This window comes from Carettochelys insculpta, chromosome 6 (genome assembly GCF_033958435.1).
Source record: "Carettochelys insculpta isolate YL-2023 chromosome 6, ASM3395843v1, whole genome shotgun sequence".
NCBI lineage: Eukaryota > Metazoa > Chordata > Testudines > Carettochelyidae > Carettochelys > Carettochelys insculpta.
In genome coordinates this window covers 22,704,365-22,848,543 of record NC_134142.1, presented here as the reverse complement: position 1 = coordinate 22,848,543, position 144,179 = coordinate 22,704,365, and the positions used below count along the sequence as shown (strand labels likewise).

At 44.9% G+C, this 144,179-nt stretch overlaps 1 protein-coding gene across 1 annotated transcript; it reads left to right on the top strand.

The window, feature by feature from the left end:
• Nucleotides 1-22,978: 22,978 nt before the first annotated feature.
• On the top strand, nucleotides 22,979-142,534 carry RCOR1 (REST corepressor 1). The gene is made up of 12 exons (XM_074998707.1): nucleotides 22,979-23,381; nucleotides 23,501-23,560; nucleotides 80,445-80,528; nucleotides 100,685-100,737; nucleotides 106,469-106,630; nucleotides 110,050-110,168; nucleotides 113,558-113,636; nucleotides 122,031-122,225; nucleotides 123,342-123,419; nucleotides 124,501-124,558; nucleotides 125,071-125,300; nucleotides 139,176-142,534. The coding sequence occupies exons 1-12, from the start codon at nucleotides 23,192-23,194 to the stop codon at nucleotides 139,215-139,217; spliced, it is 1,350 nt and encodes a 449-aa protein (XP_074854808.1). The 5' UTR covers nucleotides 22,979-23,191; the 3' UTR covers nucleotides 139,218-142,534.
• The last annotated feature ends 1,645 nt before the right edge of the window (nucleotides 142,535-144,179 follow it).

Below are 144,179 nucleotides of genomic sequence, written 5' to 3'. Positions count from 1 at the left end.
CTTCTTCCTGTTGAGATGATATTTGCTTGCTGTAAGGAGCCATCTAGTGAGGGTTCACTGTACATAAAAGCAAATAGCAGTTACAGCATTTTCATCTAGGCATGGAACTCCCCAAATCAAAGTGACCCAACATTTTATTTTTGTGTGCTAATTCTGTAGTTTTTCCATTGCAAACAATCACATCACCATGCCGGAGTGCTGTGCTGTGCTTAGGGATTGTTCGGTGCCTTTTTCTCTTTTTAAGAAACACCAGATCATAAAATATATTTACTGGTTCTTGGTCTGAGTCAGACCTGGCATTACTCCACTCACTTCCCTTGAAGTGCAACAGGTTTGAATTTGGCCCACTGCCTTTAATTTCCTAGCCTGAGCATGTTAGTAAATATTGTACACACGTAGAGCTTCAGATACACTGTGTACCTGCCCGCTTGAATTTTCCTCCCAGACCTTGATATTATTATTATTGGCATTACAACAACACGTAGAGACCCCCACTGTCATACATGCTGAACAAACACATAGTCTCAAATTGCTTGCAATCTAAAGAGACCCAACAGATAGTGTCGGGGAGAACGAAGCACAAAGCTGTGTCATCATCTGATTTCTCTGATGGGGAACTGAAGCCCAGAGACATTCAGTTGCATGCCCTACATCAAACAAGGAGTATATAGCACGTGTGTGAATTTACCTGAGTGATCCAGAGCCTTAGCCAGTTAGGACCATCCTTTTTCTCTTACGAATACCCAGGTAACATAAAATACAGTCATTCTTGTTTAATTTTTTTTTCACCTCCCCCCACGCAATTAAACAGACCAATAATGCTACAATATAGCTGAGACTATCACGCACGAATACCAGGAAACACGAAGTTATTGCACCCACATTGACAATAACACAGCCACATGGCATATCTATATTGCTGTCAGTTTAGAGTGTACTACCAAGTGCTGCTGGTGCAGACACACAGTTAAGCCTGTCATGAGAATGGAAGTGTCTTGCCAGCTCACTGTGGGTGACAATCTGAGCTGCGCCCCCTGGAGATCCAGTACAGAATGTACCTCCCTGGGGTGGGGGAAATACGGATGGTTTGAAGTCACCTTTGTACAGGAGCAGAGATGACCCGTGCCAGCTGACAGTGGGGTGGGGAGGGAGGAGAGGGAGGGCAGCAGTCTTAAGCAGTGTTACTGAACCTGCTCAGGCCATGCAAGCATGGTCGCTGCAAACCAAGCAGCAAATCTGGGGGTGGGGGACATGTGACACCCATGGCTGGTGGGTGAGGATGCAGCTGGGGAAGGTAAGTCCCAGCCTTGCCCCTTCCACTCCAAGGCGCTGCCCCTTCTGCCCCGGTCCCACCCCTTCCACAACCTTCCTTTCTCTACTCCCCCGAGAGCCCAAACATGCCACGCCAATGGCTGGGGAGCTGGGCTGCTGCATCACAGCCCCAGCCTTCCCTTGTGGTGGGAATGTAGGCAATTTTGGAAAGGTAATGCGCGTGACCACATTGCCTTATGTCAAATACAGGACACCAGCCTCTGGGGATGGGGGCAAGGCTTCTGTCCCATGTCAGGGCTCCTTGGTGATTGGGGCTGCTGCTCCAGGGTGAGGCACCAGGGGTGGGAGCTCTGCAGCCTCCAATGGGGAGACACAGGGGATGAAGGGAGGTGGAGGACGGGGGCTCCAGAACCCCCTGGTGGTATTCCGTAGCCTTGCAGCGGGGGCGGGGATAGGCGAGCAGGGAATGAAGCAGGAGCAGCCTCCCTGAAGCGTGCAAGGCCAAAGAATGAGGCAGCCGACCTGCGGAGGGGCTCCCTGGCAGCGGGGGCTGCCTCTCGTAAGTGTAGGGCACCAGGGAACATGGCAGCTGCGCCCTGCTAGAGTTGTCTGGCAGCGGGGGCTGCCATCGTGGGGTGCCAAGGAATGGGGCAGCTCCCCTGCAGCAGGAGCTGGAAGGCAGCCACGCAGTGGAGGAACTCCCTGGCTGCAGAGGCTGCCACCCCATGACACAAGGTGTCAGGGAACAGGAGCCCCACAAAATGCAGGACAATTTGTCTATTTTCTTAAAAAAGCCGGGACTCCTGTGAGACAGCGTAAATAAGGGACTGACTCGGTAAAAACGGGATGGATGGTCACATGACTAATGAAAGCTGGTAACTCACTGAATCTCTTTATGTTCTTATATGTTTGTATCATTCTTGTATGTGAAGTTATACGATTGGCTCTGTGCTTGTATTAGAACATTAAGTTCTGGGAGGACACAACAGGAGGTGGGGCTACCTACTGGGGAAGAATTCCTAGCCAGATAAAGTGGAATGGATTCCAATCAATATCTCAGGAGCTTATCTCAGGACGGGTCATCTGATAGGCTGCCAGTGGCAGAATACCCAAAAAGGGGCATGGACAGGTGACCTGATCATGTGATTCTCTACTGCAAGTGTGATCCCTGGCAGAGAGTAACAATAGATTTCCTTCCACATAGGCAAGACTATAAAAGGGAAACTGGCAATCTCCATCTTGTCTGCAATCTGCAGTCTGCTATGAACTGAGCCTGGATGGATTGCTGACCCATCCTGACAAAGGATGTTTTCCAGAGTCTGCTAAGATAACAGCCTATTCCATAAGCTGCAGCCTGCATCAAGAAATGTATGGTTGATATATGTCATTTGACCAATTTAACCATTTTTACTCTCATCCTATTCTAAAGGATTGGCGCAGTGTGCTGTTTTGGGTAAGATCTAAGTATATATTGACCAGGGAATTTGGCTGGTCCTTTTGGTGACTGGAAAGACCTGTGTGGATTTGGTGACATTGGTTGTCATTACTTCTCATCTGTGTCAGGAGAGATACTGATTGTGGCACCAGGGAAGCTGGAGAGACTGAGGGATTAGCTTGTGTAACTCCTTGCTAGCCAGGAAGGCAGCAGAGGTGCTCTTTGTTACTTATTGGGTTTGCTTTATAGTGGAGGAACCCCAGCCTGGATTGTAATTGGTCTGGTTTTAAGCAATTTGCCCAGGTTTGGGTCTCTTAGCAGTGCCTGGAAAAACCTTAATATGTTACAAACAGAGAGGGACATTGCTATGCTTTTCCATACACAAACTACAGCTGGTCTAAAGCTTGGACTATTTTATATAGAATCAAAATAAGGTCTGAGAGAAAGCATAATGTGTGAGTCTCTTCTATGCTCACTAAAACTACAAGAATAAAATGGCTTCTGCAGAGTTTCTTAGGCATGTAAAGGTGCAGCGCACAGTAAACAAAGCCACTGGGTTTTCATGGCTACATTGTACACGGATATTGTTAAAGTGGAGCAACTTTTGTTCATAGACAAACTGTTAGCTGACAGAATATACCCATTGTTTCATAAAGAGGACATCACCCTGAGTCATTTTCTGTCTGTCGTTTTACACTCATTATTCCCAGCTATTTTAGAAGGTGCAAACAAAGAGCAGTCATTTAAAAAAATCCATATTTTGCTGGGGAAAAACAATACTTGATTGAATAGCTAGTTAATTTAAGAGGGAGAATTTAGTGGCTGTAACTAAAAGTTTAAAAACCAGACAAACAGAATGGCATGAATTGTATTTATGATGATTTTCCCACAGATTAAAAAAGTTTAGTTTTATATTTGCAGTTTGTGAGCTGAGAATCTGCCGAATGCTATCAAATTGGCTTGTTCTTTGTCTATCTGTGGTCACCATAGCTACCATTTCAATCTGTTAACATATGTGGTATTATTTTGTTCACTTCTCTTAAACTCTTTATTCACAGATGCTCTCAAGATTTTCCTTTGTACATATCCGATCTGTTTGTGCCAGATTTGGTTCTGTGCCTTTTCAAATGAAATTCTTGGAGACAGTTACCAAATGCTTAGACATTCAAATAGTACAGCAAGGGGGACTAGGTATAAGCACCTGGGAGGAGATAAGTCTATGTTTTCAGTAGTGGGTAGGTGCTAGTGAGAAATACAATGGGAAGTCAATGCGGGAGGTTGATCTTTTGCTTATATGACCCGTAGGCCTTTTTAGGTGTGCTGGAGCAAAACTTCAGTTGGTGTAAATCAGCATATGTCCATTTAATTCAATGGAGCATCACCAACTTGCACCAGCTGAGAATCTGCTCCTGGAATGATGTTCGTTATAAAACTATGCGGTCAGGAGCCTAGTGCTCAAGAGCTGCACTGAATCATTTGAAACGAAAAAAAACTACTGACATTGGAAAGTGTCTGTCTTCTCCTACTTCCAGCTCCACAGAGCAGATTCACGGTGGCTCTGAATGTCAGCGTGTATTTGCTCTGTGCAATGTAGGTGGTCAGCAGTACTTAGCTGATATCCAATTATTCACATTCAGATCTGAACTGGCATAACATGAAAAACAAGCTTTTTTTGTGAATGGAAAGACAATTAAGGCAACTTGATTTTTTTTTCTTCTCCTGGCAGCATAAGAAGCAGGGAACAATACTGAGACTAGTGCATGTACTATGCAATTTGTAGTGGGGAAGCCACAGGGAAAGCAATCAAGCTGAGCATTTCCTGCAAGTCCATTTTCACAGTGAAGTTCTGGCAAGAATTTTTCCCTTTCACATAAGGCTTTTTAAAAGCCTTTAGTTAAAGCAGATTGGGTCTGATTTTCAAAGATGCTGAGGGCCCACTGCTCCTACTGACTTTAACAGGCCTTGTAGCCTGGGTTTCCTCTAATTTTTTCTATCCACCGGTGAAAGAAATTTTGTTATGCGCATCAAGGCATGTGTGGATGTGTGCAATTGTGCCGACAGCTGCTGCAGACCCCAGGGCAAGGTGGGAGGGGGACCCGGTTCCTTGCCCAGAATGGGTTAGGCCAAGGGCAAAAGGGGCATGGCTTAGGCCATTGGGCCATCAGCACTGCTCAGACAATGGTGCTGGCTCCTCTGGCTGCAGCCACACCGTGGTAATTCAAAGGGGCCTTGGGGCAATTGGTCCCTTTGCCTTCTCCCACTTCACCCCCATGGACAGGCCTGGATGTACACCATCCATAGAAACACAGGCTGCCTGCTGGGGTCACTCTGTTAATCAGCTGGGCAGCACCTAAATCTCTCTTGGGTATCCGCCCAAGAGCTCAGCTTACAGGGAACACTGGTTGTAGCTGTTCAGCTCTTCTGACTATCAAGTCCTTTACTCTAATTAAGGGTAGCTAGAGAATCAGTCTTGGAGAAGCAGTATTGTAATGAGGGGATAATTCTTCTCAGTCTGTTGCTTCTTCCTTCCTTTCAGTATAGATGAAAGAGGAATGTTATCAGCATCACAACAGAAATTCTGATTTTCTGGTCCAGCCGTCCCAGGGGCAGGGATGACATCATATCACGACTCACAATAAGTTTCACTTCAGTGGTTTGAGCATTGACCCACTCAATGTAGGGTTGAGAGTTCAGCCCTTGAGGGGGCCACTTAGGGATCTGAGGCAAATAGATTTAAAAAAAAAAGTTAGGGATGGCAATAGGTTCTTCTGTGAGTGCAGGGGACTAGACTCAGTGACCTTTGAAGGTCCCTTCCAGTTCTATGAGATAAGTACATCTCCATATATTTACCCCTGCAGTTCCAGTGTGAAGATATTTTGGAGGCTTACCAGTTGAGCTATCAAAATTCACTGAACATGTGTGAATAGAACCCAAGTTGACAAGCTAGACCATAACAGCTCTGAAAGGGCCATCAGTGCAAAAACTCTACTTTGGAAAGAGCAAGTATTATTCATGGTACACAGGTGACTGTAACTGTTCCTTTTATCACTACTGCCTATCAGAGAAACAGGGCTCTGTGTGGCTCACAAGCTTTTCTCTCACACCAACTGAAGTTAGTCCAATAAAAAATATTGTCTCACCCACCTGGCTCTGGATCAGAGAAACAAATCAGACCCTATACCATGATACAAGGTAGCCTCAGGGTGCAGAGACTTGGTCTCAGATCAACTGATGTCAGACCAGAGCATTTCCATTTTTCCAGTGGAGTTATGCCCGTTTTGTCAGTCACTGTAGATTTACATGGGAGTTTTAATGATGTGTGCTAGAGCCAAGCATGGTATATGTGTTTAGCTAGATACATGAGCCTCTGTGTTTTCAGTTTAAAGCAATTTAATAAAAATCTTGGGTATTACAAAAAGTATTTTTCCTTTTTTTCTCTCAATTTTCACCCTACTTTTATATTTTTCAGCTTTGTGAAAATAACTTGTTTTATTAGGAAAATACAGGTATGCACTCAAGGTCTCAAGTGCATGAGTATCTGCACGTACTGATGAATGTTATGCCCAACATGTACATATTTCAAGCTGTTAGCAGATGAGAGTTTACGGATCTGACACACTAAAGCAGGATGAAAATGAAAATGTTTACCAAGAATATCTTTCAGGACCAAAGAAAGTACTCAAAAGTTAAAAAAAAAAAAAAAAAAAAACAGGAGGAAAGGGTGAAGTTATATGTGTGCACTGCAAATTATTAAAGGTAAATGTAGTGACAAGGTCAGGCCAGAGGCAGCTCTAAAAAGCAGAAACAGTCCTGGCTAATCAGGTATTATCATAGGCAGAATGGCAGCAGCGGGGAAGAAGTTACTGTAGATTGATTAAGGCCAGCTGTCCCCACTTGAGACTGCAATGGGCCTTTAAAAAGCCTTCCTCACCCCTCAGTAGGGATGGGGGAAGAGAGTGGAGATGAGAGCAGACAAGGAGAGTGACCAAAGAGAGCACCAAGAGTACCAGAGACAGCAAAGGAGCTCTAGCAGGGAGTGTTTGGGCTCTGTCCCTCAGGGCTCAGCTGGAGTCTGGGGGAGCTGATCACTCACACCGGGGAGCTCCTATCTGCTTCCTTTAGGTCAAGAGACCAAGGCCTGAGCCCCAGCAAGGGTGAGCAGGCCCCATACTGCAGGACTATGGACTGAGCAGAGGTCTGGGGCCCAGGAGTGGCACTGCTCCTGCCACAATAACTATAGGCTAACAATTCTAATGCTACAACACTAAACAATTTATTCAAATGGAAAGTTTTATTTGAGGAGTAGAGGTATATGGTGTTCTTGAACTCAGAAGTAGCATTGTGTTCTGAATTATGTTCTCATTCTGCAGCAAACTACATTGAATTCTATTCATGAAAGCATTAATCTACTGAATAATTTCCCCCATCATTCCATCCACCAAAATAAACCCTGGTATTTACTAAGAAAAAATATTCATATTTTGCACTGACTTTTCTCTTGTTTTTTGGTTGCGTGGTAATAAACACCTCTCAATTCCTGGCAAAACTAAAATAAAATAAAACAAAAATAGAAAATTAAAGAGTTGATAGGAACATCAGAATCTGAGGCCAGCCCTTTTTGCTTCCTGAGATGAGTCTCCACCGTCGGTTGTAAGAGTATAACATTTTATCAAAAGGAGCCAGTATGCAAGGAAGAATGTTTCACCCACATGCTTGCTGCTCTTGTGGTGTGTGAGGGAAATACCCAGTGTTTTCAGTCTTAAATGTAAGAAAAGAAAGTGACTAAAGCAAGGGTGCATAATCAGCTGCCCATGGGCTAGGCATGGTTGACCCAGGAGTAGTCCCTGACAGTTCGCCAGGTGCTTTATTTACCTGCGTGTCCTCAGGTCCAGCAGTTTGCAGCTCCCAGTGCCAATGGTTTGCAGTTCCCATGCAATGGGAGCCATGGGAAGCAGTAGCCTTGTTTGTGCTACTTCCCATGGCTCCCATTAGCCAGGAATGGTAAACTGTTCCCAAAGGGCACTGCAAATGGCCATACCTGCAGACATGCAGGTAAATAAAGCACGTAGCAGCTGGCTGCAGGCTAACCCTTCTGAACCATGTCCGTCCCTCAGGCCACTTATATATAGCCCATCTCTGGTCCAAGGCATGCATAGTCATTTGCTTTATTGTGATTTTAAAAAGGTTCTGTCTTGGCATTTTCTTCATTTTTTAAATTGTTCCTTAGTTGTTGATAATCCCTCAGCTGTTTGACACTAAACCAAAGTTTTACTGGTTTACTCTTTTTCAGGAGCATGTGTTTGAGGTTTTCTTTAGAGGAGAGCACTGACGTCTTTGCTTTGCTTCTCTCCTCCCTCCTCTCCCCTGCATATGAGACTTTGGAAACAATTTAGAATAAGAGGAGGGACAAAATTCACATTTTGGCCCACCTTGTCTCTACAGTGTACCTTAGAGGCAACAGTCTGTTCACAGCAACCCTAGGCCTGATTTGTCTCATGCTGGCTAAGGGAAAAGCAGTGACTTCAGTGGAATTGCTCCTGCTTCATACTGGTGTGAGTCAGAACAGCTCATTTTTGGGGGCCTATTTTTCATATAGATTCCATTCATTGTGACAATATCTTGGTTGCTGCTTCTACATTTTTGGTGTTTTTGAGCAATTTCAAGTGATTTTCTAATTCTCTCAAAGGGTCAGATCGCCCTTTCCTACAGAAGAGCATGTGGGAGGAGAGAAACTTCATATATTTTCCCTTGCAGAATTTTCCTTCCCTTCTGGTGGGAGGAGATGGGGGTGGATGGGGAAGCAAAGGGGGTTGTGGTTTTAGGAGGTCTCCCATCCTCCCAGCTACACAAATCAGAAGCCCTTTACTATGGATTTAGGAGTTATTCCCCAGGCACAGCTGTTGCTCAGCAGGACCTCCCCCACTACCACTTCCAGTTTCCTTGAGCTGTCCAGCTGTTGGTTACTCAGTAAGCAGCTGCAAAGGAGGCCCAGAGGGAGGTAATAGAACTCCAAGCTCTTCTACTTCCCTGAAATCTTAGTACAGAGTTCTCCCCAGTGTCCTAGAAATCTGTGGAGTCCCTGACCTGTGGCGCACAAGAGTGGAACCTGAGGGGTCGCAGAGGTGGCACTCCTCTCCCACTGTGCTAACTCACCATGCCTCACACGTGGACTTTTCCTGGCCACTGAAAACCCTGGAACTACCCAAGAGTTTTTATAGACAGATGTGCCATCTAGTCCACTGTCCTTGCTGACAACAGTGGCCAGTATCAGATGCTTCAGAAGAGAAGCAGGAGACGCTGCAGTAGGCAGTTCTGGGATACCAACTCCCTGAGGAAAGTTTTTGCTCCCAAGCCTCAGTAACTCAAGATGGGTTTAAACTCTGATGTACGAGGGGTTATATCTCTTCCAAAGCATTTTTTTAAAATTAACATTGACTCTAGTCATTCTGGGTGTTCTTGGAATTCACATAAATGTCTAGTTGCTGTTTTGAAGAGTCCTGTGGCACCTTATAGACTAACAGAAAAGTTTTGAGCATGAGCTTTCGTGAGCAAGAGTGAGTCTGTGCTCACAAAAGCTCATGCTCAAAACTTTTCTGTTAGTCTATAAGGTGCCACAGGACCCTTCGTTGCTGTTACAGATCCAGATTAACATGGCTACCCCTCCGATAGTTGCTGTTTGAATCGCACTAAATGCATGTCCTCACTGAGATCTTGTTGTGAAAAGTTTCACAGGCAAATCATGTTCCATGGGTGGGGGGGTGGAGGTGCGGGGGCGGGGGGGAACATTTCCTTTGATCAGCTTTGAATCTGCCATCTTTCAGTTTTATTGGTCAGGACTATGAGGCGTACAATACATGTTCCTTTATTGCACTGGATCATGTGGCATGAAGATCAAGACTTTGGCTGAAATCCCAGTCAAATTGCCATTGCCTCCAACAGGGCCAGATTGCATCAAGGATCTCTTTACACTTCTATGTATGCTGAAGATTGAGTCAAATGTGAATTTTAATGAAAACAATTATAACAAGGTAGGGATGAGCCTCAAGGTCATTTGTTACAGTCATCATCATCATCAATAACTGTGGGCTCAGTGCCCGTTGGTGTCTGATGCCTCTCTCACTATTTCCTTCCATCTTTCCCTGTCCTTTGTGGACTGGCTTAGTTTCTGTAGACTAGCTCCACACCAATCTACTATATCATCTATGCATTCTCTGTGGGGTCTGCCTCTCCTATTCAAACCGTCCATTATGCCGAATACCAGGGTCTTGATTTTTCATTCGCTGTTCATTCTGCAAATATGCCCAAATAGTTGCAGCTTCCGTTTTACAACCTTCTGCAGCAGGTTCTCTTTCGGCTGTATCTTTCTATATAATTCCTCACTGGTGATCTTCTGCATCCATCCTATTCTCAGAATCTTTCTATAACAACTCCTTTTGAACACCAATATTCTTTTCGAATTTTTCGTTATCGCCCATGTCTCACATCCATATAACATGCTGCTGAATACACATGTTTTCAAGATGCTCAGCTTTGTACTTAAGCTAATTGCTTTGCTTTTCCAGATCTTATCCATCACCTTCAAACTCGCTCTTGCGTTCGGTATTCTAGTCGCTATCTCCTTCTTACAGTCTAGGTCATATGTTATGTTGCTCCCCAGATATGTGAACTTCTCAACATTCTCTAGTTCAATCCCATCGACACTAATCTTCCTTCCTATTTCCTTTTCTCCAAACACCAGTGTTTTTGTTTTACCGATGTTCGTAATCAGTCCGTACCACTTCCCTTCTTTAACACCTACATCATTTTCACTAGCTTTTCCTTATCTTCCTCAATGATAACTCTATCATCTGTGAACCTCAAGTTGTTAATTCTTTTCCCATGCACAGATACCCCTTCTACCTCTTCCTTGATCTTGTCCATCGCTCTCTCCAGACGTGTGATGAAGATACTTGGCAATATTGGATCTCCTTGTCTCATACCTCTACTTGTTTTAAACCAGCTTCCCAACTCTGCTCATGTTCTCACTGCTGCCTCCGCATTGTCATTGATATCCTTCAACAACCTTATCAGTTTGCTATCCACTCCGTATGACTTCAACACCACCCAAGTCACTTTCTGATCTATACTGTAAAATGCCTTTTGAAAATGGACGAAGCAAGTGCATACGTTCTTTTTCTTTCGTCGAGCTTTTTCTGCTATCCGTCTTAGTGCCAATATCAGCTGCATGGTACTTCTATCTTTTCTGTACCCTGCTTGCTCATCTGCTGTATGTTCTTCTATCTGCGATCTTAAGTCTCTCAGTCAGTATCATCATCAGCACCTTGCCTAGATGACTCGTTAGGGCAATCGTTCTGTAGTTCTTGCACTCCAGTGTACTTCCTTTCTTGGGTATTGTCACTAGCACAGATCTTGTCCATTCCGTAGGTGCCTTCCCTTCTTTCCATGCTGTATTACATAGTCAGTGTATTTCCTGAATCATGCTTTGTCCGCTGTATTTGATCATCTCTCCCGTGATCTTATCATTTCCAGGGCTCTTGTTCTTTAGTCGTTTCACTGCTTTTTCTATTTCCCCCTTTGAAATATCAGTCTCGATCTCGATGCTCGGTGGAGATATCTCTTTCAGTTCTTCAATCAGTCTCTCTGAGACACTCAGGCCCAACTGTGCTTTGTGTAGGTCAGTGCAATGTCTCGTTCACCACTGCACAATCTTCTCCCTGTTCATGAGCACTTCTTTGTTCTCATCTTTGATCGCCATCTGCTTTGGTTGCCATTTCCTATTAATATTCCTAATTGTCTTATACACCTCCCTGGTCTTACATTTGCTGTAATACCTCTCTATATCTTCACATTGCTCCTCTAACCATTTCTCGTTATCCTTTCTGGCTGTTTTCCTTACCTCATTGCATTTCACCCTATATTGCTGTTCTGCCATCTCAGAAACATCTCTTCTGATCTTCAACGCTCTCGTCTCTGATCTTCAACGCTCTTTTCTCTTGAACCAACTTCAGTGTCTCCTAGGTAATCCACTTCTTATTGATATTTTCTTCTTCTGGAACAGTCTGCTCAATTGCCTCTTCTATAGCGATGGCTATTCCTGTGACTCTCTTATCTAGGTCTTTGTGGCGATATTCTTAATCTTCTCTTCGAGCGCTGCTCTGTATGCATTCCCTGTTTCTTCTCACATAGGCTCGCCACATCTCTTCTTTTCTTAAACTGTGTCTTACATTTTCTTTTGAGTTTTATCTTGATGTTTGTGATCACTAGACTGTGGTCTGAGTCTATATCCGCTCCTTGGAAAGTTCAGCACTGCCATACTGATGTTATTCATCTTCTTATCAAAATCATATCTATCATGTTCTTGGACTTTCCGTCATTCGATTGCCACATCCACTTCCTATAGTCCTTTTGTTAGAATCTCGTGTTACAGATCACCATCTCATGCTGTGTAGCAAACTATAGTAGTTTCTCACCTCATTCAATTCTTTCTCCATATCCAAACCTTCCCATGACTCTCTTCCAACCTTTATTATCTGTTCCAACCTTCGCATTCCAATCTCCTCTGATGATCAACACATCTTTCTTCGGTATCTCCTCCACCGTCTTTGTCAAGTCTTTATAGAATAGCTCAGTGTCTTCCTCCGTACTGTCCAACGTGAGTGCATACACCTGAGATGTTGAATGGTTTTGCTTCAAATCTCGCTACTATCATTCTTTCACTCACTGGTTTGTATCCTAATAATGATCTTGCTGTTTTGCTAAAAAGGAATCCAACTCCTGCTTCATGCTTCGTTTCATTTCCTGACCAAATGACTTCGCAACCGCATATCTCTTCTGATCCCGTCCAACACATCTCTGCCAGTGTAAGTATATTGCATTGATATCTCTCCATCTCCTTCCGAAGGAGCTCTAATTTTCCAGGTGCCCACAGTGTTCAAACATTCTATGTTCCAATGGATAGCATATGTGTTAGTTGTAATTTTCTTTCGGCCGCCAACTTATTGACCCAACCCTGATTGCTCAATTGGTATTGCGGACCTTGTTTTTCTGGGCAACGTCCGAGCTGGCATCGTTTATCATTTAGTTGTACTGGCATCAGATTTCACTTGTATTGTTGTTTGACGGTCAGCGCATCGACACACATCTGACCAACCCTCCTCCTTCATCCAGGCTTGGGACTGGCATGGAGCTCATAAAGGCTTCACGGGGGAGTTATCTGTTACAGTAGCCCACAATAAATGGGCTACTTAAAAGAAACCTATTTGCATTTTTCTTAGTCCATACAGTTTGATCTATGCTGTGAGATATATTTGAATACCTGAACTTTCATTTGAAATGTAATCCTTCTGAAAGGTACCAGACTGAAGCCTGAAAGCCTCTATTTATCTCTAGATCACATTAAAGCAAAGATAGCAGCCGTTGAATATCTTCCACATTGACTAGCTAAGATGTTTCATTCTTGACCTGGCATGACCACCTTTAGAGGGGAAAAGACAGCATGCTGTGTGCACATTGAGTACTTCACTTCTCTGCTGAGGCATCCAGCAAGGGCATCACTGTGATGATAATTTTATATACACAGCATCTCCTTGTGTAAACCCTCCCTACCCCATCCTTCTGTCAGCCATCTCATCTCATCTCTTTCATGACTGTCCATCTGCAGGGAGCAGGTGAGATCGATGGAGATGGCAGTGGTATGCTTTCAGGCTCTGCCTCCAAAATTAACTCCGGAGAAGTGGGTCTGTCCCATGAAAGCTCATTGCTGAATAAATCATTCTGTTAGCCTTTAAAGTGCTACATTTTTGCTGCTTTGTTTTGTTGGGGTCCAGACTAACACGGCTACCTCTCTGCTACCATCCACCCATCTGATTAGCCAAAAGGAAATGCCACACATAATAGACGGTGCAGATGTTCAAGATATAATTGTCAATTTCGAAGTGCCATGGCTGCCCGCAGGCTAATGAGGCACTGAATATGTATTTCAGCACTTCATTAGTAAACTTTGAATTAGTAAACTTTAATTAGTAAACTTTGAATTAGTAAACTTTAAAATTTACATGGCCATTTCGAAGTTTGGGGCTAGTGTAGACACGGCCATATTGTAATTGTGCCCAGAGGTCTCAGTTAAGATCAGGGTCACTTTGTGCTAGGAAGAAGCTGTCCCTGCTCCAAAACATTCATTATCTTCAGAGGATGGACTGCATGTGAGCACACACCTGAGCCAATACATAGCCCCTGGAGTGCTTTGTAGGTGTTCCTGCATTCACTCAATTGCAGAAGCCTGGCTTCAAGCCACGGTGTCCGAAACACTATCCATTCGCCCCATGTGGTAACTTGACACTGCGGCGTGGCGAAATGCAGCTCCTTAAAGCCGCACACGTGGAGTGCCCTCTACCTGCTCTGTGCACATGCCCCAAGATTTGGTGGAACAAGAATGTGATGGTGGTTCCTCCTGCAGCCTGTGGCTGCAGCTCCAGGCACAGCTCTAGGTGTAGCCTGGTACAACTAGACTCAGCTCACATGGTAGTGGCTGCCAAGGTGGCTCTGGTGAGTCAGCAGCTGTTTGCGGAGGCAGGGCAGGGGTTCCTGGCTCAGGGGCATGGGAGGGAGCTACGGCAATCCTTAAATTTCCATTGGACACAACTGGCCTAAAGCCCTAATCCTACAATTGGCTCCATGTGGACGGAGCTCTCTGTCTGCAGGGGTCCCTGCTGAAGTCAGTTCAGATTTTGAGCAGGCTTAGCTGTCAGCCCATGCAGATCAACTTGCAGCATTGATGCCTAGAAATGGCAGATTTTTCCTAGGATTCAATATTATCAAGGCCAATTGGGATAAACAGGAAAAATGGAATTTGTTGCATTAAAATTTTCTCACTTGCTACTTGGCAGTATTCACAGGCAGCCAAAAGTGCATCCGCTGTTGTCTCTAAAAAAATAAATAAAATATTGTGGGGGTATGTGTGGGTCCTGCCTACGTACTCACCAATGTTCTGGGCAGAAGTTTCTCTGTTGTTTGGGATGGGTTTTTAAAAATTTGTCCCTGGGACAAAATTCATAAATTGTGACACTGTTGTTATATTATCAGAAAGTATAAAACAGAGGAGGAGGTGGCAGCCCAGGAGTTGGAACCAACATATAAATGTTTTCCAAGTTTGAAGCTGAAGCACTTAGTTGCATGAGTGATGTTACCTTTGCAGTCATTGGGGTTCACAAGGAAAGGTTTGGGAAAGTGCTATGCATTACTAATGCAGTGATAACTGCCTGAGTCCGCAGACAGCTTAAACTATACATTGGCATCAGCTGTCCCACTCATTCAGCGGAGTGTTAACATGGATGCTCACTGTTGTGGGGCACACAGGTATAAACTCAGCTTGGGAATGTAGAAGGGGATTGATATTAGGCTTGAGAAAGGACTACACGTTGTGGAAACCAGATTGGCAATGAGTTTTCCATCAGCCCAACAGATAGCTCTTGTGTGGGAGACATCTGCCACTTCTATTCCAGTATTGTAGCTGTGTGAATTCCAAGCTATTAGAAAGACAAGGTAGGTGACGTAATACTGTTTATGGGACTAACTTTGGTTGGTGAGATACAGGACTTTCTGTGAAGTTCTGTGCATCTTAATGAGCTCCCACACTTAAAAGCTTCTCTCTTTCAACAACAAAACCAGTCCAATAAAATATATTACCTCATTCACCTAATCACTTGTATTCTGTTCAAGGATGGGGAAATGTAGAATTTAATCCTGCTCCTATTCCAATCAGTGGGAAAACTCCTACTAAATGCTACTTAATGTAAATATAGTACAGTTGGGTCAGGTTTGAATATAATAAATGTGTTATAAAATTGTCAGTAAGTGTTTGAGCAGTTGTTAGGAAACCAAAATATCAATATAGCAGAATATTATCAATATATCAGCATATTTTAATTCTGAGTCCTAATTTTGAGCATACATGTGATATTTATGTAATAGTATAACAGATACAGCCACAGGAAAAATACATAATTAGGCTCTGACCTTGCAAGACTTAAACACATGTTTAACTTTGAGCAGATGATTAGTCCTGAGTTAAATAGATCTGTTCAAATGGGCAAAGATAAGCATATGCCTTACTCTTTGCATGGTTCAGGCCTCAGTGTTGACATAAATTTCTTTTGAAGCTAACTCAAAGGTTGTGGCCACACTAGCCCCCGCCTTTTGGACGGGGAATGTTAATGAGGGATTTTGGAAGATGTTACTGAGGTGCTGATATGAATATGCAGTGCCTCATTAGCATAATAGCTGCTGCACATGATTAGAAAGTGCCACATTTGGAATGCACGCTGCCTGTGTAGACGGGGGCTTTTTGGAAGGACCCTTCCCCGACTTTGAAAGCCCATTCTTCCTGTTTGATTTAAGAAAGAAGGGGCTTTTGAAGTCAGGGGGTTCTTTCGATAGGCCCCCATCTAGATGGGCGGCAGTGTTCTGAAAGCGGTACTTTTGAATTGCATGCGGCTGCCATTATGCTAATGAGGTGCTGCATATTCATGTCATCACCTCATTAGCATCTGCCAAAGTAGCTTGTTACCATGCCCCTTCCGAAAGGAGGGGGCTAGTGTGGCCACAGCCAAGCTGCTTTTCAAAGGAAAAGTGGAAATTATTCCTACCACCCACGTTTCTGATGTAGAAAGATTGCAGCTTAGAATACAAAAAAGGATAACTAACATTCTGCCAAGTTTGCATTTCTGTCTGTCATGAAATTTGCGCATTATTGTGTAGAACTATCACATTTTTCACCAAAATAACATTTCCAGTCGCTATGCTGGAAGCTTGAGAGGATCACTTATTATTCACACAAGTTAGAACATCCTCTGGAAAACAAATGTGGGACCAGAAATGGCTGTTGTAAAACTATTTTCTGATTTAGTGGAAAAGTAATATATTTTACTGCAAAAAAAATTACAATATACTGGGAAAGCATATAAAATCTGGAATTGATTTTTTATATGTGCACATATATACTATAATTTTAGATACAAATTGCGTATGTGTATCTAAAAATGCACATACAAGCTGTAGATGTGTATTTAAATAATAAGGCTCCAAGATTGTCACTGCAAAGCCTAGAATGGCTGTTAAGTCAGTCTGAAGCAATGAGAATGCTACAGGTTGAACCTCGGAGCAGCCCCGGACCAGGGATTTTGCCAGACCAGGGGCGGTCAATGCCTCCAGCTGGCCTCCAGCCCCTTCTCCTGGGCTCCCCTTCCAGCTGTTGCCTGTGGTTTCTTAACTCCCACAGGCTCCCCAGTCACCACTCAGCTGCCATTTTCTGGCCCTAGCCATGGCTTCCCAGCTGCTGTCTCCCAGCCCCAGCCACCTGCTCCTCAGCCCCAGCTTCCAAGGCTTGTGGCTTTCTGCCTGGGCTCGGCCATGAGCCACTGCTCCCTGACCTGGACTGCTGGCTTCCTAGCCCCAGCCACGTTCCCAGGGCGAGGCTTTCTTGCTGCTGCTCCAGGGCCCAGGCTCTCTGACCACTGCTGGCTCCCCGCCTTGCTACCAGCCCAGCTATGGCTGCTCTACCCAGGACTCTGGCTACGGATCTAGCTGGCCCCTCCCAGCCCTGGAACTCTCTGGTCCTGGAAGATTGGTGGTTGGGCAGAGAATTGCAGATTTTGGAGTTTCAACTGGTACAAGCCTGGCTGAGAGCTCTTTTTGTTTAGAATATCACCAGATTCGATTGTCACTGGGAAATTTATTCATTAAATAATGAACTTTCATGGATAAGACCCACTTCTTCAGATTCTAGATTCTGTTTAGTTATTTTGACTTTATGAATTACCCCTGTGCAAAAGCACAAGCTTGCAGCTACTAGAATATATATTCTAAATTTGAGATATATAGTAATTGTACAAACAATATGCCCTTCTACAGGGAGATTGTAGGTCTGCAACGTTCATTACTCTGGACAAAATGTTATGGTTTATTTCAAAAGTTTACAACTGAGCAGAGATTTAATACAGTTTTGAAACTTTACTATGCCAAAGAAAAATGCTGCTGTCCTGTTTTTCTTCTTTTTTCTTTGCAGGGGGCTAGTTTGTGTTTAACCCAACACTGTATTTGCCCTTTTTTTTTTTTTTTAAATTGGTCTCTGCTGCCACCTGACTGCGTATTTCAGGTCTGAGGTGAGATGTGTAGTGGACTGGTCATTTGTAAGTCTGATGCCCATAACTTAGAGGTTCTACTCCAAGGGTGGGCAGGCCAGACATGGCCTGTGGGCCACATCTAGCCCACCAAGCCTTTTATTTCAGCATGTGGCCCACCCCTGCAGCATGGAGCAGGGCAGTGGAAAGCAGCTAACTACCTACCCTTTGGGTCTCTAGGCTGTGAGGGGGAGGTACAGGTGGGGATTTGGAGCAGTAGAGGGCTGCTAGCAGTCAGGGAAGCCTGCCTGAGAACATTGCTGGCCAGGAGCTTCCTAGGTTAGTGTTTCCTGGCTCAAGCCTTCCTCTGGCACTTCACTGTCTCCTCCACCCGACCTCTGTCTCAGTCCTGAAACACTCTCCTGCACTCCAATCCCCTACTCCAAGGTCCATTCTGCATACAACCTCCATCCCAGACCCTGCACCTCCTCCATAGTGAAGTGTGGCCCTTTGCCACCTACCAAAATCCTGGAGTGGCTCCCATCAAAAATTATTGCCCACACCTGTTCTACTCTGTGGCCGTGTCTACACTAGCCCCAAACTTCGAAATGGCCACGCAAATGGCCATTTTGAAGTTTACTAATGAAGCGCTGAAATGCATATTCAGCACTTCATTAGCATGTGGGCGGCCGCGGCACTTCAAAATTGACGCGCCTTGCCGCCGCACGGCTCGTCCCGACGGGGCTCCTTTTCGAAAGGACCCCGCCTACTTCAAAAGGAGCCCCGTCGGGACGAGCCGCACGGTGGCGAGGCACATCAATTTCGAAGTGCTGCGGCCGCTAGCATGCTAATGAAGCGCTGAATATGCATTTCAGCGCTTCATTAGTAAACTTCGAAATGGCCATTTGTGTGGCCATTTCGAAGTTTGGGGTTATTGTAGACATAGCCTGTATGTAACAGTGAGGGCTGGACTATACTAGAAAATTAGACTGACCAGGCTACACCAGTCTAGCATGTGAAAAATCCACATCCTTGAGCAACATTGTTAAGCAGATTTAAGTTCCCATGTAGGAAATGCTAGGTCAATGGAAGAATTATTCCAGCAACCTAATGCCTGCCTCTTAGGGAGGTAGATTTACCACAATGACAGGAGAGCCTCTCTTGCCCTTGCAAAACAAAAAGCAGTCAAGTAGCACTTTAAAGACTAGCAAAATAGTTTATTAGGTGAGCTTTCGTGGGACAGACCCACTTCTTCAGACCATAGCCAGACCAGAACAGACTCAATATTTAAGACACAGAGAACCAAAAACAGTAAGCAAGGAGGACAAATCAGAAAAATATAATCAAGGTGAGCAAATCAGAGAGTGGAGGGCTGGGGGGGAAGATCAAGAATTAGACTGAGCCAAGTATGCAGACAAGCCCCTATAGTGACTCAGAAAGTTCCCATCACGAACTTTCTGAGTCACTATAGGGGCTTGTCTGCATACTTGGCTCAGTCTAATTCTTGATCTTCCCCCCCAGCCCTCCACTCTCTGATTTGCTCACCTTGATTATCTTTTTCTGATTTGTCCTCCTTGCTTACTGTTTTTGGTTCTCTGTGTCTTAAATATTGAGTCTGTTCTGGTCTGGCTATGGTCTGAAGAAGTGGGTCTGTCCCACGAAAGCTCACCTAATAAACTATTTTGCTAGTCTTTAAAGTGCTACTTGACTGCATTTTGTTTTGATAGTGTATAGACTAGCATGGCTTACTCTCTGTTACTATTCTTGCCCTTGCAGTGAGCCAAGTTTCCAGTAAGCAGTGCAGCTGCCTATTTAGCATCATGCAGGTGCTCAAGGACCCCACCAAGGGACTTACTGTAGCCAGGGAAGGGCCATCCCTCCACCATCCCCACCTAGCCTGTCCTCCACCCTGACTGAGGGAGGAACGGCCTGAACCTGGCACCTGTCCTGGCCAGAACTCAGGTACAGATGGGCTGATGAGGTCCAGGGTCCTGCCATGGCCTGGCAGTCCAGCCCAGAGCCAGGGATGGTGCCATGGTCTGCCATGGGTGAGGCACCCCTCCCCCTCCTCCAACCCACCCCTCCCTTGCTGCAGCTGGGGTGGTGCAGGCAATTCAGCCTGGACTCAGCCATGGTGCCAGGATCTGCCACAGCTGTGACAACCCTCCCCAGCTCCAACCCAGTCTCATCTGGAACCTGTGAGAGGAAGGGTGCCTATCCTGTGTCTCTGGCTCCAAAGATCCCAACGTAGGGATAGGTGCCTTTCCCTCCCAAACCAGGTTTTGCTATAAGGAGAGAAAGCTGGGGGAAGTCCTCTGTTCTAATAACCCCTGAGGACCTTCCCATAGGTGACAGGTGGGGGGATGCATAGGGGGCCATAGTATGCCTAGCATTGCCCCCCTGCCACTCACCATCTGTGCTATGCCGCTTCCAATGAATGCAGGTCAGTCTCTAACACCTCTGGAGAGGCATAGCCCCAGAGCAAGCATGCTCGTGCTCTTCTCAGGTGGCACCACTCCAGTGGAGTGGGAGAGACTGCCATGCACTCAACAGAAGCAGTGTGATGCTTCTGCAGGAAGAGGCAGGTGGGGTGGAGCAGGGGCAGGAGGGGATGGTCAAGGCTGGGGAGAGGGTGGGACAGGAACACATGGCCCTCCTGGAATTGCTGCACCAGTCGTCACTGGACCCTCCTTTATTCCCAAACCCCCTCAACTCAGCCCCACTCAATAGCCTATGCCCCCAGCAGGACTCCTCACACCCCTGCACCTTAACCTTCTGTCCCAGCCCTAGCCCTTCATCCATGGCCCCACCCCTGAGCCCTCACCTCCCTGCATCCCCAGCCTCTGCACCCGGCCTGTGCTCCTTCCCACATTCACAATCTCTTGACACTTCCATATTGATGCACAAAAAATTCATTTTACTCAGGGATTGGAAAAATTAGAGGGAACACAGGCAATACGTGCATACACCAACACACTACAATCATTACTGCTGTAGCGTTTTATGTAGCCTAGACATAACTTGAATATATGTGCTGGAGATGCATATAGATAAGAGGATGTTATTATGAAGGATGTTGATGTATATGTCACAGGGACTGGTTTACATATTTCTGTATGTGGTTTCAAGGGAGAAAGTACAGTGATGAAAAATAAACAGGACCCTCTTTGATGAGATAAGCATGTATGTTAGAAGTAAAATCCTTTTGAGGTTGTTTAAATGGGGACAATCCAGCCTGGTCTACTCAGGAAATTAGGTTGGTATAACTATACTAGGCAGAGGCATGAAAAAGCCACGCTGCCTAACTATGGCATCACTGCATTTATCTAAATCTCTGCATAAACAGCACTATGTTGATGGAAAGTATGTCACTGTACGGTGTTAAATAGTAACAGAGAGGAAGCCGTGCTAGTCTACACACTATCAAAACAAAAAGCACTCAAGTAGCACTTTAAAGACTAGCAAAATAGTTTATTAGGTGAGCTTTCGTGGGACAGAACCACTTCTTCTGGTCTAAAGAAGCAGGTCTGTCCCACGAAAGCTCACCTAATAAACTATTTTGCTAGTCTTTAAAGGGTTACTTGACTGCTTTTTGTACTGTGTTAAGTGTAGGCAACTCTTCAGGAAAATTATTCCAAATTAACTTTTAGACTTCTGTATTAAATGTCTTTGTGGACATATTCAGAATTAAATTGGCCTGAATTCAAATTAAGTAAACCTACTTAAATTCTGAATGAGCATCCACACAGAGGTTTTAATGTGGTTTAGTAATCCACTTTAAAAATTAATGTGGATTCACAGTCTCAAGTTCCCCTATGTAGACAAGCCCTTAAACCAGGAGTGAGCAAAACTGTTATGTTCAGACCCACTTTTTGTGCAAGCAACATAATTCAAACTGATAGGAAAAATACCCTCCAAAACCATACCTTTTGGCACGTTTAATAGAACAAGTCTGTAGAATGTAAAAACTTGGTATCTGTGATTACAGACATACAAACAGTAACATAGCTCAACATTTGTAATGAGCTAGATGAGCCTGAGACCCAGCAGCAGATCCTGCTGTGGCACCCTTAGGATATTTCACGTCCCGCCCACTTAAGCTACCCCCATTTGGCTGGTGTCATTCCGAATCCAGCTGGCCCTAATTTGGTTTAGTTTAATTCACTTGGCAAGAACTTTTCACAGTCCGGCTCAGCACACCTATGTGGCTAAAGGGGGAAACCTGGCCAGAGTAAGGCAGAGCAAGCAATAAACCAGTAAGCCAGGTCCTTTTTTAACACCTCCCCCCCCACAATCCACTCTGTCTTGATCCGCACACTCTCTCTTCCCTCGGCTTTAACCGAGAGACGAGGTGTGACTGGAGACGGTCCAGCTGGCCGAGATGTCCCCAGCTCCCTGCTAGAAGGAGGCTCCCCCGCTTTGGAAGGGGCCTGCGCCGGAGCGCGCGTTCCCAGGGCACGTGGACACCCTCCCTCCGGCTCTCGCTTGGTTCCCTGCTGAACTCCGCCGGGCGCTGTAGGCGGGGGCCGCCCGCGGCGCGGATGCCGGGGGGACTAGCGGCGGCCGCGCTGCCCCTCAGTCCTGACGGCAGCGCCCTCCCCTCACGCGGGCTGGCAACTCCTCCAACTCCCGCAATCCCAAGGACATTCGCTCCGCTCGGCACTAGCGGGGCGCGGGCGGGCGACCCCAGCCTGGGCAGGACCCCCAGGCCGGCCCCACTTCGGAGCAATTACTTTCTCTCTTTGTAGGACGATTCCATTCAAACTGAGCGGCGTGTGCTGCGTAACCTTCCGCCAAGCGGAGGAAAATAGTCCCCGGCCCCTGTGCGGAGGGCCGAGCAGCAGCTTTGCCGCCGGGACTCCTCCAGTCCCTTCCCCCACGCCCCCCGTGAGAAGGACGCGTCCCTGGGCCCGCGGCGTGGACGCTCCCCCGCTCCCTCGGTAGGGGCTGTTTCCCTGGGCGTAGAGATTGCCAAACCCCACCACGTACGGCGGGCGCCGATACGCCTCCACCTAACCTAACAAACGGAAGCGCCGGGCCGGCTTGATGGACGGGGAGGGGCGGCCAATGGCAGCGGCACCTGCCTCCCAAAATGTGGGGGCCGCCAATGGGCGCGGAGGGGGAGGCCGGGCCGCGGGCAGGCAGCAGCGCAGGTTGACGAGCGTCCCAGTGCGGGGCAGTGCAGCGCTGGGATGAACCTCAAAGTTCTGGTCCTCGCCGGGCAGCGGCTGTAACGCGCCCGCGGAACGCGCCCCCCCCGCCCCGCGCTCGGCCATCGCCGCCTCTACCCCTCTCGGCGCCTGCGCCCCACCTCGGCTGTCTTCTGCCCCGGCGCCCCAAGTTAACTCTGCGCCCCCTCCCCCCCCGCATGCCAGCCATGATCGAGAAGGGCCCGGAGGTCTCGGGGAAAAGGCGAGGTAGAAATAACAACGCCGCCGCCGCTGCCCATAATAATGGGAATAATAAAAGTTTGGCCGCGGCCGCCGCGCCCAATGGGAATAGCAGCAGCAACTCCTGGGAAGAGGGCAGCTCGGGCTCCTCCAGCGATGAAGAACACGGTAAGTGAGCGGGAGGGAGCATCTGACTTACCCCGGGGTTGGCTCCCCACGAGCGGCTCTCCCCAGCCGCCCCGTGGGGTGCGTTCTTTGTAACCCCGACTCTCTCTCTGCCCCCGCAGCAGGAGGAGGCATGAGGGTGGGCGCCCAGTACCAAGCCGTGGTTCCTGATTTCGATCCGGGTGAGTTGTTTTGTCTCCGAAAGGATTCGGCACCATTGTGTGTGTGTGTGGGGGGGGGGCTAGCAGCCTTACTCTCTGTGTGTGTGTGGGGGGGGGGGCTAGGAGCTTCACTCTGTGTGTGTGTGTGTGGGGGGTAGGAGCTCACAACACAGCTACTTTTTTGCTACTCTGTGTGTGAGAACGAGAGAGAGATTAAGGGGAGGGGTAGGAGCCTTACTCTGTGTGTGGGTGGGGGGCTACGAGCCTCACGCTGTGTGTGTGGCTCTGGCTGGAGCTGTGACATCCTGCCTTGGGGAGTTAGGGGTGGGATTGATCAGCTGGCCATCAGACAGTTTCATTGGGGGCAGGGCTGCATAGGTGACTTGGTGGCATTGGATTCCCAGTAATTTAAAAAGGGAGGTGGGGGTGGGGGAATCAACAACTTTTGTGTATGTGTTCACTCTGCCGTCCAAGGAAGGAACAGGAACTAGGGGGCAACGGGGAGGAGAAACGTGCCTCTATCGTGGGGGAGGGGGAAGAGAGATCTTTCCTTTTCCATAAAATAGAACCAAAATTCTACCCCTTGATCCGTTTGTGTTCCTCCCCCAGGGAAATATGAATATCTTACTCTATGGCTCGGAAAAGCCAGGGATTAGCCGCGCTACTTTCTCTCCCCCTCCCCCTTTTTCCTCTCTTTCTTCAGGTGTGGTTAGTTTCATATTCACAATGGTCGGGTTGGGATCTGTCTCTTTAAGAGAGTAGCATGGCATTAATTAAAAGGACTTTCATCACATTCTCTGGCACCAATATCAGATCGAATCCTGTAGTGGGTTTTCTTTTTCCCTCCCCCCAGCACTTTAAAAATACACGGATACACCTTTTTTCCCCCCTCCCCCCTCACGTCAGGAGACATTCAGGGCTGGAGAAGAACAACGATCCTCTTCCATCCACCCCCCAAACGGTTAATAAAAGAAGTCTAGATGATTTCCAGAGGGCGCTTTGCGAACGAAGAGAAAAGCAGGGAAGCTGATTTGGCTGGGAGAGACGTAAATGGCAGTTAAATTTCCGCTCCCCCTCCACACGACGTGTGTGTTTGTGGGTCCAACCAGAAGGATAGAAATAAAAGAAGGCAAAGTCACAAATGCCTGTTCCTCTTTTTGAAATGCATTCAGATATGGCTGTTTTAGACAAAGTAACGTGGCTGTGGGTTTTTTAAATTCCTTAAAAAGAACCAGTTGGCTGCCAAAATGTTCCACATTCCATCTTTTCTGCTGCAGCTCTTTGTAAGCTAATTTAAAGTGGTATGAGAGCAAATTGTGAGCAAACAAAGGAATTGTAGTTTTACTGGAAGGCATGCGATTCAAACAGTTTTAGTATAGGATTTGTTTGCAGTTGTGTGTGTAAAGGTAGGCAGACTGTTGACTTCGTTATTTTTAAATGTGGTGTTTTTAATTGCTCTTTTATAACTGTAGGTTAAAGTTAGTGAAAACCCTTCTGTTGTCTGGAGGTCTTAACATTTGGAGTTACTTCTTTCATTTTGTGAACATAAATGAATCCTCTGTATCTCTCTTCCTAAAAGAACAAAACCCACGATCTGAAAATAATAGTTCGTTTCTCAGAACGAACAAGAGAGCAATCTCTGCTCTTAATTGACTTAATAGAATAATCTAATTTCAGAAGTATAAGTATATATTTTTGAGCTCCTCAGTGCAGAGGAGGAGGTATGGGTGGCTTTTGTATTTAATTGAATAGGTTGGGTTTTTCCTTTTCTCTAATTAAAAAAAAAACAAAAGCCAAAAAGCCTACTGATTTATGGAAACTGCAACAACTTGTATAATTATTTACAGAGTTTAGTTGTATTGCCTGTCCTGTTCTGTTCTGTTCCTGGGTAAAAATTTCTCCTTGGCTCTTTTGACAGAATAGGATACAAGTGTCTGCATGTGAGAGCTCTTTTTTTGGATTAACCACTGGGCCTACAGGGTACAGTTGACCCTTTTCAAACACAATGTTGCTGTAACATACATGGGTCCTACTGGCTTTTACCCAAGTGTTGAAACAATACTTCTTGGTTTTCATTGACCTTGTAAATCAATTTTCTATTTTACTCAATTTCTCTACTAAAGTAACTCCTTTTCTTACTCCTATAACTGAACTGGATGCATTCATTTTGTTCTAGCTTTAGCTAATGTGGTAGAGATGTACCTATGAAATAGTTATTGCATTTTTTAACTGACTCGCCTTTCTTCCCAGGGGGTGGGAAGTGTATGACATAGTTGGAAAAAGTAAATTTAATTTGCACAATTTCTGTGTCAGTTCAGACCGAGTAAACAATATAGCCCTTAATCCGTAATGGCCCAATATAAAGTAAATAAGCAGACTTTAATTAATGTCATTGGATTTTGGATTGGGGCCTTATTGTTCAATTAGTTTTTAGACTTAACCAAGAGTTTAGTGTCTATTCACCTTTACCTTTATACTTACGTAGATTGGACAGACCAAAGCTAAATGCTATCAAACTACCTCATAGACTTGTAATTTAAACATCGTTCCCAAAACATTTTTCTCTGTTCCTATTCAGTTTATTTTTAAATAGTACACATTGCTAAATAACAGTGTTTCTGCAATATGATGTCAATAAAACTTGACCTTTCCACAGAAAGTGTAAATTTTGGCTATTTAGAGTCTATTTCTTAACACTAAACAATTGGTTAGTTATAGAATTTAGTATCCTAGAGCTTTTTTTATAGCACAGTGTTTTAATAGTGCACTAAAAACTATAGGTTTGGTTTATGAAACATTCCAGTCTTAGTAACAAAAAAGGATCATAAAGCCTGCTGGTTCTTTGGTACAAATCTATGGTGTAAACAGTGTTCCCTTAACTCTTGGAAAACTGCATCCAGTGTAAACTGTATGTGTACTAGGGATCTGCACTATTGTGGCTGTACTAGCTGAAATCCAGTATAGACAAAACTCTTGCACCCTGGCCATGATCTCAGAATAGGGCCCCTAAATGCTGTCTGCTACCTTTCAGCATTAAAGTTAAATGTGCCTTTGGTATTTAAACATATTGATTACGGTTTCTTATGGTATCTTCTAAAGACCAACCAAGGATGGGGCCCTGTTTTGCTACTAGACAGCATACACCCTCCCTGGTCTGAACACTTAAAATTTAAATTGGTATAAGTAGCAAGTCATGTCAGTCCAGTATGTGTTGTGTGTGTGTGTGTGTGTGTGTGTGTGTGTATAAAAATATAATGTATGTGTGAGGCAGGTATAGCAAAGAATAAAGTAGTAGGAAGGAGTTTCAAAACTACATTCTGCAAAATAAAGTGAAGTCTAGCAAGACAATAACAAGATAGATCAGAGCAAACAGGCAATGAATACTACACAACATAAAATCAAGAATAAGGTCTTAATTGTCTGTATTTACAATGACAAACTATTGAACAGGATAAAAATAAAGCTCCTGAAAAGGGCATAGAGGATCTTTTGGCTAATCACAAGGATAGAAAGGACTGCATGGGTCATCTAGTCCAACCTTCTATGATAGGATAGAGGCTTTTAATAGTACTAGGAAAAATACTACACTAGAATATATAATATGTAATTTTTTTGATTCCTGTTGGAGCCACCTTCTCTTCTCCCCTCCCCTTCCTGATTTTCTTCTGAGTTAAAATGACCTTCTGGATGGTCTTAACATTCTTTAAAATTATAATGGCTAAAACTGAATGTGGCAAGGGTCTGATAATGGTTTATGTGATTCTTGAAAGCCCAAGGACATGCACCTGCAAATATTTAAGTGCATGTGGAAGAATAGTTGTTACTTTGTAGCTGCTTGATTTCGTGGATTTGGCCTTGGCAGTAAGGACATTCCTGCAAATCTGCCGATTTCCATGGACCATTTTTGTGGATTAGACGCAGGTATAAATTTTGTAGCTGCCTAAGCCTCTATGGACTAGGTCACATAGGCACAGTTTTCTATTATTTCTTAAATTAATACTGGTCTCTTCCCCTTTCTCATCCTACCTTCTGGTTGCCCCAAAATAAAAGCTACTGTACTGCAAATACATTTTGCTTTGGTAAACCTGGTCTTGGTATGTGGATGCAGCACTTACTTTTATTGTCTTACATAGAAAAGTAAGTTTTAATTGTTAATTTTTGCTGTTTGGCCTGTAGTTAATGAATGCATCATGGAAAAGCTGTTCCTCCTCCTCCTCCTCCACCATCATCTCTAATAAAGAGAAAGATTTGTAAGTCAAATGTTTGACTGTTAGCTGACAAGTATAGTTTGCTAGAGCTATCAATAGGCCAGCGTATATTATTAGCTGTCCATTTGAGAAACTGGGGTTTTAAAAAAAAAAAAAAAAAAGCTGTGTGTACTTGTCCATTAATGGAAAAACTTAGTGAAAGGGAATGTTATGTGTCCCAAGGAGGAATAGAAATCCATTTTTGGGTGGGGTGGTGGTGGGAGTGGGGGAGAAAAGTACTGAGCCAGGACTGGTGGCTGTAAAACTTGGCCACACCCATGATAAGTGGATATCCAGCTAACTAAAATCATGCTGAATTATGGACGTTTCTGGACGAGAGAGTGCAGGATTAGAGAGGCTCAGTGTGTCACAAAACCTATGTATGCTATTTGGTCCTCTTAGCTTTCTGTTTGTTCATCTTGTGTGTGTTTTGAAGTACTGTAAATATAAAATGGGACTTAGTATGTCTGTCTCTTTTTCATGGCTGATAAACCTAAATCTGATTTTTAAAGTTCAGTTACTTGGAATAGCATTATATAACTTCATCACAAGAACAGCTTGTTCTAAATCTATAAATGCAGAGAAATTAAATGAATTGCACAGGAGAAAGCTGCACTACAGCAATGAGAAGGAGCTAAGTACCTTTAATCTTGGTTACAGCAGTACAAGTGTGAGTGTACCTTCTGACATTATGTCCAGACATCTTTGGAGACAATCCCCCTGTTTTCTTCCTCGTGGAAGTGTACTCCTGACAAATGGCTGGCTAATCCAGAGGCTGCCCTCATTCATTCACATTTGTGTTGGAGTTCTGAGGGAGGAGCCATTTGTGGGTTGCTTACACCAGAGCTGGCTTCCCCTGGTCTTTTGCCTGCTGTGCTATTAAAAATGAGTAAATCAACAGTGCTCTGGATTTAGGGAAGCCTTCCTCTCAAGGGAGGAGTTACAACAGCACCCTAGAAGAATCTGGATCCAGGGATGCAGAAGTTGACATCTCCTGACAGTAAGCAGTTTCTGCCACTGGAAGTCTGGGAATGTACTCCACTTCAGTCATGTACTAGGAACTGCCACATAAATACGCGAGTGCTTTCTGCCTCTCCTGGATAGCCAAGTCCCTGCTATTTTGCTGGCAGCTGAATTGATTTTATGTAAAGCTTTGAGAGACTGGGCCCATCCACTCTAGGATACCCAGGTCATACTGCCCCTAATACGTTCGGTCCCAGTAACTCTCAGAAGTTGTGGGACCAGGCCCGGGTAGGGAGATGCTTGGCTTAGCTCCCTGTCAGTTGGACACTAGTCATCTAGCAGGGGTCAGAGTGAGATGTTTAATGAGCTAGGTAAGAGGTGGGTGAATTATGGTCCTAGGGCTGGATCGGGCCTGCTATGATATTGTGGGCAACCAAGGCCCTGTGGCCCACTGGAACCATCAGGCAGGTGTCCTGCCTGCCTCTGCCCCACCCCCTGCTGCACGTGCCTGCATGTCAGTGTGTGCACCTCTGTGCAGCATGCCCCAAGGGGACATGAGTGTCCATGCTGCCACCGCCCCAGCGCAATCCTCATAGCTTCTGTTGGCCACACCAGCTAATGGGAGCTGCCTGTGCCAAGCTTGCAGGTGTGTGCAGCATGTGAAGACCTTCCCTCTCCTGCACCTCCCTACCCTGTGGGATGTGGTGTAGGGATACACACACTGGTCTCTGTAACTGGGTGCTTTGAGTGGGGGGAGGGGGGGGCGTGGCAAGCAGAGAGCATGCCTGAGGGTCTCGCTGGGCTTCTGGCTTCTGGCTGCATAGGGCAAGTGCCTTCTCTCCAGAGCTTACACGTGGCATCCCCTCCTACTGCCAGACTTGCTGCCGCTGGTCACAACTGCCTCCTAGACCCTGCATCCTGCCTTATACCCTTCTCCCAGGTCAGAATTTTCTCCTTCACCTAAGTTCCCTCCCAGATGATACATCCTCTCTGTATCCTAGTTCCCTTCCCTGAGATCCTTCCTGTACCTACCCTCCATCCCAGACCCCACACCTTCTCCATTAACATCATAGAAAAGTGCAGCTCCAGACCACCTACCATCAAATTATTACCCACCCCTAAATGGTTCACCTTGTTTCTCTTGATATAGCTTCCTTTGCTTGAGGCCCAAAGATTCTGCCCTTCAGTAGACTCCCCTTTTCTCCCCCAAGTGAAGTCAACTTAGTAGCTTTCTAGCTTCATGGGTGACAGTCAGGTTAGGTAGCTTGACTTGTAGAGGAGAATGGGAGTTTGTCACCCAAACTGGAGCTCTCAGTAGTACTGCCAAATCTTGGCTTTAACCAGCACTTCAGTATTGAAATTTCTGTCAAATATGTGTGGAAAATTGAGGTGACAATAGCTTTTATTCTGATATTCTGTGGCAGAAGGGCAGTGCTACGTCATTCAGCCCTTCCGGTACCCATCTCCCTGCCACTTTGTTCCTCAAGGTTTAATCAGTGCCCTATGGCCCCTTTCTGCCAGCTGAGCTGCAAAGCAGCTATAAGCTTCTCCTGTGCCGCCGCCTCCTCCCCCCCACCACCATAAAGAAGCCAACAAGAAACCAGGAGTTTCAGCAAGAAGCCCATTGGAGATGGGAGGAGAGGCTGTGGCTGTTGGTTTTTTCTGTATCCTAGGTGTTTATATCCTGGTTGCTTCAAGGCCCTTAGGCATTGTGGTTGGGTACAAGCTAGGGTATCTCTCAAGGCTGAACTCATATCAGCAATCTCGGAAGAGGAGATGTAAGCTCCTTCCTGAGCTCCTGTGCTGGCCTCTGTATCAGCACACAGATGAACCTTGCTTCATGTCTATGTCTCCCTTTGTAGCACTTGTGCTATGGGAGTAGATTGGGACTGGATTGGCTGGTTCTGTACTGAGTAAGGCTGGAGATGACTGCAGAGGTTTGTATTTTAGCCAAAGACAGTGCTTTTTAAGCCTGATTGTGGAAGAGGGTGGGGTGGGATGACATGATATGCAAGTTCAGGTATTTGTAGCATCTGAAATTGCACCCCTTACAGACTCGGTAAGAATGCATTTTTGCTTTGGTTTGCAAGACTGTCTTCAATGTTGTGTGGCTCTGTCTTCTGTCATTCTGGTTACTTTCTTACAGAGCCACAGGTGCTCGCTGGGATGGCATGTCAAGGGATGGTCTCAAACTATCTGCTGTTAAATGGCATGAAGAACATCACTTTAAAACCCAATGCTATAATAAACATACAAATGTCAGTGTGGCCAGAGCCTCTGGTTTCTTTCTCTTGTGGCCCATGCAATATTTGCATGATAAACTTGTCATTGGCCTGTTTTTGATGTGTGTTTAAGAGTGTGACTGACTGACAGTTACGAAAAGTGGATTGTTTGTTTGTTCTAGCTGGTCTACCACTTTTTTTTAGTTGCTCTTAACATTTTTGTTTTTCAGCCTCGCTTAGTTTTGTGACTTGGCCAAGCCAAAGGCTTAAAGCTCCCTGTGATTAGTTCTCATTATTAGCTCAGAAATCTTGCGTCTGATCAAGGTGCACTGTGCATTGCACTTATGGTAGGCTCTAGTCGTGTCACTTTCAGATTATTGTAACTAGATGTGGTTAGTAAAATACTGCACACTTGAAGTAAACTTTAAATGTTTATATTTGGTTTCTGGACAGATGCTAGGTAATGACATCTGAGGCAGCTGGTGCTCTGGAAACCTGGATTAGTTTAATTTTTAGTAATGTTCCTTATTTGTGATACTATAACACAGGTTTTCATGGTGCTTTACAGTTATAAAATAAGACTCATTCAAATTGTTGAATGGCCTTTATTGCAATGTAGAGTGCCAGGCTACTTCAGTTGACCTGGAACAAGGAACCCAGTTGTGAAAGCAGAACTCAATTTTGACTGATCAACTTGTGAAATCTTTACCAATTTGCAGATTTAGTGCTTGCTTATGTTTTGAGCCTTTGTATATATAAATGAAAACAAATGGCAAACTGAGAGTCTACACTCTTAAGTATGTGTATTTTGGAAATTTAAGAAATGAACTTTTGAACTAAAATTTTGAATAACAATCACGGAAAAAGCTCTTGTACAATTTAGACTATTTACATTTTGAAAATAGCCCTTTTTTCTTATAGTTTGCTTTTGGAAACTTCCTTGCCTCTGATATCTAGAGCATAGAATGCCAGTTGTACTGAAATATGACTGATCTTGCTGCGACTAACTTTAAGTATGGTAAATTGAGAGCACCCGATTTGCTTCACTTCTGGACGAAGGTCTTGAAACTAAGTTGTCTGTCTTAACTCTTTCTGCCAAGTGTCTTCAGTGCTGCACAGCAGCTAAACTCTTTGAACGCTGCAAAAGGAAGTATTGTTAAACAGAGTTTCTTACATTGGGGGCGGAGGGAGTGGGAGCCTGCAATGGACTGTTAACATTGAATGACAAAGATCTCCTGTTCAGAGGAAGCTTGGATGTATGCTTGTCGTCTTAATATTTCATCATGGGGCTGGTCATGGTTCATTGGGAATCTGCGCTCAGGACTCTGCCGGTGCACGCACATGCGTTCAAGTGGGGTGGCAGCAGTGTGGGTAAATGCGTTGGCATCCATAGGATGCGATGGGCAAACTTTTTTTCCTGAGGGTCACATCTGGGTAGAGAAATCGTATATTGGGCTATGAATGTGGGAGAGGTTTCCAGCCAGGTGCTGTTTATTTCTGGCTGTTCAGTGGGTCAAAAGCCTACCTTGGCCTCCTTCCAGAAGTGGGTGGTATGTGTTGCAAGTGTCTCCACGTTCTGCCCTCACCTGCAGGCACTGTCTCAGCAACTTCCATTGGCGCAGCAGCTGCTGGTGAGGGCTGTATGCAGAGCTGTCTGCCCTCCGTCCCTCAAGCTATAGGGACATTCTGGCCACTGGTGGGAGTGGCACAGGGCCATGACAGGCAGGGATCCTGCCTTAGCCCTACTGTGCTGCCAGACTGGTAATCCTGAAGTCCAGATTAAAACCCCTGATAGGCCAAATGCAGACTGCAGTTGTAATTAGCCTGCCTCTGCTTCCCAGGCTCCCCCTCACAGTGGAGGGGTTTCACAGATAATGTTCCCATAAGAGAGCCTCTCAGTTTCACAGCAGAGCTTTCTAATGTAGAATCTAACAGTGGGTACACCTGTGGCATCTTTGAAGTTCTGGGAACAAGAAGAAGTCTAGTGGCACCTTATAGACTAACAGCTATTTTGGCACGAAAGCTTATGCTCCAAAATAGCTGTTAGTGTGTAAGGTGCCACAAGACTTTTTGTTGTTCTTGAAGCTACAGACTAACATGGCTACCTCTCTGATACTTGAAGTTATGCTGTCTCTAGATGTCTGGATTATGTCCATTGTTGCATAGCTCTGTGTCCGTATCCTGCAGAAAGATATCTGACCCCATTTAGACTTTGTTATAGTGATTTATGGATATTTTAAAAATCTGGATATAAATATTGACTAACATCATTTTAATGCCCCTCAAAACATTGTGATAGATATTAGACTGCAAAGACAGGCTAATGAGTAACGTGTAACTATATATAGCAATGCTGTTTATAGTAGCTCAACTATATATTGTTTACGTAAGTGGCTGGCTGGCTGGCTCCCTTTCCTCCTTGCTAGGAATAAGTCACTGCCGTTTGAAAAAGTGTGGACTATAGACTCTCAACTTGGTGGTGATGCTATAAACAGCAAAAGGCTAAGATGGGGGAATGTAGCTGGAGGGGAGCAGTTTCTCCTCTTGTTATAAGTAAAGTCAGGACTTAAAAAAACACGGCTTCATAGTTGTAACATATTTAACAGTTTTTTGTCGAAGAGATGAACTGAAATGGGGAAGTCCATTGGCTCCCCTGTTTTTCTCTTTGAGCCCTTTAGTCTCCTGGCCTATAGTCTGAATGAAGAACACACAGGTTTGGGCCCTTCATTACACTTTTTGAACTCGAAAAGGAAAAAGAATACTAACAAAGCTGTCAGACTGTGCTGTTTTCAGACAACGTTGGCGAATGGCCTTTGCTACATCTTTTGTTTAGGCTGCTAAAGGCTGTGTCAGGAGCTCTTGATGAATAGATCATGTGTCAGTTTTCAGTCATGCTGTGCAACTGTAGTTTGATCACTTTACCTTTTTATCTTTAAACTCTCCACCAAAAAATAAACTCCAGCCCACCCCAAATACTTTCAGAAGCCAGAGGGATCAGTCAGTTCTATAGACAACAAACCATTCATATTTTAGAGTCTAACATGGAATGAACAAACGTCTTACGGTGGGTGGGTGGGGGCGGCACTCTTAATCTGTGTAATTAGCAGGGCCCCTCCAACCCAACCCATCTAATGTAATCCAAACCAACAAACATTTTGGTTGTGTTCATATGGAAAAAACCCTTTTGGGATGTGTAAGGAAACATGTAGAATGCAAAAACTACATTAATCAGTATCTACATTTGAATACATGTACGTAAACACAGTGTATTATTTCAGCATTTGAATTAAATGGCAGAGCCTGAGACCCAGTACTGATTGTGCTGTGCCTCCCCTTGTGAAATTTCACCCCCACCATGAGGGCCTTCCCCCCACACTTTGGACACCCCTGCTCTGCTGGAAGGCCGTTCTGAGCAGTTTTAGGGGTGGAGAGAGGGGCTGTATCAGAAATTGCACTAGGCAGCATTCACATCTTGGTATTTTGTCTCAGAATCTTAAATGTGTCTCTAATGGGACCCCTTTCTCTGATTTGTGCAGTTGCCACTGTTCTGTTCATGACAGTAGCCATGGGAACACAAGTAAGATGATATGAGTTTATAACTTCAACTTGTTGCTAGGCAGGCTGCCTCAGTATTGGTATTAAATAGTCCTAACAACCAAAAAAACAGTGTTCTGATATTGCACATCTTCGTGTGGGAAGAGAACTTTGTTCTTCATTGGTTCTGGATTTTTTTTGTCTGATAGAAAGGAAAGGACGGGCACAAAACTGCACCTGGACAGTAGCACATGTGGCGATCTTTATGCTTAAGATGGGGAAGGGGTTGAGGGGGAGAGGATGGGTGTGACCTTGGTTAGTGACAGCATGTTAAACTTTTTAAAAACAAGGTTTCATATGATGGTGTTACATATATCTGAAACTCAAATCATGTAGTATAAAAGCTAGTACTCATGTAGCCTAAGAATTGTGCTCAGTGTTAAAAATACTTACTACTAAAACCAGCATACAGGCTAAATAAAGGTCATTGGTTCCAAATATTGAAGGGGTTAAGAAATATTTTCATTGATGTGAAAATATAAATTGACTAAGGCAAGGTAACCAGGTATACTAACTTTTTTAGCTCCAAAAGCTTCTAATTAATTTATGTGAACTCTGTTTAGTATCTTATGAAAGTTTGGGTTCAAATACATCAAACTCTTTGGAATGCCAGTTATACCACCTGGAACTCTTAAATAACCAGCATTTTAACCATAAGTAAATTTTAGTTACATTTTCCATAAGTATAATACAGTAAACGATCAATGTGTGATTTCGAGTTGCGCTTAACTTGGATTAATGTGAGTTAAGTGCGACTCAAAATCCTGCTCCCCTGCGTCTGGCTCCTGGCTTGCCACCCCTCATGTGTAGCTCCAACTCAACACCCCCCCCACCCCCGGCTCTGGTTCAGACGTCTTGTGGGCTCACCACCCCCCTGTGTAGCTCTAGCTCAAACCCCCCCCTTCCACGCCCCCCCCCCCCCCGTGTGACTCCAGCTTAACTCTCCCTGCCCAACTCGCTGCCAGGCTTAACCTCCCCAACTGCCTCCCTACACCTGGATTTACCTTTCAAAAGGAGTGCCAAGTTCTCTTACTGCTTCCCCAGCTGTAGAACATGCATTCCACTCGGGGGGGGGGCGGGAAGCTGCCTCCTGACTTAAGCAAAATTTGAGTTATGCCAGGGTGTGTGGGAATGGAGCCCTCGCATAAATTGAGGCACTGCTGTATAGTGAAAGTAAATACAAATACAGCAAATGCAGTATGTTGACAGTGTACAATACTATTGTTGTTGGTAAACAAAGCACTCTGCATACATTTTTGTTTTTTCATATCTAATCTTGTTTTTGTTTGGGCTTATGCATTGCTAGGTATCGCTCTCTATTATGCAGAATATTTGAATATCTGGCAACCTCCTGGTCCTGGGGCTGCCAGATATAAAAGAGTTTACCATATATTACGAGAAGTGGTTGGATATACGAGCCTGAACCTTTGCCCCCAAATCCCTGCCCCAGGTCACAACTGCCTCTTGTGCCCAAATGCCTTCCTAGAGCTGTACCCTTCCCAAACTCCATCGCTCTCCCTGCCCCAGCCTTGTGAGAGAGAGTTGGGGACAGGGCAGAGATGTTCAGTTTTGTGCAAATTTTTGTTTTTGAAAGTTGGCAAACCTCCTCTCCAGCATTGCATCCGTCTTGGTGAGGTTCAACTTCATCCAGGCACTGTGAGTTGCCTCTGGAACATTAGCACAGAAGCGGGCAAGATATGGCCCGCCAAGCCATTTAATCTGGCCCTCCGTCTGCCCCTGTGGCAAACAGCAGCTCAAAGCAGCTGGCTGCTCTCTGTGCTGTGGAACAGGGAGAGCTTTGCGTGCTGCCCCCGGCATCCCCTCTCTTGCATTCATATCCCCTCCTGTACCCTGCAGTCCAATCCCCTGCCCTAGGTCACAACCCCCTCAGTCACCTCAACTCTCTCTTCTTTCCTCCAAGCTCCTTTTTGCACCCTGCTTCCATCCCAGACCCCACACCTGCCCCATGGAAAAGTGTGCCCCTTAATCACTTGCCAAAATCTTGGCATGGACCTCCAGCAAAAATTGTTGTCTACCTGTGCATTAGCAGCTTGTAGCTCAAATTGCCTGAAAGAGCTCGTGGGACATGATATAGAGATCAAATAACATGAAGGAGAGACTGCAGATGAGAACTTTGGAGGCATAGGAACAGTTGTAGGAAGAATCTTCTGAATTCAACTGAGACTTTTTTTTTGAATTGCTTGGCAACTAACTTAACTTAAACTAATTTCATTCTTCCTATACTCATCCTAAGAAGCAACACTGTATGTAGCACTTGAGTGTCAGGTTGACCACTTTCCAACTTTGTGGAGCAAGTGAGGGAACTTTAAGATTCCTCTTCTTCCCCTACCCCACAAAAATCTTCCTTTTCACTCTGGCTTGAATTTTGAACAAGTCTTTCAAAAACTTTCCCAAAACCTGTTAGATATAGGTTATCTTTTAAAGTGCAAACAAATTCCTTCCAGCACCCCATACAACGATCTTTAAGTCACTAAGCCCATTTTGTCCTAGAGCTGAAGTTTCAGATGAAAAATGACTTGTGCCAAAGTTCACTGAAGTGGAAGCCACTAAGGCTGTAACTTAAAGGCTCTAGAACACTGGTTATTTGATCATTCTGGTACAGCCAGCAAATACTCGAACAATGGCTCTCAACTTTTCCATACTACTGGTACCCCTTTCAGCAGTCTTGCATATCTCAAATTTCCCCTCACTTAAATATCTTGCTGACAAAATCAGCTATAAAAAGTGTCACAGCACAATATAACTGAAAAGTTGCTTACTGTCTCACTTTCTCTGTGAAATTTTAGTTTGTCCTGGCTCCTTTAGTGCTTTTTAAAAACGTAACCTATGTTTAGGTGAGTTGATATAGAGGAAGACCTTTATGTACCCTGGTTTGAGGCCCACAGCTCTAAAATTTGCAGGCGTTCATCCAGGTACATAGATGGAGAGTTGGCAAACTTGTTTTGCTTCTATAAGCATGTTAGAAAAAGGGTGGCTCATGGTGATGTGAAAGGATGGATATAAATGTTTGGTATAAATCTCCCCTAAAACAGATTCCTAGGCTTCAAGGCCGCAAGGGATCTTTCTTGATCATCTAGTTTGACTTTCTATGCAACACAGGCTAGAGAACTTCCCACAAATAATTGAGAACATATCTTTTAGAAAAACATCCAAAATTCATTTAAAAATTCCGTGATTGAAAATTCACCACAATCCTTGCTAAACTTTTCCACTGGTTAATTACTTTCACCATTAAATATGTGCGCCTTGTTTCCAGGTTCAACTTTCTTAGCTTCAACTTTCAGCGAATGGATCATGTTATGTACCTTTCTGTGCTTGACTGAAGAGTCTGTTGTTAAATATTTGTGCCGCAGGTCAACAGTGATAGATCAATATTCCCTCTAATCTTTTCCATCCATGTGTGGGTTTTTTCCATCCATGTGCAAAAGAATTTTATTTGCACTGAGGCATATGTGAATGTGTACCACCAGTGGAAACAAAAAATTCTAGCTACAGGAGCTCTGCTAGATAGCTGGGAGGCATTGGGATCTCTTCTGAAAAGCTATGCACTTATGTGGCCAAAGGGGTGATGTACGGTGTTCCCTGTAAGCATCTTTGACTTAAACTGGCACTTGTCGAGCATCTTCTTATAAGGCAGATTTCTTAATACTGTAATCATTTTTGTGGTTCTTCTGGGGACTTTCTCCAATTTTATCAAACTTTTGTTTGAATTGTGGACTCCAGAACTGGACACAGTGTTCCAACAGTGGTTGTACCAGTGGCAAATACATGAGTATGAAAAAAATCTCTAGCTCAAGCTCAAGATGGATTGGAAAGTGGATAGAAAGCTGGTTAGATTGTTGGGTTTAATAGATTGTGATCAGTGCCTCGATGTCTGGCTGGTGATTGGAGGACTCCACATGATACCAAGGGTCATTCCTTGTGCTGGTTTTGTTCAGCATCCTTCATTAATGGCCTGGATGAGTGGATGGCTTGTACCCTTAGCAAGTGTGCGGGTGATACTAGGCTAGGGGAGAGGGAGGCATGCTGGAGGATAGCAAGAAGGTCCAGAGTGACCTAGACAAATTGGATGACTGGGCCAAGAGAAATCTGATTATTAACAAGGAGTCCTGCACTTAAGACCTAAAAATCCCAAACAGTGCTACAGGTTGGGGACTTACTGGCTAAGCAGTAGTTCTGCACAAGAGGACTTGAGCTTTACAGTGGATGAGAAGCTGGGCACGAGTCAACAATGTGCACCTGTAGCTAAGAAGGCTAATGGCATATTGGGCTGTGTTAGTAGGAGCATTGCCAGCAGATGTAGGGAAGTGATTGTTCCCCTCTATTTGACACTGGTGAGGCCACATCTGGAATACTGTGCCCAGTTCTGGGGCCCCCATTACAAGAAGGATGTGGATGTGTTGGAGAGAGTCTAGCGGAGGGCAACAAAAATAATTAAGGGGCTGGAGCACATAACTTATGAGAAGAGGTTGAGGAACTTAAACTTATTTAGTTTAGAGAAGAGAGCAGGGGAGAGGCTGTTCTAAAACTCTTTGAGTCATCTGGACCTGCTGATATTATAAGTGTCTAACTTTAGTAGGTCTCTTTTAATGTTTTCTAGAGATATTAGAGGCTAAACAGTCAAAGATACATTAATTAGGGTGCGTCTACACTAGGAACTAACTTAGAAGTTAACTTTGAAGTTAGGCACTACATCAGATTAGCCAGCAGTGTCTACACACATTTTTTCCCTTACTTGGAAGTTAGCTTCGAAGTAGGGAGCCCAACTTCGAAGTCCTTACTTAATTCCTGAAAATGGAGTAGTACCATACTTTGAACTTCAGCTTCAAAGTAGGGTGTGTGTAGATGCTCAGCTTCGAAGTTGCTTACTTCGAATTAAGCAACTTAGTTATTTTTGTAGTGTAGACACAGCCTAAGGAACATAATGAATTCGCAGCATGTCCTTTGCCTAAGTTTTATTGCAAAGGACACAGGTAGTGCATTTAATCAAAACGTTTACCCTAACAAAATAAATAAATAAAATTCTAGGACTGGCAGGATTTTTTAAACAGACAATACTTCAGTTTTAAAGTGTATATGCATTAATTTATTTTCAGTGGTAGGAAATTTGAAGTGCCAGTTTAATGACAATTGATACTGATGCAGGAAGTTCAAGCTTTATAACCATTAGAACAGAATGTGTAAACTTCCCATATCTAAATATACAAATTAAAAAAAATGCTGTTTATCTGTAAATTAGATTAAAAGGGAAATACTTTTTCTTGGTTTGTATGTAGTATAGTGAAATCATCACTTACTGATAAAATGTAATCCTTTGAGATTTGTTTAGGGTAGTGAAAAAACTGTCCTCCAGCCATAGGATTGGAATCTGCTATAACTTTTGGTGTTCTGACACTACCTGAGAAATTTTCACATCCCTCATCTTGATCTTGTGTTTAGACTACTGGGGCCTGCAGGATCACAACCAGATATGAATGCAAGACAAGGGTGTCTTTTGCTAAACACTGAATTACTAGATTATGTGGAATGTTGTTTTATCTGATTATATCCTACTCAACCGCTTGAGTATGAACTAGTGCAACTTTACCTGGAGCAAGTCTCTGTAGAACAGCACTTCAATTATCTTTGCTTAAGGCTGGGTTGGGCAATAATTTTTGATGCTGGAGTGAGCAGGAGCGCACCAAGATTTTGGTAAGTGGTAAAGGTGGTGCGAGGTCTGGGATGGAGGTTTGGTGCAGAGGGGAGATTGGGGTATGGGAGAGGGTGTGGGATCTGGGAGGGAGGTTAGGTGGAATGCAGGGTCCAGAAGTGGGTATGGGTGCAAGAGAGGATTCTAACCTGGAGGAGGAGTTGGGGGCAAGGGGTACAGGAAGGGGGCAGAGGTTTGGGATGGTGGGAGGGGCTGGGGTGCCTGAGGCAGGCTCTGGCCTGAAGGCACTTTTACCTGGGTAGCGCCTGGCCAGCAAGTTCCTTATCCAGGGTTCCTGTCTTCTAGCACCTGCACATGCTCAGAGTGGCTGCAGGGACCGTGTGTGTACTGCTGTGAACTGAATGTTGTAAGCCTAGTGGGAAGGGTACTTCACATGTTGCCTGTCCTGCAAACAGGCAGCTGCTGTTGGCTGGAAACCAGCCAGTGGGAGCTGCAGGGTTTTCCTGGGGATAGGGGCAATGTGAGAAGCCTCTTCCCATTCCCTGGGCTTACGGCATTTGCAGAGACCTGTGCCTGGGTTTTCTGAGCACTGAGTGGGTGTGGGACAGGGTGGGAGCCAGAGGAGGCTCACACGGGCCAGATCCAGCAGCATGGTGAGTCAGATGCAGCCTATGGGCCATATTTTGTCCCACCCTGGTTTAGGGGCAGAGCGAGGAGGCTGTCAGATTAAGTAGCATTGCTTGAGAAGCAGGTTCACTGGCTGTTTGGGGTGTCTGTCAGGACATTTGCATAAGAACCAATGTTTGAGTATGATGGCTATTGATATTTGTCTATAGGACTTGTATCAGTTGCCAGCCCAGAACTAGATAGTCTCTGGTGGAGGTTCATTGAAAAGGCTGGTGTTTTATTGTTTTGGATCTGGGGTTCTCACACTGTGCATGAGGACCCAGGAGCCTGTTTTAATGGTGTCGCCAGGATTACCTTAGACTTGCTGGGGCTCAGGGCCAAAGCCCAAGGCCATCAGACCTGGGTGGTGGGACTCAGGTTTCTAGTTGCTATTACTCTTATGAGAAAGTATTTAGGTATAGGCTTCCACTGGTGGTGGCTAAAGCTTGGGGCTGAAGCTCGTAAGGTTTGTCTTATGCCCAGCACTGTGGGGCCAGGGCTTCAGCGTTGTGGGGCGGGGGGGTGTTCAGGAATCAGAGATGCTGCATGAGGCCAGGAGGGAGGACTGTTTTTGTTGTCAGAAGGGGGCTGCAGTGGAATGAATTTTGGAACCCCTATCTCAGTCAGTTTTATTTTTCCTGGCTCTATTTTTTTTAAAATGGCTTTTTGCTTTAGAGGTTCATGTTTCCATAACCAGGGCTGGAAAAATATCAATGCTTAAAACCCACAGCAGGAAAAAAAGTCTGTGTTACTGCTCATGGTGTACGAGTTGCTACGGGGTGATGGTTGCTTTGCTGTCATTGTTGCTACTCTTTGCCTTGTCCTCAATGCTCTGACTGCTGCAAGAGGCCATTACTGTTACTCCAGTCCCAGTGAGTAACTCCTGCTCTCTTGCCAGAGAGTTAAACTGCCTTGATTTCTGTGTCTTTCCCTGCTTTCCCCAGGGGTCTGAATATCCGCACTGGAGGAAAAAAAAATAATTGGTCAGTCTTTTGGTTTGTTTCAACTTGGTAAAACTGAGTGACTGCGGAGGCACTGGCGCTGCTTCAGAGTTAGGAAGACAGCACTATTAATTCTTTCATGTTTGGCAGCCCATCTATGGTAAGATGAGGGCTGGAAACTGCAGCTGGTCAAAGTGTTCTGTAAACATATAACTAAAGGGGATAGGGAAGAGGTTTGTCCTCTGGTGGAAAAGGTGATGGAAAACTAGAATAGAGCTGACCCTATTTCTTGACTAATCTTCTAAAAGAGACCTTTCCTTAGCCATGCAAGTGACTTATTTTGAACACCTGGGCTACGTCTACATGTGCCCCAAACTTCGAAATGGCCATGCAAATGGCCATTTCGAAGTTTACTAATGAAGCGCTGACATGCATATTCAGCGCTTCATTAGCATGCGGGCGGCAGCGGCGCTTCGAAATTGACGAGCCTTGCCGCCGCGCGGCGCGTCCAGACGGGGCTCCTTTTCGAAAGCACGCCACCTACTTCGAAGTCCCCTTATTCCCGTGAGCTCATGGGAATAAGGGGACTTCGAAGAAGGTGGCGTCCTTTCGAAAAGGAGCCCCGTCTGGACGCGCCGCGCGGCGGCAAGGCTCGTCAATTTCGAAGCGCCGCTGCCGCCCGCATGCTAATGAAGCGCTGAATATGCATTTCAGCGCTTCATTAGTAAACTTCGAAATGGCCATTTGCATGGCCATTTCGAAGTTTGGGGCACGTGTAGACACAGCCCTGATGAACAGTGGGTTAGGGAAGAATCTCATAATCCATCTACATCTTGTAAGTCTCTCTACATTTGGGGGTGGATGTAGGAGCACAAGTCTTGCTGAAAATCAGTGAGACTGGCTCCCTTTTTAATGCTTTTGGAAAAATTCTTCTGCCTATGCCTAAAATGTGACATTAGACAGTATTTTACCCACTTCTAGTTTTCATTACTTTTCCTACAAGAGTATTAGGTATAGGCTTTCATTTGTGGTATCTAAGTTGATTTTTGTTTTATGGAGGTCTGTATACTGTCCCCTTCTGGTGGCACAACTCCATCAGCTCTCATTGGCTGCAGATTCCAGTTCCCAGCCAATGGGAGCTGTGGGAGCAGGGTGCTTGCAGCCAGAAGCTGTGTGCTGAGACTACTGCTGCCTCCACGTGTGCATAGACATGGCCCCATTGGCTGCTTCTGGAAATGTGCTGGTGGCATGGGCAGGCAGGGAGCCTGCTGAGGGCCGATTTGCAGTCAGCTGGGAGACTCGGGGATTGACCAGCTGATCCTGATTGATCAATTGGTGACCACTGCTCTAGGCCAATGGTTCCCACCTTGGGGTCCATGGAGTCCTGGTGATCTGCGAGGGTATTGCAGGGGGCTCATGGGGGCGGGGGAATTAAAAATGATCATAGCAAATAAGTATAACTTTGCAATTTAAAACTGTTTTAAGTATCTGCCAATAATGTTAGTTGCTATAAAAACTGTTATGGTTTCTACTGTCATTTAATGACATGTACATAGTGGCTAGAATTGGCTTTGAAGGTTCGTGGGTGGTTTGGGGGAGGTGATTGGGGGTCTGAAGAAGTGAAAAGGTTGGAAACCACTGCTCTAGGCCTCTCTCTAAGTGGAATCTGTAGTGTCAGTGAATGTAGACGTTGTTAGTATCCTAATGTTTCCTGCTATGTGCATGGTTGTTTTACCAAGTTTGATGTTTCAGGCTGGTTTGCTCTCCTTAAGAGTCTCTCTTGAAAAAGTTTTCTTTCCAGTGGACTCTGAAGATCTTCTGCAGGAACTTACTGTGGAATGAATTCATATTTCTTATCTTCCATAGTTGGATTAAGGACAGAGTTAATAGTTATTGAAGAATTGTTCTGTGTGTGTGTCTCCACTACTTTTCCACAACTCTTAAGTTGATGGAAATTTGCTCCTTTTCCTAATTGATGCTACAGAGGGCTGTCACTATCATTGCCAGTCTTGTTCCCTGTATAGGTAAAATGACTGACTACTACTGCTGTTTCTCTTTACTCTGGAGGTTGGTGGTGGTTTTTGGACAGAGATAGCTACAGCTTTTCTGCCCACAGGACAATCTGGGGGGCATTGCCCCAGATCCCAAGCTTGGGGGAGGAGAGAAGGGGTGTATTCAAGGGAATGTGGAAGTGCAGGACTGGGGTAGCCCAGGTGATTTAGTGGCAGGGGAGGCCTGGTACTGGTAGCAGGGATCAGGCCTGTCCCTGTGCTCCTCGGTGACTGAGTGGGGAATTAGAACCACCTGGCCCCAGCTTGCTCCACTCTGCTGGCTCCCATCGTGGCATGGGGGAAGGGGGAAGATGAAGGAAGTTTCTTGGGCCCTGCACCCCTTCCAGGCATGACTCTAGTGATAGCCAAATATTGTCTTCCGCCTTGTTGAGTGTGGTGGATGAGCGTTACTACCCTTTTGTACATATCCCAGCATTCATTGAACTGAATTGCCAGTTAAGGATTAAGCCTAGAGATAGGGGGTCTCTGACAATCTCCAGGAAGCATTGACAAGGAGCCAGTGGGGGAGGAGTGATGATTTTTTTTTTTTTTTTTTTTTATTCTTTTAATTGAAGCAGTGATTTGCCTGCTCAAGTCTTTTTTTCGTGCCATTTGTCAGTTTTCATTTAATTTTTTTCTATCTTTCTGTTAAATTTCTTTGTGCCAGTTATATTTATCAGAATTTCCAGATCTGAAGAAGTGGGTCTGTCCCACAAAAGCTCATCACCTAATAAATTGTTTTGTTTATCTTTAAAGTGCTACAGGACTGCTTTTGTGTGTGTGTGTGTGGGCCGGGGGGCGGGGACAGACTACCACTGTCTTTGTGTGTGAGTGAGTGTGTGAAAGAGAGAAAAGCTGAGGTAGGGGAGAGAGACTAAGCCAGAAACCAGTTAGGAAATTTCTGGGTAATATCTATGCCTGGAGAGGAATCTTCAAACAACAGGTGTGTGAGTACAAAGGGTATGTTCAGTCACAGGATCAAATAAATTTCTAACACTCCCCCTCCAATCCCCCACTATAATTTGTAAACTGAATCCCAGGGAAACAATTTAATCTACCTTTTTTTTAAGAAGTTGCTGTGTAACACCTAACAGCCAAGTATGTTTGGCAAGTATTCTGTCTTTCTGTTTTAGTAATAAAATCACCTTTTTTAAGACTCTGATCGGAGTCCTGTGTCCTAGAAGGCAGGATCTTTTCTGTGTACACCTGCCTGTAACTTAAAAGGTCAGCTATTAAGGTTGGTTTCAAGCTCTCTCCAGAGGGAAGATTAAGACCTTTGGGTTACCCCACAGGGAGACATCCCAAGTGTGTCTTCCTGGAGTCTCAAAGGGGTTTTTGCACTTCGGTGGAGGAAGCATGTCATCCAGGGTCAGGGAACCTGTGACTGTGGAGTTTTTCAGAAGGAGCCGTAAGTGGCAGGGTACTTTAATGTTCTTTCAGTTCGATGTCTCGTCTCCCCTTCCCTCCCCCCTGCACTCAGAGTGCCAGAGTAGGGATCAGCCTTGACAATAAGCCAGCTTGTTCTGGCCATTTTCATTAAGTGCTGTGTTGAACTAAGCGGGATGGTGTCATCCTCAAAAATGAGGTCATTCAGTTGTGCATTATCATATGTGCATAAACACTTAGCAAATTTGGCATTTCTGCTTAAAACTGAAGTTTTTTGTGTTGTGAAAGCAGCCCATAACACCAAAGTGAGACTGTAAGCATCCATCTCTGCATTGTTCAGTAATTCAATCTGTGTAAGACAAGCACTGGCCAGGGATTGTGGTCTGGGTGGTACCTGCCAGGAGACCTTGCAGGCTTGATTATATGTGTGGTACAGAGCTGCCTACAATGGGATTGTTGGGGGAGGCAGTGGAGAATGAGGGGCTGCAGTTCTCTAAACAACACCATGCTAGAAACTTATTAGTGTAACAAATAACTAGTACCCTAAACACCCAAACTGTTACTTAACCAAAACAAAAAAACCTTGCTCAAATATTTTAGTCTCTAGCCAGCAGTGGCTGCTGTCTGAAGAGAACAAACACCAAAATCCTATTTTATGAACCAAAATGGCTACTGGAGCACTGATGTTGGAATTGATAAGTTATCTAAATGGCTTTGAAATTAACGTTCAAGATCACATTGTGTGTTTGTATAGGGAGAGCTCGGGGGGGGGGGGGGGGGGGGGGGGGGGGGGAGATGGCCAACTTGTTTCTAGGCTGCATGCAAATTGCAGTCATTCTGTTGCTCAGTTTTCAGGAACTTCTCAGTGTTCTGAAGATATCAGACTTTTAAAGAAACAATTTTTTTTAGGGAGTTTGAAATCTCAATGTGGTGCCCTCATTTATATGAACTGCAGCTAAACTCTGTTGCTTCGTTGAGGCTCAGATTAACTGAACCTCTGTATGCCATAAATGTTAAACAAAGAAGCAGGAATTACAGCCAGGCTGCTTTCTCTTCCTGCTTCACCATATTTTGGCAAGGCTCTGTAGGCCAGAAAGCAAAGGCGTTTCAAGGAGGAAGAAGCCAATGACCGTGCAGAAATGAGGCACACCTCAAAGGTGAGTGACTTTGGAGATCTCAAATGCCAGAAGAGAGGAAACAGGAAATAATATAAGCAAGTGAAGGGACAAAGACAACTGGAAAATGCTTTCCTAAAAATCTCTCCTCTTTGCTCTTATTTGTATTCAGTTTCTCTTTCCCTTTAACACTTCTCTTGTTCTAGGTGTTTGGAAAGATGTCTGAAGTGCCATCCATGTAATGGCAATACAGATGATCTTTGTTTTAACATGGAGAGTGGGGGCTGTCAGAGTTTGATGTGAATTTACCTTTTAAAATAGAAGTCTTGAGGGAATGTCTCAAACAGCAAGAATCTTTATGGTTAGGAGAGCAATTTTTACCCAGTGCTACCATTGAAAGTCTAGATTAGCAAACCTAAAATCTCTTCCAGCCCATAAACAACCAAACTCATATTATCAAAATCTTTAATGTTGTGGTATTCTAGTTCTTGCTTTCAAACGTGTATTCTAAATCCCATTTTCCCCTAGGTTTTGCTTTCCATCTCCCCAGAAATACAGGGGTTGAGGAGGCGATTCTTCTCGAATAACTGGTGAAATCCTTCTTTTATTGGTCTTAGAGACAAATGTCAGATACCTGAATATCTGGCATCTACACTTACCAGAAGATCAATGCGGGTGGCGGTTGATCTCCCAGGTTTGATTTTTAGTGCACTTAGTGGGGCTGTGCTAAAATTAAACCATCAGAGCTCCACAGTCGACCCTGGTACTCTTGCTGTCACAAGGAGTAAGAAATGGATGGGAGAAACTCTCTCTCCCATCAACCTCCCACTGTGAGGACAGCAGAAAAAATTGCTTTAGGATATGTTGACTCCATCTAAGTAGTTTACATGGCTGGAGTTTGTGTATCTTCAGTTGTCCCTCCCACTCCCACCCAATAGCGTAGACCTGGCCTACGACTTGGCACCGTGTCTGGGTGCTTCCGTCACTTTTATTTAGTAGCCTGCCGCAGTTAAGCGTGCTCTCCAGAGGTTCGAGCCTGGGGGTTAGAAACTGAACTCACAAGCACTAGTCCCAGCACGTGCCTTGGCTCTGTGGCCTTGCCCAAGCTGCAGTCTTTTTGTCACAATTGATCAAGTGCATTGTCTGCTGCAAATCTTTGCACCATCCCCAGTTGATGGTGCTGGCCCAGGCACTGTGTAGAGTGGCCACAATTGCCCCATACTAACAAGGCTAATCGTAAACCTATCCTGCCTGGTGCAGCTGCTGTGACAGTCTGAGGTGTTGTGGACATAAAGATTGCTGTGGGAACACTTGGAGCTTGAAGAATCTATGGATACAGTAGTTCATGTGTGTCATAAGAGACCCTTCCAGCAGTAATATCTGGTGGGGATTCTATATAGTGAACCCTGCCACCGAGGCTCCCTCTACATTCTGCGTGCCCCCCAATCCCCATTCGTTCCCCCACCCCTACTGAGCCCTAACCATCTTCACTGAGACTCTCCTACAGAGTCTCATTCTGCCTATATGCATATTTCCCACTGAGCTACCTAAATCCTCGTACTCTTGAGTGAATTCTGCACTAAAAGTTGCAGAAATTAGATTTTTTTAAAATCCTGCATATTTCAGTTGTCTATCACAAACACAATAACTATAAATCATACCATTTTCAGTTATTTTAGTAACGTGTTCAAAATAGTAGTCAGCAAATTAAGTGATTTTGATTTATAGTTGACAAAATATGCTGAATTTAAAATTTGTGTGGAATTCTTAACTTTTGTCACAGAATTCCATCTGGAGTAACCAGGGATTTGATGACTAAGAAATGTGCCCAGTGGCGTGAGTAGATCTCCCAAATGCACTCCCTCCCCTCCAAGAACTAGGATAAAGATAGACATCAGTTAGAATGTTAATATGGGTTGAGGTGGCCATGGAGGCCACGTCTACACTACATTCCACTTTCAGAGGAGGAATCCAAATGAGGAAGAGCGAAAATACAAATGAAGCACTAATTTACAAATTTTGTGCTTCATTTGCATAATCTCATACTAGCATGTTTCCAGAAGAGACTCTTCCGAAAGCAAAAACAGCTGTGGAGACAGGGTTCCTTTGGGGAGGGGGCAGGGGGGAACCCTTCTTGAAAGAACTCTCATTCCTGGGGGAAAAAAGAGTAAGTGCTCTTTTTTGCAGACTTTTTCCCCTTCCCTGAAGGAACCCCATCTGCACAGCTCTTTGTGCTTTCAGAAAAGTCTCTTCTGGAAAAGTGATAGCATGAGATTTGTAAATTGGTGCTTCATTAGCATTTTTGCTGTCCCTCATTTGCATTCCTCCAAAAGAGGAACGTAGTGTAGATGCAGCCAAAGTGTGGCTGGTTTGGTCACAGGAAGGCAACCAGGGCCAGGGCAAAACATGGAGCTGATGTGGCTGTTAACTGATTCTTAAGTCCCGTGGCCAAATGAAATCAACATTTCTCCCAGTTTCACCACTTCCTACAAGGCTTTGTACCCAGATTCCAGGTAGGTTCACCACCTAGCTTTGTGTTGCTACTTTCTCCAAGCAGCTGCTACCAGAAACCACTCAGGAGGGTCTGCCGGCAGACTCAGGATGATGGCACCTCCTGAGTTCAAGTTAGGAAAGCTTTTTCCTTCAGAGACTTACAAATGTAATAAAAACAAACCTATGCAGAAATTGATGGCCAAGTCATCTTCCTCCTTGTCAGAGCATTTCCTGCTCATCATTTGTGAATGGGTTTTTGTAAGTTCTATTACTATATTTAAAACATTATTGAGGGACATTTGAGAAGAGTCTCTAACAATGGATTTTCTACACCCAAATTCCCATAGTTGAGTAAATGCAAGCTGTGTCTCTTAGATTTCTTGCCTCCTATTTCTTCATCCTTAAGTTGGAACTACCACTCCCTGTGGTAAGTGGACTGAATGGCTGAGGTAAGAGTGTGTTGTGGCTACTCAAGGCCCAGCCTCTTCTCTCTGGGGCTGATTTTGCTCCAGCCTTAACTCTTCCAGTGTCTCCCTATCAGTCCAAACCATCTAGGAGTGGGACCAGCACCTTCTCGCCCAAGTGTCTGAAGTCAGTGCCATGCCGTCAGTGGGCTCTGTCAGCAGTCCCACATTCTTTCTTTAAACTCATTCCAAATTGTTGTGTATATAAAGAGCAGCAATCACTTCTGACATTGTAGTACTGCTAGTGTAAGCAAGTCTGACCATGATCCTGAAGCTAGAGTAAATTTACAGGAAGGCCATCAGTCACCTTGCAGTGAGACTAGTCCCTGTGCTAGCCATGACGTCTGTTGTGCTGGAGTCACAATATACAATCACACCCTATTTATTTCACTGAGGCATCCATGTTTGCCTATAGTCGTGTGACAACTAGATCTTTGTCAAAGCAGATGTTTAAATGACTATTTAACTTGCATTGTAGTGAATGATCAGCATGCAGCCATTATTTACTGATGAAAGGGAATATAGACTGACTTGACGAGTGAGGAAACACAGCCTCATAGTCATAAGACTCCTGGCTTTGGAAGGGCACATGTAGTTACAACCATACAAGGCTAGGGAATAAATTGGGGCGGGGTGTGTGTGTGAGTGGGGAGTTCTGCCAATTGATCATAGCCATCTCACTGTGTGAACTGCGGTAGAGAAATGCAATTATTTAACCAGCACCCCCACCACTGAGTAATTTGCAATTATGGGGAGGTATGTAAGGCAGTGAGATTGAGCGTACTAGTTTTCAACGTTCTCTGTTCCCTTCAGTCCAGTCCATCCCAGGCCCAATCTTCCACTCTACTCACAATTCTACCCCAAAATCCTTTCTGGTATGTGGAAATACAGCAGCAGGGAGAAAAGACTGTTTCAAGGGACTCTATTTGTTTTTGAAGGACAGAACTGCATGGGGAGGAGAGAAGAAAAGCGGTACTTTGCACCATACTAGGTGGCCAGTGGCTCTTGGGGGTGCAGGCAGACTGTGCCAGCTGTACTGGTATGGTGGGAAGGATGTATTTCTCCTTTCCACTTTGGGATGTCTAGTGCCACAGAGTGCTAGTGTGTGTTTGGTGCCTGGCTGCTTGCACTTTCATGCTGTAGCCTGCTCGGGCCACCTTCAGCTTGTTTTAAAATAGTTCTTGTAGCAGTTATGTGAGAATTGGCTATATTCTCTTCCCTAATCCTAGCTTTGTACGAGTAGCTAATCATATGTGAACTGGGAGGCTGCACCCTTGATTTAACTCAGTGGAGCAGAGGTGGGTAGTTGCTACATGCATTATGAGTTTGGTACAGAGATGATGCCTCACTCCAGTGGTTTATTTTAAAAAAAGGACCCCCAAAGTTGACTTGCAAATAGGAAAATAACCACTTTCCCTTAACTTGGATGTATGGATTTGGTTTTGTCTTTACTCTGGCCTTCACCAAAGACCATTGGCACCTGGTAGGAGAGAAGCCCTAAAAAAAAATGGAAACTAGGTCACAATACAATGGATGACTATAAACAATGCAAATCTATATGGGAAAAAATTTAGGCCAAGGCACAAAAGGAGATTAGTTACGCACAAAAATAGTAACAAGAAAAAATTCTACAAATGCAGTAGAAGCAAGAGAAGACCAAGGACAGGTAGGTCTGTTACTCAGTTTACTGGGAAGTGGAGGAAGAACAATAATAGAAAATGCAGAAATGCTAAATTTTTTTTCATTTTTCACCAAAACTAACAAGTGGACAATTAACTTCAATGAATACCTGTGACAATGAAGTAGGATCAGAGGGGGAAGAAACAAGTTTAAAATTTACTTAGGACGTGGCAGAAGTTTCCCCTAAGCTGTAGACATGGTGTAGAGTTGACTGAAGAAAACTGAATGGTGGGATCAGATTGTGATGCAGGTGTGCGATTTATAAGTGGCATGAGAAGTAGATGTAAATAGTACCCAGGGTAGTTAATTTCAAGCCCTTCTTCCATGTGCAGTAAAATAAAGGTCTCTTGTAACTGTGCAGTATGGAAACAAAATGACTACTCACTGGAGCTCACCTGTCCTGACCTCCTCTCTTCTCCTTCTCTTCCCCCCCCCCCCCCCCCCCCCGCCCCCCGAATTGGCCCTATAACCTGTGCACATGGTCTTCCAACATGAAATTTTTGTTGGCCAATGCCTCCATTTCCCCCCAGAATAGCCACAGGGCTCATGGATGTGATGTCACTGCTGAGTGGTATGCAACTCTTTATAGATGTGTTGTGTTTTCAGTACCGCACCACAGCCAGGATTGGCCTCCCTTGTCTTTTGGCACAACTGCTGCAGCTTGCTGATCTTATCAGGGCAGTGCTGCATGTCCCTATGTGCCCCTTGTCATTCATGCCATGAGTAATCTGCTCATGGGTATCTTAAGTTCCTGTGACTAAGTCAGAGCTGTGACTTCACAGTCTGCTCTCCCCCAGTCTAAACAGAGACCTGGAGTACACCAGAGTTGCTGAGAGTGCACTTGATGTAGAAAGCTGGCATGGTCAGGTGGGAGAATGCGGTGTTAGCTGTCCTAGCCAAGCAAACAGGAAGTGGAATTTTAAAGCCCCTGGGAATGCTTGAAGAGGGAGGGACACACCTGCATGACAGTGCAATAGAAGTCGCTTACTGGAGTGGGCATGGTGGGCATTGAGACAACTCTTTGAAGCCACATAGTGACATAAGCAAACACGCAGTCTGCACAGATGCTGTGTTGCTTTAACTTTTTTTTTTAAAACAGAAGGAGCAATATTGTGTATACACTTCCACTGTCTTTTGTTGATAACACTGTATAATGTCAATGCCAGAGGTAGGTTAGATGTTTCCAAGTCATCAGGCCCTGCCTGATAAAATACATCCTAGAGTACTTGGGCCATGCCCACTCAGTGGAGACCTTACATCTGTGCTGCTTAAAAAGCTGACTGGAGAGAACTCCTCCAGCCAGTGTGGTGCTGGACACCTTACTGCTTATGTTGCTCAGGCATGTGAAAAACCCAGTAGCCACAAGCAACTTAGTTTTTGGCATAAGTGGTAGTGTACACGTGGTGTAGAGTTGGCTGAAGAGATATGAGCCACTACAATTATCTTTGAAAAGTCATGGAAGACAGGAGATTGTAGAGGAGTGGAAAAGGGTAAATAGTGCTCAGCTATAAAATGGGAATAAGGATGACCCTGGAAATTAGACCAGTCAACTTAATATCTGTACCTGGAAAAATAATAGTACAAATAATTAAGCAATAAGTTTAAAGGTACCTAGACTGTTGCTTATCTAGAGCATGGATTTTTGCAAGTGCAAATTGAGCCAAACCAACCTGATAGTTTTCTTTTACAGAGTAACAAGCTACCTGAATAGGGGGAAATAGTAGCTGCAGTGTATCATGACTTTAGTAAGGCTTTTGTTACTCTTTTTTATGAACTTGGGGAAAATACAGTTTTAGATGGAGATACTATAAAGTGTGTACGTAACTGGTTGGAAAACAGTTCTGGGTGATCAATCCTTAGTAGCTCTCAGTAAGCTGGGAGGGCTTTTATTTATTTATTTTAAGTAAATATTATGGAATGTATTAGCAGGAGTGTTGTAAGCAAGACACTAGAAGCTATTCTTCCACTCTGTGCTGTTTAGACCTCACGTACAGAATTAAGAGCAGTTCTGGGCACTGTCCTTTAGAAAAGATGTGGACAAATTGGATACAGTCCACAGATGAGCAACAAAACGATGATCTGAAACAGGGGTTCTCAGAGTGTGCCATAACCCTGTTTTAATGGCATCACCAAGATTTGGTGCACAGAACTGTAATAGAAGCCTGAGCCCCGTTGCCTGGGGCTTAAACTGAAACCCTTTGTTTCAGTCCTGGGATGTGGGGCTCTGCTTGTGCCTTCACCCCCCACCAGGGGCAGTGGAGCTCAGGCTTTGGTCCAACCTTCATACCTGGAGCTGCATGGCACAGATGGGGTCACGCCTCAGTTCCCTTGCTTTGGGTCACATAGCAAATAACTTTTCTAATCCGGAGAGAGGGTGATGGTGTTCATAATGCAATGAAGTTTGAGAATCCCTGGTCTAGAATATAATGCTAAGCCCTGGTTTAAGTGGAATAGACTAGACAAGAAGCCAACTGAGGTCTTTCCAGTTCTATGATTGCATGGATGGGGATGGGGGTGGAGTACTTTTCCAAGAATAACCTGTTTTCTACAGTCTGGAAAGGTGAAAATCTGTTCTGTTTATAATGGTAAAAGATTCCTGGCATGATCTGCAGTGTGACCTTGGATGAATCTTGAGGCAGGATGGTGCGATAGGGCATTTCAGCACCCGTTAATGAATACACACAGTCACATTTTATGATTGTTTTATATTATAACCATTCATTTCCACCTCTCATTTGTATTGGAACTACTCTTCTTCCTTTTGGTTTGTTTTAAGTGTTCATGCTTGCTGTGCATTGTAGAACAGTTGTGATGGAAGTAAAACTGGGTCATGCTGTTCCTTTGGCAGCAGACGATCTGGGATTTCTGAGAGTCATCAATGTCACAGAGGAGTTCAAGTGGGTTGGGGTGTACTTGTTAGACATAAGCAGATCTGGCATGGGGAGCTAACACTCAGCAGCCAGAGGCAAGACTTCTTCTCGTGGCACTATGTACGAAGTGCCCAGGTCTGAGAGAGTCCAATGTTCCCTCTAACTGTTTCCATCCATGCATGGAATAAACTTTATGTGCATTGAGGCAAGTGTGGATGTGCACCACCAATAGAAACCTGCTACCAGCTACGGGCACTCTGCTAGTCAGTGGGCAGGAGCTGAATCTCACCTGGATGGTTACCCAAGTGCTCAGCTTACAGGGAACACTGGTCCTGGGTACTCTGAAAACTGTCATGCTCCCCTTTTTCCCCTCTAGATGTGCATTTCCTGGGTGCATGGCTGGAAAAAGCGCCAATCACAGCTCTGGAACTGGAAATTTACTTGTGACTCAGGAAAAACTGTCTCTCTCTGGAAGCTGAGGGAGAAATGGGGGAAGAATATGGCTCAAGTCTGTGTGGCTGTTTCTCTGGGTGATGGTAACGCCTTCTGGATCACAAGGAGGTTTTTCCAGTAATTGCAATGGAGAAGGAGGAAGTGTTCACTTCCTCAGAAGGAGAGGACGAGCTCTTTGTGTCATAGCGTCTATGCTCAGGATGTTGATTTCTTAGGCCACTGTCTGAAGCTTTGGATTTATCATGCTCATTCCCCATAAATAGCTGCTTTTGGCTGCAGGAGCCATCGGCAGCCCTCTGCTGATACCTGGGTATTGAGAAGACTCCTACCAGAACCCAAGCGTCTTTTGGGCTCCAGTGCTCCCTTCCTAAACGTACAACTTCTTGGTGCGATGCATAGCACTCAGTCATGCCTGCAAGTTCAGCTGATTTCCCCTATGACAGCTTAAATAAAAGGGGAGCAAATTGCAGATCGTCATGGAATAATTGGCACGTGTCATCTGCCTTCAAGGCAAAGATGCTCTGGAACGGCTGTGTCCAATACACTCCCCAGAAGCATATTGTGGTGAACTTGGGGCAGAGGGCTGGTGTGGTAGCTTGGGTGGCAGCATGGTGGCTTGGGCGGCAGTTCCTCGAGCGTCACGCAGCAGTGGCCCAGGAGTCCAGGTGCCACATAGCTGGCGGGGGATGGGGGAGCTGCACAGTGGCTCCTCGGGCACCCTGTGGCTGGCGTGGTGGCTCCTCGGGCTCTGCACTGCCAGAGACTCCCAGCCGCAAGCCTTATAGCCCTGAGAGCCATGCTGCATGGTGTCCGAAGAGCTGCCTCACTCCGTGGCCCCTGAGCCAGCCATGCGGCTCCTGAGCTACTGCTGCATGGTGCCCAAGGAACTGCTGCGCAAGCCCCTGGAGCTGCTGCCTGAGCTGCTGCACTGGCTCTCAGGGCTGTGTGGCTTGGGGTTGGGTGGCTCCTGTGACACAGCTCCAACAAGTCACTGGGGTTAGGGTGCCTGGCTGAGCGGGAGGGTGGGCGAGAGGGCGGGTGGGCATGTGGTGATCAGGCGTCTTCCTTTTGGACACCACTGTTCTCAAAGTGAAACTAGAGGTGTTGGAACCTCTGCAAGGCATAAACCAGCCAAAATGTGCTGAGTACCTGCAGCTGCCCTCGAAGTAGGTGGAAATAGCAGCATTGGAGTCTCTGGTGGCTCTGATTCATTCCATTCTCCTGCAGAAAGCGTTTGTAAGCAAGGTGTTCAGAATCAGGCATTTGGAACTCTGGTAGAATAAACTTAAAAAAAAAAACAAAAAAAAAACACCACACCTGAATAAGGGCAGATTCCAGTAGCCTTTTGTTCTGGGCTAAAAATTAGTTTGTATCCATCTGCCTGGTGTACTCTCCTCAAGTTTAGTTAGATCCCTGTGTATAGAAAAACATGAGCGTAGTTAGTCTACATAATTTTACTGGAATGATTCTTGAAGGTCACAGTCCACCCTTCATTGTGAGACACTCACTACAGGGCAAACGAAAGACAGTCCCTGGTCCCACAGAGCTTGGCCTGTGGTTGATAAGACACCGCAGGTGAATAAACAACCCTGCACAGGGTAGCGGTGGGTGAACAGTAACTGTAAAGACAGGAATATTTGCCTAAACTAGCGATGTGTGGTCGCCAGCCCAGTCAGAGCCAGATGGTACTGACCTGGGGCAGAGGCAGAGACTAAGGCAAACATATTGGGATAATTTTGATTCAGCCAACACACTGAAACATGTATACAAAGTGTCTTTTTCTTTGCGGTTGATATGCATTGCGAGTTATAGAAAATGTGATCTACCTTAAAAATAAAGATGTTCAAATTAGTATCACTTCTAGAGCATTAGGATGAAGTACAGGTTTTATAGCTGCAACCTGCCAGTACAAACCACCCCAGATTGTGGGGAGAAGTAGCCGCAAAGATTAATTATAGTTTTCTTAGAAACTAACTCTAGGTATATGGAAATACAGGTATACGTGGTACATGCATTATTCAGAAGTACCTCCTGAGAGGAGAGCAATGAGGAGGGCATAATGGGGGTTTGTTTTGTGCGCAGTTAAACGAGCAGTGGGAGGCTACTTTAAAATTAATCTCCAGTTCAAACCTTTACTCAACCTACTTAAATTGAGGGTGTTTGGTAAGACCTGTTGTGCAGAGAGAGACCCAGGTGCAAGACTGGTTTTAGACTGCTTCTACACTCATCCCCTCTGTTGGAGGTGGAATGGTAATGGGGCAATTTGAAGCAGGCTAATGAGGTGCAAATGTGCATATTCAGTGCCTCATTAGCATAATGGCAGCTGCACATATTTTGAAGTGCAGACTTCGAATTGCACATTGACCATGTAGCTGGGAGTAGCTTTGAAATAAGTGCCCCTTTAGACATTCCCTTACTCCCATAAAATTAGATTGGAGTGAGGGGATGTTAAAGTGGGACACTTATTTCGAAGCCGCCCTCATCTACATGGTCAATCTTTAATTCGAAGTCTGCACTTCGAAATTCATGCTGCTATTGTGCTAATGAGGTGCTGAATATGCACACTGGCACCTCATTAGCCTGCTTTGAATTGCCTCATTGCCATACCACCTCCGAGGGGAGGGCATGAGTGTGGAAGCAGGCTTAGTTTGGCACATGTGCTGCCTTCTGCAAGCGCTCTGGAACTTGAACAGTACATTCTGTGGTTAATTTTTCAGAGTGAGTAAATTGGGGGCTCCCCAGGCGAAGTCAGTACATAAATTCATATTCTGGCTATACTGATGCAACTGAGAAAGCAGGAAATGAAATGGTAGGTATTTTTAAAAGCAGTTCTTATTCTTCAGCCCTTGTAAGGGCTTGAAGTCTTACAGCAGTGCTGCTGCGGCATTTCATATATAAAGTGTAAAGGCTGCCTGTGCTGAATAGAGGTGTTACCTCTGGCAATGGAGGGAATCACATCCCTGAGAGGCATCAGCTAGGTTGATAGAAGAATTCTTCCATTGTCTACCCTAGGGTTAGATCAGCTTAACTACGGAGTAAAAAGGTGTGGCGCTTTTACCCTCCTGAGCAAGGTAGCTGGGTCAACCTAAATTTTTACTGTAGGTTAAGCCTAAGAAATTCATTTGCCAGTAACTGTCCAGAGTCCATATAACTTGCTTTTTCAGTTTGTCTCTATGGGACTTCTTCATCCCTTCCCTCTGGATACTGTCAAAACCAGCTCTTGAGAGGATCGTTTTGAAAAGAACATAGGAATTGCTGACCAGAGGTGACGACTCCTTTCTGATGGGGGGGGCCCATATAAGGTACTTCTGAGGAGGATAAAAGAAACACCATGGTAGATAATCCTAGAGCGAAACTTGTTTTTGAGTCATTAATTCTGACCGCATCAGAAGTGGCTCGCTTTTGCTCTGAAATGCGAGGATTTAAGGGCTTGACCCAAACCCAATCGGGTCAATGGAAAAATGCCAGAATGTAAATGTAGAATGCCAAAGCTATCTCTATGCTCAGTCCAGGGATGCCACCTTCCTTCCTCATTTCCATTTGGAAAGGGTTAGTTAAGTGATTGCAAAGGAACCAAAACTTAATAGTCCTAGGACTCCTGTTTGGGATGGTTCCCTTCCAGAAGATGCTAAACTTAGGCCTTGTCTAAGCACAAAAGTTGCACCACACTAGGGGTTTTACGGCTCCTAGGAGCCAGTGCCCTCCTCTGCCAATGTTTCCCTCTAATTTTTAATGTCCTTGTGTGGAATGAATTTTGTTATGTGCACATTGCCTCCATATTGGTGCACATGGAAGATCTGCGGTGGGCGTGGAGCAGAGGGGTTCAGAGTGGGGGTGTGGGCTCAGGGTTTGGCGGTGGGGGGAATGAGGGCTCTGGCTGGTTGCTCAGGCTTGAGGATGAGGTGCTTAGGGTGCAGGATGGGAACTGGTGGCTTCCTGATGCGCCATGCTCATCTGCAGGCTAATGGGAATGGAGGGGACAGAGCTTCCTTGTGCATGCAGTGGTGTGGCTCCAGCTTGGGTGGGGAGGGAATGGCAGCATGGAGCCGCCTCCCCCTTCCCCTGCTAGGAAGGGCTTGTCCCTAACACAGGTTTTAGAGGCTGCCCTGGGCTGCAGTCCCTGAAATACCTTTCTTAATCTCACCCTGCCGCTGGGGTTGGAGGAGTGTGCCTCTTCCCCAACCATGGCAGCTACCTGAGCCCCTTTGTGGGGCTTATGAGGCAGCTGCTTGGCTGGACAGCTTACAAGGGACCTGGAGTCCTGACCCATTCGTTCACACCACTGTTGGTATCCCCTGTCCATTGGCTTTAGTGAGCCCAGTGCCTCCCTCCCAGTGGCTCTACATGCTGCATCTTTCACTGCTGTGGTTCCCCGCAGAGCCTTGTGGTTCTGCAGGTACTGGTTTCTAGCCATGGATATAATTTTGTATCCATTCATGGCTGATATGTCCGCTCAAAACCTGTGTACGTATCAGGCCATGGGTGCACAGTGACGGCTATTGTTCAGTGCACCAGCTGTAGCAAAGGCTCTGTCAACTGTGCAGCTGGTTGAATCGAATCAAAAATACATTTTGTTTTACTTTTACCCCCATGTTTTCAGTATGCTGTAAATTGTCAGCCCTGACACCAAAGATAATATCCAAATCAAATACTGGGAATGGGCTACGGCCGATGTATCACTTGATGATGACGATGATAATTGTCCAGCTTCATTTTGCTCTTTGCTTCCTCTGGGGCATTAGCCACTGTCAGAAGACAGCACACTGGGCGAAATGGACCTTTGGTCTGACCCTGTATGGCCATTCTTGTGACTAAGGCAGTTCACACAGCTGATGTGATAGCAAAGATTGTGGATTGGGGCTGCCGCTCTCACTTAGGGTGTTTCATCTTTAGCTGTAACCACGAAGACTAGAAGCAAGTGGTGTGTTTGCTCTTTTAATGTAGCTTTGTGGCCACAGAATACGAAAGATACCTGACCAGGCCCTGGAGGTGGGGAGGGGAGAGGGAGGAAAAAAGTGGCAGCTGCCTGGGGGTGGGGGGTGGGGAAGAGGGAGGATTAAAAGGTCCCCAGGGCTACTGGCCGCAGCTATATGTGGCACTGATGGGCTGGATGGGGAAAGCTAGCCTCCAGCCTTGCTCCTTTTGCCCAAGGGCATGCCCCTTGCAGTGGATCAGAGCTGTCTGCTTTGCCACCCCCCCCCCCCCAGCAAACTGGCAGCTACCCTGCCCCTGGCTTAGGCCTTGTCTATGTGGGAAAGCTTTTTTGATATGAGCTAAGTAAAGTTTAAACTGTTGTTCGCTGATGTAAGGTCCCTTGTGTGGGCCTCTTAGGCTGCAATATGGCCATGAGTACAATGCAGGGTCTACAGCATCATAGCTGCTCTGCTGGCATAACACCATAGCGTAGATGCAGCCTATGGTGATTGGAAGAGGACTTTTGTTACTTGTAGGAGCACCACTTAGGTGGAAGGAAGCTGCCTTCCATGGGCCTTGCATTTTCAGCAGGCATAAGTTGGCATAGCTGGAGCTCTGAAGTGTAGTTTTGTCAACCCAAACTTTAAGTGTAGGCTAGGCCTAAATATTTTGTGGTTACGGTACTTGAGAAGGGGTTTAAATTGGTGGGAGGCGGGGGAAAGGAACTGTACACAAGTGCCCATGCCAGGCTTATGGCTGATTTAAAATTTCCCCATGCAGACAAGGTGTATAGCAACTATTTAAGCCACTCCTGTGTGCTACATAGAGCCAACTTGGGAATAGCGATTCCAGTGAGCAATAGAAATTATTGTTCCAAAACCACTTGCTTATGTCTGGTCTACATTTAAGTTAGGTTGACCTAGCTGCTGGCTTACACTAGAAAACTAGATTGACCCATCTCTGTTGTTTAGGGTAGTAAAAAATCCACACCCAACTCCCTCTTTAGATGGGGTTAGGTTGCTGGTAGATTTCATCTATCCATCTTGCTACTGCTTCTCAGCAGGGTGGATTTCCTATGCCAGTATGAGAACCCCCTCCGTACATTGCACTGTGTTGCTGTAGGGTTTCATGTTTGTTCAAGCATGCTGCTTGTTTGGGGCTTGGTGACCAATGTAGCCTTGCTGATCCAACCCCCGGCATAGATGCAGCTGTGTGGCAACTGATGCTTGGGCTGGTGATGTCCCCACATTAGAGGGAAAAGCCCCTTCTGTTCAGGAAGGCTCAATTTGCGCTGTGCAATTATGCTGGCACAACTATGGCAACATAGCTATTCTGGTATAGTCTCCCATGGTGTAGACCTATCCAGTTTGTCTTGAGAAATGGCTTCTCCTGAGGTGGTAGCTGCAGTTACCAATTTTTGTTACTGTTGCCTTTTTCTTTTCTCTCAGCAAGAGTGTGCTGTATCTGTAGAATAATGCAGCATTTTATTTTCTCTAGTGATGTTTTTTGTCTGTTTGAATTCCTATAGATTGCTGTGTATGGTGCTTTTATCCCTGGCCTGCATACATACTGTGCTTTAATGCATCTTGTCGATGAAATGAATCAAATTGTGCTGTGAGTGTTAGCTATCTCCTTCTATAGCACTCTTTATTGGCTTCCAAAGGAGGTAAGTATTGTTAGGGCAGTTTCACAGATTGAGGCACAGAAGTGAAGTGCCTTGCCCAAGGGGACCTAGGAAAGCATGGGTTTGCTGTGGCCACATCTTTGCTCTGTATCCTCTGAATAGGAGGTCTTTTTAGGAGTTCTTTGAAGTGGGGGATCCCCTGAATCTCTCATCCAAAACCTGTTGCGTGAGTGTTGGAGTGGGAGGGTAAAGGCAGGCAATACAGTCTTTCCTCAAGAATTGCTATAGACAGATGTGCATTGTAATGGACATCACAGCCTCTGAGTGGCTTTTATTTTAAATTCTGTTAAAAAGAAGAAATAAACACATTTTTTACAACTCTGCTAGAACAGCAAAGAGCTAAGTATAGATCTTCCTAAATTATTAACAAAATGTAGGGAGTTTCCACTCAAGCAACTTATCTTCCATATCCAGAACAAAGAAATTTCCCCTGCTCTCTTCAGGTTTTAAAGGTAAAATGAGATGGCTAAAGAGGATTGAGGGTGGCTGGATGACTTTGAATTGGTGATTTGTGAGCTCTCAAATTACCAAGAACATTAGTAACCAGAAATACTGTCTGGATCAGTGTCTTAGGCTTTATGAAGCATGTTGCCATCTTCCATGCAGTTCCTACACAGGTGCCGCATCACAAAGTCAATACAGCCTGCACTTATCAGTCTCTGCACAAAGGCTGAGGATTGAATTTATGTGGTAACTGAATTTTCTTCTGGTTCTAATGTGTTCCTTTCATGGCTGAGACTTACAAGTTTTTGGCTCTCCACCAACATAAATAATTAAGGATCTGAGATGGTGGAAATGGTCACAAGAATATATGAATGGCCTTGTAATCACTAGAACTATGGTGTCAGACATGCTAGCCATTTGCCATATGTGGCTATTTGACAAGTTGAATGTGACTAGTTGGCTTGAACATTTAAATTGATTTTCAGCATAATGTAGCTAGTTTTCTATAGTAGGTCATGGGGAGGGGGACACAGTGGTGTACTCAACAGAAGCCTTGGAGGTGCAGGGATGAAAGCCTAGTTCACATTGGAAACAATTTATACCAGCAAACCCTCCTGGTATAGATGTAGCTTTTACCAGTTCCCCTTGTGAAATAAGATTATAGTGATATAACCACATTGACAATAAGCCTTTTGCTTATAGATATGTCACAAAAATCACAGCTCTAATCAATATTGCAGTTAAAGCAACATTTTCTGATTGGTAGACCTGTCTCATGCTTTACTCTTCAATAGTCCAGACAGATAGCAATACCTGTGAAATCTTAGGTGGAATTACAGACAACACTGCTTCTTTTATCCAGGAATAAGTAAGATCTATATGTTGATGCGATGCAAAGTATGCTGGAGTGGGTTCTAGGCTTTAATTGGTAGCATACTAAAAAAAGTCTCAGTTGAAGATGGTAAAGGATGGATAAACAACGGTAGTCCAGTTTAAATACCATTGTTTGGTGTAGTACCCTTCCCCAGCCAGTGTTCCCTCTTTTTTCCATCCATGAGCAGAATAAATGCTATGTGCAGCTGTGCACCACCAATAGGAATATGCTGCTGGCTGTGGGGACTCTGCTGATCATGTGGGTGGAACCTGATTCTCTCCAGTTAAATGTTAATATCCCTACCAGTGTTCCCTCTAACTTTTTCCGTTCATGGGAGGAATACATTTTGTTACGTGCACCCCCAGATGTGCACCACCTATTGAAACATATGCTGCCCACTGTGGGTAGGTGTGGGCACTCTGCCAGTCTCTCCTGGGCGGCCACCCAAGCGCTAAGTTTACAGGGAACATACCCCCAACACCTTTCTGCTCTGCTTCTGCAGAGGAGGTAACTCTTGGGTGGAGGTGATTACAGCATCAGCAAAGGTGGGCTATCCTCAGCCCTGGGGTAGTTGACTTGCAGAGGATTTCTTCCACTTAAAGAATAGAGAGAGCCTGGAAACGTCATGTAGAAGCCCAGGCTGCCTAGTCTTGTAATGCTAGACAGGAAATGCTGGAAATGCCTCATTCCTATTAAAAGGAAATGTTTCGGTAGTCCAGTAGTGGAGATCTTCAAGAACTCCTTTTTCCTAGCACTTGGTGGGATTCCCTGGTTCAGTGTAGCCAGGTACTAGCAGGTGTTCAAGGGGTGGCCCATGTGAAAGAGCGACTCCAAAAGTAATCTCCTCGCCCTCCTCAGCTCTCCAAACATGCACAAGCCACATTATAACACTTTTCTGCTCAGGGGTCACACAGGTGGGGGGGGCATGTTCCAAATGAAATCTGCTGCAGTGTTCCCTGTAAGCGGAGCACTTGGGCACCCACACCTGGCAGTGTGTTTTTTGCTGGTGGTGCACACTGCATATACCTTAGTGCACATGACAAAATTTTTTCTGCACATGGATGAAAAAAGAGAGGGAATAGTGATCTGCTGGTGCGCAGGGTATTGCATTTATTTTTATAATGGCAGTACTTAGGAGTCCAGCCATGGATTGACAGGCTCTCCTTGTACAAGGGGCTGGTATGTTAATCACTTTGTTTAACCCTGACCATGCCTGGTGCTCTAGAAGACACAAAGAAATGTATCTTTTACCCAAAATAAAAATTAAAAAAAAAAAACAACTTCAGTTTTGTTTTACTGAAGAAAATTTAAGGATTACAGCCAGGAAAGAGGCATTTAAATTCCTGATCAGATTTCTGTCCCCAGACTGGAAAGATTATTGGCCCTGAAAATAGTGAACCAGTTACTTTTGTGGTTATGTAGCAAACTTGCTTGTGAGCGTGCATACCAGCAAGTGTGGAGGAGTGCTATGGAAATTCAGTCCCCTCCATGTAAGCTAGCATGGCCACCTTTCCTTGTCTCAGGCGGTCTACACTAGTTCCCAACTTCAAAGGGAGCATGGTAAGCAGGGTGTTGGGAGGTTACTAAGGAAGTGCTGTGCTGCATATGCAGCACTTCGTTAAGCTAATTCTTCCCTGCAGCAACTTTGAAGAGGCAAACTTCGAAGTGCCGGATTGCGTGTAGCTGCAGCTAACCTGCCAGTACTTCAGCCCAAACATCTACATTGCAATTTTTAGTCCTGCATGTGTAAGTCAATTAATTTGGCGTCGGAGACTCAGTGCTGTGGTGTGTGTGTGTGTGAAATTGTGGTGTGGGTGTAACCTGAGAGACTAACGGACATTGCCTGGAGCAGTGCAGGGGGAGGGGAACAGGCAGGGGGAGGAAGAGGGAATGCCAGGTCAAAGCCAGAGAGGGAACAAAAAGGGAAGCCCAGCAAGAATAAGAGCAGCCAGGAAGGAGGAGGGGTTAGAATGAGAATGGGGTGAGGCAGAGAGGGCCACAGGTGGACAGGCAGGAAGAGGGAGCAGAAAGGCTGGTCAAATAAGGGGCAGCCAGGAAGGAGGACACCTTGCCGCCTTAGCCAAAGATTCTTAGCCCCTCAACAGAGGGGCAGAACAAGGCTTACAGATAGAAAATGGACTTGTTAGGAGGAGGGATTAGTGTTCCCTCTAAGGTGACCGCATGGGCCGACTGCCCAGGAGAGATGCAAGTGCTGCTGAGCTGATTAGCAGAGCACCCACAGCCACCACAGTGGGCAGCATGTTTCTATTGGTGTTGCACATCTGCACATGCCTTGGTGCACAGAACCAAACTTATTCTGCTCGGGGATGGAAAAAATTAGAGGGAACACTGGTGTGGAGGTACTTTCAATGTCACAAAGTACTTGTCTGTGTGCATGTTGGCATCCCTTTAAAGATTGTCCTTGCACTGTTGGACTAAACTCTTAAAATTCTCATCTCTAGCTAAACTAGTGCAGCTCTTGGTGACTGTGAGCCTTACCTGCCTTGCTCTCCTCTGTCTGAAGCGTCCGGAGAGAGAAGGGGCTCTACTTTAAACAGAGAAGCATGCTGAACTTCATGGGCCTCTGGTTAGTGTTGATCTCCTTGCCTTTGCCTGTACTGACTCTTTGTGGTACGTGTGGGGTGAGCACCACAGAGAACATTTATAATCCTAAGTGAAGGCAGCTCAGGGAAATCCAGCATGCTTGAAGGGTTTTCGCTTTGGCCTGGCTGAGGAGCCTTTTTTGCTTCTGCCTTTTGAGGCCCAATATTCCCTCTAGTTTTTTTTCCATGTGTGGATGCACACTACCCATAGACACACAGGCTGCCCAGTGTGGGCAGTGCTAATCAGCTGGGCGGCACCTGAATTTCTGGGTGGCCATTCAAGTGCTCAGCTCGTGGGGAACACCGAGTAGACTCTGTTGCCTTGCACCTCGTCATTCACAGTAAGTGTAAATGAGAACAGTGGTATTGCGCCCTCTCATAACTTTCTACGCAAGGTGCCAGGCGATGAGGAATTAAGCCTTTAGTCTATTCTAGCTGGATATGCAGTATTACCTCTGTCCTGGTCTTAAGTGAGAAACATAGAACTTTCCAGTGCTAGTGTTTGTGCCTGTGAAGTGTTACTAAAACTCAGTACTAAAGAGCCCTGTGGTGGGAACATTCATGATTGTTTTGGTATTTTTACTAGAGACTGGATGTAAAAAGTCTAAACTGTCATCAGATTTGGAAAAGGTGGTTTATTTTATGTTTTTGTTTTATCTTAAAATTTGTAGGAAAACCCAAATAGCGCCTGGAAGCTACCTGCAGTTCAAGGGCAAGCAAAACACTGCTTCATGTTAGAATGAACACAGAACTCTCCTTCGGAGTTTCTCAAAATCAGATTGATTTCCCCCCCCCCCCCTTTTTACTTTAAAACTTGATGAAATAATAGGAAAGCTTTAAAAAGTCCTAGAATATCTTGACTTGTTGCTCAGTTCTGGGGGTGAAATGATGAGGAAACAAGGGCGGGCCTGTGGCTGGGGCAGTAATTTAAGATTTACCTGACCTGGGTTAAATTCCATGCTCTGGTGCAGATTCCCCTGCCACTCCTAAACTTCTGTTTTTCCCCTCCCGCCCCCCAAAAAAAAGTGTGTGTGTGTTTAAGGGGGGAAATACCCACTGTAGCTGCTCTTCTGGGACTTTTCCATCTGAGCTGGTCTGGGTAGACAGTGGGATGGTCCCATTCTCAAAAGTGGGGCTAAGATGGCTGATCGGTAGTGGGGGAGTTTGCAGTCTGGCAATTATAACACTATGGTGCCAGCCAGTACAGCTTGAGGCAGTTACTCTGGCTTGGCTTGGCTGCTGCTTTCTGCCCAGCTGGTGGAAAGTGGGAGGCAGAGACCAGTGTTCCCTGCAAGCCGTATGCTTGTGCAGCCATTCAGATACTGCCCAGCTCATTAGCTTCGTGCCCGTGATTGGTTTTGCCGTTTGTCAGTGGGGCACGTTTGCACATGCCTCGGTGCACATAAATTATGCAGCACGTGGATGGAAAGATTAGTGGGCACATGGGCAGAAACATGAGTGAGTAAGAGCCATGGCCCCACTCTCAGCTCCAGGGAAGGGAATGGCTCCCACCTGTGGGGAGCTGATACTGGCATCCACCCTTCTGCCAAGGCAGAGACCCTTCACAAACCCACTCATGTTCCAGGTGGGCATGGTGCTGGTCTTGTGAGGGGATGGATCCCTATCTTAGCTCCTGCAGTGTCTCTTCAGGAGTAGCGGGGAGGAACTGTGGCATGGGCTGGTGTTCCTAATGGGTGCATTCACACAACTTTGCCCCTGGCTAAGTGACACAGCAAGCTGGGTCCCAATCCCTGCACTGGACTGAACCTGCCTTCACTCTATAGTGAGATGCCAGGCCTTGGGACAGTTTTGGCATCTCCTTATTGGGAACCTCCTGCTAAGCCCCCATGAGCAGCCACTTCTGTCTCCCAGCTGTTGGAAAAAACACAGCATTGGGCTCACTTTGTGACTTCCTTGCAGTCCATGCAATGATGATTTATACAGGGCCTCAGTAATGGTACTTTGTCACAGAGGTTGTGTGAGAGTAAACACATCCATGATTGCGAGGTGCATCTTAAGGTGCTATGGGCATAGATGTACCTGAGAAACATCTAACAGTCTGAGTCCCAGCTTGTGTGGGTGAGCCCTTGTGCCTGCTAGAAGCCCTACAGTGGAGTCCAGGGGATGTCCGTGGGTCAGATAGGTGGGTGGGGCTGTGTAAGCATATTTTGTGCTGGTGCTTCCTCTAATTTAGTGTGTTGGGAGCACAGTACTGTAACTCACCCACCTGTTGTCCTCAGAAAACCCAGACTCTCAACACCCTTTGCCTTTTTTAAAAAAATGTGGCATTTCTACGCCTACGTGGAAAATCAGGCTGTTGCTCAGCTTTTATGGCTTTATTCTTCAGATGGGAATAGTGATTCTGATGTCTTACTGCCTAACGTCGAAATAGCACGTGGCGCCTTTAGACATGATGCGTGCTATTTCGACGTTGTGCCAGCTACTTCGAAGTAGCTGGCTGGTGTAGGCCCACCCTAAATGTTTCTTTGTCGCTTTCTTTGCTGAGCAAGTACCTACATTTTATAACAAGGCTGGCATTTTCCAGGGGCTAGCTCAGAGTTCCACAAGTGACCGTGAGCTGCTTTGAAGGGATGTGGGTATGCTAACAAGTGTATTTTAGCACTTTGCTAACACTTCAGACTACATGGAAGCTTTCACTTTTTGTGCTGTTTCTTACACAGGGCAACTAAAAAAGGCCAGTTGGTTTCATTTCAAGATGTAGTAATTCTGCACACTCAAGGTGTGTGGAACATTTTTTGGACCGGATGGACCACTGACCTATAGAAGAATTGGTTCGGGGGGGCCCCACAAGTGAGAAGCAACCCCCTGCCCCAAAACTGATATGGCCCCTGAATGAGACACCTCACTCCCCTGTTGCTCCAGCACCACAGGCAAGGGGGGACTGAGGTTCAGGGCTTCCACCAGGCCAGATTAGCTCTTCTGGGGGCCTGGTGTGTGACCAAAATGGTGGTGGTGGGGGGTGGTGAGGTGAAGGGTGTAGAAGTGGGATGAGTTAGGGAATCTGGCTGGGAGGGAGGGAGGGTATATAAGGACTGGGGGCAGCAGTGGGGTGGGGCCTGGATGGGAGGATATGGGAGCAAGATGGTCATGGGGTTGGGAGGGAGGGTGCAGGAGTGGGAGGTCTGATCAGGAGGTGGCATTCAGGAGCAGAGGGGTGGTGTGGCACTTCCCTCCACCTGGGGGAACAGTAGTGTGGAGAAAAGCTGCTTTGAGAAGTGCTGTTGTTGGACACTGCCCCTGAACTGCTCTGATGGGCCAGAATTAGTGCCAGTCAGAGTGGGGAGGTGGAGGAGCCTCTCTTCAGGCAGCACTATACTGCTGTTCCCTCAAGCGGGGGTGGGGGGAGGGAGAGGAGCATTGTCACTTCCGCCCACGGGCTCTGCCTGGTGGGAGCAGGATCTGACTCTGGCTTGTAAGGCTTAGGGCTCCACATGCTGCCTGTGGCCCCTGCCCCACAGGGTCCAGATTCTAGGGAGTCTTGGTGGCTCTATCCAGGGATCTGAATTGTGGTCTGGAGGCTCCCCACCTCTGCACTAGCACAGTGCTGCAGTTTTTGGGTTGCAACTACTTGGGTAGGACTACAAACACCAAACCGACTTAGCTGAAGCTTTAAAATAAACTGTGGCCTCATTCCTGTTAACTCAGGTTTATGCTTCCTTGCATGGTTGGGGGTCGTGGGATGCTTTTCTGGTGTCCCAGAGTGAATACAAGTTTTTCTCTGGTGAGACAGCTGAGGCAGAAACCCTGCTCTAGGGAGCAGGAAGTAGGCTGACCCAAGGAGTGCTGCTCCTTAACTGGAAAGAGGGAAGAAGGGAGGGGGAAAAAGCCAGACTTACTGTATTTGGACCCTCTCTGATTCCTACCCTGCAGGGGAGGGACAGAAGAATAGCCCACCTGGTGAAAAGCAGAGGGGGAGAAGAATTGACAGAAAGGGGTCATTTTCCTTTGTGGGTAGGAATGGGTGGTTGGGGAGGGGGGAGGCGGTGAGAGGGACACCCAAAGATTTACTATGCATAGAAGCCAAGATTTGTAAAGGGAGGGATGTGTGTGATCTGGAGGCCATCAAGATAACTTGATTGACATGGGAAAGTGAAATAGGATGTGGTGGGGAGGGATCGGAACTACTACTTTATTTGTACAAAACAAAAAAGCAGTCCTGTAGCACTTGAAAGACTAACAAAATAATTTATTAGGTGACAAGCTTTCCTGGGACAGACCTGCTTCTTTACATCTGGAAAATTGGGTCTGTCCCAAGGAAGCTCCTCACCTAATAAATTGTTTTGTTACTTTTTCAACTGCTACAGGACTGTTTTGTTTTGTGAAGATGCAGACTAACACAGCTACATTTCTGGGACTACTTTTATTAGTGAAGAATTAACCTGATTTGGTGGTGCAAGTATCTTTATCTGTCCCATTGGGCTGTGCCCTTATGTGAATGATAAAAGATGAAGAAACTGCAAGACCGGTTCTTGGTGTGTTTTCAACTTAATAGTCCTATCTGTTTTACTGATATGACTAGGTTGCCTGCAGGATTGGGTCCTAAGTGTGTGTTAGTTGCTATGCCGTTGTGCATGTTTTTTTTTTTTTTTAAATGTTGGCTATAAGAGGAATTAGAGGGAGAACACTTGTTGGATGGAGTAACTCTTCTTGAAGAAAGATTTGTTGTTCATGTTTGTCAACTGGCTTTTAAAATGTGTCTGATTAAAAATCAATTCTGGCTTGATTTCCTGAACGGATTTTCTAATCTAAATGATGGGGGTGTGGCTGTTGAGTAGGGTTTTTGTTTCCATTCAAAGTGGCAATAGTTCAGCTGTGGTTGGAGTGGTAGAGGGCTGCTTTGCAGTTAGTCAAGTTCTACATTTGAATGTACATAAATGACTGTGCACATGGCTGTTTGAATAAACAGTTGCTCATTAGCCTTGCGTAACTTAAATTGACTTTTTTACTCTTCAACATTTAAACAGCATTCAGGAGTTTTATAAAAAATAAGTCCAGCAAATGTTTCCACTCTCCTGTATGTGTTTAAATCGAATGCTTCAGTTCTTTTTAAACAAACAAAAAACTCCCAACCCCCTTCCTGTTGTGAAATTCCGTCTGTGCCTGGGCAAAGGCTGTCTTCAGTAGGATTTTAATTTGAGTTAATATACTTTTGTGTAATGAAGACATGGCAATTGTAGCTGTCCACAGGATTTAGCAGGTTGAGTTTTTATACTCCCCTCATCACAGGTCAAATTATTCCTGGGGAGGGGTGGGGGAGAAGAGTATAAACTCAACCTGTTGACTCATGTGACTACAATTGCCTTGTCATGACTAAAAGTTGAGTTAAAATCCTAGTAAAGTACATACTTTGTGCATGAAGGCAAGGCATGAGAGAGTGTGAGTACAATAAACTCTTTCATATCCGGCAGCCCTGGAACTGGGAGTTTGCCGGATACTCAAATGTTCTGGACAATAGAGAGGTAAACATAGCAATGTGTAACACTAAAGAAAAACAAGATTTAGATATTAAAAAACAAAAATGTATGCAGAGTATTTTATTTACCAACAGTAGTATTGTACAATGTAAACTTGTATTTGCCATTTTTTTTGTATTTACTCACTATACTATGCTTGCAGAAAAACTAACTAAAATTTTACTCATGGTTAAAATGCCAGCTATTTGAGAGTTCCAGATGATAGAATGCTGGATATGACAGAGTTTACTGAATTCTAGTGTTTAATATTGGGGCTTTTTCTACACAAGGAAACTACTGCAAAATAAGCTGGGGTGTGAATTCTTTTTTCTTTTTTTTAAAGGAAGAAACTACTGTGTGCTTGCTCACAATGTGTACATGGATTAATCTAAGACTCTCTGGCTATGTCTATACTTGCCCCCTTCTTTGAAGGGGGCATGGTGATCAGGCAGATTGGAGAATACTAATGAAGTGCTGCGATGAACATGCAGTACTTCATTAGGCTAATTCTCCCTGCGGCAACTTCCAAGTGTCAAACTTCAAAATGCTGGCATGCCATGTAGTCGTACCTGCACTACTTCAAAGTGCCTGCGACTACATGGCATGCTGGCACTTCGAAGTTGCCATCGGGAAAATTTGCCTAATGAAGTGCTGCATATTCATAGCCTCTGTGTGGAATAAATGTGCGTGAGGTGGTCACGCAAAGAAGCTAATCAGGGCTATCTCCCTGTGTAGACATGACTACTTGCTTTCCAGCACTAATATAAGATTGGCTTTACAACCTTTAAGAATGCGACAGGGTTGTCAGTTGCTAGGGTTGACCATGTCTTCCTGAATAATTAAACTCTGCATTTAAAAATGGTTTCTTAGTCCAGACTTTGCCCCACTAAAAGCCTGAAAGTGAAACTGGCATCTAAACCAAGTATGTGTGTTTAAAATATTTAACTTTTGATAATCTGAGTTTTAGGGACACAAGTATCAGAGAGGTAGCCGTGTTAGTCCGTATCTTCAAAAACAACAAGAAGTCCTGTGGCACCTAAGCGTTCATGGGCAAAGACCCATATGACATCACATCTGATGAAGCAGATCTTTGCCCACGAAAGCTTATGTGCCAAAATATTTTAGTCTGTAAGGTGCCACAGGACTCCTTGTAGTTTAGTGATACAAGTAAGGGTGCATATCGACTTAGTTTGACTAATAAGTGGACAATTGCCTTGTTATATAAACAATACAGTATCAGCCATAGCCCCATTTATATATGTCCAAGGACTGGGAAGTTCAAAATTAGGGTTCTCACAGCAACTGATTAGCAGAATTGTAGGAAAATGTCACACAATAATGTATCATGTGACAGTAGAGAATATTACTGGATTTTCTGAATGGTGTGCACTGAAGGTCTCAGGTTCATTAAATTATGGAGCTAGTCCTGAAATGTGCTATGTGTGGGTACAGGGGTGCCTGTGCAGAGTTGACTGGAGATTCTAGGTCTGCAGGTGTAAAATACATATTCTATACTATATATCCTTTGTGTATAAAGACCATCCACTTATAAATGATACAACTGATGCTTTGGTTGCACATTGGTGCCACCTGCTTGCAGGAAAGAATGAGTGGACGCCAAACCAAAGGGAGGCCTCAAAATGGTAAGTGTTTTTAATCTGGATTTCACTGGGAGAAAATCTAGATAACCCTGTTCTTGTTTTGTTTGATGTGGTGCGATTTTTTTTTTTTTTTTTCCGGTTTGGAGTCTCATAATAGGAGGGAGCTGAGTTAAATTTAAAAGTTGGTTCTCACAACTGATCACTAACAAACCTAACTACATTAAATTCAGACTTGTTTTGGATTCAGCGTCTTCATTCTTAATAATGGAAAGCTCGCTCTGTTACTGAGCTCTTCTAATGTCTTCATTCGGAAGTGCAAAATAACCTCCTTAACCCATGCTGGATGACTAACTCGGTAACTTTTAAATCAATATTTTCAGTCTTCATGGTTATTACATAAACCTCTCTAGGTTTGTAGTATAAGACCTTCACTTACACTTATTGGTGTACGGAGACACTTCTATATATAGAAACCTAATAGCAGCTTCTGTATCATGGGCGGATACGAATTTGCTCTCAGCACTTTATTTGCATTTAGATTATAGTGCCAATCAGGTAGTAGCTATGTATAGGGTGAGCTAACTGCTGCTTAATCTATAACTTTTTTTAAATTGAAAAGTCGTCTGCCTTTCTGGGTTTTGATCTAAAATGTTCTGCTGCATTTAACACTACTATAGTATGTACAAAACTGTACTTCATCCAGAGACTAGCAGTTAAATTTAGACAGTCTTGCTGAGATAGAAATGAAAGGGGGTCACAAGCATAATCTGCTGACCAACGGTAAATCATGTGCACAAGAAAGCAGAGCTGTGTAGCCAGAGCACTGCTTTGGATTTCATTGGGTTATTGCCTGAGACAGTTAACACTGGCAAAAGGGAAAAATGATGGGGAAATCTTTGTTCTGTTGTTCTCAAAATGATTTGACAGATTTTTCTTTTTTGGACCATAAGCTTTTGTTGGCAAATATCACTTTCATTGGATGCATCTGATGAACTTGGGTGTTTGCTCATGGAATCTTAAACTCCCAAAAAAAAAAGTCCATCAAACCATTTTGAGAACAACCAGAAACAGAGCAAAGGTGCTATAGGACTTCTTGTTCTTGTGGATACAGACTAACATGGCTATCCCCTGGTACTGAAATGGTTTGAATTCGATTGGATTACGGCAACTTTAGTTAGAATTAAGTCTTGTTGACAGGCACTACCACTCATTTTTTTTTTTTTGAAATGATCGGAGCCAAGGTTTAAGTTTTTTTTTTTTTTTTTTTTTTGTGTATCATAGGTGTAGACTTGGGGTGGGGAGGTGGATGGGAGGTGCCCACTGAAAAAATAAGGGATTTACATTAAGAAAATACAAGTTTTGGAATAGAAGCATGTTTTATATCTCTTTATTCAAAAAGTGGCTAAATTTTAGTTAAGGTATAAAACTACTTGGGGAAGTGATATTCGGCAGCTTTTATTTTAACTCTGGAGGCACTCTCCCTTTCACTTCCCAGATCTGTACCCCTATTATAATAAGAGCAAGATGTTAATTACTGCAAGATATGACAGAGGCTCAGGAAGCACTGTTGCTAGTGACTCAGTAGTCTTTGACAGTTGGGGTCCTACCATCAGTACTTAGTGGATTTCAAGTTTCCATGCACAGAAACTGAAGTTAGTCAATAAAGTTCAGTGACAGCGCTGAAAACCTTTTGTTATTTCTAACTATAGATATTGTGACCTCCTGTAGAGCTGCAGAATTCACAAGATTTCAGGGAATAACAATATGGTAACTGCATATCTGGTAGCAAGGTACATCTGAGTTACACTGCAAGAAAACTCCTTAGCTCTCTACAAAGTAGTGATCTCTTCAGAAGGCAAAAACTAGAGGGCTGGGTCATCTCTGTAGCCGTAAAGACAGAAGGATACTTGAAGGATATTCTTGGCAGAAGTTATCCCTGATCATGCTACATGAAGAAACTCGTCAAGATCCAGACAGACATCATCTTTCTCTCAAAATGCAATAAGACAGACATTGTATCCAAGGGACGGACTGTGAAAAAACCCATTACAATCAACATACTACACTGATTACAGTGAGAATCTATGCCCCACACACACTAAGAAGCTCAGGAACCCTTCCAGAATAGGATTGGGTGTATTTTAGGGTATCTGGAGGAGACTGGGACCAGCTACACAATATGGCTAGTAGTAAGCATTCTTCCTTCTCTTCCAGCCCTACCAGTGACTGCAGCTGTTCCAAGTGTTGCTGTGTGTGTGTGGGGGCAGATGGGCGTTTTTCTGTTCTGTAGATGAGTCTTCCTGAGAAAGCTGTAACAGAACTTCATCCTCTTTAACTTTTTTCCAAGGTAGTGTGTGTTGGGAGGTAGGGGACAGAGGGTACATGCATGTGCTTGTTTCTGCTCCTCACACAGTTTTGCGTGGATCCTTGACAGCAGAACTCTAGGGTTGCAGGGGAGGGTGGGGCTAGAAAGCACAGGCAGCGATGCAGAAATGGGTTTTCTGGATATGGATCATGAAGATGTGACCCAAAGTGACTGTAATGCATTGTTACTGTCTTACTGAGTCTGGGTGTTTTGGATCTGGGGCACACATGCTATGTCTTTCTCAGTCCTTGAGCAAACTTTAACAAGGAATCCATTTCTCATCACTTGGTGTCAACTCAGATGTATTCATGTTGATTAGAAACTGCTGGAGATCTTAATATTCTATCACACCTTGAAAACACCTGACTCCAGTGACAGCAGAGCTAGCATTTTGTTACAAAAGTAGGAAGCTGCAGTCTTTAATGAAATCTTAATTAAGATCTGTTGTACATGTGACTAGGTAGCCTGTGAGAGAGACACGGGGTATTTTTGATGGCAACCGTACGTTATTCTCTGTTTCCACCAAACACTTTGACTTTTAAGGGGCTGCTCCTGCTGTCTTCTAAGTAAATGACAGAACTCCCATTGACTGCTATGGGAGAAGGACAGTACCTTTTAATTCGTTACTATGTTGGTGTCTTGGGATGGAAATCCATTTAAGACAGTTGACCAATAATATGAAGGATTTTCACTTTGAAGGCACAGTGTTGCTCAACAGCTGCTGCTCTGATGAGATCAGGACTGTAGAAGCTCTATTGCCCTGATTTGAAACAGCTCCCTGCACCCTAGCGGGCATGACCAAGGGTCAGTTGGGGATCTCCTTGCTTCCATGCTGAATGTGCTAGTTTTGTGGAGTGGGTTGGATGTTACTTTGGGGGAAGAGAAATTATTCATTTTTTTTCCCGTTATTGCATTAGTATTTTCTGTACCAAGCCTGGGTGTTTGGATGTGGGGCATGTTTCTCTATAAGTACAAGGCTCTACTATGACCCCTGAGAGGTTGATTTTTGTGCATCCCATCCCTACTAGACTTGCAGCATCAACCCGCTCAGCGTCGCTCTTATGGGGTTTGATCTTCTGAGCTAGTGTAGACGTAGCCTGTGCTCCACAGTATCTTGTCTGCTGTGAGTGCTGATTGCAATGAGCTAGTGAAAACACAAAAGCAAGCCTGAGCCCACATGAGACTAGGAACGAACCAAGAGAACACAAAGAAAAGCTAAGGCAAAAGTGTGCAAATAACCAGCATAAATTAATCAACAGCTGCCTTTGCTCCCGTGATACAGCTATGTGCACGAGGCAGGCGTGCCACTGCTGCGTGAATCTACAGAGGGGCTGTACTGCTCAGTTGGAAAGAGGTGGTGATTTATGACTCCTACAAGAGGTTCTGTTTGGGACAGTGCTGGTGGCCGGATGCAGTGGACGTGGGGCTCTTGTTCCTACTTGACTCAAGCTCAGCAGTGGTGACAAGCAGAAGAGAAGACAAGAAGGTGCAAGAGGTGATGTGGCTTCTCCCAAGCGTTCACTCTTCTCCTTCTCTGCCACTCTGTAATAATGTTAGGATTCCAGCAACACTGGAAGAGACTTAATGTCAGGTAGTGATGTATTGGGTATCTGTATGCAACTAAACTACTGTCAGCATTTCAGTAGGATAGCTGAAAATGCAGGGCTCTGTCTTTTAACTGAACCTCACTTCCTTATCTGCTGTTGTAGGGCCTGTCTGAACACAGCTTGAATGAGTTTAGCTGAAACCAGTTTTAAAACCGTTGATCTAAATCTTTCTTTTTTTGTGACATGGACACTGGTATATCTGTTTAAAACCAATTACATGGGTTTAGCTTGCATATTTAAACTTACATATTTCAGCTCCTGTAAACCAAATGCAAATCAACTTGAGTGTCAACACATAAAGCTGCACAGGGGTTTGAAAGACAGCTTTAGTTAAAAATTGCCCCTTTAAGCTTCATGGGTCAGGTTTTGCTCTTCAGTGGAGTAGCTTGTCAAAACATTGAGTTAGATGCAGGCTGGGGATGCATTTGGGTTTTCTGTGCATGGAAATGTACCAAAATATTGATTCTAAAATAGCTTTTCTGGACTGTGCCCTCATAGGAGTTACATTGAACTAATGGTTCTGGAATAATTCTCAGCACACTTCCAAGTATAGACAAATGCTTGTGTGGCTCTCAGCTGTGTCATTTATTCTAGTGGAGATGATGGAATATTAGTGTTGGAAGAGACCCCTCAAAGCAGGACTAACACCAAACTAAATCAGCCCAGCCAGGGCTTTTGTCAAGCCTTAATCTTGAAAGATGGAGATTCCACCGTCTCCATAGGCAACCCATTCCAGTGCTTCACCACCCTCCTAGTGAAGTAGTTTTTCCTAATATCTGACCTTGATTTTCCCCCACTGTGGCTTGAGACCATTGCCCCTGAAATAGGCAACAATGAAGAAGAAAGGGTGGCACAGAAAAAAAGCTTGAGAACCCTGGCAGCAGACACAGCTGTCTGACAGAATAACTCTTCCATTGACCTAGTTATTAGTAGATTACCTTTTATTATCGAAAGAAAAGCCCCTTTCCTCAACATAATGAATATCTGCTTAGCTGCACTGTAAGATAAGTGTAGCTGTAAAGTGGCACCTTGTGCCCTTCCGTAACGTGCAGAGTTGCTAAACTTGGCCTCTGAAAACCAGTCACTAAAGTATTTCCTGGTTTGCAGAGGCTTTACATTGGGCTATTCAACTAACTCTGGAGGGACAGCCTTAAGACCATTAACCAAGTTTTTTGGCAGTGAAACAACTGAGTCCTGAATCCTAACTGACAAAATTCAGCTGAATACAGACTCTTCGGGCGTAATTAACAGTCACTGCTTAATCTAAGTGAACCTTAATGGGGGTGTCATGAGTTATTGTGCATTTATTTTTGTATACGTAAATCCTATGAGGCTATCTTTAGATATGATTTCTTACCGTGCTGGGTTTGTGTGGTGATGCAGTTTTTTTGGAGATGTCTGTAGCAGGCTTAACAATGGGTGAGAAAATAGGATAAGGTGAAGTAGCATTCTACAGGTGACTGGCATTGGGATTCTTTTTTTTTTTTTTTTTTTTTTCCACTGCTCCCATAATTGTGATTTTTTTTTTTGCTACTGGCAACAGATGGAACATTAAGCTTCACCCTCTCATGTGTCAAGATCATAGCAGGTTTTGTCAAAGATCAGTTATTATTCTAAATGGTTTTTATCATTTCTAGAGGACATCCCATCTCCATCCTGTCATTCCACTCCAGAGAATGTAGGCGTCTCTCTCTTTTTGTAGCTCTCAGCCCCACTTTCTCTCTAACGTAGGAAGTCTTGAAAATTATGTATTGCTCACAATATTCCAAGGTAGAGTCTTCAGGATACTTTGGCAACTGAATCTTCATGTCACATTCAAACTTCAATCTTCTTAAAATGCCTGAGAAAAGAAAAAGGTCACTAACTTCTGCTGGTAGAACAGAGAAACTGTCGTGCAATCGTACATTCAGGGGTAGGGATGATGCAAATGTTAAAGCATCCAGACAACTGGGAGTAAAAATCATCTGTATCTTTCCATTAGCGAGAGCTTAACAACATACCAGTTTTTAAATGGTACTAATGGGGTTTAAATAGTTACCTGAAAAACATAAATTAGGTTTGTCGCCTAAAGGCAAATTAATGAGGCAGTGTTAAATATCAATGCAGCTTGAACAGTGAAATCCATTGAAGTTCATTGCATGCATCCACCAGATGTTTTTAAGTAGCTTACTTGGCTGAAGGACAGGTACTTAGCAGCACGATGCCTCCTTTGATGTACGTGACTCATCTCTTTTGCAACTGACGTATAAAAGTAGATCCTGTTCTGATTACACATGCTTGGTACCCTGGGTTAGAGAGTCTGTTCACTGCTTCTCGTTTTCTAAGGGTGTGTATACACAGCCCCCAAAAAAGGACCCGAAACAGCAAGTCCCAGCCCGGGCCCATAGACTCAGGCAGGTGGAACTGAAAATAGCAGAGTAGCTAATAGTTTTGAAACCCAGAGAGGGGTTGTTTCAGAGCCAGAGGTCTAGCCCAAGTGGGAGCAGCCACGCTGCTGCTTTTAGCCGTGTAGTTTGTAGGCCTGGGCTGTGAGATTCACTGATGCAGGGTGTGGTTCAACGCACATGCACCTTAAAAATATCTTCTCCTGATATCTGCATTTATAGATCACTAAATAGGTTGGGGCAGGGTATGAGTCCTGTATGTGAAGCTCTGTTCATCTTTAGCACTCCATAAAGGTTTTGTAAGAGGAGGAATAATGTCTGGTACGAGTGTTCCATATAAGCTGTGCGCTTGTGCGGCTGTTCAGGAGGGATTCAGATGTTGCCCAGCTGATCAGCAGGGTGCCCACAGCTAGGTTTTTGTTTCCATTGGTGGTGCACATTTGCATATGCCGTGGTGCACATATAAAAACGTATGCTGCACACGGATGGAAAAGATTGGCAGGAACATAGCCCCATGCTTGCTGGTAACTAATGATGAGAGTTTTCTCTCAGCGATTAGTGCTGCCAGTTCTAGTAATGGCTCGAACTACTATGCTGACTCAAACCAGAGTTTTTTGTTTTTCCCCACTTTTGGTACACCTACTTTTGAGAACTCTTATGTCTACTGTGCTTGGCTAATGGTGTAAGGAATTGAACAGCCAACTATCAAGAATTTGCTGTACGTAAACTTGCGATTTATGTGCAGGTCTCTTCCTTGGAACCCATAAGATCAGGAAGCTTGCTTGTCACATGGCTTTGAATTAGCTATTTTAATGTTACATCACAATAATGAGCTGTCTAGTGTAACAGACCCGATGAACTAAGAGTCATTCCTTGTTTAGCTTAACTCTGTACAAACCACCACAACATAACTGAGGTATGAATCTACCCCGAGAACAGGGGTCAGCAACCAAAGTAGCAAGAAGAGCCACTTTTTCCAAATTTGGTTAAAAATCAATAATTCAAGAGCCGGAATCCATGTGAATACGAGACAGTCCTTAATAAATAATGTCAAACCGTACTTCTAAGAACCCCTATTTTAAGAACAGCACACAATGATTTGTAGTGTGATACGTGTTTACTACCGGATGTTCACAAACCTTTTAAATATCCTGTTTCCCCGCACTTTGTGTGTGTGTTAGGACTATCTCTCTGACTTTCACTCCCAAACCTATTTTAATTATGCTAATTTTATTTCACGCTTAATTTCAATTTATTTTCTTAAAACGTGTTGCCCTTCGCACCAGGTATGCCACAAGTTTCCTTTTCCTTTTCAAAATCAAGACTTTATTAGCAACACAATCAAAATGCAGATACAGTATTGTGTCCCACAATGCACTGCACACATTAGAGGGAGTTATCCAGCGTTTTGCGATCACATCATTTGCTGTTTCACTGTAACTAGTTTGTTGGGCTTTTAGATGTTCACCACTTATCAAAAATAATCACGAAGGGTTTTTTTACTTTGCAGTTAGAGCATTGGGGGGCCCCACAGAAGTCCTTAAAAGAGCTGCAGGTTGCAGACCCCTTCCCTAGAGCAAGTGAAACACAGATGTGGAGATACTTAGCTGAACCTAACTGAGGGATGGCTTGAGATAGCTAATGGGAATTTGTGTTTTTAAAAAAAAAAAAAAAATCCTGAAATGTTCGTTCATTCCACATGCCTGAAATCTTAGCCTAACTATGCAAGGAGGCAGTCATGCAGTTCAGGATCTTGTACCCCTTACGGTGGTTCTTGCACCTCCTCTTCATGTTAACAGAAGACTAAGTATGCTGATGTAGAAATGTTAACTAACTTTGGACTTCACTTTCTGCATGAAAGAGTGGATGGACTTCCTCTGTCCTATTGAATTCAGAGTGATACATAGACGAGACAAATAGAGAACTTTGGCCCAAAAGGGGCTGGGGGAGGAAGGTTTATAACATCGTTAAGTTGACTTACTGTCCAGCTTTTAGTTATTCTTGTGCCCAGTTTGCTTCCGTACTTGTAATAGAAGACTAGCATTGGCAGAGATCTCAGGAGGTCACCTAGCACATATTGGAGTGTGATAAGATTCTTGAACCTGTTTTAACTTTGCTGCATATCTGTTTTTTCTTAAGCTAAACTTGCAAGGCAGTGTCAGGAGAGAGAGAACCTTGGCATGCTTGTCTGGTCACCTAATCAGAATCTGTCTGAGGCAAAATGTAAGTATTTTTAAATTCCTACTTTTTTTTTTAAAGTGATTCATTTTTAAGAATGTGAAGATGCATTTTCCAACACAGCTCCGTGATACGGTGTGACCTCCTCAGTGGGCTTGAAAATGAATTTGGGATTTTGTAAAAGTGTCCATACAGGTTTTCATTCCCTGTTGGGCAGCTGCTTAGAACACCATATCTGTTGGGGAGGAGAATAGACTCCTTATGACTTACATCCCTGCAATGAGTTTTTGAGGCTCTTGATCAGCAAGATGCTATGATCTTCCAAAGAAATATTGCTAGTGTTTGTAAAAGGCAACAAATAACATTTGCAGTGAAAAGGAGAGGTGTTTTGTGGGGGAGGGGAAAATGGCCTCCCTGCTCCCAAGATCCTTAACCCCATACCTCGAACTCCAGTTAAAAACGTGGGACCAATTAGTGTCTTCAATTTTCCACGCAAGAGCAAATGGTTAACTGAATGTGTCCTTGCGAACAGATTTCCAAAGGCCACTAACTCATGGCGGTACTAGTGTAAAAATGTTTAATTGCAGCTCACTTCCTGAAGAATTGCAGCATCTTTCACATAGCTGGCTTTGACAGGCTAAGCCTTTATTAAAGAAGAGGAGGTTTATTTTGCTTTAATTTAACTTTCTGTACTGTGACCTGAGCACAGGATCAGAAGTAAGGAGCTAAGAGGTGCTGCTCCCTTGATGGTCTTGGCCAAATCACTTGACCTCTGTTTTCACTGGCTGCATGGGGCGATCCAGCTCACAAGCAGTTAAGGGTTTGCTGAAGACTCATTACTAAAGGAGTTAATATAGGAAATATACTGAGTGGGGCATAAAACCAATGATATTCCAGGTGGTTTGAGCTCTTCTGGGTGACGTTGGCGCAGATGTCACTGTCTCTTTCTCTCAGGCTGAACATCTGCAGAAGTTTGATGCTTTGAAAGCTACAGAGGAAAAGTGCCATAAGGTGTAACTTCTACTTCCTCCTGCAGTGGTGTGGCGAGAGTGCCAGTTAGTGGACTTTGTATTCCTGTTGCATGCATTGTACAAAGTCTTGGAGTCAGTCTCCCCTCCCTTTTTGTGTATGTTATGAGGCGTTAACAGATGGAAACATGCTTCTTCGTGGGCTTTCCTTTGGAATTTGTAGCCTGCAAAATTGGGAAAGATTCCAAGTACCTTCAGAGGTGGGGATTTTTAACTTGATAATTTTTAGGCACTGACTGGTGGGATTGGTGAGTGTAAGAGTAGATGGGAGTGGTTACATGTTACCAACTGTGGGAAGGCTATAGCCACAGGTACATTGGGATACAACATGTGAATTACCCCCAAAGCGAATGACTGCATCTTTGGAGCAAACATCCTAGGACCTTTCTCCTTTCAAATTTCATGCTGGTGAACTTTTGTCAGTTTCTAGCCACACAACCATTTAACTATATTGACTTTCAGGGCAACTTGCCATGATTTGCAACAGTACAAAATGTAAACTGGCTCTGTATTGTTCTTGCTTCTCTTTTTTTCAGAGCTCACGTGCTGGAGGGTGGTACTTTGTACCATTCTCCTATGCTGCATGGAGACCCCTTCCTCTAAGTACTTTAATTGCAGCAGGTCATATATATTTTTTTTAAATTGAGGGCTTTTGACATGGAGGGGGTTTATGGTTGAAAATCAAAGCTGTGAGGTTGATTTAAACAGTTCTGTAACTCCTGCACAGTACTGCTTTGGCTCATGCTCAAGGGCACCAGCCCACACCTTCATTACACACACCCTTATTGCTGAAGGTTTGGCTTTACTTCAGGGCCAAGGCTTAATGGGAATAACAAGGTAATCACAATATACAGCAGTTCATGTATATCCTCGTTCGAGAGAGAGCACCAGTACTTTGAAATGGTGGCAGATGCTGAAAAATCCATGAAGATATCAGTCGTTTGAGTCAAAGCTTGTCTGTTACAGGAACTATTGGGAGACCAAGCTACAATCGTTGTCCCTGACATAATCCAGTCTTGGAAGTGTGATGGTGTATCTGACCTGTGGTACATTCTTGGTCTCTCTCTTTAGCACAGGTCAGCTAACAGTAATGCCATGTAGGCTTGAAGATGAAACAGTGTTGTAACCATGCTGGAGGAATATATTGTAGTGGGATTCCATGAAGAGGAGGATATTTGTAGTGTTTGGCCCTATTTACTGATGTATTGGTGGTTTTCATCCCTTGGCTTGATAACCATAATCATGGGACACAATTTTTCTACTGCTTCCATTCTCCGCCACACACCCAAAACTAGGTGCTATCCATAAGGGGTTAGAGGTGTGTTCCTGATTCCCCAGAAACCCTTGTTTTTTACAGAGCCTCACCGAGGTGGTTGTACACACTAGCAGTTTCATGCACAAAGACTCAACAATAAAAGGTTGTGTGCTCTGACAAAGGAGAGCAAGAACAAAATGCCTCCAGTCTGTCCTTGGTCAGCTCCTAGCTGTTGCTTAAAAGTAGCTCTGCTTGTCTCTCCAAGGCTGTGCCCAGTCAGTCCATTCCTCTGTGCCAAGTAGCCCTTCCATACCTGGTATAAAACCCTCCTTTTGCACTCTTAGACCTTTCAAGAGATTTCTCTTAAGAATTGCCTCAGATGCAGGCAACTGCTCTGACCTGCATTGAGAAGCTGTTAATGAAGGCAGAGCTGGGATGTTGGATTTCACTGGAGAGGGGTAGGACTGAGCGGGGCAAGCAAGAGCTCAGTAAAGTGAAGAAATGGAGATGGGCAATGGTGGAAGTCGTTTTGTTTTTGCAGTTTTTAATCTGCCGTGGTCTATCAGGACTTTGGCCCCCAAACTGTGGAGCACATCCCCATAATACCCTCCAGCATAGCCCAGACCAGGCCACGCCCCCCCTTCCCCAGGAGCAGGGAGGAAGTGACACCTGACCACAGCCCAGCTCCGCCTTAGCTGAGCCCCCTGCAACCCCCAGCTCCACTTCTAGGCCAACCATCTGTGCTTAACCCACTGTGCAGTAATGGAGGGGGGCACAGAGAGGTTCGATTACTTGCAAGGTGACATGCCCGTGGAAGAGTGTGGGCACTCCTGATCTAGAAAAAAAACTCCCAGTACCAAAAGCCACGCTGGCATGGTGAAACCATTTAAAACAGCAGTGCCAAGTACTTCACTGGCATTTACCATAACGCTAGGCTGGTTGGAAAATCAGGAAGCATTAGCTTGTTCCAGTAGCCTCAGAGGAATATAAGGTAATCAGATTTAATGGCCCAGTCATGGTGATTTGTCTTCATGGAAGTATACAGGTTGAATCTCTTGTCTGGTGTTGGATGAGAGAATTTGCCAGACCCCAGAAGGTCAATATTTTGTAGCATGTTACCAACTTTCACTGCTTTTATAGGGCTCTTAGAGATTACAGCTAAATAACAGCACAGAACATAGACAGCCAGAACTAGTGGCTGTAAGTACACTTTTTTGGGCCTGAGGGAAACTTGGCCACACCCATGAAAAGTGATAATCCGGCTAACCTAAAATCATGCCAGATTACAGGTGCTGCCAGATGAGCAAGTGATCTGGTTTAGAGAGGTTCAATGTGTAGCTTAAATGTGGCCAACAAAATGAGAAGCTACCTTCACAGCTACTTTACTGTTTGTAACAGCTGTCTCCAAAGTCCCTCCTACCTTCATTTCCATGCAAATCTGTGGTTTGTTTTTTTAATTCATTTTTTAAAAATTTATTGAAATCTAGAAGAACTTCTTTCCTTCCTTTTGGCTATTCTTGTCAAGGTCTCTTGAGAATGTGAAAAGTGGTATGCCATGAAGCACTAGTCTCTGGGTTGACTAAAATGGAGAGAAAGGCATGGTTCAAGGTGGCACATGGATTATATATAATCTAGCATTCTTGCCACCTGGTCATGGTGGCATCTGACAGGGTTATGCGCACATGATTGAGCTGCATTTAGGCAGCAACTTGTATTCCCCCTTCCCCCCCCCCCCCCACCCTATGGCAACCAGCTATGCCTGTCTGCACCTTCTTCCTTGCCCGAGTGCACTTGCGTTGGTAAATTCTGGGAATAGCTGGACAGTGTCTTCTTTAAGTCAAGTGCCCATCAGATGTTCCTGCAGAAGAGAACAAGCAATACGTGGAGCCTTGTTCACTTAGGTACCATAATGCACAGAAGGCTGGAGTTGCATAAGCACAACTCTGTGGTCCTGTTGACAGTGCAAAACAAGTGAGTGGTGATTGGGCCCTGGGAAGAATATGTACCAGCCTAGACCCTGGTGGGGAGGGAAAGTTTTAGGTTGCTGTTAAGTATAATGATGTGTCCAGATGTGAGGTTTGGTGCTAACATGCTGCTTGCTCATTTCAAACTCCATTAGTAGTAACGGGAGATTAATGCTAAGCTTTTGCTGACTATGCAGTTGGATTGGGGAGAGCTGTAATTTGGTTTACATCTTACTCTTACTCTTTTTAGGCTGTTATGGGAGGTTGTGAGGAGACAGTGGGTGAGAAGGGCCTGGTAGAAAGATTTAGGTTTTTTGTCCTGAATTAGGATGTGCTAGGTGATGTACAGACCCAAAAGGACAATACCCCATTGTAAAGAAACAGGCATTTTATTGAGGAAAATCATTTTTGTGGTAGGCGTCATCCAGACTTTGAGTTAAGTCTGAATATTCAACATGTAGGTTACTTTTAAATGACCCCAGTCCACATATACTTAACCATTTTTGCAGGGCTGAATGGGACAGAGGTTAGGTGAAGAAGGGAGCCCAAGGTCAGGGATTGGAATACAGGAGAGGGTGTGGGGTCTGAGAGGAAGTTTGGGTGAAGGAGAGCGTTGTGACCTGGGGTAAAGGATTAGGATGCAGGGTCCAGGAAGAGATAGGGCTGCAGGAGCAGATTCTAGCCTAGGGGAGGGTTGTAGGAAACGGTGCAAGGTCTGGAAGGGGGTTTGCAGTGGGTTTGGATGGTAACCTGGGGCAGAGGAATGAGGTGTGAAGGGGATAGGTGTCAGAGGAAGGTGCTGGCCAGGGGGTTCTTTCCTCAGGCTGGCTCCCTGTGCGCTGCAGCTCTGCACCACTCAAAGTGGCTGACTGCTCAGTAAGTTTCTCTGTACTAGGAAGTGAGGGGGAGGTTTCCTGTACTGCCCCAACCCCCAGCACAGTGTCTCAGTTCCCACTGGGTAGGTCGCAGCACAATCAGCTCCCATTGGTTGGGGCCAGGGCAGTGCCAGAAGACTTCCTCTTCCCCACAAACACCCCACTCCCCAAGCACACAGTGCAGAGATGCACAGGGAGCAGCCAGTGGCTCTGAGCGGCATGGGGTTGCTTCCGGCCTGAGAGTCCCAGCAGAGCAGGCTGGAGTCAAATGCTTGGCAGACTGGATCCTGTTCACCCTAGTGTGATGTACACCAGTACTGTGACAGTACAGTAATAGTACTGGGGAGGTAGTATGGCTGTAAGCCACAACCTGAAATGCACTCGAGCAATCCCAACCAGCCAGATGTGTTGTGTAAGTTGTAGGACCACTATAGCAAGAACCAGTCCAAACTCCAGCTACATCTGTTCGGACCTAGCTCTTTGATGTGCTGAGCAGTCGGTTCTTGTTGCTTTCAGTGGGAATTAGAGGCCCTGAACATCAGAAAAGTAGGCCTTTTGCCAGGCAGCACCTGCTTTCTGCCACATCTGGAGGGAAGGGAAGGAGCCAGGGTTAAGAGTACCACAATGGGTCTACTCCTGGAGCTCAAGAACCAGTTAGTCCCCAAGTGCAGTAACAGCTGAAACTTGCTTGTGGGCAATGTTTTAGGCTCAGCGACGAGAAACATTTTGTGGAGTAAGTTCTTTGCTCTGGAATGCACAAAGGATGTCATAGTTGCGATAGAACACATTGAGTTCCTGTTACAGCTTAAAGCCATCTTTGAGATGAGCATGCTAGTTCATAAGGCACTGCAGCTGAAATCTTTCAAGGAAGTGTATGTTTATCTCATCCTGGTTCTCTTTACCCTTTTTTAAACTGTCAACCACATCTGCTAACATTTTTGCTGGGTGCAGGTAGAATGGGAGGGGAATTATCTACAGCTCCCTGTTTTGACTTATTTTTGAAATTTTCCATATTAAAACACTAATTTGTCTTGGGGTGATTCATTGTAATCAGAACAATGTGTCACTGGGAATTGAACCTTCCACTGCCTGTGCTAAAAGTATCAGCCACTTGACGGAAGGGGTTAATCCTGTTGACTATTGCAGGCTCTCAGCCTCCCAGGACCTGCCACTAGATGGAGATGTAACACACACTGAAGAGTGAAAGTTAGAGATGGAATTGTAACTTGGGTTTAATATTGACTTTATCAGGATGCATATTTTTAAATACAAATCTCCTGAGGATATGGCACCAGTTTTTGGGTTGCCAGCTAGCAAAACATAGGTGTCATTTTGGGTCTGGATATGCAAGCTGCCGTGTCACTGTAACTAGCTCTCCAATATCTCTACAAAATATTCCTGGGGCTCCAATTTAACACCCAGGATTGTCTGTAATCAAATGCAGAGGTGGATAATCTGAAGTGCTAATAACCTCTCCTCTCAGACCCATCTGCATGGGGAATATTAGCTTGGTGCTGTCCCTCTGATAGAGTTCAGGCAAAGCTTTCTACCTTAGCAAGACAAGATTAGTCTAATATTTCATATTCCAGAAACTACCAGGCCACACTGCAGGACCTCTCACTTTTTTTTTTTTTTTAAAACCCTTATTAAAATTTCCTTCCCTAATAAATATACTCCATGTGCACAATGGATACATCATCTAATTCTTCCCTTCCTTAAAACAGAGCCCCCAGTGGCAGAGCAGATTTGAGCAGGCTGGTCACTAGTTCTTGTTCCTGACTGCAGGGGCCACTAATAACATCACTGTGTGAATGCCTCAGATGTTGTCAAGAAGGCCCTACCTAAACCAGTTCTGAGAACTGTGACTGCATAAGGAGCAAAACTGTCTTCAACAGCTTTATACAAATCTGTGGCCTAGGCTAGTTCTCATCTATTATCAAACTTGGCTCCATCAGGTTCAATAAAGCCGGGTGTGGACAGTGCTGGAAATTTAATTGTCTCAACTCTAGTGATTACAGATGGTAATGGCACATTTTCAGTGGATCTCTGGGTGTCGAGAACCATTGACCCCAGTGTGTCGTTTCCCTTAGTTGAGGACGTGGGGGCGGACGCAGACTGTAAAAGGAGCACCTGTTCTGTTGAATAGATCGCTTCCCACATGGTGGATATATTAGGTTTCCTAGTCTGCCTTCTTTGAAGCAGGAACTAGCCAATTTCCACCTGGAGACTTTCTGTCCTCACAAAGCTTGTGGGGTGTTGCTGTCACTACGCACTCTACGTTCTAGCAGTCATAGGCAGCTCATCTGCATGGTGTTCTGACTTGTCTTCCCCTTTCAGTCAAAGCAGTGAATAGTGATATTTCCCTTTGTATAAGTGACGTGCTTCAAGGAGGTAGCTAGGAGACAAATTGTCCATTTCTCCTGCTTTTGTATGGATCACAAAGAGTCAGCATGGTTCCATGTTATAGTGACGGGCCTTTTTTAATCCTCAATAATAAACATGAGCTGTAACATTGACCTTACGGCAAGTCCACCCCTACATGCCTTTTCCTTCTGCATGCTCACCTGCATGCTCCATGTATATACACATCATGCTCTGGAGTAATGGAATTGTTCCAGGAGCTATTTATGAAGCCTGACTCCTGTACAATGCCTTTAGTAGTTAATGTTCCTGGTATGATGGGACCTGAAATACTAATCTTCAGAAAGCTCCTGTCTAAAGTTTTATGAAAATCCAACTGAGGCTGGAAAATGGTTAAATTAGACCACATAGGAGGGATTTTGAACCATGTGCCCAAGTTTTGAAGGGCTTAACTCCATTAGGCTTTTGCTGTGACAGTGTCCTGTTGTGCCTTTTGGGGTTGATTGGCACTGAGTAGCTGCCTGAGCTTGCGGTAGACAGCAGGTTCTGACTTTGAGTGTCATGATTTGCCCCTTTTTGTGTAGAGCACTTCAGGGTTGCACGTTTGCTTCGTGTGCCTAGGACTGGTAACTTTTTTTTGGTCTGATCTGTGCATGTTCTCCAGCTCACCTCATGCTCGGTAGCAAGATTGTAAAAAGGGGGCTGCCAGATCACCGCCATCTTAATTCCTTTTTAGGGCTTGGGATGGCATTTGAGTGTTCATGCTGAATACTGCAGCTTCTCACTGTAAACAGTTGTTAAAAGTCTTTAAGCTGTGAAAGAACTATAACATTGTAATGGTTGGGGGCTTTTTTTTGGATCCCTCCTCTGGGATATAGAGCTATTGGTGTTTGCTCCTCCTTCCTCTGTGCCTTCCAGCTATTGTGGGATGGTGTGCCAAGGATCCCTGGCTTCCAAAGTGCCACAGATTCTTCTCAGTCATGGACATCGATGACGTTGGTCTGCACTGCCTGGGGGAAACGCATGTCCATACCACATACCATATCTTCAGGTTGTTTCCAAATAGAATTAAGTAAGCAGTAGAGGGAATTTTGACTCCAAAAGTTCTTTGTAAAGCCACAAAAATGGGAGCAACCTCTAAGTGGGGTACGGCCCCGGTACTTCGGCCTGAAGAAGGTAAGAGTGGCCTGTCATTGCCTTCATGCAGTTCTTCAGAACCCCTCTGCCCCTGGCTCCAAGAGACTCTGGAGAACAGAGCTGGGGGTGGGGGAGGGATGCAGAGCCAGATGCTCCTACTTTATGTAGTCATTGGGAGCTTTGTGTTCTAGAGCTGGGAATGTTCAATACTGGTAAGGTCTGGACTTGGACATCTTTGAATTGCAAAACAGCAGCACTTTTCTGTCTAGCCCTTGATGCCCAGCACTAGGACAGCTGGAAACAACCTGTAGGTACTGCACCCTTAGGCATAGTCCAGAAATAGTCTTCTGCCATAGTTACGGCTCTACCAAATTCATGGTGGTGAGCACGTTACAGACCTGTGAAATTGGATCTACCCTGTGAAATCTGACTCTTACAGTAAAAACACCTTGATTTTACAGACCCCGATTTAGGGGAATTCAGAAACAATGGACGTCCCCCATTGTTCCTGAAGCCTGCTAAATAGAGGTCAGTAAAATTTTAAAAGTCCCTCCTGCTCCCTTCCTACCCAAAATTTAAGGGACTTACCTGCTGTAGTCCAGAGGAGCCTCTGCCTCCGCCATCTCCTTTCCCAGAACTGCCATGTGCTCTTGTGGCTGCTCCTCCAGGATGTGTGGTGGCCCCTGCAGCTGCCCACGGTGAGGTGGCTCTTGCTATGCAGGGCGAGGTGCCTGCAGCGAGATAGCTCCAGCCACACGAGACCAGGCGTCCCGGGGGCAGGTGCCCACCTGCAACCAGGCGTCTCCAGGCAGGATGTTTTTTTGGGGTGGGGGTTGTTTTGGGGATGTTTTTTTTGGGGGGGGGGGGGGAGTTGGGTTGGGAGAGCCTGGGGGGAGGGGGAGTAAACCCTCACATTTAACGGACAGACTGTTGGGAAGAGTGCACAGCCCTTCCCCACATTAGTCTGGTAAATGGAGGGTTTACTATATACAAAGTTAGGGAGCTGTAGTCTTTTGCCACAAGCAATTGCTCTCTGACCAGAGTAGTTCTGTAATCTCTTCTATCAAAGGATAGAAACATCATGGAATGTGGCAGCCATGTTGTAGTTACCTTTTTAAAAAAAACATGCCTCTTTCACCTAAGTAATCGCTCTGGCCACCTCAACATGTTCAGTATTCCCTTGTTTCCCTATGCTTCCTATAGCTATATCCAGACACTCAATTTATTTAATGGCAAATACTTCTTGTCACTTACCCTAGACCTAGTCCACATGAGAAGTTTTGCCAGTACGACCATACTAATCTTCCTAGTGTAGGCTTGATCATACGGGAAAGAATGGTCTTGCCAGAAGAGTTCATGTGTGTTTATACTTGTCTGGTGAGCAACTTAAGCTAGATTTCCCTATCTTGCAGCTGTGTTGTGAAGATTGAAATGTTTTGAGACTTTCTGAAGAAAAGCTCTGTGTAAGAAAGGAGATGTGATGCTGACAAACGTTCTTTTGCAGCTTTCGCTGTGTCTAGTGTATCAAATTTTTACTAATATAACAGCATTGTTCAACTTGCACCCTTGCCACTGCTGTACCACAAAAGTTTCCAGTGTGGGTGTACCTTCAGGCGTGTGTACACGCAAACACATCCTCTCTTGCTGCTATATTAAAGAAGGAGAGTGGCTAAGCTGTAACCGGTATTTGTATTGGTTACCTTTGTAGTGAGCCTCAATTAGAAATACGATAGGCAGTTTGGGGTGTGCAGTAATCATGAGTTATGATACCTGAAAAGTAGAAATTAGTAAAAGCAAAGACCTATCCCCTGCCCTTCCCAAAAAGACACTAGCGATGGCTGAATCAGATGTGTTAAAACGACAGAAGTCCCTTCACGTCTCAGCTGGGGGGGTATGACTGCAGCACATACAGCAGTACCTGGTTTAGCTCAGGTTCCACTGGCAGTGAAGACTTGGCAGTGGGTTAGCCACTCAGCTGGGTACCCAGGATCCTTGGTGGGATTGTGTTGGCTGCACTGAAGTCCAAGTAGCTGTGGCTTTGCTGCTGTTGGTACTCACACGAGCTAGATTAAAGCAAGCTGAGGAATATCTGCATGTGCTGCCAGCACACCTTGAAGTGCGATGTGGACACATCCTCAAGTGTTCCAGACTTGTGTCAACAACTTTTTTGTTCTGCTGTAGCTAGATTAGCTGTAAGCCCAGCTTCTGCTAGAGAAGTTTTGCTAGCTCAGCTATACCTTGTGGAGATGCAGTTTTTGTCGTTATTGATGTTCTCTTGCTGGCAAAGCATTCATCAGCTTTCCAAGAGAGAGAAGAAGCAACAGCAAAAGGCCTATTATAATGGTGTAAGCTGGGTCAGTACTAGAAATATATGCAGTCAAGGTGTGGGAAATCAGCTTACATTTGTATGAATTTTAAGTGTGGACCAATCTTTATAAACCTACTTGGCTAAATCCATGTAACCTGCTAGGGAAGACTCAATTGTACCAGTATAAATGTACTTAAAGCAGTCCAAAACCTGTATGTACGCTAACCCTCATCACCCTTGTGACATTCATGACTTTTTTTACCCATTTCATTTACCACTCTTCCAGGGTAGAGACCATTTTAATTTTAAATCGAGTGGGAGTGGGGAGTTTTGGGGGATAACATCTTTTGCTCTTGCTGGACTTCACTGCCTCTGTGCAGAATTTATCACCTGCAAAATTTATTTTTGTCACTTATAATTTGATTTTCACCAAAATGTTTCCTTTTTCCAGTTTTGTATATTTCCAAAGTATTAGTTACATAGGGATCCTGATTATCTGATCTAATTGGGACTGTGGCCGCAATGGATAAGCAAAAAATCTCAAACTGCAGAATGATTGGTGGGACTTCCACTTTCAGTCCCTGTGACACAAGAGCCTTGGTTGAGTTACCTTTCCTGGTTGTTTTTTGTTGCCTGTATTGCTACAGACATACTTGCTGACGCATACTTTTGCAGTACCAAAATTAATTGAAATTTGCATGCTTCTACTGTTATTTTGATGAAGAAAATATGTAGAGTTTTGAAATTGTGTGCAGAATTCTTAATTTTTTGGTGTAGAATTACCTCAGGAGTAATCTTTTTTTCTCAGAATTTCTTTAGAGCAGGCCTCCTTAAAATTGACATTCCATTTTTTTTATTTTTTTTTTTGCTGGTCACCTTCAAATGTTAAATTTACTTTTTTTGTTTGGTTTCCTTTTTAAAATATGTTGTGGCCACAAGGTGGCATAATTGCTTTAGTAATAGTCTGTGCTGCAGTTTGGCCAATACTGACTGGGAGATGCAGCAGTGCTGTTCATTTTTAATAGTAATGTGTCTCTTTTTGGCTTGTTTATTTCTATCACGTTTTGGAGTTGAAAATGTATTTCACATTTGATTTATTTAGAATTGATTTATTTTGCATCTTTTTTTGGTGGAGGAGGAAAAATCTACAGCTACTATCAAAATTTTACACGTTTTAGCATTGATCAAGCTATGTGAAGCACGTTACGGCAGGCTGCTAAAGCTGCTGCTGTGTCCTTATTTCACCCTGTTCTCTCAGGGTATTACATCACGTAGCATGCAAAGTGTTCAGAGTCTCCTGCAGTACCTCAGTAGAAGGGGTGAAATGAGGTGACAGTCGCAGCTCTACCTCTGCATTCTTTTAACTTTCTCCAGGTTTTCTCTCTCCTGCAAACCCTGCTTAGGTTCTATGGATCTGCTAGGCATGAAGTGACATTTATGAAGCTATCAGGAAGCAAGTATTTATTCTGGGGATGCTTCCAGAAAAATATATGCACTGTAGATTGTGAGCTGCTGGAATGTGCCTAGGAGATACTGCTTCCAAGCATTTCTTACATTTCAGAAAGAGACCCCTAAGTAAACATTTCCTTCTACATATTTAAAATCCTTGATCTTAAAACTACTGTACTGAGAAACAGTGCAGCTGTTTTGTTCCTATCCCCTTCCTTCTAGCAATTAACAAAGTCTCCTTTTGTGTCTGGGCACTACTGAATGGCACCCATGAGATTTAAGTGTTTGGTTGGCTGGGGTGCGTGTGTGTGCGTGCGCGTGTGGCGGCGGGAAGGAGGGGAGCAGTGGTGTTTATCAAGAGCCAGAGCATGCATTATAGTTGACACTAGGGATTCCAGTGAGATGTATTGGTGGAAAACCCAGTAAATGTCTTCCCCTGTTCAGATGCAGGTGGTAGGGCTTCTCCTTTCCTCTTCTTGCCCACTGATGCTGGACTGTGTGCAACCTGTCCATCTCCTTCTGTGGGTACCTTAACACCTCCCTCTTGCCCTGAAGAGAGGTGATTTGCAAGTGTTTCAATGTCTCCCACTCATTTCTACCTGCAGCATAAAGGCAGAGGGTGCATTAGCAGGAGCATTGTGCTCACACATATACGTGATGGTCAGATGACACCCTGCATGTGTCCAACCAGCCTCCTGGGAGGTGGAGGGAAGAGTGACTCATTAGGCATAGCTCGGACCCTGCTAAATTCACAGCCATGCAAAACACATCACAAACCATAAAATTTGGGGTCCTCCCATGAAACCTGGCCTTTTGTATGCTTCTGCACAACCTCCATACAATACCCTGGCAACCCTCGCACAGCTCCTTTTTGGCTTAGGACCCCTACAATTACAATACCATTAAATTTTAGATTTAAATACTTGAAACTTATTGGCTATGTGTACACTAGCCCCTTCCTTTCAGAAGGGGCATGGTAATGAGCGAGTTGGGAAGATGCTAATGAGGTGCTACCATGAATATGCAGTGCCTCATTAGCATAACGGTGATCATGTGGGATTCGAAAGTGTTGCTTTCGAATCGTGCGCTGCCTGTGTAAACAGGGGCCTTTTGAAAGGACACCACCCCGGGACTTCAAAAGCTCCTTCTTAAAACCAAATAGGAAGAAGGGGCTTTCGAAAGGCCCCCGTCTATATGGGCAGCGCACGATTCGAAAGCGGCGCTTTCAAATCATGTGCAGTTGCTATTATGCTAATGAGATCCTGCATATTCGTGGCAGCACCTCATTATCATCTTCCCAACTTGCTCATTACCATGCCCCTTCCTTTTAGCTAGTGTAGATGCAGCCATTATTTTTAAAATTCTCCGACTGTAAAATTTACCAAAATGGACAATTAATTTGGTAGGGGCCTAGGCATAGCTGTGGTCAGGGGATCTTTGCGTAAACGTGGCTTTCCACCCTGTGCCCTAGCTGGGGCAGAACAGTGGGGGTGGAAGGAGGGGAAGAGACCAGGTGTGTGTGTGCTGCTTATGCATCAGCCAGGCACAAAACCTGTGAAAGCAAGAGCCTTCCTAAAGCACTTCAGGAATCTTCCTTGTGCATGATCTGGTTTCTAATAGCAACAAGGCCTCTCACAGGAATTGAGACATTTCACTTGTCATATGACTGTTATTACTTAAGCATGGCTGTCTTTTTGGCAGGGTCTACACTGGAGAGTCTTGGTGGCGTAGTTCTGTCAGGCCATGTCTACATTACATAATTCTCAAATTAGCTCGTCTCTGCGGACGGCCACTGCAGTTATTAAATTGTGTATTTGTGTGTGTGCCGTTGGCTCCTTCCGGTGGTGGTGGGTTTCCTCACCACAAGCTCTTGTATCAGTTGTATTGTCAGTGCGGAGCATTTTGGGCCAGCTCTTGAAAGCCAGTAACAGCTGAGGTAAGCAACACAGTGCCTTTACTGACGCTACATTCCTTTAATTACATCAGCTATGCCTCTACACTGCTCAGGGAGGTGGTGTTAATAAACCAGGATGGAGAGACCCTTGTGTCAGAGAGCAAACACAAGGTAGCTTATGTCCATCTGTTCCTAGAGCATAAGCCTGTCTTTGGGAGTGTGGGAATACCTTCCTCTCCCTTGAACAGACATAGGGTGTCACCCAGCACAGCTAGTGAGGACAGAAGGTAATCTATATTTAAGGCAGGTCTACAGTAGGGGCAAAAGTTGATTTTAAGGTACACGACTCCGGCTACAAGAATAGCATCACTGGAGTCAGCATACTTTTAGGTCAGCTTTCTCCACTGTCCCCACAGCAGGAAGTCCAACAAGAGAAACTCTCCTCCTGTATACTTTCCTTTCTCCTTGAGGCTGCGAGAAGTACTGGTATCAACAGGGCGCCCTCATTGTTGGATTTAGTGCATCCCTGATAGATGCGCTATATCAAATGCCAGAAGATCAAGCTCTGCAGCATTACTGCAGAGGTAAAGGGAGATGTACCCTTAATTCACTATATTGACATAGCTGCACCAGTGTAGCTGTGCCACTGCAAGGCTTTATTAAAGATGCTCTACACTGTGGGCAAAGAGTTCTCCTGTCAGCATAGCTAATCTGCCTTCCTGAGAGGTAGTAAGTAGGTCAGCAGGAGAAGCCCAGCTGATGTAGCATGGTCTATACTGGGACTTAGGTCAGTATAAATCACGTTGCTCAGGGGCATGAAGGTAATGTAGACTAGACCCCAGTTACGTGGCCACAAAGCCTATATTCCACTAGCGAAATGCCTAAGACTGTCTACACTAGCCAGGAAGGTTGAGACAATCAGGGTTGATCTTTTGGGGAAATGATTTGTACATTTGGCATGGATGCACGAAATCAACCTCTCGGGGGGTTGCACTCGAATCCCATACTCCTTGCAAGATGTGACGAATAAGGGAGGTTGGTGGGAGAAACTCTACCATGAACCTTCAGTAAGGACAGCAAAGTAAGCCGAGCGCAGATATGTCAATTCTAGTTACGCAGTTGCCGTAGCTAGAATTCTCTCTGCAGTTGACTTGCTTTGTCTCGTGTAGACATAGCCTAAGTCTACACTAGTAATTCTAGTGGCACAGCTGCAGAAACAGCAGGGGTTCTTCCATGCTTACATTAGATCATCTCTGAGAGATGGCTGCTACAGCCATACGAAAATTCTCTTCTGTTGATCTAGTGTTGCCTCTGCTGGAGCTTAAGCTGTTTTAGCTGTGTGTGTCAGGTGTGAGTTTTGCACAACTCTGAGGTAGCTGTGTGACCAGCTTTGCACAAACCAGCCGGTAGGGGGTGTCTCCCCTGCAATCAGAGGTCTGATTGCAGCATGTGAAGACAAACCTGAATTAGCTTTAGAGCTTATTCTTTTGAAGCTTAAAATGGCATAATTAGATCCGTCTGGGTTGTGAGAAATCCATGCCAACCTAATCCAAAGTGTAGCCACTAGTAGGTCACTGGAAGAATTTTTCTGTTGACTTAGTGCCTACACTGGGGGTCTGCAGCCAAAATAATGAGAAGAACCACTTTTTCAAATTCACTTACAAGATCAATAATTCAAGAGCAGCAATGCTTGTGAACGAGATGATCCTTAATAAAATCAAACCATACTTTTCTGTAACCCCTGGTTTTAAGAACAGTGCATGCACAATGATTTGTACCAATTAGAAAGTTGTTACCCCCATTTCCAGGCTTTATCCACCTTTATATCCCCAAGCTTTACCACCCCACCCGACAGCCTTAAACCCCCTAAGCCACAAACCACTCCCCATCTCAGCTGACCTGCTCACAGAACCTGGATCTGTCTTACCCCTCTGCTGCTCTCCCTCTTGCACACACTGGCTCTCCCTGCCCTCTTCCCCCCCCCCCCCCCCCCCCGCCCCAACTTCTCAGGCCAGAAAGTGCCTGCAACTTTCCCAGCCACTTGTCACCCAGCTGGACTCATCAGGTCCTGGGGTTGAGCGGGGAGCTGGGCCGGTCCTGGGAGAGCTGAGCTTGCACTGGGGCATGGCTCTAGGCTATGGTGGCTGCCAGCGAAAACTAGGAGGGGCTGCGGAGTGAGGAGGAGCTGGGGGGTGCCATGCTGCCTGGGAGGAGGTGCCAGCCCCATGGGGAGGGAAGCTGCACTTGGCACCCAGGAGGCCGCTGCTGCCACCACTGTGTCAGTGAGGCTGTGCAGCTGTGGTGGGGGCAGACTCAGCCACCCCTCCCCATGTTCACTTCCCCAACGTGCAGTGCAGATGGCTCCCTGCCCTGACCCTGCTGAAATAAGGGAACTAAACTGAACTGGTTTAACAGCCAGGTCGCTCCTGCTGCTCTGCCAGCTGTTAAATCAATTCAGCTAGTTCATTATTTCAGCAGGGGGCAGGGCAGGGAGCCACAAGAGGAGTCAGCAGCAGTTCCCAGAGCCGCAAGTGGCTCCTTAAGAGCTGCACGCGTCTCGGCAGGTGCAGGTTGCCAAGCCCTGGCCTGTGTAGACAGGAGGGTCAGGTAGGTAGTATCCATGCTACAGAGGGCACCATTGCATCAGTCAGTGTATAGACAAATTCTCAATTTTAGTTTTTTGGGTGTCAAAGGTAGTTCAGGTATGTCTAGACGTGCTGTTATCACATCTCAGATTAGCTGTAAGCACTCTTAAAATGCAATAAATGAGATTCCTCCATGTTGTAACTGCACTCACATCACAGGGGTTACGCTAGAAAAGAGACGTGGTGCGGCAGTTCTGTGAAGAACCCACTAGAATGTGCCTGCACTGTTTTTATAGCACTGCTTCTAGTTTGCTTACAGACGAACAGAAGTTTTGCTATCAGACTTGACAAATAGCAGCTAGTAGATTCTTTGCATGCCTATACCACCCTTGCATAAAGTCTGCCCTGACTGGGAAATCATACAGCGGAAGATGCTACCTGAGAGATTGTTAGGGACAATTCCACAGTGGGATTCCCATCTTGAGATGAAGATGCGGGAGGCCCTAGGTTCTGTATTGAAGAGGAGCAGCATGTGGACAGGAGAACACTCGCAAGATGTGTTTGAGCAGAGCTGTGTTAAGCAGAGGCACTGCTATGGTTTTGAATCAGTTGGGGTTTTTTCAGGGTGATGGCTTATCCCAGAGATGAGCTGCAGTCATAGAGTTTGGAGGTCAGAATGCCTGGATGACTGTGGCTTGGGTCCAGGTCTTCCAGAATGGTGTAAAATTGTGTGACCAGGCCAAGTTGAGAGAGTGCATTGTATGGCACATGTGGGCCTTAATTGAAGCATTGGGTAACGTTGAGGAGTCAGGCTTAAAAGGATCTAGTAAGTGACTAAGTCTGCAAGCAATAGCATGGCCCTACTTAATGCAAAGGGTAATACCTACAAGATGGGAACAAAGAATCTACCTTTGCTCTACTCGTCTGAAATCCCAAAACTTGAGCCCAAAGCAAGAGTGAGCTGAACTTAAATGAGAAATAGCAAGCAGAGGAAACGGGTCTCCTTCACTCCTTGCAACTTCCTGGTTTATTGATGTAATACTTCCTCTGCATCCCTGTCCTGTGTTCCATCAGAATGTAAAAGTTGCTCTTCTACTGCTTTTCCTCTCCCCTTCCCTTTGTCATTCCTCTCCAGCGTACAAGCACTCCTGTCCAGAGCCCTGGTGTCATGCCCATTAGCTTGTGGCGAAGCGTATGGAGTTCCTGTATAATTTGCCAAAGTTCTAATAATGTTGCTGTTGGTATGGTAACTTCCCTTCTTGTCCATTTTAGCTAAGTTGTAATTCATAAAAAAGACCTTAATGAATGGTTTAAAATTTTTTTTACTCGGTTTAGCAATGTTAAATAGCTTATCAGAAGGGGAAACACTTTAATATCTCCAAGGAGCAGGAATTAGAGATAAAAATGGTGAAATAGTGTCTGGAACAGTAGATCTTTTCTTACTCGAATAACCATTTAATGCAGCAGTCTTTTACCCAAGTGATTGACATTGCCAAAAGTTTAATACACGCTACAGAACTTAACCTTTTGTTGTGCCTTGAGGCAAAACACTTAAAGAATTGCATATAAAATAGCTACATTGAGAAAAGTTAAGGGTGCAGAATCAAATGCCGAAATTGGGAAACATCTTAATTAAGGTTTCTTGTGTAGCCCTAAGTCTGCCCATTTGCATACATGGATTGTGATATCCTCTTAAATGGGAAGTGGTCATAAAACTTCCACAGAATTCCCGTGTCATTTGGCAGACAGGATGGATGGTAGCACATGGGGAAGGATGTACTCGTAGAGTATGCCTTTGTTTGTGGCCTTATACTTCGTTTACTGCATCCCATCCATGTTGCACTGAATTTGGAACTGTTTTTCCTCATGGACTTTTCTGTGGCACACATCACTATAGTAACCAGCTGCTTCACAAGCATTTAATAAAATTATCTTTACAATGCCTGAGACTTTAGACAGGCTTCTCTCAATTTACAGATGGGGAGTTGAGACATGCTGATCTAGACCAGAATTGAGGGTCTGCTCATTTTGAGTGACCAACTGAAGTTGCCTAGGCTTGATTATCTTCCCCCCACCCTCTTCTCCCTCCCTCAACTCCCCCCGCCCCCCACCAGCATTTCTTCAAAAGCTACTGTGCCTTCTCCTCCACTCTTGTTGATTTAACTTGGAATGAAGAGCTCAGCATGAAAACCAGACAGTGCATGTCTCAAGGTGAGCATCCAGAGAAGAAGGAACTAATGAATGTTGATAATTTTCAATATTTTTGTAAAGCGCATGACACAGCCAAGAAGACCAGAATTCAGACAGGCACTAGTCCTTTCTCTTTCAGCAGTCCCCTTGCCATTTTTACCAGCCACTTTTCAACTTCACCTGCAAATCACAATAATCCGATAAACTACTACTGTATTTGACACATGTGGTTACTAAAGCAAACAAATGGTGATTGTCCTTCAAAAGCATGTGTTGTGATGCATGAATGCACAGGCTCAGAATTAGTCTGTATTAGCAACATCAGTTATGTATTGCTTCATCAAGAAGGCATAAAGTAAATCTTAGCTGTCAAGTTTGAAAAGATGTCTTGCTTTTTGTCTGAAGTGTTATGGCTTCTGTCAGGTGTAAAAGAGCCAAAAGCAATCTTGGGGAGCAGGAGGCTTTTGGTCCAAGATACAATTACTGATGTGGCAAAGACTGAAAAAATTGCAAAGGTGTTTGTAGTGGACAACGTAGGATGTTAATATTAAAAGGTGCGCAACAACTCTTTATAGGAAAGTACAAATAACTCTATGAACGGTATTCTGTAATAAACGAGGCACATCATTGTGAAGAATCATAAATTGGTGGGAACTTTAGAGACTAAGGCTGCATCTACACAAGATGATGATTAAGTGCATGAATTCTACTCTTTTTAAGACCGATGTATTTGTAAGTCTGAAACTTAACTGCTTTCTTCCAGAAATGGAGCTGTTTTATAACCAAGACTAAACTATGTATCTTTGCCGAGTTGAAATACTCAACTGTTTTTAGACCCTTAGGACTGCAGTTTTATGGACTGATTCTTACAACTCAGCCTGTTGGGAAAAATATATTAAAAACAGGGTACCATGTGGTTCTTTAATTGCCTTCATATTTCTTAAATATCATTAATCCCCCCTCTTCCCCCAGAGTTCTTTACAGGGGTTATGATGTCTGTTACTGGGCAGAAGGTAAATGATATGAGCAATGAGTGACCATTAACCTCCACACTATTTCGGTTCAGAACAGCTGGATTTTAAGTCCTCTGTTATAGACTGGAAGTGGGGGGCAAGACTGTGTGAAATGTCTTCAGGAATTATTTTTATTTTTCAGTGGATGAATACATTGCCATTGCTAAAGAGAAACATGGATACAACATGGAACAGGTAACAAAATTGATTATTTGCATTTGAGTTTAAACTGAATTTTTTTCCCCCCAATAGGTACTAGAACATGATTTAAACTGCCACACTGCTAACTTTCTTTATGCTCTTTATATGGAGACATGCCTGTCTCATAGAACTGGAAGGGACCTTCAGAGGTCATCGAGTCCAGTCACCTGTCCTCACAGGCCTGTCAACATCCCTGACAGATTTTCCTATTTTTTTTAAATTTGTTTGCCCAGATGGCCCCCTCAAGGATTGAGCTCACAGCCCTAGGTTTAGCAGGCCAACGCTCAGACCACTGAAATCTCCTTTCCCCCTCCTTCCAGCCCCCATCATGGGAATATATTTCTTTCTCTGAGGGCACCCAGTTGATCTCAATTTTATTAATGTGTAGACAGTAAAATGCCCAAATACTGTTTTCAGTGTTGTGATGCATGGCTCCCATTGATTTTTCCCCCCACCCCCTCCGTGGTATTTAGTATTTGTGTTGCAGTCTGATCAATATGCATATTGATAAAATTCTGGTCTCGTTGCAGCCCGTGACAAAGCTGTCTTTTACTTGAGTTAGGCCCAGATTTCACTCTGGCTCTTTCTGTCACCTGCTTTAAAAAGTCATCTCTACAAACACTTTGGTAGTTGAATCTCTTCATGCACTTGATGAGCCCTTCTGAATTAAAAGAGATGTTTTGTGGTGGCCAGGTGGGGTGAGATCTGCTGATTTTATTATGTTGGGTTTTAAGATGCTGTCTCTAATGGAGCACTTTTATGTGAGAACCTGCCCTCCCAAGATAACAATGAGGCTTGGTCTACACGAGGCAGGTTAAGTCTATTGCAGGTACGCAATTCTAGCTGTGACAGTTGCATAGCTAGAATTGACATATCTCTGATAACTTTACCTGGCTGCCTTCACAGAGGGAGATTGATGGGAGACACTCTCCCATCAACCTCCCTTACTCCTCATGATATTGAGGAGCACAGGGTTTGACTGCTGACCCCAGTAGTTGGATTTCGTGTATCTCCACTGGGCATGCAAAGTCAAACTCAAGAAGATCAACCCTGAGGGGGTCAATCTTCCCTATAGTCTAGACGTATCCTAAGAGTGAAGTGCGAACGATTTAGAGGGGAAGAGATTTTAGTCTGGTGACCAAACCCTCTCTTTTTGGTGTTAGTCATTGGAAGTGTAGGTGTTTGAAACATTCTTGAGAAGAGAGATGTTTTTAAGTTTCAGTATTGCTGGTGTCTTCTTGGTGAAGGTGCAAGAGACCTTGTAATACACCGTGCTCTGAGCCGTCTAGCTGGTGATCCAGGAAAAAAAAAAAATTCTGAAAATCAGAACTGATGCTCATGACACTTGTAGGGATGGGGAGAGGTGGTGATGGTGATAAACCCCTAAAACAGTGAATAGGCACAAGCCTAATTCTTCATATCTCCATCTCACCTCTCTGCCCCCTCCTTTAAAAAAAAAATGCAATACGGATGATCTTTTAAGGCTGAGATAGTGAAACCACACACCTGTGAAATCCTGAATAACTTTCTCAAACAGCTAACCCCCACGTTTGTGACTTTTTTGTAATTTTTATTTACAGTTGAAAAGTCAATGTTTTTTGGAAAGTGAAAACTGATCCAGACTCTGAAAATTAAAATCTTTTATAAATTGGTGCCAGGGCCCAAGCTTTTAAAAACCAAACACACACTTCTTTGTTCTTAGATGTCACCGAAGTTGTCTAAGACAAATACATGTTTTCAAACGTTAAACATAAGGATGTTTTTGTGGCTGCAATATTGTGAGAGGAAAGGTGGGTGGGATGGATGGAACATCTGGTTAATGGGAAGAGGAAGAAGAAAAGTATGTTGCCTCTGAACTGAGGCATGGCAGCTCACTAAGCTGGGTAACTATAAGCTTCAGTGATCAATACCACCTGGCACTTGCTAAGCTCTGCATTCAATCCCACTGTTCATTTGTCATCATTTGATCCTATGATCGGTCAAGCCTGTGGCAATTGAGCATTTGCTGTCAGGTTTATAATCTGTGAAATTAGGTGATGGTCTGTGTCTTGTTGCCTTCCTATTAACGTGCTAAATGAAATTGTCTTCTGCCCAGCCATTTCTTCTCCTTTCCTTCCTTCTTGCCCCTCTCATATATAGGTATTGGGCTCAGTGTAGTTATGGGAAGCCTCCCAATGTTGATGATACTACTTTGGATGCTTGAGCAGGGCTTTGTTCATTCCAGACAGTGATGACAAGACAACAAAAACTTTGGGAGGGATGTCAACCCTAGTGCTTCAGGATTTAAGACAGTGTTTTGATCTCTGGTGGGTAGACAGATTATCCTATATCTTTCTACATTGGGCTTCTCTGAAGCATCTGGTCATGTTGGCTTTCAGAAACAATGTTAGATCATCAGGACCTTGGGCCTGATCCTGTAGGGAACCACCTATACTCCTATTCCTCCTTAATGAGGCGGTAACAGTAGGAGAAAAGCTTCCTCTATTCTTCCTTTGCATGGGCCAATATATACCCCAAAGACTTGTGTGGCCCTAAAATTTGAAAACTGAGCATTGCTTGGAAGTAACCACCCTGGAAGGACTTCCTGAGCGTTGCAAGCCCAGTGCTTTAGGAATTATATTTTGAAGTTGGACTTTCCCAGGAAAAATTGCATAACTATGGACACTTCCCCTTTCAGCTTGCAGTCAGACATGAGTTTATTTTCCCCACCGGGGGTGCATGGGAGGGGGGAAGAGTTAGGTTGGAAGGAGCCTTCTGACTTAGTCAACCAACTTTTGTGACTTTTTGCCTCTGTCTCTGAGCCTGTTTTAACCAGTGGCGGTGGCAGTGAGCATTGACTGTACACCAGTAGTTCTCAACCTTTCAGTAACACTTCAATGAGACAGACAATTCCATGGCACACCCACTTTTTTTCAGCTGAATTGGTTGCTTATAAATGTCACATTTACTTACGTTTACTACAGGTAGTCTTTCTAGAGAGGTTCGCAACATAGTGCGTACAATAAATTAAACAAGGATCCAAAGGCATTAATGTTTCAAATGTACCACCTTTGACTGCGAGCACTGATAAATTTTCAAAATCTGCTGAGCTCAACTATTTCGAACTGTTCATAAGCTTAAATCTGTTCCACATGAAGCATTCAGCTCAGTCATCTGAATTTCACCTTTTTTGCATTCTGAATTTCATGTTTATACCTATTTTTCAAAGTGTAACTTTTATATTTAATAACTGCCTTTTCTCTGATTCATTGACTTTCAATTATTGGTTCAAAGTAGTGTAAATAGCAACTTATTGGGTTAATGGGAAACCTGGGCCTGCTGGTGCGCATAAAGGTGGGCAAAAGCGGTGGCGGGGAGGTGGATCCAGAGAGCGGACTCACCTCAAGCCCATTGGAGGTGGGACATGGCATTTTACCATATCGAAGCTCCAACAGACTCCTGCCCTCCTCCTTGCTTTGCCACAGCACTGATGTGATGTAAACTTTAGATACCAAGATTTTTGAGCAGATTTTGAAAATGTCTGTGCTTAGTTGGCATTTTAGCTGCCTCCCAGCATGAAAAGTCTGCTACAAGGTTGGCTTTCCCCTTATGGCGGCTCTGCAAAGAGCTGCTGTGGGGAGGAAACTGACGAACTTCAAGCCAGCTGGGACTCAGGCAGCCTTGCTGCTTGAGCTCCAGCTGGGGCAAGGTCATCATCTTCCCCATGGAGGCTCTGCAGATCTCACAGCCTGCTTAGACAGTTGTCACGGCACGCTGGTTGAGAGCCACTGCTGCACACATGTGCTCCTGGGAGTCGGTGCTCTAGGACTCGGGACACTACAACAGGTGGCAGCCTAGCAGGTTTAGGGTTGGCAAAACAGGTAATCGCCTTGCAAAGCTTGCTCCTTCCTGGGCATGGGACAGCAGAGGAGGATGTAGCAGTTGCCTCCAGGATCCTACCCTCCACCACATTCAGAGACATGCCAGAGCCAGCATTTTGATGTAGCAGAAGGTGATGCCATCCCTGGAAGGGTGAATGGGACTCTTGTTTTAGAGGTCAGCTGTCTGCTGGGCTTCATGTCCAACTGGCTTTATTCTATATGCAACTTGTCTGTTCTAACCTTTTCCTTCTCCGCTTTGCCCATGGCTGGATTCTGTACTGATAGCTAAATGGATTCAGTGTGGCAGGAGGGAAATGTGCGCACCAGTTAGAGCCCTTCCATGGGAAGGATGGGTGTGTAGAAGAACTTGGAATAGGTAAACCTCTGTGGGCACTATTGCTAGCTGTGTAAATCCAGCTTTTTTTTAAAATGTCTTTGTTCTAAAAATGTCTGTGTACAAAAAAAATACTTTGAATTTTAAGTCCCCAAGGAGTATCATTTATTGTTCTATATGTGCAATAACAATGAGGAGTCCTGTAGCACCTTAAAGACTAACGGGCTTATGTGGGCATAAGCTTTCATGGGTAAGACTTTGTTTAAATAAAAAAAAAAAAAAAATCACATTTGTATTGGAAGCTCCTTATCTGAGGCTGGTGTCTGGGCTGACTTCCCATCTTTAACGTTTATCAGTTATATTGGAGGGGTGGTCTCCTCACTGTGCAATGTGTTTCATTTGAGAAAGGAGAGGAGTCCCTATCTTTCTGTACCCGTATCCAGCTTGTATAGCTTCACATATTTCGGGTGGTACTGAGGTGAGAGTGGATCTGGTATTTTTACAAGCATCATCATTTTTCTTTTTTAATCTTCCCTGTGGCTCTGTACTAGCTAGTTAAGCTCTTTCCTCCAGATGTCTAGCAGTATTTTTTTTAATTCACGTGACCTCTTCAACTATGATGTGTTAAGTGTTCTGGTTGGTATCACTCTGAAGGGACAGAAACCTAGATATTTAGCATGGAGAGTCTAGTTTCATGAGGAAGAGGTCTGGGGTGAGGTAAGTGTTTAGTCATATAGCTGCAATATCTACTGGAGCGAGAACTTCATGCCCAGAAAGGAACTGTTTTTTGCATAGCGAAGTGGGATGGGGAAACCCCAGTTTCAAAGGTAGCATTGTCAATCTTAATGGACTGCGCGAAACTACTAGATGAGGGGATTTATGGCAGCAGAACCAGTCAACTTTGCATATATCAAGCAGGTAATATTTTAGTCAGCGGATCTGGGATCGTTTTCACTTAACAGCAGTTGTGAAACAATTTGCAAATTTTTATTTTAAATATTTCTGGCACCGTAGCGTCAGGCTCTTCTGAAATGACTCTGGGGAGGTTACTTGCACCAAAAATAATACTTCCATCAGGGAGGAGGGTCAAAATGCCCTTTTGCCCCCACATTCTGGGAGTGGTAGATTTGAGTGAATGCCTCTGAGAGGGCTGACTAGGGCAAGCCTTCATAATGCCAAAGGTGGAGAGTGTGTAACTTGCCTTCTGACTAAGAAGGTGAAGATGGGGTAGATAAACTAAAGCGCTCCCCGCCCCCCCCACAAAGGCCTTCTCCTGCAGCGATAGCTAATAACATTTTTGCAATAAACTTGCTTTTCTTTTGCTGCTTTCTCAAAATGGACCACCAGATTCTGATACTCCACAGTCCAGTGTTGCGCTTTTGCAGGCTCTCACACATGCATCTGCATCACAGTCATGGCCCTCTTGTAACTTTTCTGCCACTCTATCATCCTGTTGCTTGTATCCATATGATGTCTGTCTGTGACCACCCCCATGGTAACTCAGTGCTTCTTGTGTCCGTGTTTCTTTCAGGCCCTTGGAATGCTCTTTTGGCACAAGCATAACATTGAGAAATCCTTGGCTGATTTGCCCAATTTTACTCCATTCCCAGATGAGTGGACGGTGGAAGATAAGGTGTTGTTTGAACAGGCCTTCAGTTTTCATGGGAAAACATTTCATAGAATTCAGCAGATGGTAAGTAGATCATAATAATTAGATCCAGAAAAGATCGTTAGGGCACCTCATCCAATACAGGATTATTAGCAATCATTTAACTGCTTGTTTTGAAGATCCTAGTGATTTGGGAGTGCACGAGCAACTGCTACTTTTATCTCCTCGTGATCCTCTAGCAGCAGACACATAATCCACATGTCATGCAAAGGTAAAGTCTGCTAGAAGTAGAAGATAGTCTACTTAGAAATAGACACTGACCCTTTTATAATCTTGAGGGACAGTTCTGACCATAGAATTAGTGTTGCTTCTGATTGGTCTCTAAAGCCCCCTCTTCATTCAGTTGTACTGAAGTAGTATGTAGAGTTCTAAATCTGGATTTAGGGTCCCATTGTGCACACACCTAATGGAAAACATCTCTTGCCCCAAAAAGCTTGAGTTTACTTCACTTACAGCTTTTTTTTAAGCTTTTTTACATTGGTGAAAAGGGCCTACTCAGTGTAAATATGGAACATCAATGCCAGTGGTAGGTGAGGATTGTGGATTTAATCCTGTTTTTCCATCACTCTGTTTTTCTGAAACTTTATTTTTTGGAGCTGAAATTTTCTAGGCTTGGTATAGACATGAAAGTGAACTTCTTTGAAAGAGGAAATTTTTGGAAAAAGCAAAAAACCGACTCCAGCTGTTTGGGAAGTGATGGCAAATGGGAGTGAAATCAACAGTTTTTCAGCTGGGATTGGAAGTTGGAATCTGGCTGTTTGAAAACTATCCCTCGAGTGAAAATCCCTTTGGTTTTGATGGGACAGTTTCAACCCTTTGAAAACTAGTGAATGTGATCTACTTTGCACAAGGCTTTTTTGTCTACTCCTAAAATGTGGCTCTAAGGAAAGCTGCAATGCTTAGGGTGCCCAGACATCCTTCTTTTAGGAGCTCCCTGTCTTATATATGCAGTTATTTACACTGCCCCTCCCTCACCCAGAAAAGAACACAGCTTTTTTCCCCTCTCCTACACTTACTATCTGGTCACCCTAGTAGAGCTCCATGCAGTGGTGACTTTGCTGAATACTAAAAAAGTGATCTGGCTGCTCCTAAGGGTAGGGAGGCCTTCTCTGCACGTTCATGAAGCTTGTGGGACTGTTTTTGTCTTCATGCAGGCTACTTAAGGTGCACAAACAAGATTTCTGCTGTGTTCAGCTGAAGAGTTCCAGGTTGTAGGATCTGCATCAACGTTTGTTGCCAGTTTTGCTGCAAAACTAGTAGTGTTCTGAAGGTGTGGAGAGGAAAGCATCTTTGTTTCTCCCTATTGCTTTTCCTTTTAAATGTCATGGTGATGGGGTAGATTAAGCCTTTATGCCCGCTAGAAGAGGCCAGAGGCCTAGCCACACCCAGCAAGGAGCAAACAAGAAGTCCTCCAGGGAGGATAGAGCGACTGTCTCAGGGGTAGTCACTCAGGGCCTGGCAGGCTGATATAAAAGAAGCTGTTAGGCTAGGACCAGGCAGCTCCATTTAGGAGTTCAACCCAGGCAGATGCCTATGCTGTCTGGAAGCCCAGCAGCACTGGACAGCTTTGAGTGAGCGCTGAGCTTTGACCTGGGTAAAGCCCAGGCTCAGCGGCCAGGGACTGGCCACAACCCGGGTGAAGGAGCTGACAGCATCCCAAACAGGGTGTATTGGATCCCCCATCAGGACTCGGAAGACACCGGTCAAGATTACATGGAGTGCCCTCAGCCACAGAGGGACGCTCAAGAGCAGGCCGATCCCGTTGCAGTCCTTCGAAATCATTCCTAAAGCGATGGTTAAATGTTAAGGGAGTTCATGGTTAAGTATTAAATTAGGAAGTTCGTAGTTCAGGTGACTGGCTGTAGTTCTGTCCCCTTGTCAAGATGCATTACCGTGCATTAATGCCAGACTTGCGTACTTTTTCCAACAACGAACTGCATGGCATTTTTGAGCAACTTTTTATACGCATATGGCACCCTGTGGTACTGCATGCTTGGCAAACACTGACAACCATTTACATGAAAAGTGCACTACGGTCTAAGTAATGACGATACAACAAAAGAATAAGTGCAACCATGTTGATCTACCTATGTCAAATTAATTGCATTGCTAGTGCCCTCATCTTTGAATTTGCACTGAAGAAGCCTGTGCTGGAAATTAGCTGAATAATACATGAGTGCTGACTGGTACAAGTTGAACCTCTCTAGTCCAGCACCCTCTGGACCTGACCAGTGCCAAACCAGATAATTTGCTGGACCACAGGAAGTCAATATCATCTAGTAGCATTACCAACACTTCCATTGCTTACTGGGCTCTTAAAAGATATTTTATGGTAAATTAGAGCTAAATAAACAGCACAGAGTACTGAAAGCCAGGACTGGGGGCTGTAAACAAACTTGGACACACCTAGGATAAGTGGACATCCAGCTAACTAAAATCATATTGGACTACAGATGTTTCCAGATCAGAGAGTGTCAGACTAGAGAGGTTCAACGTGTATTAAAATTGCAGCTTTAGACCAGATGTGTGACGCTTATTCCAAGGAGAGCGACAAATTAGTTACAGTTTTGGGGCAACTTTATTGCCCTCAATGCACACCTGAATCTGCCACTGATAACCACAAGTGTCTAAGGCAAAATATTGAAATTTGGTTTCTACCTACAGCTCCCTGATTCCTCTCCTTGTTGTCATCCTTCCCCCCACCCCGCCCCAAAGAAACTTGCATCAGACCTTTCTCTAAAATTGTTTCACTCAGCATTGTTCTGAGTGGGGTGAAGTGAAAGGCAAGAATGATACAGGTCTCTTCTAAGGTAGCCTGTAAAACCCAAATGAGTTGCTGCCTTAACATAGATTGACTTATTTACTTGCCTGATAAAATGCAGGCTTGTCCTGTAGTCATACAGGACAGTGAGCATGAAAACATTACAACTTGCAACTTACTGAAAGTTACAGAAGAAAGCAATATTTTGTTTATCAAGTAGATTTTTAGCATTATGTTCTTTTGACCACATATCAAAGATGTGTTTTAAAAATTAGTCTGCATGCTCATGTTTGCACTGTAAATCTTCATGGTACCTGTGTTCCAGGAGCTCTTTTGTGGCCTGCATGCTAAATGCTCCTGTGTTGGGAGAGAGCCCCTGCTAGATAGCAGTCTTGAGCCGGTACTTAATCCCATTCTTGGGTCAGGCACATAGCAGATCCTAGATCTAGGTTTGACTATGAAGCTTCATTCCGCAGCAGCTACAGAGAGGCCTCTCCTGAAGCTTTGAGGGAAATCAGAGAAGAAAAAAATGGCCGGTTGCTGACCTTTGATGCTGGCTATGACTTTTCAGCTGGCTGTCGTCATGTGTACCAAAATCAGGGCCAAGCAATGTGAAATCCAGGTAGTGCTGCACAAGTAAACTTTCGAACAATCTTCTTAAAAATGTAACTTTTATTTTCAGCTTCCTGACAAATCGATAGCCAGTTTGGTAAAATTTTACTACTCTTGGAAAAAGACAAGGACTAAAACCAGTGTGATGGACCGCCATGCTCGGAAGCAAAAGAGGGAACGGGAAGAAAGGTACATTTGTAGTGAGATGATCCTGTAAAGAATTGGAATTAGGGTTTTCCCAGACATTTCCAGATGCCTCTCTTCGTAACATGAATCTATGTCAATGTAAATGTTGGAGAACAAATTCCTCTGTCTTGAGCCACATGCAGCACGTGCTTCCCTCTACTGCAGTGGTTCCCAAACTTTTTGGCATCACACCCCACTTTTCATTTTTGAGAAACCCTCATGCCCTCCCCACCTCTTCTTTACTACATCCAACCCCCACTTTTAACATTAAATTAAATTTTTAATTTAAAATAAACACAAACCTGATATAAAAATGTTATTTTAAAATTAAAAATGAGCACGGATTGTTTTTGTTGGCCCTTTGTGGGTGCCTTGTGCAGCCCCAGCTGGTCAGCTGCCTGAGCCCTGTGCCAGCTGATGGAGCTTCCCACGCCAGCCACCCGTCTGCCTGAGACCTACACTGCCAGAGCTGCTGGGGCCAGACGGTCGCCTGAGGCCTGTGCTGCCGGGGCCAGCCCCCTGAGCTCCATGCTGTTGGAGCCAGCTCTCTGCCTGCCAGCCCAAGCCCCCTACCACCGAGCCTAGCTGCCCACCCTCCAGTCTGAGCCACCTGAGCCTCACATTGCCGGGGCCAGCTGCCTGCCCGAGCCCCGCGAGTTCTGCAAGCTGGCAGCCCAAGCCTCTCCCATCCCACAAAGCCAGACACCACCAGCCCCCACCGCTCTTATCCCATCCCCCTCATCTGAGCCAGGCACCTCTAGCACCCATCTAACACCCTCCTCCTCCTCCTCCTCAACCCACACTCACTCATCTTTGCAGGAGGCAGCTAACTCCACATGGGTCTTCACCAGCTGCCCACTTTTCATAGCAGCTGCGCCGGGTCACTCACATAAAATGGCGGGGGCTGAGAGCTGGAAGCAAAGGCTGGATCTTTCTTCAGGTGGGGGAAATGATGTGGTGGCTGGGTTGCCTCACATCCCTTCTGGCTATTCTTCACACCCCCCAGTTTGGGAAACCATGCTCTAATGGGAAGTCACAACAGTAATTTGAGGTCAGACTTTTAGCCCTAAAGGTAACATCTCCTAGTATGGAAGCGTGCACTAAATGGAAGAATGGTGGTGTCTGGCAGTCCCTTCTCTTTGTTTTATCTACACACTTGTCCCGCCAGAAAGCTGCTGCCAATAAAATGCTTTTAGGGCCAAATTCTCCACCCAGTGCAATGGTCAAGTTGGCTAGTTTTGTATTGGGAAAGGGAGAGGAGAGCTCACGGTGGTGGTGGGTGAAATTCAGTACCTTCCCCTCTATTAGATGTGCATGTGTTTTCCTGTATAAGTGTTCCCAGCACTCTACAGGGCCATAAGCTACTGAGCTTCAACAGATTCTGTGTTCCCAGTACTTCAGCCCTAGGTCCGCAACATGGCTGCCTTGCCCATTGCACACTGCAGCACCCTGTTCCAAGGCTAACCCCACTCAAACCTAGGGCAATTGGGGGACCGCTGTGGAGCACTGCTTCTAGGCACGTTGAGAGATGACTGTCTGCAAAGGTTCTCTGTATTCTTAAGCTCCTTGTTTTCCCCTCTCTCCATAGCAGTGGTGCTTCTGCAGAGCTTAAGATGTTTCCTGTCCTCATGAACAGGTGCATTTTCCAACCTGCTCCAAAACTCAATCTAAATATTAGTAAATTCAGAACTTCCCACACAGCCACACCCTAGGAAAGGACATGTCTGTCACAAGCCGCTAGTGCTGTGCATTTGCCTCCTGCCAAAGGGCTCCTCTTTCATGACTGCCTCCTTAGCCTCTGTGCCTCAAGTAGGAGATCCCCACAGAAAGAGGCCATTGCAATGGTGGAGGTCATTAAATCACATTGCAGCAATGAGCCCGGTGGATGGAGGATCTCAAATGAGGACACCGCTATCCAGCTAATCCTGTACTTGGTTGGCGTTCTGTTATTTGTGCCTCTGTTTCATTGCTGCTATTCTCCATCTGCAAAAATTGTTTCATTATTCAGTGGAAAAATGATTTGTATTCTCAAAAAGGAACACTTGTTATCGTTTACACTGTAAAGCTTAGTCTCAGAGGGGTAGCTGTGTTAGTCTGTAGGTTCACAAATAAGTCCAGTGGCACCTTAATGACTATCACGTTTATTAGGTCAGGGGCAGCAACCTCTCTCTGGTGGAATGCAGAAATTTGACCTTTTGACCTCCTATGTATGACTTGAGTGCCAGTGATAGTTTTTAAAGTTGCTAACACTCCTTCGTACAACAGCTTCATTAATAAATAAGATGCAGAGCTTTACCATTTAGGTGGTGGTTGGTGGCATTAGCTGGTCTTCAGTTAATTCAGAGGCAGCATGGCTTAACACTCTTCCATTTGCAAATGTGTCCCTCAGTAACAGAGTGGGTGAATGTGATTTGTTTGTACTCTTCACCTTTGTCTATAATTTAAAAAAAATAAAATAACTGAAACCCAAAATCTAAAAGATGTGTCTGTGCAAACAGAATACTCTGGGTATGTAGAATATAATGCTGACTTAATACTGATGTCTCCAACTTGGCTATCTTAATAGGTTGCTGGATTTCATGGGACCAGTGAAATCTTAATGTGTCCTTTTTAAAGTAAGCAAATAAATATAATCCAAACAATACTATTCTTGCACTCTGGAGCCGACATAACAAACATAGCAATTAATTTAGCCATTGTACACTGCACTGATTCAAAACCTTATGTGGAGATATGCCTTAATATGAATGGTAGTAGAGCACTAACAGAATTTGAATATAATTAAATCGACCAGGTGTTTGAAGGTCACACGCAGCATGGCCTCTATTTGATGCTGCTTATTCCAGTAGTTGATGAATTTTTCCATCACTCAGGGAGGAATTAAAGATGAGATTTGGGAGAACTAAACATACGTGTTTTTTAATGAGTCCCTGGGAGAACTTGTGCATTTGCTTTTTTTGTTATGTGTAAGAGTTTTTTAATTGAATGTGTGAAATTGCATTAACGCAGTTGGCTCTAATTCTTTGTCCTTGTTTGTTTGGGTTTGCCTGACATTAGAAATATTCACCAGCTAGGCCTCTTTGATTCTAACAAGGAATTTCTGAAGTACCACCCCCCAAACCCCTGGTTTTTTTTAATTTTTTTTTTATTTTTACCTTTTGGGTATAAACAAGACTTCATTTTGCCCAGATATACCACAGATGAGTTTATGTAATAGCTTTTAAATGAATGGTCCCTAATGTGGTTATTTTTAAAATGTAATTGGCTTTAAAATTCATAAAAAGAAAATCTGTTGGATTGAATGGACTATCCATGCCTGACTTCCAGCAGGCTATTGTAGAGAAATAGAAATTCTCATAGTAATATGGTCATGCCATGCTTTTGTCTTTCAGTGAGGATGAAATGGAGGAAACAAATGGAAGTAACCCCGTTGATATTGACATAGAACAAAACAAGGAGAGCAAAAAAGAGGTAGGGAGGGGGAAAAAACCTAATGTGTTGAAAGCTAATGAAAATTTTTCACCTGTCAATGCAAACTATTCTTTTGTGCCATGGAGGACCTGACAGTGCCTTGTTTTTATTTGTGCTTTTGCATAGTTTCTGGTTGCTGTTCTTCTGAACAGGAATAATAGTGGCTCACAATTCTGGTGAAAGTAACTAGTATTCAAAATCTTTATCCATTTGAAATGAATGACAAGAAATTGAGTGGTTTGTTTTTTTTTTTTCCTCACCTAAAGTGGCTGCTAATAAAGGAGTGCTTTTGTGTGGTTGTAGGTGGTTTTCCTCTTCCCCTGCCCACAACACCTCCTCCAAATGAGGCTCTGATCTGGCCTCTGAAGTTTTGCGTACAGGCAACACAACAGGCATGTCTCCCCATGAATACTTGCTTACAAGTTGGGAGGTAGAAGGGGGGTTGAGTATGGGTTGAATCTCTCTTGTCTAGCACCCTTGGGACCTGACCAGTGCCAAGCAAGAGAATTTGCCAGACCATGGTATTGTCTAACACATTACTAACACTTCTCATGCTTATTGGGCTCTTAGAAGATATGTAAGGGTAAATTACAGCTAAGTAACGCCACAGAACACTGAGAGCCAAGACTGGTGTCTGTAAACAGCTTATGGGACCATGGGAAACTTGGCCCCCACACATGCTAAGTGGTTGTCTGACTAACTAAAATCATGCTGGAATATGAATGTTGCTGGATGAGAGAATTCCAGATTAGAGAAGTTCAACCTGTATTAAAATTGGGGTACTGAAATGAAGGCGTTACTTTTGAAAACTTAATCCATGGTGTTCGGTGAGTATCTTCGTCACACACTTAGAGAGAGTGATGGATAAGAACAAGGATGAGGTAGAAGGGATGTTGCTGCATGGGATGGGAGTTAACAACTTCAGGTTCCTGGATGATGCAGTTATAACCAAGGAAGAGAAACTAGTGAGAATGGCGCAGGTTCTAAACAAGGAAGGGAACCAGTTAGACTGATTTATGAACAAGGATTAAGCAAAGACAAATGGCTTATGGAAATCGGGAAGTAGGAAGGAAGATCAGTGTAGGCGGGATTGAACGAGATGATGTAGAGAAGCTCACGTATCTGGGGAGCAACATGACGTATGATCTAGACTGTAAGAAGGAAATAGCGACGAGAATAATGAAAACAAGAGTGAATTTGAAGGCGATGGATAAAATCTGGAAAAGCAAAACAATTAGCTTAAGAATCATAGGGCTGGAAGGGACCTCAAGAGGTCATCTTGTCCAGCCCCATGCTCCAAGCAGGATCAACCCACACTAAGTCATCCCAGCCAGGACATTGTCAAGCTGGGACTTAAACCTCGAGGGATGGAGAATCCACCACCTCTCTAGGCAACACATTGCAATGCTTCACCACCTCCTGGTGAAGTAGTTTTTCCTAATGTATAAACTACACCTCTCCCTCTTCAACTTTAGGCCGTTACTCCTTGTTCTGCCATCTGATTCCACTGAGAACAGTTTCTTACCCTCCTCTTCAGAGCTCCCCTTCAGGAAGTTGAAGGCTGCTATTAAATCACCTCTAAGTCTTCTCTTCTGTAAACTAAACAAGCCCAAATTCCTCATCTTATCCTCATAGGTCTTGTGCTCCAGCCCCTTAATCATTTTTGTTGCCCTCAGCTGAACCTGCTTCAGCACATCCATATCCTTTTTACACTGGGGGGCCCAAAACTGGACACACTATTCCAGATGCAGCCTCACCAGTGCCGAATAGAGGGGAACAGCTACTTCTCTAGATTTGTTCAAAATGCCCCTTGTAATGCACCCTAGTATGCCGTTAGCCTTTTTGGCTACAAGTGCACACTGTTTACTCATATCCAGTCTTTTCATCCACCATAACCCCAAGGTCTCTTTCCGTCGTACTGCTGCTGAGCCAGTCGGTCCCCAGCCTATAACAATGCTTGGGATTCTTCAGCTCCAGGTGCAGGATTCTGCACTTCTCCTTGTTGAACCACATCAGATTTCTTTTGGCCCAGTCCTCCAATTTATCCAGGTCACTCTGGATTCTCTCTTTACCCTCCAGCGTATCTACCTCTCCCCCTACCTTAATGTGAGCTGCAAACTTGCTGAGGGTGCAATCCAGTGTCTCATCCAGGTTATTAATAAAGATGTTGAACAACATTGGCCCCAGAACCGAGCCTTGTGGCACTCTGCTTGAAACTGACCGCCATCTAGATATTGAGCTATTTACCGCTACCTGTTGGGCCTGACCATCAAGCTAGCTTTCTATCCATCTTGTAGTCCAAGGATCCAATCCATACTTCCTTAACTTATGGACAAGAATGTTGTGGGAGACCAGATCAAAAGCTTTGCTGAAGTCAAGGTATTATCGCATCCACTGACCTTCACCATGTCCACAGAGCCTGTTACCTCATCATAGAAGCTAATCAGATTAGTCAGGCAGGACTTGCCCCTGGTGAATTAGTGTTGGCTACTTTTGATCACTTTCCCCTCTTCCAAGTGCTCCAAAATGAATTCTTTGAGGATCCCCTCCATTCTCTCCCCTCCCCCACCCCTGGGACTGAGGTAAGGCTGACCGCTCTATAGTTCTCTGGATTGTCCTTTCATTTTTTTAAAGATGGGCACTACGTTTGCCTTTTTCCAATCATCCAGTATCTCCCCCGATCTCCAAGAGTCTTCAAAGATAATGGCCAAAGGTTCAGTAATGACATCTGCCAATTCCCTCAGTACCATCAGGTGCATTAAATCCAGACCCATGGATTTGTGTACATCTAGTTTTTCTAGATAGCTCAGAACTTGTTCCTTCCCCACAGATGGCTGCCCTCCACCTTCCCATACTGCAGTGAATGAAGGAAGGAAGGAAGGAATGAAGCTGAGCATCTTGAAAACGTGTGTATTCAGCGGCATCTTCTATGGATGTGAGATTGGTGATAACTAAAGATTTGAAAGGAAGGATATTGGCATTCAAGAGGAATTGTTACAGAAAGATACTGAGAATAGGATGGATACAGGAGGTCACCAGTGAGGAATTACATAGGAAGATACAGCTGAAAGAGAGCCTACTGCAGAGGGTTATGCAATGGAAGTTGCAGCTATTCAGGCATATCTACAGACTGAATGATGAGTGAAAAGTCAAGAGTCTGGTATTTGGCATAATCGATGATTTGAATAGGAGAGGCAGACCCTACAGAGAAAGGGTAGATGATATAGTAGATTGGCGTGGAGCTAGTCTACAGAAACTAAGCCACTCCACACTGGACATGGAAAGATAGAAGGAAATATTGAAGCAGGCATTTGTACACCAATAGGTGCTGAGCCTATGGTTGATGAGAGAGTTTTAAGGGAGAAAATGGTTTCTATGTTTTAAGCTGTAACCTGTAACTGAGGCTGGAACATACGCTAACTGCTATGTGCTAGTTCTTTTGATCCTACTTATTTTATTGAAATAAAGCGTTAAGGGATTAAGTGAACTAATAAGATTTCTTCTGCTGCCCCACCGCCCCATAAAAATAACACTGTAATCAAGACTTAAGGCTGGAGTGAAACTAAGCTCTCATTCCTTGTGGGCAATTTTTGTATCAGTTTTATCCAGCCAGAAGGGGCGTCGTCTTGAGTGTGTTGAAGTGATGACATTGCATTGACTTCCACAGGAACAGGGAGGGATGTGAACTGAAAAATGGTCATTTCCTGGAAAACTTTGTTGTTGTTGTTGTCAAGTTTGTATGTCCCACAGTTTTAGGACTTTTATGTGATTAGGTGCTGGGAGCCTGATTCACCAATGGGATAAGTCTGCTGACATCAGTAGAACTGCACAAACTGCTCTTGGCATGGGTCATTTCTGTTTCCTTCAGAAATAGTACATATTAGGACTGAGGGACTTCAAACCATACTGGCCCAAAGGGAGGCACTGCAGTATGCAGTAAAACTCACTCTAGCTGCCCTAGGGCTTGTGGTAAGTAGGTAACTCTGTGCGCGTGTGTGTGTGTGTGTGTGTGAGCGCGCCAATCCTAACACCCCCACACATCTTACTGAAGTAAATGTGGTTCTTTGCAGCTGCCAGCTGTGTGATCCAAACTTTAAGAATAAGAAATAACATTTAAGAAATATAATTTCAGAGATGGGGAATTCCGGTTAAAGCAAATGAGTTTATTTGTTGTACTTTAAATTTGACTGACTTGTATTGCATCTTCAAAGTCTGTGGCATTCTTTGTTTTTTCAAAACAAATGTGCCAGGTGTCTACCTCCAAACTGTTACAAGCTTTGACTGTCATGGGGAGAGGGCTGTGGTAACAAAGCAGAGTGTAAAGAATAAAAGGCAAGACTTTGAACTATCACAGCTGGTGGCCTTACCTCAGTGTTAACATTGGGAAAAATACCTTGACAAGAGTTTTGGTTTTGTAACGAATACTTCTAAACAGGGATTGAAAAGATGTTAGTTTTAATAGACCTGTTAACTGAGGCTGAGCAAAACAAAAAGCTATAGATTTTTGTGTATAGTTAATGTCACTGCTAAATCAGTCTTGTTATAAAGTGTGAAATCTGATCCTCTGAACATAGTTACATGATTTTGTCTACACTTATGTGGACAAAATTCTCTCGTTGCAATAAAATCTTTTTAAAAACTGCTCTCTCAGGCGATCGTCCCAGTATAGCTAGTGCCAAGTTGCATGCAAAAGGCATGTGTTTTGGTAGTTGACTGTGGCAGTGACTAAATATACATCTTAAGTTACCCAGTTAATCATTTTTGCACACCATTGGGGAGCGATCTTAGTCTCTCATTTTCACTTTAACTGTAAAAGGACTGAGACTCTGCATAATCATAACTTCATCACACATAACTAGTGGATAAGCTTCCTTAACCACCTCTCCTTTCCATTTTCTGCTGTTTGAGTCTTCAGTATTGTCTAGTCATAAAAATAAGGTATAAGGGGTGTTATATTTTTTTTTTTAAGATTTCAAACTGAAATTTCCTCCTAGAAACTGATTCTAAAAGCAAGCTTTTACGTATTCTACTCGCCTGTCTAAAAGCATTGGCTTCCTACTGTTTGCCTATAATCTATAGCTCTAGCTTTGCGTACTGGAAGTCAAAGTTTACTTGTATCTGCATGTGTTTTGGACGGAAACAGATGGTCACAATTTTTGACTTCAGGTCCCTTTTGTAGTAAAGTGTTTTATGTGGGATTACATGCCCTATTTATTTCTCACTTTGTAATTCAGGTAATCTGTGCTACCACTCTTCCCCCCCCCCCCCCCCCCCCCCACACTGTGTGTGCAGTGACAAACAGCCTTTGGAGGGCTTGTCACTTGGAAAGTGACTGCCAGTTTCATTTTATTCTCCTGTACAATCTGCATAGCCTGTGCAGTGTTAATTAGGTTTGGTATTGCAGCACTCAAGCCTAAGAGTTTATTGAATCCAAAGTACTCAGAGGGAGAGCAGTCCAGAAGGTGGATATCTTTTTGTTCTTCTGCATTGCATTTCTGCAGTGAGCTGTTCAGGTTTATAATGACAATAAAGCACCTGATTCCCAAAACCAAACCAAAAAATGCCTGTTCGCTCAAGAGATTTGGTGTTTTCTGTATGACTTCTTAGGCAATATCAGGATTTCTCTGACCCATACAACTTGGGGAGGAGGTTGGTGGGGGGGTTCCTCAAAAACTCTTGGTCTCAGTTTTGTTTTTCAGAAGGAGTTGGGGAGCTTCCTTATTCTATTTTCTTTCATTTTCGGTTGAACTGTGAAATGATTGGGGCTTTCTCATATTCGTAACTCCTTCACACAGTTACGGAAAATATCTTTATCTCCCCTTTCCTGGAGTCAGTTAATGTCATCTTGTCTTTGCTTTCTAAGTGATATGAGATATCTTTATTTCTTAAATGTAAATTATCAACTTTGGTATGGAGACCTTGTCTTCTATCTGTGTGTGGCCTTGTACATCTGAGACACTACAGAAGCACTGCCAGTCCCATATTAATGTCCAGATTATGTACTGTGGGTTTTTTAAGTGGATTTAATTCTACAAAAACATACCTAGGGCCAGCAAAGCAACTTCTCCAAAATAGGTTGGCTATTTAAATTCTCAATTCCATGCACATTGAGACCCTTTGTATATTGTGCAGGCTTTATGAGAAGCTAATTCTGACAGAGCTCTGACTTCTTGTCCATAACAAAGCAGCTATGTATTCTGTGAACTCTGTAAAACTACAGTCTAAAGTTGTTCATACTTACAAAGGAATATATGTTTGTTCAGCCTTGTGCGATATTCACACTGTGGGAACTGGGTGTTTTCTTGTAGCTTGAGTACATTGTACTGGATTCGTTCACCAGCCTGTGAATTTGTGTGTGTGGATGAAATACTCCCTAATCAGAAACCTCTAATTCACATCAATTCCAGTTGACTTATCAAAGCTCTCACTTCTCAAGCTGAAGGCAAAATTTGGCCTCCCCAGTCCATCGTTACGTTGGTTTGGCTATTCCAGTGTGTTTCTGCTGTTTTCCCATCTCCCTTGTACAAGGAAAAATCTTGTAGGAAGACTTCCTAAGCAGAATAGCTTCTTGCATCTGGGCTGAATTAGTGGTTAGGGCTGGACTGATATCAAGGCTTTAGTGCATGCATGTGTGTGTGTTTAGTATTTTAATTGTTTTTAACCAGCAGATGAACACTGCATAAAGTGAGGAAATTTTCTTCCCAAATTACAGTGATAGTGTCACTAACCAAGCTTTTATGCTGTATTTTAACTTGCTGATGAGAAAGTACAAGAATGCAGATTTGGGGCCTCTTCTGTTTTCATTTTTTAGTTTGTGGCCTTTGTATAGGGGCTGGAACAGTACAACAACTTTAATCGTAAGGTGGGGATTTTTATTACAAGTTAACATCCAGTCTTTTTGGAAGTGATATTAAAGAGATGCAAATGAGCTTCTTGTTTTTGGTGGTCGGGGGTGGGGAGGGGGGGAATCAGGAGGGAGAAGGGGAGAGTAACAACCTTTCCATGTAACAAACTGCTGAAATGATTAGAAAAATGGGTGATGCACCAGAAGATATCTGTTTATAGACACAGGAAGGAAATATTTATAGCTTTTGGGGTCAAAATAGATTGATTGGCTTGGCAATTAATTCTTTTTGTAGGTGTGAGGCTGTTTTATAAAATGCAGTAGTCCCTTGAGTTATGAGAGGGTTCTGTTCCCACGCACCCTCACGTAACTCAAATTTCACTTAAGTCGAGGAGGGGGCGGCTTTTTTCCTGTTGCAGTGTGGGCCAGGAAAGCAGCAGGAGCACCTGGAGCTCCTTTTGAAAGGTAAGCCCTGGGGTGGGGGGCAGTTGGAGAGTGTTAACCCCTCTGTCCCCCCTGCTGTGCCCCCAACCCAAGACCAGGCTTAAGCCTGGGGTGGGTTAGGGCTGGTGGGGTGGAGTTGAGCTGGAGCTGTGGGAGGGGTGGGTGAGCCAGAGCTGCCTGTTGGTTGTGGGGGGTGCTAGCTGGGGCTGCAGAGGCTTTGAACCGGGGCCACGCGGGGCTGGAGGGGTTGAGCCAGGGCCAGGGGAGAGCGGGATTTTGAGTTGCGCTTAACTCGCAATAATGTGAGTTAAGCGCATCTCAAAACTGCGCGTTTCAAGGGATTGCTGTGTATCTCCTTCCCCGTTCTACCACACTACTTCCCTCTTCCAAGAAAAGAGATTTTTCTAGTTAGTTTTGCCTGATTGAGAAATTCAGTTATTTCTAATGAAACTTGTTTGTCAGTCCTGTCCTACCTAGAATGAAGTGAGTAACAATTCCTTTCATTACTGTTTTTTAAGGATTACTTTGCAGACACTTCAACCCTTGTGTTCAGTCTTAAATTAGGTTGTGTGTGTGTGTGTGGTTTTTTTTGTCTCTGGCTCATAAGTGTGTTTGGAGCAATTTCCTATGTTGTGTTCACCCACTCACCCCATCAAATTCAATTTCTTTTTGGAATGAATTGAACTGACATTGAGGCCTTGCTTGGATGGGCAGGAAGTAAGGGGGTGTTAGTTAACAACTTGCCAAAAACGTTGAACTGATTATTAGACACGTGTACAAGAAATGGAAGTCAATTTAAAAAGGCAACAGAATTCTTTCTACTTAGTGTGTAGAAAAGAATAATGTGGCATCACTTCTTTGATCACCATGACCCATTGCATGATATCACACAGAGGATTTAATTCCTGCTACTTTGCAATTTACGCTGTTTTCTGTGAGAAATGATGGGTGAGGTGTAATTATCAAAGGCACTTATGTGGCTAATCAGCCTAACCCCAGTGACTTCGGTCTCATTGAGAGAGAGAGAGTGGGATTTTCCGCACACACCCCCCCTTTTTTTTTTTTTTTTTAAGAACAGTTTGTATAGAATGTCATCTGCTTCCCAGGTGCCACCAGCTGAGACAGTGCCACCAGTGAAAAAAGAGAAGCACAGTACGCAGGCCAAAAACAGAGCAAAAAGGAAACCTCCCAAAGGAATGTTCCTTTCTCAAGAGGACGTAGAGGCTGTTTCCGCCAACGCCACTGCTGCTACGACGGTGCTCAGACAACTGGATATGGAATTGGTCTCAATCAAGCGACAGGTACAAACTGCTCCAAAGACAGCTCAAGAGTAGATTTGGCATCTGATATTTTTAAAGGTGCTGCTGTCAGTCTCCACTTGGGGTTGTTACTGGGGATTTATAGTTTGGCGGTGATGGCTTATAGCAGGATGTGACTTAATTAGCAAGATGCCAGCCTACCAAAATGAATTAGCCCAGTACTGTTTAAATCTAGTTTCGTAGTTACAGAGCAGCAGGAAATAATTCATTTTGATCCAGAAAGTTTCAGCATTTTGTCTGTCTTGTAACCTGGTGTTGCCCATTTTTTTAACTTGAATTTTTCTTTGCATGGTGTACACTATTTTCCAGCAGTTACTGCTTTGCAGCAACCATATTTAGCTGTCTTTACACTTTTTCTTGTGCCACCTTTGGAATAGCCAGAGCCACTCTCCACTTCAGGTTACAGCTCTGTTCTCTGGCATCTCCAACAGCCCAGTTACATCTCCCAAGCCCCCAGCCTCCCCATCACACTTCGTGCAGGCAAACAGGAAGCCATGAAGAACTGAAGTCTGCAATGGCCAAACACGGAATTCTTCACTCTGTGCAGTGTGTGTGTGTAGTTTTTTTTTTTTTTTTAATTCAAGTTGGACCTTCACCTTTTGTAAGTTTTTTGGCATCAACTCAAAATGCAAAACCTGAGGTTCTGTTGTGGTTTGACATGTGCTTCCTCTGGCAGGCCCCATGTAAGCTTCCCAACATATTTCTGCATTTCTAGTGGATCTAATAGCCAAGAGAGATGGGTGAATGAATGGATGGGTTTAGTCCCTTTGCCTATGTCCTAGATCTGAATTTTCTCTGGTTTCAGAATTTAGAGCTGGTTCAGGTTTGTCTCTGAACTGCTATGGACATTGTTAACTTTGATGGGCACGGTATAAGTATAGAATAAGAAACCGACCCTGCCCCAAAGAGCTTGCTGTTGAAATGGAGGAGTTAATCATTCCACATGTTCCTTGTACTTTGGGTAAAGAGAGGATGCAGGAAAACTTCAAAGTCAAGCAGACAGGATGTTCACAAGGGCTGCTGATACAGGGCTTGCTGAGACATTTTCATCCTTAGTGAAAGTCACTACTCTTCCCCTTCTCCCTCTTTTTCCTCCAGATACAAAATATCAAGCAGACGAATAGCTCTCTCAAAGAAAAACTTGAAGGTGGCATAGAACAATACAGACTTCCAGAGGTATGCTGGTTCACCTATTGCTGTGTGCGCATCCCTTTTCATTTCCCAATAGCAAGTGTTAATGCTTGCTTAAATGTCAGAGCTGGCACTATGTAGATACAATCATTCTGTCTACTGCCAGCTAACCCAGAAATTAATCTAATGGTAATTGGCCTTTTGCAGGAGGAGAGGGTGGAAGAGAGTAACAGCAGCCTTCAATCTGTATTTGGCTGATTGTAAAACTTATCTCAGATGTAAGCCTGTAGATTGCTGGTAATATGTAGCACTCAGCACTCGTCATACTCTTTTCAGAGCGTTTGTCATTACACCCTTCTAAGAGAGCTAATTATTAGCCCATTCCACAGATTGGGGGACAGGCCAGAAAGGTTAATAAGCTGACAGAACTACTGAGAACTTTGAATTCCTATAAGAGTTCATGGGGATTTGGGTACAGGCTGAACCTCTCTAGTCCAGCACTCTTAGGACCTGGCCAGTGCCAAAGGAGAGAATTTGCCGGTCCGCAGAAGGTCAATGCTGTCTAGCACATTACCAATCCTTCCACTGCTTACTGGGCTCTTAGCAGGCATTTAAGGGTAATTTAGAGCTAAATAACAGCACAGAGAGCCAAGATTAGTGGCTGTAAACAAGCTTTGAGACCACAGGAAGCTTGGCCATAACCATGCTAAGTGGTCATCCAGCTAACTAAAATCATGCCAGATGTTGTCAGATGGAAGAGTTCTGGATTAGATAGGTTCAACCTGTAGTTGGCACCTGTAATAATCAGGCTGTAAGAAACTTGAGTGAGATCCCAGAGGGAGTTGTGGGGAAATGCCAATGAGGTAGAGGAGGAACTCCTAACTCAGTCCTGTGCTCAGGCTGTGGGCGTTAACAGCTAGCTATGGAATCAATTTATTTCAGTTACCTGATTTCATTTCCTTTGTTGCTAAAACGAATAATGCAATATTTTAATAGGAAGAAAAATACTGTATTTGAAGGCTCTCACAATTAGTTCATTGCTGGTTTCATACAAGCATTTACAAAGTCATATATGAGTAGAAGTCCATTGCTTAAGGAAACTAATTCCTTTATTTATGACACCTAGGTCGTTCAGAAATTTAATGCACGTTGGACCACAGATGAGCAGCTTCTTGCTGTGCAAGGTATGGAACTATAAATCTTTCCTACTTCAGCAAGCGAAGTAAAATTGAACCCTACTGTGTGCTGGGATTTTTCCTTCAGTAGCTAATGAAAAATCTGGATGTGATTTATAGTGTTGCCAAAGAAAGAGGGGTTAACAAAAATACCTCCCACTCTTTTTCCTCTTTGCGATACAGGGCATGCAGCGTTCATTTGGGCAAACAGATCACTCATCTGCTTCTAGACAGTGACACTCTTTTATAGGTAGGTTTGGTGTTAGCAAGTTAGGTAGGAGGAACAGTTGGGAGCGGAGACAGAAAGAGGCAGACTTACATATATAAAGAAGAGTCATGTAGGATGAGCCAAACTAGAAATGCTTTCTCCCACTTCCAACTTTATAACACCTTTCATAGTGGCGTGACTACAGATAGGCCTAAATGTTGAGGGGGATTCAGCCTTAGGTCCTTATATTGTGGCTTATGCCCATCTCTGGCTGTTGTCACAGTTAATATTATTTTACTTCTTCCATTTTCAGCAATCAGAAAGTATGGCCGAGACTTCCAGGCAATCTCTGATGTGATTGGAAATAAATCAGTGGTGCAAGTGAAACACTTCTTTGTAAGTTACCGACGTCGTTTCAACATCGATGAAGTTCTACAGGAGTGGGAGGCGGAACATGGCAAAGAGGAGACAAATGGACCTAATAATCAGAAGCCAATAAAGTCACCTGATAATTCCACTAAAATGTCAGAAGAGGAAAATGAGGTAAATCTGTGACCAAAAGTTTGGACTATAAAATGCTGGTGGCTTTTAGGTTCAAATACATAAATGAACTCAAAATTGTCACAGCTGTTTTTCACAGCATTCAACCATCTTACTTTGTGTGTTGTATGAAATAAAGTGTATGAGCAGATTTCTCCGTGTGTGCAGTTCCCAATGACAGTATTGGGAAATCCTGGTGTAACTTAAGGTGGTAAGACCTTCTGATTTGCAGCATTTGGCTATATCTAGGACTGTCACTTATACCCTCTTGCCTTCATTTCCTTTCTGTAGCTCAAGTTGGATGCCTCAGCTGGACTTCATTCCTCAGATCCTAGTCTAGGGTTTGGTTTTTTTAGACTCGGGGTGTAGATTTGTAAGACTGAAACCTTATTTTTGTGTGTGCTTGGGGGGGCTGTGTAAATAACATTGTGAAAACTGCGAGTTTGGGGCTTGATCCTGCAGCCGCTCTCTGCAGGACCCCTGGTGACTTTATGGAATTTCTGAGCGTTCGGGTGCATTGGGATGGTTCCATCTGTCTCTTGATAATATTTCTCCACAAACTCTTTGGAAAAGAGGCGATTGAGGGGCGATATGATAGAGGTATATAAAATCATAAATGGTGTGGAGAAAGTGAATATAGAAAAATTATTTACCTTTTCCCATAATACAAGAACTAGGGGACACCAAATGAAATTGATGGGTAGTAGGTTCAAAACTAATAAAAGGAAATTTTTCTTCACACAGCGCACAGTCAACCTGTGGAACTCCTTGCCCGAGGAGGCTGTGAAGGCCAGGACTCTATTAGGGTTTAAAAAAGAGCTTGATAAATTTTTGCAGGTCAGGTCCATAAATGGCTATTAGCCAGGGATAAAGTATGGTGCCCTAGCCTTCATAACAATGGCAGGAGATGGATGGCAGGAGATAAATCACTTGTCTTCTGTTCTCCTTCTCTGGGGCACCTGGCATTGGCCACTGTCGGCAGATGGGATGCTGGGCTTGATGGACCTTTGGTCTGACCCAGTATGGCCATTCTTATGTTCTTAGGTTCTTAACTGTGCCCTTAAAAATACCATGTACTTTATATTAAATCAAATAATACCACATTTAAGAACTATAAATTAGTCGTGCAATAGGAAACCCAACACTGGTGTGCACAAGAGGTGGATTTTGGGCTCTTTTTGACCTAGTGCTAATTCATATGAGAGAACTTTGTACTGTAGTCAAATCCTAGCGTTAGTCTTGATCTATGTTTAACTCTCACTTTTGGATGTGTGAAACAACCATATTCCTGAGCACTGTAGCTATACCAACCTAGGTCCAGCTGTAGATGCAGGTCAGTGGAAGAATGCTTCAGTCAGTCACCTACCATGACTCGGAGGCAGAGTTCCTTCAGCGATGGCAAAATTCCCTTGTTCTGTAGGCAGTCTATGTGATGGGGTTACAACAGCCTAGCTGCCGTGCCATAGCTATACCTGTAGTGGTGATGCATGTTCGTGCACATGATCCATGGCAGAATTTAGCACTTATTGAACTAATGGTCTGTCCACCTAGGATCCCTTGTCACTCCTTCCTTATGCTTTTCTCAGCTGCTCTTACCATGCTTGGTTAGCTGCTGGTGCTGTGGAAGCTAACTTCAGGTACACAAAGAACACTTCATAGCTGCATCAATCCTACTGATATTTCATGCCACTTCTTAAGATGTCCTTGAGTGAATTGATTCATATCCCTAAATAAAAATATCCAGAGCTTGGCAAAGAACCTTCCTGAAGGAAGGTAAGTAATTAAATTACCACACACACACACGCACACTCCTCTTCATCCCCAGCAGTACCAGTGGTGTTCCTTTGCTTCAGCTCTAGATTGTATTTCAAATATAATGTACAGTTTGGATCTCTCTAGTCCAGTACCCTCAGGGACCTGACCCATACCAAGTGAGAGAATTTGCCAGACCCCGGGAGGTCAGTCTTGTCTAGTAGTGTTATCAACACTTCCATTGTTTACTGCGTTCTTAGAAGATACTTGGGGTAAAATACAGCTAAATCACAACAAAACATTGAGAGCCAGGACTGGTGGCTGTAAACAGACATTATGGGACCATGGGAAAGTTGGCCAAACCCATAAATGGTCATCTGGCAAACTAAGCCAGATTAAAGATGTTGCCTGATGAGTTCCTGATTAGAGAGGTTCAGCCTGTTTGTCAGCTAGCCAGGCACCAGTTACCTTTTTGTCAGGTGACTCTACCCATCATGGATGAGGGGCTACTCTGTGTTACTCAGTGCTACTGACTGTTGAAACCACTTTTTTTTTTCTCCCTGAGCCCATGGAGTTAATCTGTGGCCATGATAACACCCTTTGTTCCTAAATTAACTTTTTAAAAGATGGAATCTCCCTTGACCCTGGAAGTGAATGGGTAAATGCAAAAGGAAGTATATGCAGTGGGAAGCAACAGCCAAAGCTTGGATTCAGTTCGAGAAGATGCAAGGGCTCCAGAAGGCCATCTGGGGTTGGTGGTTAGTGCAGAACAGGGTTGAGTGGAATGAGAAGTGATGGGAGAAATGAAGTGACAGGAGAAGAGGGTTGTAAGAGCAAGGCTAAGATGGAGCAGGTGTTCAGCAGATGCGAGGAGTGAATGGAGAAGGGGGTCCTAGGGGTCCTTGACATTCGTTGGGGATAGGGACCATAAAGTTGTGATTCTTCATCGAGTGTCCCCGTGGGTGCTCCACAATAGGTGTCGGGCTCGCCCGGCGCTGCAGATCGGAATTCTTCCAGCAGTTTCTCCTGGATTGCGCATGTGCCAGCGCACGCCGCTCCCCTCCACGCCCCTGGCCACGTGCGCGATCCGGTCCCCGCCAGTTCCTTCTCAACCGCCATCGGCTGCAGACGGAATCCGCTCAGGCTACGGCCAGAGTCAGATTAGATAGAGTTTCTACGTGTAAATTGTTGTTTTTTTCCGGTTTAAAAAAAAAATGAGGACAGAGAATATAAAAAAAAAAAAAAAAAATAAAAAGAGAGATTGGAGCGGAGGAGAAGAAGAGTGGACGTAAGGCCAGTAGGCCGCCCGCTGCCCTGCAGGCCGGTGTCCGCGATTCGGGTAAACAGGCACGGGTTAAGTGCTAAGTACCCTATTAACAGTAAAAGACTCACCGCAATGGCCTCTTCAGGCTTTAAAAAGTGTGAGTCTTGCCGTGAAGCTATGCCGGCCTCCGGTGGGCACAGTGAATGTATCCGATGCCTGGGGGAATCACACTTTACCCAGAAGTGTTCCCACTGTGCTAAGCTGATGGCCAGGGCCAGGAGAGACAGAGAAATGCGTCTTAAAATGCTCTTGTTTGAGAAGGCCCTCCAGCCGGACTTGCTGGAGAGGCCTCAACCAGAAGGGCCCTCTGGGTTCCACAAGAGGAAGGCAGCTTCTCTGACCCCCTCAGTGCAGAAACGGAGGAATCTCTCAGCTCGATGCTTGCCGGCGGTTTCAGCGAGCGGGACGGGCGGAGCACACAGCCCCCAGCCGCATACTCAGGCAAGCGGCAGGGCGGCAGCGCACGTGGCAGAGGCTGAGCCTCCGGTGTACAAAACAGCCGGCAAGTGTGGCACCTAGAGCGTCGGCCAGGCAAGTGCCGGAACCGGCAGCACGGCTGCAGGCGGCACCAATGGTGCAGGGCCAACAGCCACGGAGCCTGCAGGCACCGGAGGACGTTACCCGCGTGGCACCGCAGCTGAACGGGCCGAGCGCGGCGCCGACAGCGGGGCCAGGATCCCCAATGCCAGTACCACAGTGCCCAGTACCAGCCCCACAGAGGAGGGGAAAGGCAAGAACAAAAGCCTGGCACCGCAGCCCTTCTCCGGACAGGACTGCGCTGCTACTGACGACAAGCCCTCCCCCTGTGCTACACACGCCGCCCAGAAGGCCTAGGTCTCCACCAGCCTATCCAGAACCTCCTTTCCCATTCCTCCAACCAATGTCACCATGGCTTGGGCCACCTTCACCCTTTCTGGGATTGGATCCCCTGGAGTACTACCACAAACCAGTTTCACTGCTATCTGTGTCATTGCGGAGGTCTTGCTCTCCCAGACATCGGGGGTACACACCCCGAGAGTGGTCCAGGTCTCCATCCCCGGACCCGTGCCCGTGCTGCCATGGTCGTTCTTATCATGCTGGACACAGGCACCCCAGGCCTACGCCCAGGGGCAGGTCCCCCCCGGCCATCCAATACCCCCGTGGACACTCTCGATCAGGGATGGAAACAGTTATCTCAAGGGGAGTTAATTTTAGAACCCCGAGACTTTCCTTCACAATCCTCCAGCAAGCAGGTGTATCATCGGCCGCAGGAACCTGAGAGTTCAAAGGAGGTTTATCCTAGTGGTTCCTCCTCATCCTCCCCAGGTGAGGCCATGGCCTCCGGGGATGTCGCTCACCCGGATGACCTGAAACAGTTCCAAGAGCTGTTTAAAAGGGTGGCTTTCATGCAAGGCATTCAAACTGCAGAAGTGCAGGAGAAACATCACAAACTCCTGAAAAATTTGAGACCCCCGGCTTCATCCAAAATTGCTATCCTGCTGGAAGAAGCCATTATGGAGTCTGCCACCACCATATGGCAGACTCCGGCCTCCGCTCTGCCTATGAACAAGAGAGCGGATAAGAAGTACTTCGTCCCGGCAAAGGGCATGGAGTTCCTCTTCAGTCACCCACAACCAAATTCTTTGGTGGTCGAGTCGTCCCAGCAGAGGTCAAAGACTTCTCAGTACAAATCAGGGGGGATCAGACAAAGATGCCAAGAAGCTAGAGCTGTTTGGCAGGAAGGTATATTCCTCTTCTACCCTGCTACTGAGAGTGGCAAATTATGCGGCACACCTAGCGAACCATAATTTTGATAATTACTCCAGGCTTACTTCTCTCATCGATTCACTTCCGGAAGATAAGAAGCGGGTGTTAAAGGCAATTATGCAAGAGGGCTATGCAGCTTCGAGAACAGGAGTCCAGATTGCCCTGGATGTGCCAGATGAGGCTGCACGCTCAACGGCTACAGCAGTGGTCATATGTAGAGAATCTTGGCTCCAGACATCGGGTATCCCGAGGGACCTACAGGCGAAGATCATGGATCTTCCCTTTGACACACAAGTTGTTTGCAGACTCAACCGACTCGGTCCTCCACTCTAGTAAGGACTCAAGAGCTACACTTAGAACCCTGGGTATTTATACTCTTCCATATAGGAAGAAAAAATATTACCCTCAGCAAAGACGTTACCCATACCAACCACAGCATGTGCAGTATCAACGGGACTACGACCAAGGGCGACATCAACAACAGCAACAGTACAGAACTCCCAGACGATGTTCTCAACAAAGCCGTACACCCTTGGGACAGGCCCAAAGGCAACAAGTTTGACGGGCATGTCGAGGGCTGCACTATCACTACCATCGCGCAATGCCACTCTCGTCTCATATTCCATCATCGCCTCAGACCGTTTCACTCCCAATGGCAAAAGATCACCGCAGACAAATGGGTGCTGGAGATCATAGCCACAGGTTACGTGATCCCCTTCCAGTCGCTCCCACCAATGAAGCCTCCTTCCAGGCCTCACCTCCGGGACGCTACCCACGAGGCAAGGCTCAAGCAGGAGGTGGACCACCTTATGTTCATAGGGGCAGTGGAAAGACTGCCGGAACAATTCCAGGGGAAAGGTTTTTATTCACGCTACTTTCTCTCAGAGAAGAAAACAGGAGGCTGGAGGCCCATCTTAGATCTTCAGGGCCTCAACCGCTACTTACGCAAGCAGCGTTTTCGGATGATTACAGTCGCCTCCATACTCACGGTACTGGACGATGGAGATTGGTTTGCAGCCCTCGACTTACAAGATGCTTACTTCATATAACGATCCACCCAGCACACAGGCGCTTCCTCCGCTTCATGGTCAGCAAGAAACACTTCCAGTACAGGGTTCTTCCGTTCGGCCTCTCCTCGGCCCCCAGAGTCTTTACCAAAACCCTGGCAGTGGTGTCAGCCTACCTGCACAGACAGGGGGTGTTTATATTCCCATACCTGGACGACTGCCTACTGAAAGGGGCCTCGAAGGCAGAGATCCTATGCATGATCCGCGTCACAGCGGACACGTTTTCTTCGCTGGGCCTAGTCCATCAACCTCGCGAAGTCAAAGACCGACCCCACACAAGACATAGAGTTCATAGGGGCACGCATAAAATCTATCACAGCAAGGGTGTACCTGCCCGACACCCGCTTCTGCGCCATCAGTTCGCTGGTGCAAGTCATCACATACAGCCCCACGGTGCCGGTCTTAATGTGCTTATAGCTGCTGGCCCACATGGCTGCAGCCACGTTTGTGGTACAAAATGCCAGATTGCTCATGCGAAGCCTGCAGCATTGGCTGGCGAGTGTCTACAAACCGGCATCCCACACTGTCCACAGGGTGGTGTCGCCCACGACAGAGGTGCGCAGATCCCTGGCGTGGTGGGTAAACCCCAAGAACCTGCTAGCAGGGGTGCCTTTTCACCAACCACAAATTTCTATTTTTCTTTCTACTGACGCCTCCCACAGGATGGGAAGCACACATCGGCGACAAGGTGATGCAAGGGCTATGGTCCCCTGTGGAACAGACACTGCACATAAACATACTGGAGCTCAGAGCAGTGTTCAATGCCTGCAAACATTTTCGAGACCACATATATGGCAAAGTAGTCGGGATCAATACAGACAATACCTCTACTATGTTTTACATAAATCGACAAGGAGGAGCCCGATCCCGTGCCCTGTGTGCGGAAGCAGTCCGACTGTGGAACTGGTGTATCGCCAACAACATAACGTTGAAAGCGTCGTACTTGCCGGGCGCCCACAACGTGAAAGCAGATCAGCTGAGCAGGCGCTTCGCACTCACGCACGAGTGGCAGATCTGCTCCGATCTGCTACGACTGATCTTTCATACATGGGGGTTCCCCCAGATCGATCTGTTTGCCACCCAGCACAACAAGAAGTGTCCCCAGTACTGCTCCAGGGCAGGAGTGGGGCGGGGGTCCCTGGGGGACGCATTCATGATTTCATGGAAGGGCCCCCTACTTTACGCGTTTCCCCCCTACAGTGCTTATCCACAAGGTCATGCAGAAAGCCAGAAAGGAGAGAGCTTGCATGATACCAGTAGTCCCAACGTGGGATCGGCAGCAATGAATTCCCTTGCTTCTGTGCATGTCGGACCGCCCACCGCTCCCTCTACCGGTGGCTCTGGACCTACTCACGCAGGCTCAGGGGTCTGTAGTGCACCTGCACCCTCAGGGCCTGCGCCTACAAGCATGGCTAATCCATGGCTCAGCTCCTTAGAAAGCACATGTACGGAGGGAGTACAACAAGTCCTGGAATGTAGCCGAAGGACCTCCACCAGGAAGACTTACAAACAGAAATGGACTCGATTCACAGCCTGGTGTTCCGCCAAGCAGTTAGCTCCCCTTGACGTTCCTATACTGATAATACTAGAATGCTTATTGGGCCTCAAGAGGGGCGGGCTTTCCTTATCCTTGCTAAAAATCCACCTCGCCGCTATATCAGCCTTTCTGCATACAGAGGAGGGGCCCACGGTATTCGTCCATCCTTTAGTTACCAGGTTCTTGAAGGGGTTGGTAAACCTGTACCCCCCTCGGAAACCGCTTCCACCATTGTGGAGCTTGGACTTGGTGCTCAGCACGCTAACGGGTCCACCTTTTGAACCATTAGCCACAGTCCCTCTACGTCTCCTTACGATAAAAACAACCTTCCTCCTTGCAATTGTGTCAGCTCGCAGGGTCAGTGAGCTCACAGCAGTTATGGCAACGCCACCCTGCACAGTATTCTCAAAGGAGGCGGTAACCTTACGGCTGCACCCAGCCTTTGTTCCAAAAGTTTCTTCAGAGTTCCATCTTAACAAACCAATAGTTTTACCCTCATTTTACCTCACAGCTCTGGCAAAGAGGCACGCCTACACCTCCTGGATGTGAGGAGGGCGTTGGCCTTCTACATAGACAGAACTAAATCCTTCCGGAAAACGGACGGGCTTCTAGTGTCTCTTGCTCCCAGGTCAAAAGGGGAAAGCCTCTCTTCACAGAGAATTTCAAAGCACATTGTGTCCTGTATAAAAATGTGCTACGAGCTTCGAAAGACTCCTTTGCTGGCCCCGCCTAGGGCTCACTCCACCAGGGCGGTGGCAGCATCAACAGCCTTCAAGGGCATCGCCTTGAAAGACATCTGTAGAGCGGCGACCTAGTCATCCTACGACACCTTCGCCAAGCATTATGCCCTACATCGGGTATTCCAAGAGGATACCCGTCTGTTGACATCAGTCCTTTCGGGGGCAAGCTGCACATAAACCGATTACCCACCTCCTTTCTTGGGTTACTGCTGGGTAGTCACCTATTGTGGAGCACCCACGGGGACACTCAATGAAGAAAGAGAAGTTACTCACCGTAGTAACGGTGGTTCTCCGAGATGTGTCCCCGTGGGTGCTCCACCACCCACCCATCCTCCCTGCTTCGGACCTCTGTCTAGTGTTTTTCAGGAGCATTCGAGGCGGTTGGTCAAGGAACTGGCGGTGGCCAGGGGCGCGCAGGGGAGTGGCGCATGCCGGTGCATGCGTGATCCAGGAGAAACTGCTGGAAGAATTCCAATCTGCGGCGCCGAGCGAGCTCGACGCCTATTGTGGAGCACCCATGGGGACACATCTCGAAGAACCACCGTTACTACAGTGAGTAACTTCTCTTTTCAAGTGGAACAGAATGTAGTGACAGAGTTGTAGCCATGTTAGTCTGTACTCCAACAAAGCAAAACAGCAGAAATTTAGCACTTTGAAGACTAACAATGATTTATTCACTGATGAGCTTTTGTGGGACAAACCAATTTCCCCCCATAAGAAAGTAATGTAAATAAAGGGGGATAGGCAAAATTATGCTTTTAGTCCTTATGTGACCATCTAAATCCTAAGGTATCGCTTACTTACCATGCTGTACACTTAAAACATTTTTAAACAATATTTTAGGACATGATCTTAACCCAAAATACATTTGAAAACCATTTTTATCCTGTGTGCAGTAAGAGACAGGAGAGTAGCAGAGGATGCTGGGAGGGTGTGCTAATTTTCCATTTGCTAGATGACATAATGAATTAAGTGTGAGGAATTTTTACGTCATGTTCCTCAATGTTTCAGTGATGTAAGTGCAAAACAACTGACATAAGAGTGACTTCTGTTGAGGACTGTACTTTTTTATCAAGGACATGGGAGTATTGTGCCGAAGTAGGCTGATGCTGAGAGAGGATGGGTGGGGTACAACAGTAAAGGCAGGAAGGTGTGACAAGAAGCAAGGGGCCTGGAAACTGGACCCTGAGACAGCAGCAGGGCATCTCTAAGTCAAGCAAGCCGAACTGAAATTAAGGACTGCCATGAAGAATAGGGTTGTTTCAGTACAGCAGTGCCGAGGTTCCAGGGTCAGAACTTGAAGTCTAGGTGACACAGGAGAAGGACGTTTGAGGATACAAAGGATAACTTGGCTGGAAGGGTGGCAGGAGGAGAACCAGGTAAACAGTTGCACAGAAAATGCAGATCTTGGTTTGCCACTTGCTTAATTAGTGCCAGATGAGTTATAGTGCTGACGAACCCTTTTCTATAGCAGATGCTCAAGTGGTGCTTCAGAATCAGGAGGTTTCAAATGATGCTTCCTGCATTTTGATTTATCATTTAAGGCACGTTCATGTGCCAACGCTCGTAACTGACCACAGACCAAGAACAAATTAGAGTTCTGTGTCATCATCATTTTCTGAAATACAGGGCATGTGATAAAAGCACATGTACACCATGCACCAACCAGAGACTCCACTCTTTCTGCTTGTTTGTTGGATGTGTGTTGCTGGAAGTGGGCACAAGTGTTGACCTTGTGGAGGGAGTGATAAATCCTTGCTTTTTTACTCTCCCTCCCAATACAAGAGTGTGGGATGCAGTGGCGTTGTATCATGAACCTACCTGAAGAATTGTTTCTTCATGGAATGTGTAGTCAACATATGGTATTTCTTGCTGTCAGAGGAAACTCAGTACAGCTCTGAAGCTGAATTTCCAAAAGAGTCGGATCAATTTATCCTCATTTTGTATATGTTTATGAGCCAAGAGAGGTTCGTTCTGTATGGGGCAGAAAGGAGATTGTACCCTCTTGCCTGGATAGCAGTGCACTTCTGAGGCAACCCCAATCAAGGGATTCTTAGCTCTTTGCCTCTGTCTGTGGCTCTGCTCCTCTCGGTGATTGCACGTACAAGAATGTTGTCTGGCTCAGCAAAAGGCCCCATTTGTCTCTGCCTCCAGACTCTATCTCAACCATATCCTCACCTTTTGTGGCTCTTCTCTGCCCCTGCCCTGTATGTGCATCCAGAACCACTATCCAAGTTTTGATTCCTCATTTGATTGTCTCTACATGTAGTGCCCGTCAGGTTGCACAAGCTGCCCGAAGTGGAGATTTTTCCCTAGCCATGTCAGTGTGGTCCATGTATGCAACCTGCTCTGCTCAGGTTCTGTACTATGGGAAACAGAAGGGGCTGGCAGATCACTGTTACTCCACTTCCTCCTTACTGCTCATGGCCTAAGATGTGCAAGTGTCAAACAATGCATAAAAAGGATGCCCCAGGTTGTCTCTCACTTCCCAGACTCTGCCAACTTTGAAACTGGTGTTTTAACAGGAACTTTGAGAGATATCCACCAGGAGTCCCTCTGCAGCTATACAAACTTCCTGGAGGGTGGAAGGGGTTGTTTTGTGTTCCCACCACCACCCTGTCTTTGGAGGCCAATGTTCCCACCCCCTGTCCTTTGGGACAGAAATCTTCTTGGCATACTCCATCCAGTTCTCTTCCCTCCTACCCCTTTTTGCTCAGGGAGCCCTCACAAATGGAAGGCAGAGATTGCTCTAGCACGTCTTAGTTGAAGGAGCTATTATCTCCCAACAGCAAATGGAAAGGTATTCTCCTTGAAGTACTGTCCCTTCACCAAGATGACAGGGGGGATAAAGACCCAGTCTGGGCCTTTGGGAACTGAACAAATTAATCCACTGCCTAAAATTCAGAACAGTGTCATCAGATAACATGGCAGCAGCATCCTGAGTCAGCAGACGTACTACTTCCCCACTTTTTGTGGTGGCTATGGCCTGTTGGAATTGGTGCTTTGCCAGGTAGATTATCCTGACCGCTGCACAACTGGCAGAGATCAGCAACACCTAGTGGGTTCTCTCAGTGGACATTTCTCCACAGAATGCAAGACTGAGCTGCAGAACTCCCCTTTCCAGAGGGCTTTTGAGTATGGAACCTCTTACCACAACCATGTCCCATGTGAACAAGGGCAGAGACTTGCACTCTGGAGGGAGTTGCAGCATTGGCTATCTGGGCCATGTGTTTTTCCCATGAAATGGTCAGGGCCCTGAGAGCAATACGCAGTCATTCACTTACAGAGAATGATTGGACAAGGCCAGGTGTAAGGCATCCTCATAGCACTGGGCTGGGCCTGACTGTTCTAATACCTTCCCTTCCTTTTCAGCTCTTTGCCCAACTCTTCTGTCTTCCCTGATATGTTGGCTATTAACCCAGAATGAAGGGCAGACTTGTCCATCCCAACCCAGCCATGTTTCCACTTAAGGGCGTGGCATTTGTTTGGATGTCAGTTAGAAATGGCCTGTTCGCCTGCATCCAGGCAGTCCTGTCCAGCAGCTGATAGGGTTCTAAGAGAAAACATTACATCATAGTTTTTCCCATTTTGCTTTGTGACAGGCAAGGAACTGTGCCCGAACAGGCAGAGATTCCAGGAACACTGGGCTGACTTCTTGTCCATGGCTGTCTTAGTTCTCCCGGAGTAAAACTGACAACCATCAGTCACTTCATCCACTGGCAGACACCTGCTGTTTATGACCCGACCCACTCACCACCAGCTTCCTGGAGGCTGTAGTTCAAGTTTTGTCTCCAGGGCTGAGACCTGGGTCAGCCTGGGACTTGGATCTTGTTTTAGTGCCTCTTACTATGTCGCCATCTGAGCCCCTCGGATACAGTTCTTTGCTACCCTGTTTATAAAGGTTGCATTTTTGGTCGTAGTGATGCCCAGAAGAGTCAGAGGGGTCGGCACATTCCTGGCTGACCACCAGTGTTCCTTGTAATTTTTTCCATCCGTGGGTGGATCCAGTTTGTGCACCAATGCACGTGTGGATGTGTACCACCAATAGAAACACGTACTGCCGGCAGCGGAGACTCTGCTAATCAGCAGGGTGGCACCTGATTCTCTCGTGGGTAGCTGCCTATGTGCACAGATTACAGGGGACATGGTTGACTAACTTCTCCTTTCCCCTCCACAGTATTCCACTAATACAAGGTATCTGGAGAATGAAGTCTGAAGTTAATTGCTAAGGTGCTTTTGGATTTCCCCATCAAACAAAGCACCCATCTACTTTTTTGTTTTAGCCAAAAACCAAATCCCATCAGGGAAGGGTTGCTGTGACGCGCCTCTGGATGTATGTAAGAATCACTACAAGGAATGAACTCCTTTCTAAAGTTGCCAAGACCTGTGATTCTCAACCTTTCCAGGCTTCTTTAGCCCCCTTCAGGAGTCTTGCATACCCCAAGTTTCACTTCACTTAAAAACTACTTGCTTACAAAATCAGACATAAAAATACACTCACTCCTTTTGTCTTGTAGGAAATTTACAGGTTGTACTGACTTTGCTAGTGCTTTTTGCATAGTCTGTTGTAAAACTAGGCACACATCTAGACAAATTGAATACCCCCTGGAAGACCTTTGTGTTCTCCCAGGGATACATGTAGCACTGGTTTAAACCCACTATCCCACACTTTGCAATACACAGTGCGTGTTAAAGGAGAGACCATTTCCTCCCTGGAATTAAATGGATTTCAGGGAGCATCCTATTCTGCTTCAAGATAAATGTCTTCTCAGTGCAGTGTGTGAGAGTGCTTTCTACTCAGGCAGCATTGATAGCTTCTCCTAGCGATGTCCCTTTGTCTGACATCTGCAAACAGCAACTTGGAGCTCTGTTCACACCACCTCTAGTCAGGGGTGTTCTGCAGTCTGTGTTGTGAAGTTCCAGCCACCTGTCTTCTTCAAAGGTGCTGGTGAAGCAGTGGAATGAATGTTTTAGCGTGGTTGTAGAATCTCCATCATTGGAGATATCGAAAAACAGGCGAGATAAATATCTAATAGGGATGATACAGATGGTGTTTGGTCCTGCCCTGAGTGCAGAGGACTGGACTTGATGACCTCTCGCAGTCCCTTCCAGTTCTAGTATTCTGTGTGGCTTGTGAAGCACCTGAAATGCATTACACATCAAAGGATGGGTTGGTTGCCTTCTGGTAACCCGAATCCTTAAAGGCATGTTTGTGTTGTCTTCTATGTAGTCTGTCTGCTTTCCCCCTTTGCTGCCAGGTTTTCCCTTTATTTTGATCTGCTGGTAGGGAAGAAACATGATGAGAGGGTCTGGTAACCCCCTTTGTTCTATTGGTGCAGAAGAAAAGGAAGGAAGGGAGGTGCACATGCAGAGACCGGACAGACATTGCTAAGAAAAATCTCTGGTCTGGGGGGCACAGAGCTTTTGTGCAACACATGTAAGGGTGAGTAAGCCATCATCCTTCCTTGGTTTTCCCTGGAAACATATGCTTCCTGCGACATCACTGACAATGAAGTGGCATTAGTGGTGATCTTAGCTTGATTTATTTACAATTTGCTGAGAGTCCTGTTTCATTTCAGAGCACAGGATGCTGCTGTCTACTTGCTGTATTTGAGTTGTCTTTTCTCTTTGCTTTCAGTATCTTACACTTCAGATGAAGTGTGGGGGTGTGTGTGTGTACAGTTAAACAAATGTCTCTTTTCTCCCCTCCAGGCTACTTCTGTTCTTGATGTCAGATATGCATCTGCTTCATGAGAAGCTCGTGTAGCCTAGAACAATTTGTGTTGACTACTGTGTTATCCAGGATATCAGGTATTAGCAAACCTCAGACAGCCATCTGCATCATATCTATGTGGACAAGCAGCTATTACCAAAAAAAGGCAAACGCTTCCAGTCCTGTGCTACATCTGCCTTAATTTTTCCTCGTTCCTCCATACTGCCTCCACTTTGTTTCAAAAGCTCCATTTCGTCAGTGCCCGGCTTAAGCACGGAGACTTCTAGAACCAGTTACACCCGTGGGAAAAATCTCCTCAGCAAGGCGCTCCAGTGCTAGCTGCGCCCCCTCACCCCCCACTAATGTTACACAGTAGGAGCTCTTACAATACTTGGTCCTCGCCATAGGGTATAAGTACATATCGCTGCATGGCCTTGTGATCTCTGCTTCCTGTATAAAGTAGTTATTATTCTTACGATGACACTATGATTAGTGAGCTTTCTATAAAGGAGAGGTTTATGCACATGCCAATGGCATCATGCTTACTCTGCAATTACAGGGCATGTTAGCAAGCCTTTCTAAATAATGCAAAGTGATGTGAAGTGTAATTCCTAAGGTTGGGGTCAGTCTAAAGTTATAAATGTAACTCATTACACTTCTTGTTTGTGCAATTTTTTCTTTCTGCTATATTTGTACATGTGGTTCTTGCTTCATAGAAAGCTCACTAAATGGCTGAGCGTTTTTTATTCCTGGATATTTTAATAGCTTTTATTTAGTGTTTTTTAAAAAAAAAAAAAAAAAAAAAAAAAAAAGGGAATACATAAACAGAAATCTGTCCAATCCAATATATACCCCAGGGCATTCAGCATTCACATTGTAACGTTGAGTGAGTGGCCCATAACTTCCTTTTTCCTGACTCTCTTTGGGACTAAATCAAAACAACTTTGGCTGGTGCTTCTTCCTTGGGAACACGATTTTTTTTTTTTAAATACGCTACCATACAGTCACTCTGTCCCAGCGTTGTCATCCTCTTCAGCGCACTGAGCTTGCCAAAGCCACCAATTGCTCATTGCAGAGCAAGGGTGGGTAAGTGGTGATATGAAAGTGCAACCCTAGAATGTAGATTTCAGTCTTAAAGGAGACTGCATGGAGAAGGACAAGGACCATCTCATGACCTCATTCACTTCTGTTTATTCCCCATTTTTGACACTGTTCCTTTCTCTCAATACTGTACAGGACACAGAAGTGATCTGATGAATATGGTATGGGATTTCTGAACAACTTACTCCTGGTCTGTGGCAGCCTCCTTTTGCTATCACTGAGGTTTCTCTGACTCAGTTTAGGAAGGCAGCAAGCCAGTCCTGATATCAACTAGGATGAGAAACAGTGATGTTAATGTACCTAGGAATAATGTCCTGGGACAATACAACTGATTTCTCTGTATCAATGTAAATTTGACCCACTTTGGTTTTGGAAGCAATTTCAGTCCCGCTAAAGCAGGACTTCCCCAGCTGGCCAGCAGGTTAAGAAAGGTTCTTGCTGCAGATTTCGGGAGCAGGTTAGATGATGGCAGCAGTTGCAGTTGCTAGACATAGCAATGACTCTTTTCCAGGATATGGTAGTCATTATCCGTTTATGGTTAGTCTATTATTGATCAAAGAAATGGAAGGAATGAGCACACAATTTTTCTTGGCATCATCAAAGACCATGAAAAGTTGGCTTTCCTTTTTAATTAGCCAGAGTTTGGGCAGAGCCAAGACATAGCTTCAGAGAGGTGACAAGTACACTATGCTGCTATTTTCTTGTTCTGAAGACCTTTGTTCAATTCTTCTTTCTCACCAGGAAGCTTTTATGGTTGTGAAAGAATTCAGAGCTCTTCTTTTGGAGGCCAGCCAGTGCAATGATGGCTGGACATATGCTTTCAATGCAGAGTATACTTAAGGGATTGGGACCCAAGTGCAGGGTGGTATTGAAGAGGTTTGGGGAGAGCTATAGCCACCCCACAGTTTGCCTTAGTCTCCATTTACACACCATACACAGATACTTCTGCACAGCTGCTGGTGATAGCATTGCCTTCAAGCTGGGTACCTGGCCAGCAGCTGCCACTCTCCAGCTGCCCAGCTCCAAAGGCTGCACCAGTACCAGCAGCAGTGTAGAAGTAAGCCTGGGCAGGGGTCTGGGATGCCTAAGGTAGCCCTCAGGCCATGTTCTCACCTGTCAGGGCAAACCACCCAGGGAAGGTGGTGGATCCAGGGCTCCCAGTGATATGGGCTCTTTCTGGTCCTGGAGCTGAGTCCCCCATGCCTACACAGCTCTTTGGGCTATGAATCGAAGGGCAGTGGGGAGCTGAGGGCAAGCTACAGTCGTAAGGCAAGAAGCAGCTGCAAGAAGAGGAGGTGGGGGTGGGGTAGAAGAGAGCACTGTGTCTACCTGTGCCATGACAACTGCCAGTGCAGTGGTGGTCCTGCATTGCCCAGCTCCAGCTTCCAGCCTGGCCAAGGGGAGGGGTTTGGGGAAAGGGCAGAGCCAGCATTTCAGACCCCCACCTCCCAACTCTGTTTCTCTCACGTGAGCCCTCCCCGCTGAGAAGAGGTTGGGCTGCCCCTGCAGGGCAGCTGCATTGCAAAGTGATAGCTGCATCATGGTGGCATAGCTGGTGCTGTTACTTCCCCCAGGGTTGCTAGGGCTTCTGGGGGCATATCCCTCAGTGGTTTGTGCTGCAGTAAGCGGAGCTGCTCTGATTCTTCCCGACTGCATTGTGGGAGAACTTTTGTGTCCTGGGGACCCAGGGGAATTGTGGGAAGGCACTGGAGGACTACCAGCACTTGGCTGACTGGCCTTACTGCTAAGTCCTGGTGAGACACTGGCATTAGTGCAGCACCAGTGAGGACACAGACTCTTGGGAAGGGCCGTGTGGAATGGCTGCTCGCTCTCGGGTCACGATAACACCTGAGCTCTGACCCCTAGCCAGGCCAGCTAGCCTGGGATTAAGACACTTAAATTTGGTGAGAGGGCTTGAGGGGTGGAGGGGTGGGCAGCAGTGCAGCTGGGGATAATTCAGGGAGGAAAGACATTCTTCATGAGTGCACAGAAAGCCTGGGACAAAAGTGAGGTGTCAACTGCAAGTTCCAACACCCAATAATTTTACTCTTTCTGGAGGCCTTTTGTAAACAAAGTTTTACAAGTTTAAATGGAGATGTGACTTTTAAGTTGATTTTAAACTGGTGCAGAACAGAAGGTTGCATGAGCATGCCCTGATTTCTGTTTAAATCAGGCATATTTTGATTCATCTTAAAATCAATAACTCAATGGCTATGTCTACACTAGCCAAAAACTTCGAAATGGCCATGCAAATGACCGTTTCAAAGTTTACTAATGAAGCACTGAAATACATATTCAGCGCTTCATTAGCATGCGGGCAGCCATGCCACTTCGAAATTGACGCGGCTCGCTGCTGCGCGGCTCGTCCAGACAGGGCTCCTTTTTGAAAGGACCCCGCTTACTTCGAGTCCCCCTATTCCTATGAGCAGATGGGAATAAGGGGACTTTGAAGTAGGCGGGGTCCTTTCGAAAGGGAGCCCTGTCTGCACGAGCCGCGTCAATTTCAAAGTGCTGCGGCTGCCTGCATGCTAATGAAGCACTGAATATGTATTTCAGCGCTTCATTAGTAAACTTCAAAATGGCCATTTGCATGGCCATTTCGAAGTTTTTGGGTAGTGTAGACATGGCCAATAAAAAACAAGGGCATCTACACAGCTTCTTGCACTGTATAATTAAAATCAACCCAAATCAACTCCCTTATGTAGCCAAGGCCTAAGGAGGAGAATGGCTGAGAATCTCTTGCTTTTGTGTATGTAGAAGAATGCCACCACTTCTGATTTTGATAGGGTGTGGGGAGAGAAGTTGTCAAGGCCGTGCTGGGAAGTTCACAGTTGCTTTTTGAACATCTGCAAGCAACTTGGTGTTGGCAGTTGGGGTAAGCTGAGCTTTCTCTGTGACTAGATATATCTGAAGAGAGTTGCCCTCTCCCCTCCCAATTTGATCCCTCTGGCTCCTTAAAGTGACACCGATTGTATCAGACAAAAGCATTTTTATACCATAACTGTAATTGCCAGGCCACATGCCAACATAAAAATGTAATTTAAAAAAACAGATATTGTACCAACTAACATTTCTAGGGTAGGCCTGGCCTGAGTGTCTCCTTTCAAGTCAGTCTTGCACTATCATCTCCCACTTTCCACAAGTCTGGCAAGGCTCTGATCAGGAAAGTTGTGCTTTGGCTTCGTCCCCAAAGAAGAGGAGCATGTATAATTCATTAATATCAGGAAGAACAAAGTTGTATAATTCTTCTTGGAGAATTGCTAGCTCAGTTTAGTCTTAAGCATACAATATAACCCTGTATTTTTAACTTTGTTAGGCTTCATTATTCTCTTAGCTATTATGTTTTTAAATTCAAGAAATCATTTTGGCTTTGAAAGTTTTAAATGGTTTAGGCTTGTTTATATGACGACCCTCTTTTTTTTTTTTTTAAATGGATCAAGCATTAGATACATGAACTGGTTGCATTCTGATTAGAAGGGTCCACAAAGATTACCGTATAAGATGTAATATTCACTTAAATTTTGTTTTTTCTTAAACTATCAATGTGAATGTTATATATATTTTGTGGAATATGGGAATTTATTTCTCCTAAGTATAAGTTATTGTGCAAAAATATGGTATCGTTAAAGCAAATGATAGTTTAACTTTTTAGTTGTAGAAATCTTAAAGATAAGTATATTACATATGCATAAACAAATTACATTTGTTCTATTTAATTTTTATGTAGCTGTGTAAAGTGCTAGGTAACTGTTTTCACTTATCCATTAAAATACCTTGTTACTTGAATATTGTGGTTAACTGGTCTGAAACACAGTGATCAATTTTTGTACTATAATCTTTATAACCAAGGGAAAAAATACATGCCTCAGTTGTGCTTCACAGTATAGCAACAATGTACAATC

Coding starts and splice junctions, on each gene's coding strand:
- RCOR1 (XM_074998707.1), top strand. CDS start 23,192: ATGCCAGCCATGATCGAGAAGGGCCCGGAGGTCTCGGGGAAAAGGCGA. Junction 23,561..80,444: donor GGTTCCTGATTTCGATCCGG/GTGAGTTGTTTT, acceptor TTTTTTCTTAAG/CTAAACTTGCAAGGCAGTGT. Junction 124,559..125,070: donor GCAGCTTCTTGCTGTGCAAG/GTATGGAACTAT, acceptor TTCCATTTTCAG/CAATCAGAAAGTATGGCCGA.